This window comes from Sparus aurata, chromosome 17 (assembly GCF_900880675.1).
Source record: "Sparus aurata chromosome 17, fSpaAur1.1, whole genome shotgun sequence".
Classification (NCBI taxonomy): Eukaryota; Metazoa; Chordata; class Actinopteri; order Spariformes; family Sparidae; genus Sparus; species Sparus aurata.
In genome coordinates this window covers 14,597,853-14,733,858 of record NC_044203.1, presented here as the reverse complement: position 1 = coordinate 14,733,858, position 136,006 = coordinate 14,597,853, and the positions used below count along the sequence as shown (strand labels likewise).

General features: G+C 41.4%; 5 protein-coding genes and 1 long non-coding RNA gene across 10 annotated transcripts; 4 read left to right on the top strand and 2 right to left on the bottom strand.

The window, feature by feature from the left end:
- Positions 1 to 10,843: 10,843 nt before the first annotated feature.
- Positions 10,844 to 27,346, top strand: LOC115567866 (uncharacterized). The gene is made up of 3 exons (XR_003981284.1): positions 10,844 to 10,937; positions 11,050 to 11,140; positions 27,261 to 27,346. It is a non-coding gene; the product is annotated as an uncharacterized LOC115567866 (long non-coding RNA).
- A 13,879-nt stretch (positions 27,347 to 41,225) lies between these two features.
- azi2 (5-azacytidine induced 2) lies at positions 41,226 to 53,224 on the top strand. Of its 2 annotated transcripts, none has more exons than XM_030393541.1 (8): positions 41,226 to 41,395; positions 43,139 to 43,392; positions 44,060 to 44,176; positions 44,473 to 44,578; positions 45,406 to 45,539; positions 45,926 to 45,990; positions 47,581 to 47,705; positions 50,784 to 53,224. In XM_030393541.1, exons 2-8 carry the CDS (start codon positions 43,174 to 43,176, stop codon positions 51,215 to 51,217), a joined length of 1,200 nt encoding a protein of 399 aa, XP_030249401.1. In that variant the 5' UTR covers positions 41,226 to 41,395; positions 43,139 to 43,173; the 3' UTR covers positions 51,218 to 53,224. The 2 variants fall into 2 exon arrangements, with proteins under 2 accessions (XP_030249401.1, XP_030249402.1); XM_030393542.1 differs by having other exon boundaries at positions 41,227 to 41,395; positions 44,473 to 44,572.
- Positions 53,225 to 54,191: 967 nt separating this feature from the next.
- On the bottom strand, positions 54,192 to 62,161 carry cmc1 (C-x(9)-C motif containing 1). 2 transcript variants are annotated; one of them, XM_030393544.1, is made up of 4 exons: positions 62,156 to 62,161; positions 59,561 to 59,653; positions 55,160 to 55,250; positions 54,192 to 54,947 (listed from the first exon to the last, which is right to left on the bottom strand). In XM_030393544.1, exons 2-4 carry the CDS (start codon positions 59,604 to 59,606, stop codon positions 54,827 to 54,829), a joined length of 258 nt encoding a protein of 85 aa, XP_030249404.1. In that variant the 5' UTR covers positions 59,607 to 59,653; positions 62,156 to 62,161; the 3' UTR covers positions 54,192 to 54,826. The 2 variants fall into 2 exon arrangements, with proteins under 2 accessions (XP_030249404.1, XP_030249403.1); XM_030393543.1 differs by lacking the exon at positions 62,156 to 62,161 and adding an exon at positions 60,796 to 60,905.
- Positions 62,162 to 79,005: 16,844 nt separating this feature from the next.
- On the top strand, positions 79,006 to 84,677 carry LOC115568149 (eomesodermin-like). The gene is made up of 7 exons (XM_030395261.1): positions 79,006 to 79,335; positions 80,691 to 81,384; positions 81,511 to 81,665; positions 82,019 to 82,140; positions 82,610 to 82,768; positions 83,057 to 83,118; positions 83,351 to 84,677. The coding sequence occupies exons 2-7, from the start codon at positions 80,861 to 80,863 to the stop codon at positions 84,135 to 84,137; spliced, it is 1,809 nt and encodes a 602-aa protein (XP_030251121.1). The 5' UTR covers positions 79,006 to 79,335; positions 80,691 to 80,860; the 3' UTR covers positions 84,138 to 84,677.
- Positions 84,678 to 85,840: 1,163 nt separating this feature from the next.
- On the top strand, positions 85,841 to 121,493 carry LOC115568152 (ankyrin repeat and IBR domain-containing protein 1). 3 transcript variants are annotated; one of them, XM_030395265.1, is made up of 20 exons: positions 85,841 to 86,042; positions 88,656 to 88,940; positions 89,968 to 90,268; positions 91,535 to 91,717; positions 92,451 to 92,568; positions 95,097 to 95,305; positions 99,305 to 99,393; positions 99,491 to 99,635; positions 100,430 to 100,596; positions 103,266 to 103,354; positions 104,060 to 104,190; positions 107,031 to 107,165; positions 108,239 to 108,325; positions 108,683 to 108,749; positions 109,392 to 109,537; positions 110,064 to 110,242; positions 111,289 to 111,340; positions 115,926 to 116,037; positions 116,805 to 116,848; positions 118,181 to 121,493. In XM_030395265.1, exons 2-20 carry the CDS (start codon positions 88,753 to 88,755, stop codon positions 119,099 to 119,101), a joined length of 3,363 nt encoding a protein of 1,120 aa, XP_030251125.1. In that variant the 5' UTR covers positions 85,841 to 86,042; positions 88,656 to 88,752; the 3' UTR covers positions 119,102 to 121,493. The 3 variants fall into 3 exon arrangements, with proteins under 3 accessions (XP_030251125.1, XP_030251126.1, XP_030251127.1); XM_030395266.1 differs by lacking the exon at positions 85,841 to 86,042 and adding an exon at positions 86,159 to 86,290; XM_030395267.1 differs by lacking the exon at positions 85,841 to 86,042 and having other exon boundaries at positions 88,392 to 88,940; positions 118,181 to 119,135; positions 119,167 to 121,493.
- LOC115568153 (protein lifeguard 1) lies at positions 120,793 to 130,426 on the bottom strand. Its single transcript, XM_030395268.1, has 11 exons — positions 129,510 to 130,426; positions 128,418 to 128,583; positions 127,915 to 128,083; positions 127,428 to 127,506; positions 126,895 to 126,948; positions 126,511 to 126,601; positions 126,346 to 126,383; positions 125,619 to 125,706; positions 123,737 to 123,826; positions 123,055 to 123,102; positions 120,793 to 122,456 (listed from the first exon to the last, which is right to left on the bottom strand). The coding sequence occupies exons 2-11, from the start codon at positions 128,520 to 128,522 to the stop codon at positions 122,304 to 122,306; spliced, it is 915 nt and encodes a 304-aa protein (XP_030251128.1). The 5' UTR covers positions 128,523 to 128,583; positions 129,510 to 130,426; the 3' UTR covers positions 120,793 to 122,303.
- Between the last annotated feature and the right edge of the window lie 5,580 nt (positions 130,427 to 136,006).

Here is a 136,006-nt window from a genome sequence, read left to right as displayed (position 1 = left end):
TGCAGACCCCAGGAACACAAAGCAGGTGGAAAAACTGCGAAACGCCAGGAAGCGCCACCTGCTTGCTTTTGGCACCCATGCTAACCAGCGATGGACTGGTGGAGGTACCTGCCCGTTCATTTTATGTTACTTTACACCTTCACTTTACTAGATTTTGGTACTAGATGTTGTACGCTCTACTTTGCAGATTATGGTCTGCATCAGAGCAGAAGTAACACATTTTTAAAAACATCTATTCTGTTGGCAATCGGATACAAAAAAAAAAACACTGATTCCAACATCAGAGAAAATGCTGAACCAGTAGGATACAATTCCTATATACATGTGAACATATATAATATATAAGATACTACTACTTTTACTCTAGAACTATTCATATAGGTGACTTCCTATATCACATTATCTTTAATTGAACTCAAGTATGACTTTTCTAAACCCAACCAATTGGGCAGATCAGAAGAAATGCGCTGCTGGGCTCCACTGACATTATTTGACAGTTGTGTCAAGACAGAGGGCGAGCGAGACGAGCAGACACACACACACACACACACACACACACACACACACACACACACACACACACACACACACACACCTTTCACGTTATTTCCCCTTCTGTGGGTGCCCTGCGCAACTCCTTCCACAATTGTTTTACCTTCGATCGGTGTGACAATCTTTGGAAGCGTGTGTGTGCTGGCAGATCCTTCTCTTTTTGTGACATGAGGCAACCCCACCAGCTTACTATAAGATAACCAGAGGCAGAATTCACAAATGCATTGAAATAAAGGCTCGTAATAATTATGACGAGAGATAAGAATGATAAGACCAGGCTGTAACATCCTGTGTGTCAAACCTCAGGCAGGGATGAATTCTCAGCTGTTGCCTTTGTGGAACATGGCGGCGGACAGTCATCACAGTTAGTCATGATAGCTAATGAAATATTCATCGATGCTAATGTTTCTTTTGGCATTCAGCCTTTACCTCAAAACAACTGTGGAAGGACTTTTTTGTTCCAAGTGCAGAGTTTCCTTTTTGTTCTTCTGAAACCACATGCACACTTCTGCTGAGATGAACACATTAGCACTGCCTCAGCACCATGATACAGATCTGACAGGCTGCCAGTCGACTTTAGGAGGAGTCGGTTATTAGTTGTAATCTTTCATTATTTTATGTTCACCAGTGACTAATAAGGGATACTTACTTCATTGGATTGATAGGAACTTAGAATGAGGTCAAAATCATTAATTCCCAGAAACAACAATTACTCCTTCCAATGACACATTCCCATGACTCCCTTTCTCCTTTACTTCTCCTTGGCTTTCATATTTCTACCCCCCTTTCTCTCTCTCTCTCACACACACACACGCACACACACACACACACACACACACACACACACACACACACACACACACACACACACTTCCTGTGTGCCTCCCTCTGTCTCACGGTCTCTCTCCCTCTATGTAGTCCAGCCAACCACTGTGGGTTTTCTGGGATTCCTGTGGCTGACTCATCTTGCGCTCCGTATCATCCATAATATCATCTTCCCAAAAGTTTAACTGGCTTAGCATGAAAGGAGTTTGTGCGAGAGAGACACAGAGAGAGCGACCTCCTTCGCGTCTAGTCCTCTCTGTATCCGGGAACAGCCAAAATAGCGTCAAATGACCCCCATCCCCAACCCTCCAGCTGACGCCCCAGACCAACTTCCCAGCTGGGAAAGCCAACTCCGGCTCAGTCCAAGTTCTTTTGTGTTCCAACTTATCTGTAATCCAGCCATCTATTCAGTACAGCCTTAGCTAAAGCAGGCCTCAGCGTCCCACGGTGGTCCAGAAAACTGACAAGAAGAGCTGAACATAACTCTGCTTCCGCAAACCTCAATTCGTAGTCCGTAAACCAGCTCTAGAGTCGTGCTTCACTGCAGTCTCCACATCACAGAAACACAAGTCCTTTCCCTCCGCCACACTTCATCCTTAATTCATAGTCTCCCTTACACCGAATCCCACACTATAAAAATATTGATTTAGCATCAAAGTAATTCATTGTATTGGGTATTTTAAGTGATTAAATAAAAGTCCATTCGGCGTTGCAGTTATTACCTGGGCCAGAAATACTAAATACAGCTACAACAGCTTGGATTTTTCCTTTTTCTTTGAAGCACTGCAGCAGTTTTTGCTTTGTTTTCTACACCAGCCCTTGTTTCAGGCTTCACCCCGGTTTCTCAACACTCACCACATACTTCCCATATCCATCTCTCCTCACCCACAATTACCTCAGTCCTGCACTCACCCGAACCCGAAGTTTCAACTCATCCTCTAAGCTTCCGCAGTTTCCCAGCTCCACACCCTTACCCCTAACTCACCCCTTGTTCCAAACTTTCAACCCCCACTTCCTAGCCAAGTTCTCCGTCCCTCCATCCCAGAGCTCACTTCCAGGATCCTTAATCCCGGTCTATCTGTTGTCATTAATTCCCAGCCAAGACCACAGATGTTTCAGCAGGCCGCTTTCAATCTCTCACAGTTTGCGTTAAGAAGGCCAGGATTTTGACAGGGTGGTTCCTTTAAAAGGCAGACAGAGGCTGCCGGGCAAAACTTCCTTTGAAACCTTGCTTTTAGGATTAGCTTAAAAATGCCTGCATAGAATATGCTATATAAATAAATGCATCAGACTGATGTGTAAGGCGTCAGAATCATCTGAAATATGAGTAGTGGGTGAAGAGAACTACTTAATTTTTACCCTGACCAACTAAACTTTACGCTATTTAGCCAAACATTTAGCAACCAAAAAGCCAAGGAACCCGGGAACAGAGAATATTGGCCAGGAAAAAAAAAACGACATCATGCTATAGCCGCCCCGTCTGTGATCCAACCAGCCACCCACACTGCCAGTAAGCAAACCAGCCAGCCAGTCGAGAGGGCCAGACACTCATTAAAAACAACAGGTTCCCCTCTTCATTTTCCATGGAACCTGTCTCTGCATTCCTTTCTCTGTGAGGTGGCTCTTGACTCATGGAGAGGTCAGGTTAAAGGAAGTTAGTCATAATAACACGAGCAGACAGTGGCCCTTCAGTTTGCCTCCTAACCGTAGCTCAGTCTCAACACAGCTGCCAGCCTCTGACTTCACTGAAGCTGCACTTCTTAATCCTCCACAAAAAGAGATTTAACCATAGTCTCCTTAAAGGGAACGCAGTATTTTTTTATTTATTTTTTTGGGGGGGGGGGGGGGTTGCAAGAGCATGCTAATTCCTTGAAAGACACATCAGTGCTTGCGTGGCATATCACCCCAACAAACCAAAACTACTTCATACTCGAAGAAAGACATTTTTTGTTGTCTTTTTTTTTTACCGCCAACGTGCAGTGAACAGGCCTCCCACTGTACCTGAGTCACAGCCACCTGTTACCTTTAAATATACGACGACATCATCATGGTGAAATGCAAACTTTTAGAAGGTTAGCTGGCACAGATGTGCTAGTTTTGGGGGGGGTCAACACATTAAATGGACTACATCAATACTTTAATGGTTGGCTCATTTGTTGTGGGGTTGACGCCAAAATCCACTCTTGTTAGACTTGAGGTTGTTCTGTTCAGTCTACATGCAAACGCATTAGCATGCATTATGTGCATTATCCCACAGGTGAAGCATTGGAAATTGGCGGCATCTGCTCGGCTGGAGCTGAATTTAAAGGCATACATCTGCCTTGGAACACTTCTAAACAAAAGTTTGCATTCGAATGGCAAGAGACTACTGCTCACTTGAGAATCTGTAACCTGTTCTGGTTAAACAGGACGTGAGTAAAGTTAATCAGGCAATGCTCCGGAGTTAACAAGAATAACTCAAACCCCAGAATGCTGATCTACAGTCTCAGGGCTGTAGGAACACAAGCCGTTGTCTCTGCATCTTAAAGTGGTCTCATTTTGGCCATGATTACCTTTAACCCAAATCAACTCCTTTTTCCAGCATTTGGGACTGAAAGCCCCATATCCTGGCCTGGCAAATTCCTCTCCTCTCCACAGAGTGGGAAGATGTTGTTTTTCTTGCAATAAACAGATCACCAGAGATCTTCTTTGTAATTTACAACGACTAAAGCACATCTGGTCTGTTCCTCTTCCTCCAAAGAAGATGAACCACTTTTCCCTAGGTCAAACAAGGTCAAGCCCAATGGAGTTTTCTTTGGTCACACCAAAAGGAAGAAGGACTGGTTTATAACATAGATGTGGTGATTTAAGATGTTTTACTCTACGTTTCTCTCCCTCTGGAACATTCTCCAGTGGGGGAAGGCTTAATGGGGAACCTTATCTGTGTGTTCTTCTCCTCACATGTCCAACTGTTATTTACGATCGTTGTTGTTCCTGGGTCTGACATACCATTCGCCCTTTTGCAGTCTTCTGTTCTCACCCTAATTCAAATAAGTCTTAAATAACAAATAAACTACATCTCAATTTCTTAAATTTAACAGATCCCGAAATAGAGTTAAGAAGGTCATTCAACAAGATCTTTCTTATGTTATTGTGAAGCCCAAATGAAGTTTATTACTCAATAAGTTTGAGGTCAACAGAAACCCCCTCCCCTTTGTCGATGGAGGAGAGATTTGAAGATCATCATTCCTTGTGTAATACTTGTATTATTTACCAGTTAAATGTCTGATATGTCTTGTTAAAGATAGAACTACAAGGAATATGTATAAGTCCTTGGTTCTACTGTGTATTGTATACTTTATTGTCATATGTTGTATACTTAAGTGCTTCATGTCTTAATCAGGTTATAATTCTGTTGAATGACAAATGATCATTATCATGTTGCATCTTTTCACGAAGGCAAACATTCGACTTTTAAAATGGTGAATTTTTGGGAAGGTTAAAACACGATTTCGAAATGTTAAATACAAATAGTATAGTTAGATTAACTTTTGGGAGCCTCAACTCAGATCACAGGAGGTGTGACACTGTCAGCCAGCCCCTGCTGCAGGCCATAAAAACAGACACTCTCCCCTGCAGCTCCTCTCTCATGCCACTACTTCTTCTCTCTCTTCTTCTCCGGACACGCTCTCCCCCTGTCCTCTTCTCCCCCTGCTTCTTCTCCCTCTTCTTCTTTCTTCTCTTCTTTGTTTTTCATTTTTATTTTATTTTTATTTTTAAAGTAATCTTTACTTTTATTTTTGCAACAAGCTAAGACAAGCGAATTGAATCCCTACTTTAAGTATTCACTTTTATTCAAGTTTTTAATAGGACAAATTCTTTTCTTTTTGATTTTATACTGTTAAAGTATCACCGCCTGATCCAGAAGAAGTTGAATTAGTTTCAGAATCAGAACTTGACTACCACTATTTGAAACCACCAACAAAAGTCTTTTTCAAGACTGTAATCATCTGATGAAGAACGTTGCAGTCCATCGTCTGCCTCAGAAGCCGTGCAAGGAGTCTCCGTAAATAGAGCCTTTGTGTGCTCCCAGCCGAGATCAACTCTGCCCCCAGCGCTCCCAAGGCGGAAACCCTGCTGGGCCTTCGGACCAAGAGTCCCTCAACAGAGTACCGGCCTTCCCTCTGGCTACTGGACCGACGCGCCGTGCCGTGGTCCAACCCAGAACTCTCAAAGAGACCAAGCTTCAGTGCCTCCTGACGCCGAGACAAAACAGGCTGAACGTCTTCATACAGCTGGATCCACACACGTGAGAATGAGTGGTGTCTAAAGTTCTGACTTCTGTCTAAAGTTCTGACTTCTGTCTCAGGTTCTGACTTCTGTCTAAAGTTCTAACCTCTATCCTATGAACTTAAGAAAGTTGAGGTAGGGTCTCGTTAGTATTAAAAGATTACTCCCGTAATATTTAATATATAAAAACCCGACCCTTTAACTTTACCATCTACCGACGGTCACACGACTTTATTACTTTCCTAATTACAGTCTTTACATTTTCTGTTATCTGTTGTTCGTCTAAAATTGTCATGTCTTTTATTTTACCCAAATTATTTAGTCAATAAACATATAATCGTTTGTCTTTGTCTGGAACTTAATTTTAATATGGAGAACCGATGGATACGTGCAAAGAATTCACTACTTCAGAATATTGAGACTGAATATTGATTGATATTGAATAAATTGATTTTGAATGGACTCTAACTGTCCAAGCCAACTGGTACAGTTAGGTGTTTGGAATAATGTCCTCCGGATTATTCCAATAACTAAACACGGAGGTGGTGCCCCCTTTTAACGAGTGTAATATTAATTGCTAGTGATTAATAATCATATATATATCAAAGTAGTGTGTGAGCAGTGTCTCCTACATCATATATTTATGGTGCTGCCCATGTCAGGACCGCATACCATAGTATCCTACAGGGCCGTTTACGGACTCTCAAGCGCATTGAGATCTGGGTGGTTTGGAGTTTTTGCGGTGTCGCAAAGGTGCGCTGACCTACCAAAGGGGTGTTACTGCCATCAATGAGGGCGGTTGCTATGACCTGGGATATTTGGTCTGAAGCAGGAGGGTGGTACATGTCAACAAGTCACATCCACAGGAATGGCAACTCAAGGTTTCCCTTGAGAACACCGGATTGTAATGAGATGATCAATATTATTCACTTTGTTTCAATGTTGTGACTGATCGGTGTATATTGGTGCTACTTAATACACCACAAACTGTCTGAGCTCAGTCTGTTAGCCTGACAAGAGCTGACGACGGTCCACATAACACCTTTGTGTACAGACAAACTGTACAAAGAATCAGTGACTCACAGTGAATCGTCTACTGAGATGTGGCCATGTGTATAAAAGCACAAAAATCCTGTTTGGATTCACACCAAAACAACATAAAAAACCACCGAATAAAAAACAGAATGTAAGTTAAAAGATCATGTTTGACAGTGTATTGTGCAAATTCTTGTTTCAGGAAAAATGCTAGTAGTCCTCACTCGAGCACAACCCAACAACAGCACAGACAGAAAAATTGATTCAGTGTTTCACCAAATAATACTCCGTATCTAACTGCTCGGCAAATAAACCATAGATGTCGTCTGAGTCCACTTATCAGGGGGAGTGAAACAACTGAGCAACATGATCCGGGATTTCGCTCCCGTCGGAATAAAAAGCGAGCCTCCGCGTTGCAATGTCGCCGAAAAGCAAAACTCCAGAGGTGGGATTTGAAGCAAAAACAATAATGAGAATAATTGAAAATAAAAACTGAAGCTTTTTACAAATAGCAACTTGCTACTTTTAAATGAGAGCTGACAGCGGAGAAGAGGGAAAGAGTACGAGACCTGCTGAGAAGAAAGAGATACGGAGCGAATGCGAAATGCGAGAGCGGAGGAGAAGTGGGGGGGGGAATGAAATCAATAATGAACGGCTCCATAACAGGAACTTAATCAGAACAGCAGGTCCCTATATTGCTCCTGACTAGCGTACGCATCACCACTGTCGATTCAATTTACTCCCCATACCCTGAAAAAATAAATAAAACATGGAAAATAAATTGAGACGCTCATTCAAATTCATTAGAACTCGTCCCCGTGTGCCTACAGTACATAATATTCCCTTCAAGAAGCAGGAGGAAAACGAAAAAAAAAAAAAAACGAAAGTGTGCCAACAACTCAGTATTGGTTTCTGGGAGAGAATGAAGGCGAGGGTACTAAGTTATAACAGCCTCCTCAAACACCACTGTCTCCTTCCTCTCAAGCGCCCCCACACACACAGGCATTATTGCATATGAATACATATATACGCTATTCACACACTATAATGAAGATAAATATGCAAGCAGCCTGTAATACGTGAGAATACGCATACACATTAGCAGACAAATATATATATATATGCGTGATTTCACGCCCACATGTATATGCGAGGGCCCTTTTTTTTTTTTTTCCAAACGCACCCCACAGCCCTCCGATTCTATGACTAAGTCTTTAGAACAAACTCATCAGACTCATAAGAAACGGCGACAACAATGGAGGGGGAGAGAGAAAGAAATCAAATCAGTGAAAGGCAATGTTGCGTAAAAGCACAAGCTGGGCTGGTGATGACGTGGGGAGCCAGACCGTGGGTGGTCGGCCAGGCATGGGAGCTGTGTTCTGATGGCGGCGCAGGAGTGATGTTTTAATAGTTGGATCTGCTCCCTCAACCAATAAGTTTTCTTCCCCAGCAAACGCCGCACACCCCTCGATTCCCTTCTCACCTCTTTTCTCACTCTGTCTTTCACAGAAATCTTTCTATCTCTGTCTCGCGCACTAATGCCATAACTCACTCTCACCCCCTTTTCTTTTTTCTCCCCCCTTCTTCTCTCCATCACTCCCTCGCTCCCAGTCTTCCAGACAGCTTCATAATGGCTGGCACCTCCTCAACACTGGCTCTAATTGAAAGATGAACGAGTTTATTTGGGCTTAATCCATCACCCTGTCACCTGAGGAGGGGAAGAAAGTCTGGGATGAGGAGGAGGAAGAGGAAGAGGAGGAGGAGAGGAGAGGAGAGGCGAGGAGAGGCGAGGAGAGGAGAGGAGAGAGGAGAGGAGAGGAGAGGAGCGAGGGAAGAACGAGATCTCAGAGGGGCAGATAAGAGGAAAGAGAAACAAGAGAAACTGAGGATGGCAGAGGAGAAGCTCTCCTGAGGAACGGGGTGTTAGCTGCATCATCATCGTCGGCTTTATCAAATAAGGGGCATGTATATATGCCACACACACACCGACACACTCGACACCTCGGGAAAGACAAACTCATTAACTGTTAATTATGTTGATTTAAATACTGTGAACGTCATGAGCAAAATGTAAATAGAAACAGGAGTTAACTGCAAACAAAATCTGCTTCTCCACAAATTGGTGAGGAGAGCACTTGGCCAGTGTAACCAGCCAAACGGTGTTCCTGTGTTTAATAAGAGTGGCATCGACGGGAGAATAACTCCAAACCTTGACAGTGGCAGGGGCATTCCTCTTCTACTTACTTACCCGGGATAACAAATTGCTCCTTCATGCAGAGGCAACCACAGAATCTGCCTACTGTGCATACTTACTGCATCACGACTATAAAAGCCAGTGCTGGCGTTCTGTAAACGCTGCGAGTCAGTACTGAACAGGCGTACTGCAGCAACCGAGCTTGTGTCTCAGATGACTGCTAGATATTCTTTGCATGGCTTGCAGATATTCTTCCCAGGTGGCATTCGGGAAGGAAATAAAATTTTAATTACTCAACAGATCCTTTCCAAGAAAAGAGGAAGAGTCTGGAGCAGGAAGAATGCTCACAGGCTGCAGGGAGGAGGTGGACGACCACCCGCGTGACGTCAGGACCATCAATTATAGGCGTTCCACAAGGGGTTTGAAAGTGAAGTAAATTCCGTTGTCAGCTGTCACAACAGTTGAGTGTTTAAGGGCCGATTGCACAAAGAACAATAACTATACGGAGAGATCCGATGGTAACAATGTGACCACCCACAGCGATGATGATGACATTACGTAAACGGTAACGTCAAGCCCGCACTGCACGCTACAGCTGTGTCAGCTGCTTAGGGAAATGGATAAAGAATTGCTGACCTATGACTGCTGTTTACTGCACGCAGAAACAAAGAAAAACAGAAGGCTACAGGTTCTTGCAGTTCTTCACAGATGGGAGAGTTTGGAGGAAACACTCTGTTACATGAGTCGTCGTCTCTTGAAGACACATTTTGCTCAAACGTTCGTACAAGTAAACAACGATGATCAAAGAGCATCAGTAAGGACGACACATTCTTCAGAGGAGGCCTGTCACCATATCAGACTTTCGTTACACGATTATCCTGCCCGAACGAATGCACGACAGAGCAATATCATTGGGCTAAATATTGAAGTTTGAAAAAAAGAAAATATCACGTGATGAGATGATGATGAGCTAAACAGATCTTTGATAAGTAAAACTGTGAAGAAATGTAGGTTTTGATTTCACTGACGAGACTGAAATATAAGTGTTGGGCTATTTTACTCAAAAAGTGTAAACTGAAAGCCCAATTAACTAAGCAAATATATTTGCTAATGTTTAGTTAATGGTGACTTAAGACTTAAAATACATCTCAAACAGCTGCCAAAGTTAGCTTTGTGCAGAGACTCCATCTGCTCCAAAGACCTTTTGGCAGTGTATCTCAGGTAAAATAAAAAATGTTAATGTGTAATTTGCAGCCAATTATGTTGTGAACATGACACCCTGTAAACTCAGATGGATTTCAATTGGCTGTAAGTGATTCCATTGTTCGTCTAACCACTCTGAAAGTGATCCCAACCGTTTTGTTGGCCACTGCTGTCGTCAAATGGTGCTGACTCCCAACATCCACTTGAATAAGAACTATTTAATAAAATGATCTATTTGTGGTTTCTGTCATAGTGATCCTCCCTGTGTGGATAGCCCTTAAATCCCAGCTGACAGCAGCAGCTAAAAGGTACAGCACCATGTTAATGAGTTGTCAAAGCATTGTGAGCGCCCCGCAAAGAACCAAATGGTTTAAAGAAAATGGTCCGGTGCTTCAACAAATCTACAAGGGACCAGTTCCATTACTTTTGTTCTGACATGCAGTAGGTGGGTGTGGGTGTGTAGCACTATCTCCATGTGGTAGTGGTTTCAACTCTCTGGCCTCCTGAGAAATGGTCATCACAAAGGACACAGTCAAGCCTGGATGATTCTGTAACTGCCGGTCTGAACTGATCTTTTTCATTCTCCATTTCTGGCTGAGACAGGTGTTGCATCGCCTCATTGCTAGTTTCAGGAGACTGACATGGCATGTGTTCTTTTCTTTTTTTCCACCAGGGGTAACTCATAAATATCATTCATTTGTCATGTGTTGATAAATGGCGCCTTACACCCAGGGAAAAAAGGGACCAATACAGGCACTTTTATCTCCTGTTGAAAACTGTCTTCACAGAAGCACAGATGCTGGGGGGATTCCTGTGCCTGGAGCAAATTGTCCCTCACTGTTTGACCCAGTGAATGCAGGTTAGCATTGAATCCAGGACGTGCTGAATTTCATTTTTATTGGTGCCTGGACAGCCCTTGGAGCTCTTTGTGTAGATCTAATACACCACCATGTCCCTTTATGTTCATACAGCTGGTCCTCAGGAGAAAGTCCTCTGGAGGAGCATCCTTCTGCACACCAAAGAACAGAAGACCTGGTCTTTAACCCAATTCTACTAGCAAACGTATGTACGAGTAATATGCATGCACTTCTGTGTCTTTCTGTGTCTTAAGGTGTCAGTACGGATGATATCTACTGATATCTACTGGCAATGTCTACAGTGATGGATGATGACATCGTTGTTTATAAAATTGAGGCACCATCTTGTCATAATGCGGCAGTTCCTTATTAGCGCACCACTGTAGTCGCCCTGCAGAGGAAACAAACTCAAGTTACCTTCGACATACATCCCTGTGCAATGTTTCAAAGTGGCCTCGTCTCCGCACCACCTTTTAAATCATGATGTTACGATGGTCAGGGATTAGTCGTCAATGTCGGCCAAAATTAGGCACCACTATCGCCATATTTTAACAAATATCTATGATGGATGGCTTTCCATCCCACCTGCGAGTGTGGCCATTCATAACAACTGTAACAACTTTTATATAGTACAGAGTACCATGTTTGAACCATAGCCTCACAATGATACCAGAAGGTACGACTGTAGAGTGGCACTTACCAACCAGAATTACGCAAGACGATGACCCAGGCCTGTACCACAAGCGGCAGCTCTGCCTCACCAATTTTGCATCCAACAATCCATGATGAGACAGCAAAATCTCACCAGCAAATCACAGTACAGATGATGCAACATGGTCTTGATAATGTGTAAGTCCAGTGATGCATGTAAGTGGAGTATAAGCAGAGGAGACAGCAGCAGGGACAGGATGCTGGCTTTCATTTACTGTTAAATACGTCCATGTGTACCACCAGAGTTCCGGGTGTCCACCTGCTGATGGCAAAATGAACATATGTATCTCCTCTTGTGTTACGGCTGCATCGCGGGTGGAGGGTTGGTGGCACAAGGGGCCCAATCAACCGACTCTCTATAGGCAGTCACAGAGCTTCTTCGGCATCAAAGGGCCGGAAATGCAGCCACAATGAAATGTAAGCCAGCATTCCTTACAGTGGGTCCCCTGAAACCAGCAGCCAGCAAAGACTGGCTGTTTCAGTTCACAAGGATGGGGGCCATGCTTATCTGACAGCAGAAAAAGCATCCATTCTATATTCTGCTGTCTAAATGCTGCAGCCAATGCTTCAAGGACTTCCAGAATTATCTAAGGATCATCCTCCAGAGATAACCTCTTAAATGTGGAGAGAATCCGAGGTTGCTGGAGATGCAAAGTGTTCGCCAAAACAGCTTTTACATATATCTGTAAATGCCACTTCTGCAGGGAAACTTGGTTAGACTTCAGCAAAGGGTTTTGTCATTCTTGTAAGTGGTGTGACACTATGTGCAAATACACACATTTTGGTCGAGGTCACTTAACTTAATTTGGATTTATTTGTGGTGTGTTGCTATTTTATGATCAATATTCTCCTTAAAGTTGACATCCACAAAAAGGGAACAGGCAGACACACAGCCCGAAAGTTACTTTCTGTTTTTTTGTGTGCTGACTGTGAATAAATACGTGTAAATTATTGAGTCTAACGTCTGCCTGAGCTTGTGCCCCATCTTTGTTGATGTCAATTTGGTAGTTCAAATTCTTTGGGGCATTCGTGCCCCTTCCTTGTGCATGAACGCTGCTGCCTGTTTGTTTTGGCTGCAAGGTGTTTTCTGAATAATTAATTCTTTTTTTGGTGAAAAAAGAAATCAAACTAAGACAAATCCATATTCATGTAGCATTGAGTGAGCAGTCAGAAGTGGTTTACTTGAACTTTGCTGAACTCCCTCCTATTGTGTATTCAGCAGCTCAACGGAAGAGCACGTTGGAAATCTCTTGTGTCTCTGTTAAACGCTTTATCTCATCCCTTGCCTAGCAACCAGTTATAAAAACACACACCCAAACAGCCAGGCAAGCATAAACACACAAACTGAAGCTGGCATGCACCTGCTGTCTCACACGCACATGCGCACACACACACACACACACACACACCCTCCATGCACTTATACCAACAAGCACAAATGCACTCATACACTCCCAGATGTGTAGGTGCAGGCACACTATCACACACACACACTCATGGGCCTTTCCCCACCCCCTTGTATTTAATTAAGCTTACAGGCTTGGACTTTTATTTGATCAAATGTTGGTGAGTTAATTGAATTAGCCAAGCCAGACAGATGTAAGGGTGTCTGCTCCATTGGTAGAGTGTATAACAGTTTGAAAAGGATGGATGAACCATGCTAACATAGCAAGTAAGGTCAGCAGTGTAGTCCAAGCAAAAATCAAATTTGTTGTGTTCGCACAGATGAAACCATGTAGCTATGCTTCGAACGCTCAATGTAGCTGCCAGGCTGACTAACCTGAACTTGTTGAAATTTTCCCAAAGCCTCTTTAATGAGACCCCCAATGCATTATCCATGAGTTCATGCATCCACTTATGCCACTCGTTCTTCGTTTAGACTAGAGACACAATGGGCACAGTGAGGTAGGGCGGCCTGCCGCTTCTCTTTTACTTTAAGGATTGGCAAATCTCTTGTGTCCCTGGCTGAGTAGAGAATTGTGGCACGCCAACTAATTGCACCTGAGTTCAGGCCAATTTTCCTTCCTTGTCAAGGTCCCAGGGTTTCCCCTACATGTAATTGACTGTGGCGCACCGCCACAGCAAAATAAAAGCCGCCACACCTTCAAAATTCAGGCATAAATAAATCCAGAGAGAAAGGAAATATTTTACCGTCGTCTTCCACCGCAGTCTTTGACGTTAACTAGCATGTTGGATATTTCGCTTGATAATTAGCTAGAGGATTAAAATGGTCACTTAGAGCGGAGTCCTGCACGGGTCACCGCATCCGACCAGTTTTCCGACACAACTTACATTCCGCACCCGAGCCAACCCGGTATAAATTGATATGCCCGAAGGAAAATTGGACGGACGCAATTTTTAAAACTGAAAGTAAGACAGTGTAGAGGGAATGAGTTCTGGGAGGGCGCAAGCACGCATGAATGAGCTTATATGAAATCTAAATGCTTATCATTTGTGTCGCAATTAATGACTGATGACAAGTGGCGCCTTGAAAATGGCAATCGTAAAACCCGACCCACCTCTCCAGGCGTCCGCATGTCCTGCATCTGTGTCCGACACAGTAGCCTACATTATTTTTCACCCGTGCAGGACTCTGACTAAGATAACTCCTCTCTTGAAACAAATAATAAAAATAGCATTTCTTTACAATATTAGAGTTCATGATGGCTTTGTGAGAGCATTATAACCAGAGAAAAAAAAAGAAATTCCCTAAGTAGCCTATGACATAAGTATAAATATTACAGCATGATGACCCAAACTGACCCCCCCACGCCACAGTCTCAGAAAATACTGGGGGAAACGCTGGGTCCTAAATCTGTACATTTTTGTGCAAAAGAAAGCTGCTGCTCCAAAAAACGTCACACCCCCTCACACTTGATGACAACAAGCAATCTAAAGTGAATGTGCATTTACTGAGCAAAAGTGACTGAGAGGTCACTTTTTCTATTTGTCCTTTTGCTTTTTGATTTAATAGTTTTGTAAACCTATCTCATTTATTCACTGTGCAAGTTTTGACTGACATGGTCAAAGTGGACAAACAAAAATTGGTGTCACCAAATAATTATCCAAACAAATGTTATATACAGTGAAGTTGACCTTTGACCTTTTAGATACCAAATCTCTTCACTGCATCAAATTATCCTATTAGACATGTTTGACACATAACTAACATGTGAATGATTGCATTATTACCACCAAAATCTAAACAGTTCATACTTTAATCAAAGTGGACGTTTGTGCAGAACCTAATACCTGAGATATCTCACTCACAGGAATGGACAGACAATCCAAAAATGTAATGACTCACTGCTATCTTATGAGAAATAAAGACTGCACATGGTGCATGGAGATATAAGAGTTAATCACAACCTATCATTTTATTGCTAAAATGTTAGTCCGTCCTCAGACACAGCCAACCATTGAAATCAAAACAAACACAAGAGAATTAGTATAGTTAAGTAGCTCCACCAACCACAGAGGGATTCAGGAAACTTTGCATTTAGACTGTTAAAACTAATCTTATTATTGGCAGGTGATTCTAAGGAGGAGGTTAGGTTTCTGGCACCTTGCTACATCCTGTGCAAAATCAGCCTGTGTCTCCTCCCAGAGACTTGTGCAATCCTGTATAACTATGCCAAATTCATTTGTGTCTGCTTTATACTGTTAGCATGAAGACAGACATAAATGGGACACCCTGGTAGCTCAGCTGATGGAGCATGCTCCCCATGTACTGAGGCAGGTCTCAGCAACGCCTTAGGTTCTATTCCAACCTGAGGTCCTTAACTGCATGTATTCTCTCTCTTTCTCTCTCCCTTATTTCCTGTCTCTCTAGAGCTGTTCTGTCCTATAAAGGCTAAAAAGCCCAAACAATAATCTAATAAAAAAGACAGACAAAAACAGGATGTCTATGTTACATTATCTTTATTAAGTCTGCCTCACCAACTCCTTGAAACAAAAGCAAAAACAACATTCTGGTCAATTAGTAGCGCTGCTGAGTGATAGACTTTGGGTTTCCTGGTGTATCCATGGCAGAGTGGAAATACTGAAAAACTTTTATTAAATTCATAGGATACTGCACTTCTCTGCTATGCACTTTTTGTCCCCATCTTCCTGATTCACAGAACTTGATACTTTTCGTCTTTGAGACAGTTCTAGGTCTCCTCAGACAGCCATTGAACTCTTTAACAGCCAAACAAGACACTGTCTGTCCCTGCTCCACATAATATAATGCACCTGCATCAGGAAACACATTAGTGTGTGCATGTTTGTGCACATATTGGATAGATCACGTTGTGCAAATGCATGTATAAATAAAAATAAAAAAAACAGCCTTTTATATTTATGTGCATATGCAATTTGGTACCCAAACTAACCAATCAAAAGTGTGAGTGTTTCAAAAAGATATGAAGAAAATCTAATTGAATTTATCAATAACCGCCAGGAAAAAACAGAAAAACATTGCAGACAAAGAATAAAAAATGTTTCCAGTATGTTGTTTCTTTTTTTTTTTTTCCACATGCATTTTGTGTGTTATCTCCTTTGTTTTTGATGACCTTGTGTGTCTGCTTTACTGTCCAGTTTTTTGCCAGTCTTATTGGCAGAAAGAGAAAAGTGTTCCACCAAATGGGATAATGTACAGCATAACGATCAATTGGCTCCAAATACTGTTTGTCTAAGCCCCTCGTAAAAAAAAAAAAGAAAAAGAAACTGTGTTGTTCACACTTCATAAATCCACTGGTCCACAGTCTGTGGCTATGTGCTAGAGTAAACGAGAAGAGACGGTGGGTGTGTGTGTGTGTGTGTGTGTGTGTGTGTGTGTGTGTGTGTGTGTGTGTGCGCATGTGAGTGTGTGTAACAACACCAGGGGGACTTTATGATGGTTACGGCAGCCACCATGACGGAAACCCCACAGTTGGCTCGGTTGCATCAGCCCTAATTCTAGAATAAGGATAATAAAAATGACACTGCTGTCATAATTTCATGTTATGCACCAGATGACTAGCAATGCAGCATGTGGAACATATGAGTGCTGGAAAAGTGTGGGTCAGAGATGGCCTCGTTCTGGCCCATTTGTGCTTAGTCAACTGATGACATGTATTTGTCACTGAAGGGAGCAAACGCCAAATGTGTATGACATGAGTCTCTAGGCTACAGGAGTATGCACACACACACACACACACACACACACACACACACACACACACACACACACACACACACACACACACACACACACAGACAGACAAGTCAGATAAGTTATATACGCTCTTTCTCCTGTGCAAGATATGTTTATTTCAGTGTCCTAAATAAAAAAAAATACACTTTCTCTGCAAAACTAACCCCCTTTTTACTTTTAGACAATTAACATATGAACAACAGACTAACATGAACTGTCCATTGCCTACTACACTTGAACGTGCAGTGGAAAAAACAGCTATTTCTCTGCGTGGATCAGTGGTGGCCTGTGCAAGAGCTAAATATACAGTGTTTATTTGCTAAAGAACCCAGTTCACTCTGCTGCAGTGATAGGAAGCTCTGGAGGTGTATGACACATCACAACAGCTTTAAAAAACAGCACACTTAAAAGTTTTTAATACCCTGATAAATCTCTCTGACAAGCTTTAAATGGAGTTTCGCCCACATGTCAGCTGACATTTATACAGCTATGTAACTGCAGCAAAATCATTTAATAAATGGAGGGGGGCATCCCAGCAGACTTGAATGCCTCCTCGGGGTTCTGGAGACTGAGTAGTACTTCAGGATGAGCTTTGTCTGCAATTTATCTAGTCAGGAATTCAAGCAATGCAGTCTCCAACTGTGGCAGTCCTTTCGTCTCACTTAAAAGCCCACCTTCCACTGATGGCTATTTATGCAGTGGTGTTTTTGTGTTGATCTGGAAGCGTTTGGTATAGTCTGGAAATGCTGTAGCTGCAGAGGTAGCTCTTAAAGCTCTTTCTAAAAGGTTAATTTGGATATCACATGCTATATACATCAAGGGTGCCCAAACGTTTTCCCTTTGAGAGCCAAAACTGAAACTTAAACAGAAACTTCTTGGGACCTGTTATACCTTTTCATTTCTTTTCCTTTCCTTCAGTGCATATACGTTCTTGTGCATGTAAAAGATCTGAAAGGTTAAAAGGCTCAATGTCAGCACCCACGGGAGCGCCTCACTCCCACCAAAAGCACTGCTCCTGAAGCGCCTGAAATGCCTCATCAGCAGCCCCTTTAATTCTGTGACTTTGTGACATCACACAAAGTCACACTCTTTTCTTAAATAGTCAGGAGTGTTTCAGACAGAAGGGTAGATACGGTGATGTTGCACTGGACAGCATGAGAGAACAGATGCTTTTTTTTCAGAAGCAGGAACTAAATAATTGTCATTTTGGAGTATACTCTCCTTTAATCATTGGGCAAGGGCCAAAAGCAAGCACCTATTGTATTCTTTGATTTACGCAATAATAATAATAGCAATAATAATAATAGCAATAATAATAATAACAATAATAATAATAATAATACAAATATAAGTGTAAGGGGTCCTACATATTTAAAGAGCATTTGACCTTGGATAAACAGTGATATATTATAGTTTATTATTTTTTCTTCTACCTTTCTACTTTTAGCTGTCATTGGGTGTGTTTGTTTGTGTTCGTCCTTATTTTAGACACTTATGAGCTGATGCTGCATGGGAAACCTAAATCTAAAGCCTGAATGTACCCTGACTTGATTTTAATGACATTTTAATTCAATTCAAATGATCCAATGGTAGATCACCAGGGATGATCAAGATAAACATTCTTCTGTTTTGCATTTTAAATCCTTTGGTATAGTTAAAGCATTATAGATATAATATGTAACACTAAAATCGACCAGACCTTTGTTGAATATTTTGTGGCAGTTTGCAAAATCACATATGTTTCCAACAATCAAACCTTCAAACCCGGAGAAGTTCGTAATTTTATTATTGCATTTCGTCGGTCACCTCTTGATATAGCTTTCGGAGAACCATCAGCTCATACATCAGAGAGTGAGGAACAAAGGAAGGAAGGACGCATGATTAAACATAACATGAAGAAAACTAATACATTACCTTGTCAGACAGCCAACTGTGGCTGTCTGACTTTGTTTAACAATGACGACAGCAACTCCCATGACGCTCCTTCTGACTACAACTTTTGTTTTCATTGCTTTGACAGAGGGACCCCTTTTGGCAATTAATTACATATCAAGCATTTCTGAAAATATAAAGTACCAGCAAAGACGGTTTAAGCTGAACAACTTTACCACTGTAAGAAAATACAAAAACAAAACCATCCTACCCAGCTGATGCCGGTGACAAACACCCATCTGCCTCATGTTCTACTTTTGCTCTACAGAGGGTGTCTGGCAGCCTTTAATTCAAAGTACGTATCCCATCGTTGTCACGATCAGCAACATCAAAGTAGAAAAAAAACACAACAAAAACACTATATTTAAAGCACCCTGAAGCTGAAGGGGACAACAGTGTTCTCGTGTATGCCACTCTGCTTTGTAATTAGGCTTGTCTAGATCCTCAAGTGTCTTTAGCTGATGTTAAAATGAGGGAGAATCTGTAATTTTACTTAATTAGAGACAAAGCAAGCATTAAGAGGATCATTTATCCCTCACTGTCTCATATCACTAAAATGACACACCACAATCAACAGCCAAGATTAAGTACCAACTCATCTTAATTATTTTGTCTTTGTCTTTAATTCCGTCTTAATCATGTCTGCCGGCATCAGTGAACACGGAGAAGGCTTTGGTGTTCATTATACCTGACACTTCGTCTGACAGTTGGTTCTTTTCTTAACTCTTTTTTTCCTCGCGTGGATCGTTGGCAGAGGCCCGATTGCATCTCTGATCAGGTGTCCGTGTTAACTGTGTTTACATGAGCTGACCGGTAGTTACAGCATGTAACAATGACTGAAACAAACAAGGCCAAATTATCACTGTAATTAAGTTCCTCAACAGCAAAGGGAAGGAGTGGTAGCAGAGGGAGGGGGAAGAATTGGCCACAAATCTTGTCTGCACTGCTGGAGGTAAGTTGGAGCCCGTGTTTGTATGTTTTCCAAGAAAGATTGAACACGACAGTCATTATCCTCATTATTTGTTTTGCATTAATTCTATCTCCTCCTTTACTGAACCCTTTTATACAACCTATTTTTTTATGGTTCTCCTCTCTGCTCTCCTTCTCTTCATTTGTCCTCAAGCTCACATTTCCTCCCCGTTTCCTACTTGCTGTATCACTGTTGCTCCATGCACTCTTTTACCTCTCTCCCATGTGTGTCATTCCCTCTCCTCTGTTGCCATCCAACAACTCTGTCCAGATTTCAGTGAGGCACTTGCTTCCAAAATACAGTATTTACCAGGACAAACACAAAATCAATATCCACCCAACGCAAACACAGCACACAGGCAGTTCAGTGGATCTGCCAATGACACTGGCTCATACCCTGCAACTGAGTTCAATGATTTCAGAGCTGAAACGACAAAAAAAATAAATCATCCGTCGGTTGTATCAAATGCATTAGAAAGGCTCTCCAATGCTGTACTTGACAACACTCAATACATCTCTTTTGCCACAGTACTACATGACAAACTCAATACTTTACATTTGTTTGATGCTTTAGAGTACTACAGTAACTGTTCTTGTGCAAATAATTGTAGCTCAGGAAAGGAAATAAGGTTTGCATAATGTATAGGAGCACCGAAAAGACGAGAAGATGCATTTGCATGTCTGTACACAAAATATGTTGCCTTATGAGGCAGCTTGATTCACTTGATCATTTACGAGACCATATGAGAATTCATCTTGCCAAGCTTGCCGAGCTTGTGAGAGCCAACCACAGTGGTTCAGACCAGTCAGCGTCCTATGAGGGACAACTGGCAGCTACAGGCAGGGTTTAGGTTTGACTACAGTGAGAGAAGTGACTGTTCAGAAACGACAATGGGGGCTCCTCAAGAGGTTAGCGTACCTTTGCTAAAGCACTGCTTATATATTTCCTGACAGGCTTTGGCAAGAGTTTGATTTATCTACTGGCTCCACTAATATCATCCTCCTTCATCATATGGTTTGTTCATCTGATTGGTTGAAGTAAGCCATTGATAGATGGTTCATCCAATCACCATATTTCATGTTTCCAAGGCAGACTTCTCAGATAAATACCTAGCTAGAGACAGTAGCTGGAGACGTTTAGCAAGACCAGTCTCCAGGCAACCAGTAGAGACTGAAAAAATGACTGGTCCTGACTAAGAGATAGTCTGTAACATCGCCCTCAGTTTTTGTTTTTAAGATATAACATGTTAGTCAATGAGCTTCAGAGGCACCGTTAAAAGTTCCTCTGTCACTCTTAGACAGAGCCAGTCTAGCTGCTTACCCCGTTTCCAGTCGTTATGCTAAGCTAAGTTACACAGCAGCTAGTTCCAGCAACATACCAAGATGAAAATGAAAATACAGTTATCGTCATGCACCCCAACGCCGATGGATAGCCGGATGTAGTTTCATAGTCCACAAAACATTTCTAGAGCCTCCCAGAAAAACAGTGTTGCAGCAAAAAAAAAAAAAAAAAAAAAACTGAAGTAGATGGAGTGTTTTAAAACACAATAAATTAAAACAGAAAGTTTTATGTAAGTCTTCAGAAGCCCTGAGATCCCAAATTGATTTAAAAACATGATATTTACACCCTCAGCCAGAGCCACCACCCAATAACAACATTTCTCACTCTTTAGACCACTGGAGAGGCGCTTCCAGAAATGACACTAGAGGTGTACTTAGAGTATTATAGTTTGTAGCATTGGGCCACTGACACGTTTGACACCTCGGAGTGAGAATGGGCTGCAACTTGCCCGTTTCCCACCATGACTCAATAAAATACTGCCATATGCCATAATGGAGTAACAATAGACACTAGACACTGTGCCGGAACATTAAATCTCGTTTACCAATTAAGTGCTGAGAGTTACAGTAAGTCTGTAATATGTTAGCATTCACAGAATACTTTGGAAATGAGACAGAAGGGAAGATAATCTGACAGTCCCCTGGAAATAATTAACCTCTGGGTAATTAGGTGAACTAAATATAGTGTATCAGCAGGTGTCCACCCTCAGAAAATCATTCCTAACATCCAACAATAAGGTATAAGCCTTAGTTTGAATGTTCACATCAGGTCTTTGCTAGGATGGCCACTTTAAGTGGTTTTATGCTTTAGCACTTGAGTCTACAGGATATAAAACCCACAAACTTTAACATGTTCAGACAATCCAAATAACAGCCTGTTTCCCTCTTCAAACAGCCCTCTTTTTTTCTTATTTCCACAAAACTTAATTCAAGCCCCCTCTGTATTCCTTGAATACAACAGTCAATACTTTGTTGATGCTGTGGCTCCAGCATTGTGTAGCCAGAACATCCGTGGGGGCCCGTAGCGAATAAAATGTGCCTGTTTAGTGTTTCTCCAGCTGGGCTGATCTGAAGCGACAGAAATTCAACCAACAGCCAGAGTGTCTCTCAGGAGACAAGAGGCTTCAGATGTCGGCAGCGGCACCACTGCTGCAGCTGTTAAAATGATCTGGATGAGAATGGCGCTAATCTACCACTCTTCATGGGGACTTCACACCGAATCGGGGACATAAAAGGAAATAACACGCGTTCCTCTTTCGACAGAGGGAGGCGCAGCAGAAGAGGACGACACAGCGAGGGAGGTGAAAAGGGTCAAAATTGAGGGAGGCGGACAAGGGAGGAGGACGAGCAAAATAGCATGATCTCGCCTGCCGCTCCCAAAAAGCCACTCTGATTTCCCCAATCACCGCATTGTTAGTGTTCCACCTGACGCGTGCAGGCACATGCTGGGGAATACGGCTACACAAAACACACACGCCTCTCTACAGTGAGTACAAGAAGCAGAAGTTTTCAAACACTCTCTCCTGGGAAACCGCATCAACTAAATCATTTTCTCCCATCACCTAAAACTGATTTTGCAGGCTTGTGTGGAGGCTGATGTAGCAGAATCTCCACCGTAACTAGGACACAAAGCCGAAGCCCGATCTCACTTCTTGCCGCTTTGTAACCTCAACAATCGCAGGGGTTGCTCTCAAACGCATACAGTCGATCATTTCTCGTAATTATGCAGGGGATGCTTTATAAATCTTGTCATCATATCATTCGCTGTGACTCGTTCCATTCCCTGGGCTAAACAATGCGGTTGTATGGCTGATTATAACAGCTCACTGTCATGGTTCGTCGCTTTGTCGAGGTGCAGGCGCATTCCCTCGCAAATAAAACTCCAACTGAACCCTAGAATGATTTGACAGCAAATGTAGCCACAAACATCAATAAATGCCAGGCATCACATATTTATAAATAATGTTTCATCTCACTAAACTCTGGAGCTATATGGTGCATTATTGCAAAATGTCATCCTGCTTTTCAATAGCTCATCAGACTGAATGGGGGATGTGTGTCATCATGTATGCTTTCAATGGCCCACTCCCAGCAGACCGCAGATCTCCCTTTTCCTCTTTCTCCGTCTCCCTCTCTCTCAGGCTTGCTGACATTTAGACTCGAGTGAAGGCAGAAGGGAGAGAGGGAGTCAAAGAAAGGATTCTCCCATGAAAAGGGACGGAGCAAGTCTCCTCTACCCTCCAAAGGCGTGACCCGGTCACCGCCATCTGAAATCAAAACGGTTGAAGCTGCTCTGTCATCCATATAGAAGGGCAGCTCTAAACAAAGGAAAAGCAATATTTTTTTGTTATGTTGGCAGGAAACATTCAAAATAGCCTCTGTGGACTATTTTTTCATTTTATTTCAAGTGGTTGCAGAGCTTTTCACAGTCTACATTTAATTTTCTTTCCTTGTTTTGTTGTTTGTTTTCAGACATGAAGCGACTGACAAAACTGTTGATGATCCATAACAATCCCATGTTTGTGAATTAAATGCTGATTACATGATGTTGTGGCTAAAGAATAATGACACCATTGGCCTTTAGAGTGGTTCCCTATAAACTTCACTTTCACCATCCATATTTGTCTGACACTGCACTGCACTCAGGCTGGCGGCCTGACATCATTTCTATCTGCTTTCACGTCTCCATTACATAACTGAGGAAGTGCAGTCTCGGATTTGGTGCAATTTTGATACACACAATACATTTAGAATTAATAGCAAATATCACTCTGTGCTGCAACAGAGGCGTTTCACGTGATCTCCCGGGGAGGCAGACATTGACAAAATGGATATTAGCATGTAACGTGTTCCTAGTTGTTGTAGTAATGTATTGCAATAAGAAAAAAACAAAAGCAGAAGGTTAAACAAGTCTGAATGAGTGGGGAGACACAGTCAACACAGGTTTTATATTCTTCAGCAAGAACTGGAGATGGGATTTTAAGTTTCTGTCAATAGCAGTATGCTAGCTAACATTAGTCTCAAGAGCTACAATAGTAAATTGTTGCTTGGCAGCACTGTCAGCTTCTCTGGTATGTTTCTCTCATTGTTTGTTGCCGTCCAGCTTAGAAAGTACAGTTGTAATCATCCAAATTCTAAATCGTAATTATCAAAACATGATTAATATAATCGACAGCGATTCGTTTTTTGTGAAAACAGTGCCAGAGTAATACCATTTTGAAACGCCAGGGAAGACAAAAGTTGGCTGTGTCTACTTTCAAAAGTAGGATTTACTTTCTGTACGTGCTGTACGTGCTGTACTTGAGCTTAGGTCATGATCACTGCTCATCAAATTAAGAAAAAAAAAGAACATCTGCAGGCTGATGCTCAATCCGTATTTACACGTTTATTTATAGGATTTTTTTCAGCAAAATGTGACACAAGAAAACACAGCCTGGAGATAATACTTTGATTAACATACCTGCAATATGCAGGGACATGTTGTGCATTAAATGGTTCGAAAACTGACAGACACAGAATAAATCCTGAGATTTGCTTTTTAAATCCTTCAGATGTTTTTCAAAAAACCCACAACGGGTCAGAGTTAAAACAAGATACTCGCCTCCCACAGAAACAAACAAGTAAAAGGCAGGAAAGAGTGAGCAAGAAAAGACAGACGGGTAGAGAGCTTAGAGGTCTGAACATTCACAAATGTAATCATATACAAGTGGATATTTAGCAGATAGAGAAAGGGAAGGACGGAATGATAAATAGGCTCATGGATGCAGGCAGGCCTTGAGGGAGAGTCGACATAAACACCCTACTTGTACCACCGGATAATAATTCATGTTAGCACTCCCGAGGACAGTAAAGCAGTAATTCTGGCCAGCAGGCTTAAGCCCCAAACGTTACATAAAAATGCTAATACTTCAGATCTGCTCTGGTTACAGAACACCAATCATCTCCCCTGATGATGATGTTAAAGTTCAGACTTCAGTAAGTTAATGTCTTAATTTTAACCACAATTATCCAAAGACCTCAAGTCTCCTCCTAATGACGAGACACATCACAGTGTGTAATGTGTGTTTCGTACAAGTTACAACACTGCAGTGTCTGTACTGCACTGACAGCCGTCTGGCCTGCAGGGGCTTCCAAGGGTGCATAGTCTCACTTCCCATAGCCTCTCCTGCTTTCTTTCCTTCCATCCATCTTTCAGCCTCACTGCGTGCCGTCTCCCTCCTTTCCTTTCCTCTCCTCTCCTCTCATGCTTCACCCTTTCTCTGCTTTTCTCCCATCTTCCATCTCTCTGTGTCCTCCCTCCATCCCTCCCTGCAGAGCCAAGAGGCATCCAGCTTCTCATAACTCTTCATTAGAGCCTTCACAGGGACCCGCGGCTGCATAGTGTAACAGAGCAAAGTCTGACTGCAACCGTAGAGAGAATGAGAGAGAGAACTGAGCCCGAGAGACAATTAGCTCAGCCTGGAAAATAACATCATACTCCAGTCCACAGTCTCTGTGTGTGGGTGCTGGCAGGACAGCTGGGACTGGGTTTGATTAGGGCCCCATATAGAAAACGTGCTTGAGCACTGTGCCTGAAGCTTTAAACGCCACAGAATCAGCATAGAAGATATACCTATATGTCGTCCTGGGTGTTCAACAGAGGTATGTCCCTGCGACACAGATACACTTATTCCCACAAAAGTACGACACTCAAGTGAATTAACACAGTGAGTGTCTCTGGTTGCCTTGTTAGACTTGTCATATTAGCGCCGTAACAGTGGTATTAAAACTAAAAATGAACATAAACCAAAGGAATGAAGTATCCATTTTTAAATATAAGTCCCACTTTGCATCTGGTATAGCTTTGGTAGTACAAGATATCTCTCTGATGTATTTTCAGGCCAATAACTGGATGTACAAATGCTTTTTCCTGCTCCTAAGGAGACAGGAAAAGCTTGAATAAAGAGGAGTCTGAAGCATGTAGACTGACAGCAGGTTCACTTCTTTATATTGCTTCATATTAGTGTGATATGTCACATAAGTATGACACATGGGAGCACGTCTGTGACCTGACAGCAAGGCTCTGACCAAAGAGACACAAGCAGACAAATAACTCTCTGACACTTTGACAGGACTTGTTTGTGTGTGTGTGTGTGTGTGTGTGTGTGTTGGACACACTATGAAGCATCAGGTGTCCTGAGGGGTAATTCCACTGATAAGAAAACAAGGATCGGGGAAATTCCACTCACTTGAAAACACCTTCACAGACAACCACAGACACCAATTCTGATTAATTTATCATAATCAGAATGCCGATGCCACCCTGGTTGGGTTTTCCCTCCCTGCAGTAATGCGGGCCTCCTTTGTCATCACAGGTTGTTTGTGATCGACCCTGTCATTAATACTACGCCAAGGTCATGGTTTCACTCTCATCTTCGCCTGTGTCCGCAGAGCCTCTCATTTCACTGGTTTCATATGCTCCGGCATGTGTCTCTGCCTGCAGCTTTAATGTATATGCACTGCTTGAACTGGTCAACCAAACCTGTTCAGGCGACAGCTGTATTGGGAAGGCTTTTTGAGGAGAAAGAGACACTACATATTACAACTATGATCGTGTAATTTCTTGAAAAAACATTCACTTGATAGCGATTCAGTCTTTCTGGCTCCTGAGTTGGCCTTTTGTAATTTCCTTGTGAAAGCTGTGCGACCGTTAGGATAAATGCATGGATTATTCACCAATATTAATACAAAAAAAATAAAATATCATCTGATACGAACTCTTGCTTTGTTGTACTTTCTCGCTGTTAAGCGTAGAAGCCAGTGCACAAATTAGATGAAAGTTATTTTTGAATCCCATCTCCATTGAAGCCAGTAGTGGAACGACTGAGCAGAAACAAAGCACGGTGCAATATACGGGGCCGTTGGGTAACTAATAAAAATAATAACCTTAATAAAAAACGAGTTCAAGAAAAAGGAGAGGATATGAACACTGCTATTAGATTTACAACAGCAGGGCTCTACAAGCTTCCCTGCTCTGCTACCATAACATTTCACCCGTCATATCCACATCTTCAATGAAACAGAAAAGACTGTAGCTACTTTGTGCTGCTGTCTTAATGGCCAGATGTAACCGGCAAAAGCAATTTTTTTTTTACTGACTATTGAACATTACCTATGTACCTACTCTACTTACGTTTCGTTTCCATGTATGTTGCAGTTACCAGGGCTTGTACAGAGGCATTCTTTTCTGGAAACAGGACACAGTGATGAGGCAAGGAAAAGTAACTGCTCATCACAGAATCCTCCTGGATAATGCTACTTTTATAAAAACATTATCAACAGCTGTTTTTCTCTTTCTTTTCCATCACTGTACTTCAGTGTCTGTTTGTGTCTGTCTAATATGGACAATATAACATCCATCCTGTCAATGTACAAACTCAAACACTCCACAATATCATAACACATAATAATACAAATCTACATTTGTAAGTAATGCCATTGCTACACACACTTTTAGGAAGCAAACGTGGGTTTCTGCCCATCTGTAAACACAACAATGGAGTGACAATTGAGTTTTTTGGCTACCTAAAATGCTGTTTATGTGTGTGCGAAAGGCCAAAGCACATTGAGAAAAGCCTGCTGTTGTCAATCCAGAAGCTATTGGCGAGGAAGGTCACTTATTCATGGTATAGCTGCATATTGGAGCAGACGGCTTTGTTGAGACATTTGCTAAGAGGTGATTTCTTGGTGCTGCTGACTGCTACATCTACAATAAAGAAGATTTTAAAATGTGATGAGGACATAGGTAAACTTTTTTTTAAAAGTCCAATGTCCTAAAGATCTGTGTGATTGAATACAAATGGTTACACTGTGAAACAGAACAGAAAAAGCACAAACTTTTACAATTTGGTTGATTGTAATCTGCCCATGCTCCATCTGTCTGACAGCTGGAAGGAGAACAAAACTGGAAATGCTTTTTTAACCCGTAAAAAGTTAAAATTTCTACGGCAAAATTCTAGTGTAGTTTAATTTAATTCCATTACAAGCCTCTAGCCACAGAAATCTACAATGCGTTCCACAGCAATGTGATTTCATAAACTGTCAGCCCACTCTACTTTTTCCTTAGTTCTGCCATTCATTGTGTTAAAATGTGAAAAGAATGGTAAAAGCTCTAAAAGGATGCGACTGCACAGCAAGCAGCAACCATTATATGGTATTTAGGGATAACAAGCTGTGTTGAAATCTCTTAAGTAACGCATTTCGCTTAAATCGTTGATCTTCAAAACCCTTTACTGCTAGTTGAGTTTTCCTGTATCCATAGACTATTTATGTCAGATATATACAGTATCATAGAGTATTTATGTATGTGTGGTGTTTATCCTCAGTTTAAGCTGTATAATTGTAGGCTCTTGGATGAAAAAAAAATAGGTCTCACTAGCAGTCAGTGCAGTCTCTTGAGAGTGATTTTGCCTCACAAGCTTGTACAACCAAAATGTCACTGTTCATAAAGGTGCTCCAATCAGGACAAAACCAGTGTTCTGAATTGATTTACATCATTATAGCCTGCTTATAAATAACAGCCAATGTATAACCAGGGAATAAAGAAGGTAACAAACCTCCTCCTTTGGTTTGAATAAAGGGATGCAGTACAAGAAACAAATCTAGAGTGGAAGTGCAAAAATGCACAAAAGTAACACAAAGTATTCACCGAAACATGCTCAATATTCAACACGGAAGCACACCTAAAGTATCCACACGCAGGCATCAAATTCACACAAGCACGGACACACACCCACACACGGAGCAATCAGCGGTGCCAAGACAGACATCTCACTCCTGCTGACATCCCCCCACAAGACTGAAGACGTCTCTTCGCCGCTGTCACACTGTCAAACCGTCAAGGAGAGACAGAGGAAGACGGACAGGCAGGATGAGAGAAAATCAAGTGTGTTACACAGAGTGGGAGAGAAATGCAAAGACTTCTTCCTGAGATAAAAATGACAGGCACAACAACAGTCTGTGATTTTTCCGAGGGCAGCTAAGTCATGCTTGTGCTTTGATGTTTTGATGCTTAACGGGGACGCAGTGAAACAACAGCTGGCCTCACAGTCCCAACACTCGCCAAAGCCAAGTAGAATAGTCCTGCTGTTTCAGGGGTGCATCACCAACTTAGTATGCAGACAAGATGGCAAATAGAGGACATGACTATGCTGATCAAGACCAGTATAACCAAATTTAATAACACACATCTAGTGTATCAAGCTAACCAAAGTTCAATCAGGTAGATTGTCACCTATGCTTTCTGTGAACATGCCAGTCCCCCCCATTCATTTTGAGTGGGTGTTGTGTTTTTAGGCTGCAGCGGTCTGAATCGCAGGGTTTGCCGGGAAAACACAACAGTCCTGCAGCGAAAAAATGTGAATCAGAATGAACTTTTGGCAGACTGTCATGCTTCGGTGGCCAATCACATAAGCTGGCCTTCTGTATAGTTCATCAACAGGATTGTGGCTTGGGGCGCCCATTAGCTCAGTTGGTAGCATGGACGTCCCACGTACCGCTGCAGTGGCCCCGGGTTCAAGTACCGGCCAGGTGCCCTTTGCTGCGTGGCACCCCCCCCCCCCCTCTATCCTATTTAATTGGCATACAGTAGTTAGTGAAATTCCAGTCACATATATGGATCAAAAAGGGACTTTTCTGATTGGAGGGACTACATAACACACAAAACCAATACTCCTTCTGCCACTTTGAACACAATACAATGTACTACATAGTAGGGCTGGGTGATTAATCGAATTTTGATTGCGATTTCGATTTTGGCTTCTCACGATCATGAAAACACTGTAATTGAAGAAAAACGATTAACGTGCCGCCGCGCGTCGTGTATGCAAATTACTGCGCTGTAAAAGCACAGTGAACGCACCTGTGTCGCCTGCAGCTGCAGCAGTGAGTGTGTGGATCAATAGTGGAACGAGAGATTGACAACATGGCAGAAAAGCAGCCTGAGCCTTTAGTTGAAAAGAAAGGTAGGACAATGTCGGTCATTTGGAGACATTTTGGCTTCAAATCGTCGGACGTGGAGCAGAAGGAGATTGTTTGCAAAGTCTGTCACACCGTCGTGTCTGCACCCCAGGGCAACACGACCAATTTAACCATAGAGTGGTCTATGACAAAGTATTGAAGGAGCAAAAGACCCCAAAAAGTGCAAGAGCGCCAACTTCAGCCACAGCCACCGCCACCGCAACACAGTTCTCCATTGAGGACACTCTTTACAATGCCGCTCCATATCCCACCAGCTCCCGGCGACAGCGAGAGATAACGGAGGCTGTGACATTCATGCTAGCTGAGGAAATGTGCCCTATCAGTACAGTTAGCAACCCAGGCTTCAAGACACTGGTCAAGATTTTGGACAAGCGGTACGTGTTGCCATCACGCAAACATACACATATTATTATCATTTACTTTTTCACTTGTAACTAATCTATCTGGTTGTTTTTCTAAAAGTTATTTTTAAAGTTGAGTTTTGGTGGCTCAATAAATCCTTTTTTTGAAATCAGTGAATAATCGTGTTTATTAATCGTGATTTCAATATCAATCAAAATAATCGTGATTATTGTTTTTAGCATAATCGCCCAGCCCTACTACATAGTAATAAATAGGCAGTGATATCAGACACACATCTTTATGTTTTTTTAGAACTGTTTTCCTTTGCCGCTTCCAACTCACTTCGATGACTCACCAAAAACTCACTCATCTTGATGCGGTCGAAACTTAAAAATCTGTTCCCTTCTTGGCTGTTTTCAGCCGTCATTTAAGTGTCAGACTTGATGCAACCCACCTCCACCCCTCCACCTCCTGTTTTCATTCGAACCAGCTGTCCAGTGGATGCATCCGATGAGCTCATCACAAATCCCTGCTCCAGATCACATCCATCTAGATCTACAGCTTGGCTTAATGTCCCACCAGCAATGTCTAGACTCCTTGTGGTTGATATTCTTGCACGGCCCATGGCGTGAATATCCGTGTATATGATGAAGTCATGAATGGGTATTGAGGCCAGACTTCTCATATATCTCAACAACAGCTCTTCCCATCATATCTCTCTTGTTAAAAATGCTATAATTTATGCAACTTTTCACACAACTCAGTGGATTGATATCTTAAAATTGTTATAAGTGTGGAGCATGTCAGCAGATGGATGCTCATCAAGTAAACATTAGATCGGTGCTAGATTTGAGCTCCGCACCTGTTTTGTGCGGTACATATTCACAAAGACACACAAAGCTCCACATATCCAAGACCTCACAGGGAGTTTAAGATTGCCTACGTAAAAGGGCTAAGATACAGCTAACAGGGTTGGACAAATACACAACCCTAACAATGGAGCAAAACTCATGTATGTTGATTTTGTAAAGAGGCAAACTAACAAAGCATGTTAGACTGAAATAAAAGACTTTGCACTCCTCAAAAAGTGCTACTTGTTCCACTCAGGACTCCATACCATACACCTCGACCATGGAATATGCCAGTTAATGAATTGTATAGGTGAGTAGAGTGTTTTCTGGTCACTGGCTCAGACGGTAACGATTTTGGGACATCACTGTCAGCCCTGTCTCACTCCCCTGTCTTTAAACAGAAGGCATATAATTACAAATTCCAACTAAATGAACACGTAAAGAAAGTCAGCAATGATGTATGCATCATTTAAATAGTTTGACAGTGCGTAGAGAACAGATCAAACTAAACTAAAAAATCCCCCGTTCAGGTAATCATTGTGCTCTGCCACAGTCAGCTCAGGGGAACAAGACTGATATTTTAATCAGAGCACTATTTGTATTTGAAGCAGGAAACCATCCAGTAATATGTCAGAAACGAAAGGATGTGGCGAGGTTCACCACTTTATCACATGAGACACATGATTATATAAAAGAATATCACCACATCTGCTAAGAAACACTTTCTAAAACCATAGTTGGTAAACGCAGTTTGTTCGCAAAAAGGCTTGCATTCTGTTTAAATTAATGTTTTATACACTATCCAGACTCTTTTGGAATCAGGACTAAACATAAGCACATGGCCTTCCACTGATTCTAGATGCATACCAACAGCAGCCTCTGTTGCAAAATGTATAAAAATAACAGCATTTCTCATAAACTATTGCACTTCAGTTAAACAGTGGGTCAGATAATACTGATGCTGTTATTATGCTTGGTTTGTTAAAAAAATATGCCACCCAGTATGGGAGAACGGTACACTGTGGGAGACTGTCCACAGACAACTGATCTTGAATTCCTTGCCAAGCTTTAAAACACAAATTACACATTTGGGCATAATAATATTATCATCATTATGTATAATTGAATTCAAACTGCACTGCAATTAAAACTTTGCTCTGATGCAAAGTAGTGCTTCCTGTGATGCTAAATAACGTTTGGTTCATGGTGTTCGTCCACATCATCTTGTAGCATTCACATCCAAAATCGCAGTCATCTGACTGCAGTCAGTCATCCACAGTGTTTCTGAGGTGAGGTTGAGGCCCCCAGCAGTGCTTCTGCAGCCAGCAAGGGCAGTCTTAATGAATAGCGAGAAACATGATAAATGTGGCCATATGGTGGAGCCGGCTGGCCAAGCCAGGGGTGCTAGCTGGCTCTGCTAAACATGCACACACACATACTCATACCTCTCTCTTCTCACTCCTCAGCGAGAAAAGAAGAGTCATCAAACTCTGCACAGATCGAGACAGCAGCAGGTAGGGGTTAATGACCTCCAGGTCCTTTGGAGAGATGAGGTGTTATGGCCCACTGTGAAATCATCACCGCACTTCCTGTCAAAAAGTTTCACGGAAGTTAGAGCGAGGACACAAACTAACTGTGCATGAGCCAAACTGTCACTCAACAGCGGTGACTTTTTAATTACAAGCATTGTATGTGCCTCAGCGCATAAATGCAGGAAGTCTCCCTAATTTATATTTGCCTCTCTGGTGATTTGCTGTGTGTGTGCGTGCGTGTGTGTGTGTGTGTGTGTGTGTGTGTGTATCTGCGTGTATGTGTGTTTGAGGCTTAACTGAATCACAGCGGATGAAGCCATATGCTGTCTGTCATACTTTGTAGGCAGTCGTTTTCTTGTTTCCTCTCCTTTGCTGTATACAATACTGTCCTCTCTCTTATTACTATTCAACACACATACTCCACACGCTCATATACTGTAGCTACAGAAACACACACACACACGCATAATCACTAACTTGCCTAAAGACGTGCATGCACAAACCGTATGCGAATTCCCACACACAAACACACACGCGCGCGCACTCGAACACGCAGTGAACAAGCCATTGTTCTCCTTTCATGGCAGATGCTATCTCTCTCTAATTGGCTCAGCAAAAACAAAGGAAGGGCCTTGGATGCTCTGCTGCAGCGATGCTCATTCAGTCTACAGGGATGCCCTCTGCTGTATCAACACATATACGGGGGCCTTGGATGTGGCTGACCTCTGTGCTGTCGAAAAAAGTCCAGTTCTTGATTACATGGCACAGTTTCAGGGTTTGTATTGAATCAGTAAGCAGGCAAGTGCGCTGAAAATCAAAACAGTTTTCAAGCACAACATGAAAACACCCTTTGGGCTGCCAAGAAAGCTCAGACCAATGGAGGTCTTCTGAACTCTATGCAAATGGTGCTCTGAGGCTAAGCATCTCTCACAAGGTATAAAGTGTGTGATACAATGTTTGCTTAAGCCATTTTCTCATTAAGTGTGTTTGTCAAACTCCGGGCTAAAAAAGCACTCTACACCCGTCTCCAACAAAAGTTTATGACGCCATTCCTCCCAGTGCAGCCTGACATGCGATTGATGGGCGATAAGCCTCCACCACGTCATGGCAATCCACGGCTGTCAAATCTCCCCAGTGTTTTGAAAAGGGAGACAGAGAGAGAGAGAGAGAGAGAGAGAGAGAGACGGAGAGAGAGAAAAATGCTGGAGTTATGTCTGCTGTAGGTGTAATTTGTGTTGGTGCAGTTTAGTTCAGCAGTGTGAAACAACTCTGAGACAGCCTTGTGATATATGACTGTACTGCTGGCATCACTGATCTTAACTTTAACTGCAGCAGTGCAGTTGTAGTTGATGAGGTGTTATATCGCAGAGAAAGGGATCATAGAGGGTATGCTGTGACCCAACCATCGATGCATGTCTCACTGCTGATTAATAATAGGTGAATATGCTCTACTTTGCCAAGAGACAAAGGTGAGTATATTCTGCATGTCTGCATTCATTTGATAATAGAACTCAAGGTTTTACAATGTGGTAAAACACAGCTCTGTAAAAGTTCAACCATCTACTTCTCTAGAATGAGGTTCATATGCATTTGAGTGTCTCACTGTCATCCCTTCTAGGTTCTTAAGAGACTAATGCATGGTTGAAAGGGCTGAGTTAAATGACAAAGAAACAGCATCCTCTTCTGGCAAAAAAACAGTTATGCAACTGCCATTGATTCAAGAGCCTCAGCTCTATCAGTGTAGATTTACAGGCAGCAGATGTTTATATCAAAAGCAGGCTCGAGATGATCTCAGACCACAAATGCAATCATGAAGCAGAAGATGCCTCCCCACGCAGTAGTGTCAATCTGTTACAAGCCGCTGTGAAGAGGTGGCTGCAGTAGTTTGAAGAGGTTCAAAGTCCTAAAATTGTCAAAAATGATTAAGGACCAAGCAACAGACTAATCATTTTTGAAGAACAGCAAGAGCTTGACTTTTCCTGGTCCAGTCTTTTCCCATCAACATCTAATTACACGGGCTGTAACATAAATAATTCCTTCAGCACTTTAGGATAAAAACATGACAATCAACACAGCCAATCTGCAACTTCTGTTATTACTAATTCAGCATCTGCTGAATGCTTTTCTGCCACTTTTTTTACCGCTCAGCCTGATTACGGGATTCTTGTGCTTGTGTGCAAAGTGAGTGTGTATCTGCATATTATATGTATGAACAATTTATTACTAAACCCGTTCCCTTGTTCTTATTAATATAATACTTTCTATAGCTTTAAATGGGTTACTAAAATTGATTCAAGTTTTCTTGGCGTTCTAATGACGACTACAGTTTACAGCCAAATGAAAAACGAATTAGATTTTTCAAGTGACCATTATTTCTCTAATATGTTGTCATCGAGCTCATGCTTGCAAACACAACCCCAGTGCTCTAAACAAGCACTTAATATGGGCACTGAACTAGCACATGCATAATAATGACCTTATTTGCATATATTATGTCCGTCTGTTTAGTATGTTAATGCTTGGTAAACTTCTGGGTTTAATCGTTCAGCAGACATTCTAATGGGGAGTTTGTTAATTGGTTGCATTGATGCTCTGACACTTGTTAATCTACTGGCAGATCTCGTTTGTTCACTTCAGAACCAAACAGACCACTTTCCCTTTCACATGGCGAGGCAAGACTGATTCATTTTATGTGTCTTGGTTTCACCATCTAGGGGATTTAGTTTACAATTTATCTACAAAAATGGAGATTTTTCACATTTAATTCTATGTCAACAAGCTGATGGTGCTAAAACAAATGCTACTTATGTGCAACATTAACATAATGAGGCTGACTTGATTACAATGGGACTATACTGTGAGCGGCTACAGCAGCAAGAACAACATATACATATACAATAGGGCTTCATGGGATTATAGTGCTGGCAGGCAAATTGGCATACTGAAAATGAGGTTTGTAGGGAACTAATCTAAACGCTGTTGATGTCATTATTCTTTAGCCATTACACTGTGCAATCAACATTTACTCCATGATGATAAGTTTAGACTTGTTTATTGCCAGGCTCATATACAGTATATATTATAATATTGTATTAGAATTATCAAAACATTAATGTGTTCATCAACCTAATGCTGCAGTTAGTCAGTTGGAACTAATTTAAATTACTTTAAATATTGCTGGTAGCCTAACCTATAATAATGCATTACCATTTATCAGTTGATTTGTAATTTTTACCAATAGTATGAATTTGCGATGCAAACCAACTTAAACTGTCAGAACTATGCAGTGGAGTAAAAGGTTTTACAAAGATGACAATTTTCTGTCATTTTACCTGTGCATTCGAAAGGTGTGATACAATTACAGTAACAATGCAGAAAAAAAATGAGCATACGTTTTATTCCCCTGTAGAGCTGAACAGTGCCATAATGTCTTAGAATATAACATTCATGATCAAATACTGTGAATGAATTTAAAATGTTTTCAATACCAGTTTCACCACCGTAATCAGCAGAGTAAAGAGGGTGAATAATGTATCTGAGCTACCAAGATAAGAATCCTACATGGTAGACTGAGGAAGAGCAACATATTTAAGACTGAGGGACTATACTGTCATAATCTTGCCACCAATGCACTGAACTGTATTTATGAACTTTAAAGGTCTTGACTTTAGGTTATTCAATTATAAGATTCAAAGACTTCTTATAGACCCTCAGATACCCAAGTATAGCACTGTCAGATTCATTTATCATACTATCTTTCTTCCGGCCGACTGCACTAAAAAGTACGGTGGGCTGTGAAACTTTACTATAATCAGAGTGCTGGAAGGGCTTTTACGGAGTAAGATGATCTACAATAGGGAGCAAACAGGAAGGACACTAAAGAGTCTAACAGCGCTTTGAAATCAAACAGAAAGCCATGTCCTCATCCAACCCGCAGTGTGTTGGTGTATACAGAAAGACACGGACGGTGTGTGTTTGACCCACACTATATTCACAGGCAACAACATTAAAAGAAATAAAACAGGCATAAGTGTTTGCAATGTCGGTGGGTTACTCTTCCATCCAGATCACATTACATCCACTGCAAAATTAGCTATGCTGACTAACAGGTTATAACGTAAAGACATCAACATTAGCCTTAACAATGGCATTCTAACTTCAACTAGTAATCATTCCTAGAATATACTGTAGCAACACTATGAATACTCCTCATATACTGAAATGTTCAAATCAAACATGGTGCCAAATATGCATTCAAAACTGTAAAACCATGTTCTTAATGCTCAAATATCTTAAACAAGCAACAAAAAACAAATAACTCTTTATCTCCTACGTAAACATTTAGGAGCTATTGGAACATTTATATAAAACTGGTTTATATCGATATAAAATGGCGTAATAGTGCTTCTCATGTCAACTCTTCTCCCATCATTTTAAATCATGTCATTTGTTGCCTCTCTCTCTCTGTCACTGTTACCTCTGCCAGTCATTTGACCCCGCTGACCTTGTGTGATAGAAACCACTAAGGTAGCCATCAGTCATGTGTCACCCTGACGTTCCTCTTGCACCAGCCTGTGAACTCAGCCTCCTCAGGTCCTCGCTACTGGCCGCACTCTCAAACCTGAAGCCCTCCACGACCAAGGATTCTCCATCCTCCTGTATACTGGCCTGACCCTCCTGCTGGACCTGTCAAAACAACAACAATATACACACTTGACCATGCTGTGCACGGTGCACCTGAGCATATTAAAAATGATAAAACAGTCATTTATGCATCGATTAATCAAAAAAGAATACTGCCCTGTGCAGTAAGTGAATACAGAGAATGATGTGCACATTGGTTTATGTGTCTACTAGCGTGTGGGTGTGTTTATGAGCTTGCATACTTCCTTATAAAGAATTTATAAGCAGTCCTCACAACCATGCTAACTTAGTGTTTTGCTAGCCTGGTTCCAAACTTATGAATAATTGCCTACATCTCAAATTTAGTTTGAGAGATTCAAATGCCTTCCATGATATGGCTGTTTTTCCAGTTGGAGAAACAACAGCACTAATGACTGCCTTTATAGGTGAGACTGAGGCTGGGAACATCATCTGACTGGGCCACAGCCAGAATCCAAAGAAATATGGCAACAAGCGTGGACAAAATTGACGCAGCTATCGAGGTTGTAAATCAACTGACTGAAAATAACAGCTGCTAAATCAGAACACTATGCTCTGAAGGCATTTTCTTTGAAGCACAGAAATATTTCTACCTACTTTTTGGAAAAAGTTTTATTTATTTGTCGGCCCCAATGGTACCTCACGAAATAGGTCAGAAGGATTTAATGCTTAAAGCTGTTTGGCCCTTGATCGCTTTGATGGAGGACCATGTAAAAGAAGCTGAGTGGTGCGGATTAAATGGTGAAATAGTAAAGCAGCTTCTAGGTCAATTGACAACTACACTGATGGAAATTCAAGGAACTCATCTAACCTGACCACCTCTGACCTCAGTACAAAGTTAACATAACAATTCTACCTGCTTCAGCACAGAATGAAATTAATCAAACAAATACACATTGTCAGTGGAGCTCAGAGGACAAGAAGAAGAATGAAGACAAACCTCGTACAACAATATGACCAACCCTTCCAAGGCATTATCTTTAAAATTAGACTCTACTAGAATCTAGAATCTACTTGGTTATGGTTCGGGAAAGATTGTGGTCGTGGTTTTAGGATGGTCCAAGCTGTTGCCTGTTTAGTTTTGTACCACTGTATGGTGCGGCGCGACCTGACCCAACTATACCTAGTACATTATTTGATAATACCTCAGTCAAGGTTTAAAGTGAGCTGAGCCAATAATAAAAGGTGATGTGAAAATACTGCAGCCCACTGATTGGTCAGAAAATGACAAATAGTATCGTCACTTACGGTGATTACAAGTGACGTTGCTAGTTTAGCAGTAACTGTGCAGTGTAGGTTAAAGTTTGTCAGTGAATAAAGGCTGCGGCTTCTCAAAACCAAAGTTAAGCTCCAATGTGTTGTTAAGCGTGTGCAGCGTCACTTTGATTTTCAGCTTAGAATACCGCCTACCTTTAGGGGGTACTATCTGTCGTGGAAAACGAAGAAGAGCACCTTGTACAAAAAAACAGGTAGAGTCGAGTCGAGCCATAACGTGCAGTGAAAAAAAATTACTTATGCATACCGTTCTGCCCCGACCCTGGTTGGAGGGGCATGTCACTGTGCAACATTCCAGCAGCTCCTCAATGTCTCTCAGCAGCAGCTGGGCCTTTGACAACACTGCAATGACACTGACACATAAAACCCAGTAGCAGCAGGGTGCACAAATAAAATATATATCAATTAATTATATTTGGAAGGGAATAAAAGAAAGATTTATGCTGTGATTGAAAATAATGTTCCTCTCTGAGAGACTACAGTAAGACGTGTGCATGCCACAGTCACAGGGAGGTCAGTAAAAATACAATCAATTGGGCTTACACTCCTGAGTCTTTGAGATGGAGATCTCAGGTTCCTCGTCACATGACATGTCACACATCCCAACAGCTTCTTCCACAGCCAAAGGACAGGTTTTGGATGTCACACTTTTGAATGCCATGGCCTTTAATGTCATTAATAGAGCACATTTAGAGAATATTTGCCAGTGCAGGGAATAGAGAGAAAAACTGTCCTGATTAGACCATTTAAACCCATATATTAAGTAGACATGTTGATGAAGAGATATTTTGCATACACATATACTGTGCACACACCTGAATGTTCTGTGCTGTACTATCACTGTCTGCTGACTCATAGCAGCAAACCAATGATTTTGTCTCACTTAGCCAACAAAGAATTACACAGATAAAAAGTTGGTAAACTACAATATCAATATACAAGAACTGCATAATGTCTAGCCATTTGGACTTGGTCATTTGGTATCTCTATAATCCTCATTAAGTAAACAGATTTACTGAACCGATTGCTTTAGTCATTATGGGGAGAGAGAATGGGATGTTTCATTCAGAGTTTGTGAATAAAGGAACTAACCAATTTCCAATTGTATGAAATCATTGACCACTTAGATTTGGACTTCCTCAAAACCCTTTCGATTCAGTGAAGGAATGAGCCTGAGTGTAAAGTATGCAGTGAGGAACACACCTTGGTGCACTTCCTGTATTAATCTCCAGAACCAACTTTGATTTCAAATCATGGTTTTAAAACACCATCCATCATCTTCATCTATTGTTTTTTTCAATTATCATATCTGGTACTGAAGAAACTAATTGAACTCATATTCCAAGCTGTTAGCAATTGGGTATTGGCATTTAGGAACAGCTTGACCACTAACTTAGTCTGTGTAGAGGAAAGAAGACGTGTGTAGGACTGGTACATTAAATCTCACATTTTACTGGGTTAAAACAATGGTATCACTTTACTTTAATCCAGTATGTAGGCCATTACCAAATTAAATTAGTAAATTAACAGTATAGGTAAAGTTATTAAGATAAAATCAAATACAAGGATGGCACTGAATCAAGTTTGTTATATTTGGTCATTAGTAGTTCTTGCTAGTTACTAGCTAGCTACTATAAATCAATAAAGCTTATAGCTCCCTTAAAATAATATTATTGGCATTTATGTTTTGTCAGTGAGAAAGAAATTAAGTTATATTCTGGCAGAATCAGAGACGGGTACTCTTACCTTAGCTTAGCAAGTGAGCACCTGTTGGCTAAATGCCGCAACCTTGTGCTAGCTGAAAGGCTAACAGCCTTGTAGGTGGAAACTATTAAGTTGGCAGTTTCTCAGGACAGATGCTTTTATTATTCTTTATCTTCTTTTATCACTCACTCTTCATTTCTTTCTCTATCTAGCCACAGAAGAGAAGTTTATTGTTAAAATGCGCCTGGTCCGCCCCTCCAACACCTCCTGATTAAGATGGGTGCCTCAGCAATTAACGTTAGTGTAATAAAGAAAAAGAAGAAGAAGAAGAGGAAGAAGAAGAAGAAGAAGAAGAAGAAGAGGAAGAAGGAGAAAAAGAAGAAGAAGGAGAGGAAGAAGAAGAAGAAGAAGAAGAAGAAGAAGTGTTTTATTAAAATACATGGTTTTGCTCATTAAAATAAAATTTAAATAGACACACTAATTAAATTTTAAACAATTATTTTATAAAATCTTGCTTTGTGAGCCATTTACCAACTGAAAGCCTCACCAAGGGCTCTCAGCTATTCTGTTTACTCAGCCAGTGTGCTAACTTCTGAACTGCTTTTATTACCTAGCAGAGCTTCTTCCTCCTTTACATTTGTCCAACTTAATCGACAACGCTCAATTGTATTCTTATTTTGATAGGAAATCATCTTCGGTCTCAATGTGCACGAACCACAGCGTTGATATCAGACCCATCTCTCCACATTGTGCGTTTATTTTGAAAGGACTTCAGCAGTCAAGTGACTCCCGGAAGTTTTTGTTTCCTCACCTGTCAGTTCTGACACGGTGCGAGTGTTCAGCCTCGTCTCTTTGTTTTTCTTCGAGAAACAGGTCTCCTTTTCCCGAGAATAAATGATAATCCTGTGTGGCCGACTGGCACCTAACTGAGGACGGCATCTAACACGGTTGGTAAAAGTCGTCAGTGAAAACAATCGACTGTTTTTGCTTCACCTAGCCAAGAATAGCAAGCAGACGTAAGCTAAGCGCTAGCTAACTGTTATCATCACAACAGATCGATCATTTCAATCACCGTGGCTGTTGTTACATGCTTTATCTTTCTCTAGGTCATCTACCGCTAATCGTGTTATTCATTCCCAAGCCTATTTTAGAAGTGCCCGTCGGTGTGTTTTGTCGGATGTCAACTGAGATCACGGAAGCTAACGCCATCACGTTAGCATCGCACACAGGCGAGATTCATTGATTGTTTACATCCCGTTTCTGACTGCCTTTCGGCGGCTCTTTGGATTGAAAGCGATATCTTCGCTGCTGTCATCACCCTGTTAGCCGTTAGCTCTCGTGTTTTATCGACAGCGGTTCTGAGGAAATGACGCTGCTCTTCGTGTCATGTTTGGGATTCACGTTGACTTTCGTTTTGAACACTTGCTGGGGGGGGTCACTTTCGATTTCACACCATTTTCTGAAGACGTCCTTCAAAGTCGACTGCGTTTGCGTTTTTGCTCGGTTTGCGTCCGTGGCAGTGGTCCAGCAGCCCGTCCGGTCACTCTCCCGAAACTTATTTTTCTAAAAGCTTCGGCCTTCGGTGTGAAAAACTTGGCTCCTCGGTGTTTGCTGCATCATTGCATGCTGACATCATCAAGTAGCGTGAGCTGCATCGTGTCTGCTGACGAGCCAAAGGTCTGAGGAGTGTGTTTGCTGTAGGCCGGTTTGAGGTAATGTCTGTCCCAGGTAGTCTGACGGGACTGCTTTGATTCCAGGTGGAAGTAAACTGGACGGTGAGGCGTCCCTGTAACAACAGGTCTGTGTGAGGATCTAAACTTATTTAACAGTCCAGAAACTACAGAGACTGTTTTGTACATACAGTACTTCCATTCAGGGCCAATGTCCCCGAGTCACAGAGCACACAAACATGTCACAAATAGCACTTTTTAAACTGTTTAGATGTTTGTGCTCCTCAACTCGCATATTGTTCAAGTTTTGTGGGACTGGCTGTTAAAAAAAAAAAGACAGGGGACTTAAGTTCGGTGGAGGTGGAGTGAACTTTGCACAAGACATATGCATCTGTCACTATAGGGTCGGCCTGAGGATGGCGGCACTGAGCTCGTCCACATGTGCCCTGATGATGTTCCATGTCTGAGGCCTGTCTCAGAGCTCGCACTGAAAGATATTTTTATGACACTCTTGCATCACGTAATGATGAAACACCTGAGCTGCCGGCAGCCCAACAATGTCAGGTCCTTTTAAAGAATGGTAGGCGGGGTTCAAAAGGCCCATACATTTGTGAGCCCCTTTAAATTTAAGCAGAATCTTTTCCTCCCAGTCGCAGTTTCCTCTAGAATCCAGACTAACTCACGTATGTGAACTGCTGCTTAGCTTTTAAGCATTGTCCTCAGCTTCGTGTTTACTTTGTGAAAATGGTCCCATGAAACAGGAAGTCATTCGCTGTAGAATTTCACAGTGTCATGAACTGAACACAGTGGGACAGTCGGACACTGTTTGACTGCAAAATGATCCGCTGGATAGGTAGACCAAATATAGCAATAGCCAACTATCCCTTCACATGTCGCAATAATGTGCAGAAACTAGTGTGAAAGCTATTAAACAAGCTGGTGTACTGTAAATACAGATGCTTTATGATGGCTAAGCGTAGCAGCTCTATCACTTTGACATTTAAACTCCACAATCCACAGGTGTTCTATCTGCTACAGAGTAGGCCTGTGCAGGCATGGAGCCCTTGGCAGTGGATGATGACATCTGCATCCTTCAACATGAGACGGCCTACACCGGCGCCGGCGAGAGTCCTGTATCGGTGTGTGCCGGCGACGAATCTGTCGCTTCCCACTTCGCCCTGGTCACGGCCTACGAGGACATCAAGAAGAGGCTGAGGGACACGGAGCGGGAGAACACCTTGCTGAGGAAGAGAGTGAAGCAGCTGGAGGATAAGGTATAGGTGTAAACGCAAAGGGCGGTGGTGGGAAGAGAAGAACGAAGAAAGAGATAGCAGCGTGAGGAGAATGAATTAAAAGAGCATACCGATCAGCCAGATGGGTAAACAGCCTGACAGCAACTATAGATGGAGATGAAGGAAAACAGATTTTTTGTTTTTTCCAGGATGTCAGAGTAATGGACAAACACAAAATGCTCTGAGAAAGTTTGGGAAAAGTCCGCATGCCAGCATCATTAATATTGTTGGCATAAAGTCAAAGCTATAAAACAATGAGAAATAAATCTGCACTGCCTAAAAACAAAGAGGAGGTCTGGAAAAGTATGGCATTGCCAAACACAGTGTGTTGGAGCACTGCACTTAGGGGAGAAGGCTCCTGAAATTGGATTTGGGAAAAAAAAACAAAAACAAGAGATTGAGTACAATACAGACAGAGAGAGCTATTTAAACAGGAAGGGTCTTAATACAAATGGTAGGCTGAAGTGAAAGTGCTGCACAAGATGTGGGCAGGGCTGCTTCTCTTGAAGCCTTGAGTCTGTTTTGCTTTTATCTGCTGCAGCATCAAGATAGGATGTGGTGGGAGGAAGTAACTTCCTACCACAGATATTTAAATGACAAGAAATTGATCGCTCTTCTCTCGTGTGTGTTTTATCTATCCCCGCTGTAGCTCTTCAGGCCAGAGGCTCCTCCATCGGAGGGTCCCCAGTATGTGAACAAGGCCTTCAGTGCTTACCGAGGTATCTATATAGAGAAGGAGGACCTGCAGATGGAGCTTAACAAACTGGTGGGTTCACTGATTCGTTTGATTTCAAACGCATATTCACTAGAGTCGGGCACAAAGATCAAGTTTGTCGCAAAGACTGTGTACTTTTAAGCAGAATGAATATATGTTTGGGGGGTTTTTTTTTAACTCAAATAGAAACACCCAGCTCATGATTTCACCACACAGATGCAGCACAGGTGCACATTCTTACTGGGAACAACTGGGGAAAGAGAGAGCTTGGTGCATAAATGTAAATGCTGACTCTGCCCTCATCTTCCTCCCCCTCTTCCTCACTGTCTCCTCTCTTTCTCTGTCAGAAAAAGGAGAAGAGTGAGAGTGAGCGCTTGCTGACGGAGCAGCTCCAGGCCAAAGAGTTGGAGCTGCTTCAGCTGAGGACAGAGATGGAGACCAGCCAAGGTACAGGTAGAGCGCGCAGGGTTGCATTCTCTTTATACCAGCAGTACTTCAGTCGCTGTACGAAAGTGCATGCGGCAAAGCAGATATTGCACTCTGTCAAATTTAAATGACCTGTGTAGTAGTTATGTTTACTCGAGTACAATCTTGAGATACTTTATATACTGTCTAATACTCGTATTACACTACATTTCAGAGGGGATTATTGTACATTGTTTTGTACAGTCTGCGTGTGGCTGTCTGTTGTAAGAGCTTCTCTCAAAATGGAATAAAGAATATAAAAATAAACTTACAATACAATATGATCAATCTTATTAGCATATATGTTGTCCAATGTACGCCGATATGAAACCTTTTTTAAAATATAATTAAATATCTGAGATTAGCCTATAACAGCCTATTAATTTGGTTGACTGAGACATTGGTCAGGGTCTAATTTAACTTGGCTATAAAGTTTGACCAGCTACATTACAATACAGTTTACATATTAACGTGTCAATAGAAATAATCCTGTAATATATATAACGAATATAACATGGGTAAACATTTTGTATAAAACATTTTGAGAAGGGCAACCTCAAAAGAAACTATTTTATTTGTGCTACTTTCAGTGTATCTTGCTTTGATGTATTGCTCTGTGTTTAACCATTTATCTTATCAAGTATCTGATTCATTGAGATCAAAATCAGATACAGCTAAACTGAATGGAAAACGGCAATACTTTCAACTTCAAACATTTAAAAGTCGGCCAGTTCTGCAGAAAGTGTGAAGTTTTAACATTTATTACCTCATCCATGGCAACAATGTGACTATGTTTTTCTGTCGTGTGTGTGCAGTGATGAAAAGCCTGAACAGCCCTCAGGACTACTGGCAGGTGGACAGGGTCAGCACTGAGCTAAAGATCCACAAACTGCAGGAGGAGCTGGACAGGGTGACACTGGAAAACGGCAGACTGCTGGAGAGAGGTGGGGTAAGTGAAGGTGGGAAGACGGAGTTGAAAAGACAGGAGAGGATAACGGATAAAGGAGGATGGGGGAGGTAAGATAAGAGGGGCTGGAGAGAGCAGCGCCGATAGACGGCAGACTCCTAGAGAGATGTGGCATAACTGGAAGAGAGGAAATGGCACAGAGGGGAGGTGTTTCGGCACAGCGAGATGAGGCGACATTGAGAAACGGTAGGAGAAGTTGGATTTAAAGAGGGGAATGCGTGAATGTGCTGAAGCTTAAACAGTACAAAATTTGATTGTGAAGGATGAAAAGAGGATGAGCAGATGAGTCCTGAGTTATGTTAAAATAAAAAAACTACACTTCAGACACCACCTCCACTCAAATTTGCCTAACTGAACTCTGTTTTTAGGAGGAACCACATGGCCTTAACGGACCAGACTCGGACCAGACCTGTGACGCAAAGTACAAAGCAAGGTATCGTGTTTTATGAATATCCAACCAAAAATGACAAAAAAAGGAAGCAATGTTGCAGCTCAAAAAAAAAATACAATATTTTTCCTTTAGTTGGTGATGGTCACAACAAATAAACATCAGTATAAGTTTGAATTTATTTACCCCTAATGCAGAGACCTTCAGAGACCTCGAAGTCAGATGCTGTACATCAACCTACAGGATTCACGTTATCCCTTTCAGAAATGTCCATGTAAATTTAATTTTTTGTTTGCTCTAATTTTCTGACAAGACAGCGTGTGAATTTCAACTGCACATGCAACAAAGATCATAGCTCTGTCATATTTCAATATTGAAATACTGTCATATTTCTCTTGACAGTTTTTACATCGCACCAAATTTCAAATTAATCTGTTGCTTTCTAGGAAATAAGAATAATCCTAAATTATCAATGTAATCTTGTCTTAAACATCGTAATAAACCCTAGGTATCTGAGAGACTGCCCTGGTTAGACAGTTGCATGTCGCTCATGGTGTCTGCTGATGGTGTAATTGTGCCTTCTAGCCACTAGAGGATGGTGTAGCTTTATACATTATGAAGCCTGCAAGCATCCAGTGAAATGCAGATAACCTCAAAAGAACCTCGGCTCTTACTCCTGATCAGCTGCTGCTAAGGCCTCAACACTTGCATCCATTAGAGATGGTTTTAAATTTGCACTCCAGGGTCGTAATGTTTACAGAGTCTAGCCTGTAGCACATACAGCCGCCCTCCGCCTACTTTGTCAGTGAAGATAATCTCCCTTAAAATCATCAATCTCTTCACATTTCATGGCGAAAATTCTATTTGCGGTGCGTTATAATTGTTTCACGTGTCAGCAGTTTGCACATGGTGTTAGTTTTTGGAGGCACAAAAAGCTTCACTTTTACCCCACCGTTTTTTCTCCTTGCGTGTCTTTTGCTGTTTTAGGCAGGTGTTTGAATTTAAGGCAAAGTGTTGATGAGATTTTGCATCTTAACATGAGGTGTGGATAGGACAGTTTGTAGGTGTTGCCTGAAGTACTGCCGCTTTTATTTTTTAAATGTATTTATTCTTACTGTGTCGTCGGTTTTGTAGTGCTGCTGCTGCTGGTTGATTTGGCATTTAATGCGCCGTTACAGTGTAGAATGGCATCATCTGTAACCTTCGCTGCTAAGTGAGTTTGCTCAACACCTGTAGAACTCTTACGTGGTTTCACATCAGCACAGCCGCTACATGTGTCAGCAAAGAAACAAACCATATCACTGAATTACAGTTATCACACAGAATTCAGTCCATTACCAAGCCTCTATGACACGTTCTGTAAGTTGCTTAACAAATAAGGGTTTGCACATTCCAATCAAATTCATTTCAAATTTGTCAGTTTTACACCTTGGAAATTCAACAAAACGGTGAAATTCAACATTGCTTTGAGTTTAAGAAAAGTGTAGATGCACACAAAATGTCTTTTTGAGTAAATGCAATAACTGCATAAGTCTGTATATGAGAGCCTGGATATGAGAGTTGGATATTTCTAACCACAACCACAAGTTCCTTAATTATTGTAATGTTTAAAAGAAATGTCCCGTCCTCCTGCAGTGAGAGGAGCATGCAGCAGACGTACGAGGCTTTGCACTGCGAGGTCACTCGTCTCCACTCAGAGCTGAAGCACCAAACAGGCCTGATTAGGAAACTCAGGCCACTCATCAGTGATTCAAGACAAGGTGAGGCACACACAGAAGCACAAGGGCACTTTCTGGGTTGCGCTATTGTCAGTTTATATTTTGATACAAATCGTTCCATCTTTAGTTTCTGTGTATGTGTCAGTATATGTGATTACCCGCCAGAACTGCCCCCCCTTCTGCCGTTTCACACCTCCTCAGCTCCAGTACACACAGCAGGGGGACCACCATTTATTCCCTTATAGTGAATATTTATACAGAAGGTTACCACTGAGATGCAGTGAGCGCAGCCTTGAAAAGTTCCTTATGTGGTTCAGACTACTTAGAAATCAAGTGGCAATTCTGCGTTCACCTTAGGGGGCCCGGGTCATTATTTTCCTTAAGTTTTATTTTCAGTCCTTATCCCGTGTATTTATCTTAAGTGTTTTAATTTGTATGTATTTTTTCTTGTAAAATACATTAACATTTTTTAACTTGCCACACATTAGCGTCACATTCATGAGTTCAGTTTTACCTATATCTTTTGCATTTCTGTATTTGGCCTTTCAAATCCCTTTAGCAAGCCAGTATATGTCATGTTTGACCTTGTCAGCTTTCTCATCAACAATAGATTTTGGTAAATATCTGCTTATTCTGAATTAGATGCCAGAAACACATCTAATTCAAACAAGTTGGGACAGGGGCAACGCAAGACCGTTGTGGAATACTCTAAATACACCTGTGTGTAACTCTCCACAGGTTGATTTACAGTTAACTGGTAACGGGCGACATAATCATGATCGGGTACGACAGAGGCATCCTCGACAGGCTCAGAGGGTCACAAGCACGGGTGGGGCGAGGTTCACCACTCTGTGATGCACGTGATCATATAAAGGATTGCGTTCTGTTTTTATTTACGTTTTACACAGTGTCGTACATTTTCTGGAATCTGGGTTGTTTTCATCGCTTACGTTTCTCATTCTGACCTCTAGAGAAGCAGTCTGTTCCCCCATTTAAAAAATAAACTTCACATAGTCATTAATACTTATAGTTAGAGTAATATTTTAAGATGATTACAACGGGGAAATTATACAATTTAAGTTACAAACTATAGTCAGAGACGGTACGGCCCATTTTTCATCTTCAACCTGCAGGAGTGACAAGTGTTGGCATATCTGACGTTTCAAAACGTGGCTTTAGCCTAAGTGTCAGGTAGCGTCAGATTTACGTGCACTTCAGGTGTAGCGGCTGAGATTCAAACCTTGCTGCTCTGCTCATGAGCTAACGTGGATGAAAGAGGAGGTTTACTACTGCCTTTCTTCAGTTGAGGGAAGGCTTTTCTGAAGAACTGCTGCTCACTGAGAAGATTTCTCCTGCTGCTCCTTGTTGCGATTTGAATAAGGGTGTGATAAGACTGTGGATATTATCAAAGTACTCAAAACACTTTGATAAAGGACATCATGAAATGGTCTGTCCCTCCTCTCCAGTCCCTCCGCGATGATGTATTCTACCCCGGGAGAGATTACCTCTGTTGTCAATTCCCCCGGAGTGTGAGAAGAGGAGACTAGGAGGTGAAAATTAGAACGAAATATGGCAAGAAAATAAATCTTGGCCTATTTATTCCACTGAATAAGAGGGTAATCCTGTAACTTAGATGAGACAGATGGAGAGAAATAAGGAAGAGGCGGGAGTCGCAAAGAAAGGGAGATGGGACGGGGAGGGGGGGAGGAGAGTGAGCTATGTATTTATTCAATCATATTGTGCATCTGTATTCTTCTAATGTTCCTCCTTTGGAATCACTTTTATTCAAATCCTAGACTCAGGAGACCCTCTCATGGAAGAGTAGCAGGGAGGGATGGATGGAGAGATGATGTGTGGATGGAGAGAGGTAGGGGAAAAGAGCTGGAGGAGATACTCATTTAAACTTTATTACTTGCTCAAGGTGATGATTTGATAGCAAAGCAATGATGTGTGTGTGAGATTAGGACATCTGATTTGTGTATGGATATGCTCTGTTCTGTTGAACAAAAAAAAAAAAACCCTAATTATTATTTTAGATATTTACTGATTCACATGCAGCGATGTTTACATGGCGCGGAGGTTTTATCGTGCAGTGTACAACAGTCCTGCTGCGTGGCGGGAGATTTTACCTCACTTCTCTGTTTTCACTCGGCGAGGCTTATCATCCGTTCAGGGATCAAAAGGCTCCGTTGAACGCACCTTGGAATTTTGAAATCTCTTAAGAAATCGAAGTTTATTTCACGCGTAAATAAGAGCAGAATTAAGTACAAAGGTGTGATTGCGCCAAACACGAAAAAGAGACCGAGCAGCTATTGAGGGAAAGAGAAAACGGCCTCATTTATGCTGCAGATAGACATGATGTAGTTAAAAGAACAAATCACTTTTCACACACACTTCTCACAGCCTTATACAAAGAAAAACCGAATGAAATGAATTTTATCTTCAGTCTTTGTCTATTTAAAGTAGGTGGTTAGAGATTAACTGAAAGCTGAGAAGTAAATGTTAAGTGGTTTTCATTTTTGACATAGAGCTCTTAATAATGCTGATGTATGTTGACCAAACTTGGCAGTTAATTTAATGCCAATTGCCCTAAATTGCTATGAATTAACGTTATTTTGTGCTCCATTAATGCGTCTAGATTTGCAGTTTAAGTGCATTCAAATGGAGCCATACGCCAAATATTAAAAAAATCTTACTTCACAGAGGAAAATATTAAAACACAAGAACTTCCTCTCAATTAAATATAGCATAAAATCAACAAAAATATGTATGTGAATCAGGTGATATGTGATCAGATGATAAGTAAAGAGAAGCTAATTTCTCACTGAGCATCCAGTGTTAACTTTTGGCAGTGGACAAGTTTCGGCACTCCCCCTGATGGATGGTGTGGTGTCTCTTGGCCCACTGTTAAAGCCATGTCATTGATGAAAATATAATCATTGCTAATGGGCTGGACAAAGTCCTGTTTCAAAAAATCTACCTTCGAATCAAAGTGCAAATATTGATACTGATGCTGCAGCTCGTACTCAATTATTGCAACCACGTCTAACCTTCTCCTGTCTTTTTCTTTCATCTCTCCTCCCTCTGCCCCCTGCCCTCTATCCCTCCCACTTTCTCCAGCTGCCTCAACAGTTCCAATCCAGTGTCTGGACGACGTGGAACAGAACAACAACCATCATCGGGCATCAGTGCCTCGCCCCCCTAGCGCCCCCCCTCTCCCTTCGTGCTCCGGCCGCCCCTGCCTCCCTGCCGGTGGGCCGTCAGGCACCCTGCTGCCGGACAGTCTGAGGGAGGACTGCTGGTACAATGGGCCCTGGCCCTCCCAGAGCTGTTCAGGAGAGGCTCTGGTCGGCAGCGACACCTGCTCTGTCGTCCTGCCCCCGCCTCCCCTGAACCAAGCCTCTCTGGATGATAGCTCGCGGTCCTTCCCTAGCCCCCCCAAACCCAGTGACGCCATGTTCTGGGAAGGACACTCCGCTTCATCCAACTCATCCTCAATTGGAAACTGCACTCCCAGGAGCCCTCCCAATGCAGAGTGGGCCAAGCCCTATTGAGAGGAACCTCGATAAGAGAATAGATGATTCAATAGCGTGTGTAATTGGATGGAAAAATAAACGGATGGATAAATGAATGGACTCTCCAACCCTGCCACATAGCTACCACCTAACCTGCCTTAAGTTGATAAGACCACTCCTCTGGGCTAGACCGGACCCGCTTGGTTGTGGGAACTAATTGAGGCCAGAGGAGGCCTTTTCGAGGTAAAGACTCTGCACACCGCATCGGTGAACATATCTGACTTTGCAGAGGAAACGTTGATGAGAGACCCTCAGCAAAATAAATAAGTTTGTCCACGTGTATGTGTACTTGTATGCACACGCTTAAGTGTGTGCAAGCATGCATACGAGCAGTTTTATTTGTGTGTGTGTGTGCATGCGCATACACACACACACATCCAACAGAGCGTGCCTGTGCGTGCAGATCAGTGTGTGGGCATCTTTCGCCTGCCTGTATCTGCATCTCGTCCTAATAAACCTAATAGGGCTCAAAGGGGCCTCTTCCTCCATCCATTGTGGCCAGTGATCACCGGGGCCACAGCATCATACGAGAATATATGAAACCGTACTCCCTCCAATGCAAGCCTGTTAACATTTGATCGCTGTAAAGTATACAAGGTATGTCCCATGTATGTCTCGGGATGAGGACTTGATGTGATTGTTTTTTGTGCTGTGGCGGAGGCGGGCTTACAGTAACTGTAGGATAATCACGAATTGTTGTTCCAAATTTTAACGGCTACCAAATGAAATCTTTTTCTTCTTTGACAAGTTTCTTTTTCCTTTTCATCCTTATGGATGATTATCAAAGCCGGCTGTCAAGTCTGCCTATGCTTACCAAATCATTTTCAGAATGTAGTAAATACGGTATTTGTTCTTATTTTTTTCAATGTTGCATTATGAGTGGGAAACTATTGTTTTAATCTAAAGATGTATTGCTTTTCTAAAATAAAACACTCCACCCTCACTGGCACCAGAAAAGATTCAACTGTTCATGACTTAAAAGAAGTTCCACGAATCAAGCAGACCTCTTTATACCTGCCTGTTACCACATATTCACTTCTGTCAGAACTGCTGGCAGACAATATTCGCTGTGTTGTTTTCTTTTCTCGGTTTCAGAGGGACATTTAGATCCACGGCTGTGCATTGTTGGAGGGGTTCGGTGAATAAAAAGGACTCATGGGATGGGCTTCATACAACCCCCCTGTATTTGAAACCCTGATTAAGTTGGGAACCTCTTGAGGTTTTTGAAGATTTTCAATTACAGAAAATGTATCTAAACTCTGTACTGTGCTGGTGTTAATCTTTGATACATTTGTTTTGCAGTATGACGTAAATAAGCTGTGTGAAGAGAGAAGTTTCTCTTTGATTTCTCTTTTTGAGAGTCGTCGGAGTATAAAAAACTGAATGATGTACAAAGGAAAACACATTTTTGAGTAGAATACGAGATAATGTATACAGAGGGAAGAATGTGCATATCTGTATAAATGTATATGGTGGGCTTCAGTACTCTGCCGAATGCAGTTTTGCACTCCATACGTTTTTTTGCTTTTTCTTCCCTACCCCAAAGACTTCTGATGTGTGTAGGAGCTGTATGTGCTGGTGGTTAGACAATAATCTGATGGCCTGCAGAAATGTGAGCTGTGACTTGAAAAATAGGTGCACAAAGCACAAGAGGCCCACGGTTGATCAAAAGAAATTAGTTTTTTCCATTTTCTTCAGTCTGTTTGATAACTGTGGTCTTTCTGTTCATTTTTAAGATGTGTTATTTTACAGCAGTAGTTTCATACTTCTGTAAACGATTTGCAAACCAAAATGCAATGTACAGTAGATATGGATTATATTTTAGATTTACTGCACTCCAGACTGTTTGTAAATATGACCAATTAAATGAAGGAAAGGAAGTGACTGTGTGAGGTTGCTCTGTCTCTCTATTTATATTTTTGGCAATGCAGTTCTGTGGTTCAGTTCAATAAAATTGAAGGCTTTGGCATATCAACTTCTACTATACATTTGAAAATAGCAATACATTTTCTTCCTTGTTGGATTCCTGTCCTCAGATATTTATTTTATGCTTAATAACTCCTTAAGAGAGCAGCAACTCCAACTGTCCATCACAAGGCCTTCATACGACTACAGAAACAATCACCTGATGGTTCAAGTCACATATGTGTCCTTTTTAAAATGCAATCTGGGGACTTGCTGTTTTTCCTCTGCCTTTGCCATGACTTAAAAACTAAACTGGAACAAAAGAAACAAGTGTCCAACTGTAATTTTTACACTGTACATTCCTTGTTTACATTTAACAACTGCTGCATATGGGTATGTTTTTCAACAACCTTCAATGAAATGGTGCGTTCAAACCTCGCACTATTAGATAACAAACCTCAGGAAAAACATATTCAACGAATTTGGAGATAATGATGCCCTATCACTGACTCACTGATGCACTCATCATGTGCCATCATTGATCCTTATACATATAGATATTGATCAAAGAACACAGGAGATGGTCTACCTGACCAGTCTACCCCAGGTGACAGCACCGTGCAGACATGTTTACGATGGAACCAAATTAAACAAAATTCACTTTTCACATTTTATATGATCTCTTAAGCAAAATAAACGCAGCTGATTAAATAAAGTATTATGACGCTTCAAAATCCTGTGTTGGTGTAGTTTGACTGTAAGGCAGATGCTTGCTATCAAATAGAAAAGAAGTTGAAACCCAAACCCAAAGTTTTAGCGTCCTTTTACTTAAAGCCAATAAGAGCAACCAACCTTAATCAGATTTTCGTCATTAAAATAAAATATACATATATATTTTTTTTTAAATAACTCTTTAACCACAAATTAAAAATATTTTTCAAAGTAAACCCGAGCCAGTCTCTTCATCCATAGTTGATTGAAGTGAAGAAGTTTATCTGGAAAAAAGTACATTCTTTTATGTTATGACCAATTCACCACTGACGTACACTTTAGAGCAACGGAATATTTTTTATTTACAAAATCACATTTCTTATGATTACATGTTTCATTGCATGGTTAGAGGTTTCTTCCATACACTACACAAGCAGCCTTACTATCCAAGTCTTGGTATGTTAATATACACTTACTTCTGCAGATGAAGATGTGCACTTGCGCTCTCATTGCATCTACAAGAGAACACACTCCAAAATGATCAGCAGATATAGACCATCCTTCAATGTATGACCATATAGCTCAAACACTGAAGCAGTGCACTCTTATGAAGATCTTGGGAACAGGAGGTGACTGCACCATGATCAGATCTTCATGTATTTTTATCAATCAATGAAACTCATTGAAAAAGTGAATGCTCCTGATTAAAACATGGAATATAATTCTGACCATCTGACAGAGGACATTTTGCATATATACAGAAAATCGAAAAGTAGGCATTCTTTCAATTATATAGTCTTGCACACCAAAAGAGTTTTTGTCTCTAATTCCACAGATTTAAATTAAATACACAGGCTTGCGCCTTCATGAATAGTAAGCCCCACCAGATGACCATGTATGCTGCGTGTGTAGGACTTGCTGGGTTGGTTAAGGCCACACCTTCACCTTAAATGAAGGGAAGCTGTTTGTTTATCACATGCTAGCTGGAAGTTTTTGTTTCCTGCTCTTCGCTGGGGTCCCTGTCCTTAAGAACTCCAGCTTCTCCTTGATGTACTCCTGCTTACACTCCTCGAACAACACAGGGTCCTTGTAGCTGGTGGATGACAAATGGCACAGTGTTTATTTTACAGGATGAATCTTTCGCCATATGACACTTGACGGCGATCGCATGGTTTTGAGATAACTGAGAATTTGATAGAGAACAGTTGAGATGGTCAGCAATGGTGGCCGAGAGAGTTGTTAAACTCATGTGAAAGATTATGGTGGGATAAAGCACACCTTCAGAAGAAACTGCAAAATACTCACTGTACTGTCAGACATTCCTTCAGTGCAGAATTCTCCTCTCGACACTTAAACACCATGAAGAAACCGGAGTCTTTACAGCAGTGGTTGAAGGCTGGAGGGAGATAGAGAAGGAGGGTGTGAGAGAGAGGGCAAAGTTAGCAGTAAAAGAGGAACAGGCTCAACATGCCTCACACATAAATGTATAAATAGAACTTGCTGCAAATCTATTAACATCCTGCCTTTCACCTTATCCATATTATTTGATCCTAGTGAGTACAAGCACTGACAAGAGGAAAATGTAGCCACAAGCAAACCAAGATGGGCTTTACCTTGGCACTCCACCGCAAGAAGGAACCTGGTTTTAGGTCACTTTGCAAGGCCTCTTATCAAACTGAAACCCATGTTTCCTCATTCACACATCAACTGAACTTAGCTGTACTGGCCAGAGTGGTTGTATCTGTGGTCGCCCAGTTTACACAGCGACTCTGTAACAGTCAACCCACCACCCTCAAATATAAATGTGTCTGTGCCACAGGTAATTAAATATAGGTTCTGTTACATTCCTTCCCGGCTGCAAGTGGCATTAAATAAAGTGGATAGGTCCTCCTGTACTCCACATAGGTCAAGATGTCTTTCACTACATTTGATGGAAGACCAGTGGTTAAATATTTGTGGGTATGGCAGTTTCTGCGCAGCGCCATGACGCTAGGTTATCCCCCCAATTACAGCATGAAAAACAGTTTTCTTCTGGCAGTTAGAACAGCAACGCACTTTTTGTCCCTGTGTGTCTTCAGTTGAGGGCAGATGGTTTTGGGTGAAGGTCTCTTAACAATGACCCTGACCCTTTTCCATGTTAATCAGGCCAAAGAACTGGAGGCATACCATCCTCTCTCATTTTGACACAAGGTGGGGGAAAGGGCCAATTTGTTTTGTCCAGTTCAGATGTTGTTCTGTACATAATGGCAACACAGAACTGTGGGCACTCAGAGCAGCAAAAAGGGGCGAGCACATAGAGCTAGCATCAGCTCTTGTACCATTAGCTTCTGCCGTTGGGGTCTGTTCTTTGTGACACTACAAGTGTGAATCAGTCACGTTGTTTGCTGCAACTGGCGTTTTTCTTCAATGTATAAGACAAAGTAGACAGCCGACAGACCCTTACAGACTAGAAAACATCTTTGAATGATTGTAAGTTTGTAGATATGCTAATTCTATTCCATGATGTTTAAACGGCACAAATTGGCTTACGCAATTAAAATGCACATACGAAACACCTGAATCAGTCCAAACCCAACTTAACAAATGTTTAAACTTTGTCACAAGCAAGTTCCCCTTCTACCAATCCCAGTCACTGTCCCCTATTCATACTGCAGAATAATGCAAACAAATCTACATAATTGGAACACAATTTGTAAAACAAGGTTAGCACTAATATGGTGATTGTCAATTGAGACACTCGTGAAAAGCCCTTCCACAAAACTGAATATGTGACATTGTGACTAGCCCTGGCTAGTGGTGTATTCCAGATTAAATGTGCAAGGTCCTCATTGTAAATAAGGTGTTGAAGACTCTTAGTCTTCACCTTGTTAGCAAGCTCTTTCTCAAGGATTTAATTAAAAACACTGCTCTCCTAAGTCCTCTTTCAAACAGCTGACATCATAATTACCTTTATCACTGGCATCAGTATGGTTATCACACAGACACTTTCATCAGAATGCAGATGTGAAAAAACCAACTGCAAAACCAATTTAGAGAAGCAGAACAGTGCGACTAATCTAATCAGCAAACGCCTCAACCCCGTCCCATGGTACCAATAGAGGCTACAGAAGGTTGCCTTTCTGATCGCAACTATACCAAAAGGCAAATCTTTGAGCTTCATGCCAGTGGAGGCCCTGCTAAAGAAAGGTGTGATGCCACCCTCACGTCAGGCTGTTTTGTTTGCCATTTTTAAAGATGCAGAATTGTAGTTTGGCAGTTGGTAGAAAGCAGAAGCTAGGGACTCAAACATTTACAGACACTTGGACCTTTACGGTAAGATATAATGTGTAAACCTCGTATCCATATTTATTTATAATTGATTTCTGCAAAACGAAATCCATGAATTAGGAAACAGTAACTTCAAATATGCCAAAGTTATTGGGAAAATGGCCATTACGACTGAGAGTTGTTTTTCTTCCAGGTTTTGGAAGTGGGAACAAGACACAGACCTAATAGCATAAATCTACAGCAAAAGAGCTGAAAATCCAAGTATTGCGAAACATAACAGTACTGTCTGTGAAAGTGGTTGCTAATTAAGTATGTGGGTTGTGTTTGCATGCTCAGTTGTGTGGTTCTGAAAAACATGCGAGAGTACTGAAATGAATCATCAATGCAATAGGAAAAAAATCACGTTAGGTAGAATCAAACTATAAAGATGTTGCGCACAGGTCGGTAGTATTTGTCTGCTTCATCAACAAAGCCTACAAAATACAGCCGTGGGGTGTTCAGAAGCATATATGCCGAGACAGATAACACAGGAAAACATTTTTTTTTCTTTACTTTTCTTTGTCAAACACAGTCATAGATACACACGCAGAAGCCCAGTGCAGACACAAACATATCGAATGATATGTTAGAGGGCGGACATGAAGGTGTGAAAATGAGTGGGATGAGAAGCTAGTGTGAGGGGGGTTTCCACTACCCACACAGCCACTGTCTGTCCCATCACCTCAGGCTGCATGTGCACTGACTCCCCGCGTGAGCAGTACACACCGTCTCATACAGGCTGTCATCAGATTTCTAGAAACCACATAACCTAGTCATCATCTGGCTGATGTGTTGCTGCAGTTTACGGGGCATACATGAGCAAAGTTGCAGCCACAGTTCCCATTCAGATCAAGTGGCACGCTGTCATGCCAACTGGCCAGCTCCTTGATTCAGAGAACTTAAAAACACGCATGAAGTGGGGGCTCATGGCGGTGGGAAACAGTTTAACCATAAAGATTCAAAACATTAAGGGACAGGAAAATACAAAGTTAAAAGAAATTCCATAAAAGGACGATATCAAATAAGCCTCCAAATTTACAAATCTAGTGTTGCAGATTATGATATAAATTATCAAAAAACTATCAATGTTTGACAACATCAACTAAAAGTTCAACTTTAAATGCCTTCATAATCCATCTTTCGTGTTCTCATTAGAATAGTGAGAATTCTATTGCTAGAGACAGAAGGTTTCGGTTGCGATTCAAGTAACACACTCCATATGACTTCAAGGCCTGGAGCTTTATTTTCTGTTCGATTGCCTTTGTTTAAAAAATTGTCAATGCATTGCTCATACTAAGATGAAAAGTCTCGTGAGAACGCTAAGCAGATTGTAGGGCAAATTTAGTGGACTCCAGTCTGAAGGAATAGTTCAACCATTTCTTTGGTTTTATATCCTTTCCAAAGTCTATTTGTCTTGAAGTAAAAGCGGACCATAAAACCAAAGAAAATTTGTGGGTGTCAGTAACATAATGTGCAGCTTAACTGTGATAAAAGCTAAATATTATTAGTTAATATATTTCAAATGATCTAAATGGTGTTATTTAAATTCCTATGTTCAGTGAAACCCACTGCTCAGTACTGAGTGTAAAAGCTTTCAAACAACAACGTCCTAACCATAACATGAAGTACTACGTGAAGATTCCTTTTTGACTTTCACTTCAACATTCAAGTTAATACAAGAAATGACTTTGGGTTGGTTGTGTGAGTTTATTTTCTAGAATACATTTAGAAAATATTGCCCTTAAGCTAAAAGGATTCACACTAAGGAACATCAGTTGCTTGGATTTTAAAAAGGAAAATTGATTTCTTTGTAGTTTTGGTAGAGAAACAACTGGGAAAAGAAGAATGGTGCTTTGTGACCTTTTCTACTATATGTAATGTGCCAGTATGCCAGTATTTTGGTTCATTTGAAACCCATTAACCACTGCATTAATAATACAGTACACACTCCTGGCTAAAACTAATGCCGTGTAATAGCTCTACAAAAAATTCTATGTTTTGGGGTTTGGCATTTTTGGTTGTGTTAGAGGACGTAGTTTGTGGTGCTGTTAATTTATATTGAAAATATAAGTGTCTCTTACATGTTGTGTGCTGTCATTGGTACAGTTGAACTTTTCAAAGCAAGCATTTTGGATTGCCACAGTAGGAAAAGCACAAGTGTTACTTATAACGTTAATGATGGCTTTGCTCTAATCATGTGTCCCAGCAGGTCATGACAATAAGTCATGTCTTCATTTAAAATAGGCTTATTGAGTTGAAAAAACTTTGGAAACATCATTCAAAATATTTTTTTGTGTGTTCATGACATAGAATTCCTAGTTGACTAATAGTCATTGAATTAAATTGATTGATAGATGTAGTTGAAATTTCACATTTTTTTCTGCTGTTTTTATATCACACCTTCAACTTTCTCAGCACAGAGCTCCTTGGCCTTCTCCCTCAACATCTTGGGGATGAGGACATCTGTCTCCACATGCCTCAGTTTGATCTCATCTGATGAAGCAGGACAAAAAGAAAGACAGATCCACAGGTTAACCATCAGAACCATGGTCAATATACACACTGGCCCCTTTCTGTGCTTTTCAAATGTTAATAACGGCGATTGAATGTAGTTTAGTATATTTACTTGAGTCTGTTCTTTCAATGCCACTATCTATTTCTACTCCACTACACCTCAGAGGGATATGTTGTGCTCTCTACAGTCCAGCTGATGAAAATAGTTGATTGCCCTTTAGTCTTTTTTGTCAACTACTGTAATAACCATTTAAATCAATTTTAATGAATACATATAAAAACATGTTGTGGTTCCAGCTTCCCAAATGTGTGGATTTACTCTTTATTGCTTTTCCTTTTAAAATGTTGATTTATTATTCATAATTTGAGGGTTTGGACTTTTTGGCTGAACAAAACAAATATTGTCAAAGTGTCACTTTTGGGAATTGTAACAGCATTTTTCTCATTGTATACAGAGCAAACAATCAATTGATTAAAGGAGAAAAAAAACTGTGTATGTATTATAATAGATTCAAATATAATATTTAAAATTAGCATCAACCTCAAACAACTATGACAGTAACATCCTGCCTTTACATTAGTGCATGAATTATAATTAGATAATCACAGATATTTTTCTGCAATAATGTAAGAATATTGTCCCGATTACACTTAAATGCTCTTAAGCGGCATTTTCAATGCAGGACGTTTACTTGGGAACATAATATTTTTACAGTTTGGTATTGATACTTTTATTTTGGTAAACAATCTGAATACTTCCTCCAGCACTGGTTAATATTGTGAGACTTTAGCTTCAGCACTCACATATAAGAGGATCATTCTGGAGCTACATTAATATCACTGTTGTTTACATACTACACCAATGACAAAGAATGTGAAAATGTAACCTTTTGGACACAGCGGACAATGACTTATCATTTGCCTTTGCGTACACACACCCACTTCAGGTTACATGATTAGCTAGCTAACGTTAGCTACTCGAGTTTACGTAAACGCCAATGGTCTTTCCCGACCGCTCGGAGCTGAATAAAGCTACTCAGTGGGCGCTGGGGGTTAACTCAGACACTCAGCTAACATTATGGAGAATATTATACAGTTAAGTCAGCAGAAACATTTAATACCTGTGTTCGCTGTTGCTTCCATAGTGGTGGTGCCTCTCAAAACATTACAGAACTGAACCAATGTGACCTCGCTTGCGCATGTTCAAATGACTTCCGCTGACGTAGTTACGCGGCTTAAAAACTACAAGTCCCAGAGTCACGGACTCAGGACTCAGCCGTGTAACAGTTTATTTTGGTGTGCAGTCTTGTAGTAAACCTGTAAAGCCCAAGTAATGTCAGAGAAGTGATGATACAGCTCTGTGGCAATTTATACAGCTAGTGGACTGTTGAAATGTTGTTCTGGCTGTGTACAGTTATAAAATATCCAAAATATTTAAACCACTTCCCATCTAGCATTAGGTATATGATAATATTAATACTGATAAACAACAATAACAACAACAACAATAATAATGATAACAATAATAAATGTTTTCATTGTAAAATTCACCAAATACAACAGTATGATGGAGTAAAAATTACAGACTCAAATTTTCATCAGAGCTTCTTTCATTTAGACTGCGCTATTTTTAATGTTATTTTATTGATTACTATGAAATATTGTATAAGTCCCTTGCTAAGTCACATGTGATTTTGTCTATGGTCAGAGGCAACAAAACTGTCAGCTGTGATATCTGTAGCATCACTGACAGTATTAAGCTTATATTAGTTATCAATAGTTATTTCAGTTTTGCCAGATTTAGTGGATGTTTTAAAACACAGTCTTCTCTCACATGCAAGGGAATATGCAGCTAAATAAAATCTGTTATTTGAACCGGCTGGCATGAGTGGAACAGAGCCATTAAAATGGTAAAAGAATACTCCACTGCAACTACATCGACATCCAACCACAGTATATCTGTGCCTCTACCACAGACTTCATGTTGAGCACAGTAAGCCTGACCACAGTCAGTTGTGCGGAGGACTGGCTGTCTAGATCCCATGCAAAGAGGGCCCACCTGTTCACTCAAAGCGACAGGTACACACTCACAGACTAACACACACACACACACACACACACACACACACACACAGGAGCAAAAGACATGCTTCACACATAGAGTTCGACTACAGACTACAATAAGAAAGAGGCGTAAGCTACCCACCCCCAGTTCCAAACCACAGATACACCCAATGCGCCTTCACAACTCACACTCACCCACACACCCCACCAGCGGAGGGGATTTAGAAGTGATCTCTTGCCTTTTTACCTGACATTCTCACGGCTCTCTGACCTTGCAACGCTAAAAGCTGCCACTTTCTTCTGTGGAGGAGCACATTCTTTTCATCTTCAAAACAAAAGGCCTCAAAGAAAAAAACAATTATTTCTGCAAGTAGAAAAAAAAGACCCCTTTAACAAACAGAGACCACAAGCCATCACCTGTGTTCGCTGCATGTGTTTGGGTTTTTTTTTTTTACCCTAGACACACAGACAGATGGACACACACGGCTCCAAGCCGAAACCTCACAGACAGCACACTCTTCTGTTTCCATCCCCCTTGACACCAGGTGGGCATCTGCAGATTTTAATATCAGCAGATCTCTCCAAACTGCAACACAGGCCAAATTTCAACAACAGGGCCAAGTGGAGCTCATGCGAATGATTGCACAAGCGCTGAACCAAATATGAGAAAATCGATATTTTAATATCTCTATGCTTGGCAAAACAGGAGCTTTATTTAATAACTTTCATCTTGCAATTAAGATGTCCCTTTTGAAAAGCCAGTGTAATTCATTGTCACCACACAAATAGTTGAAACGATCAAAATAAATCATACTATACAGAATACAGGCGAATTTGGGTGTGAGGAGATTTAGCAGGAATAAATAAGAGTGATCTTGATAAAATGAGGAAAATAACATATTCACAGCCGAGGCATCAGTGACGCCTCATGAAGATGATATGTTACAGCGGAAATCAATGTGCAGAATCTACTTTATTGGGATTACTGAGAATATCTGATTCTTAATGACATTTTGTTTTCCACTTCTTCACAAATGTTAACACAAAGTTAACATACATGGGAAAATGTCAGATAATTACAAAAGAAGTCAAGTCAAGTGGTGTGCGCAAACTGATCATTTAGGTTTTAATGATTTGTGCGCCCCTTGTGGGCTCTATGAACAATTTGTAGCTATTTACATGTATTAATCACTTTTTTTTTCTTTTTAGGTCATACATGAGCAGGTTGTAACATGATCTGAAAAGTAAGACCTCCCCCGTCTCTCTTGGTTGCTTATACAAGCCTGTGGACGATGTGTTTAAGTTGTTTGATGCTGCTGGACTGTGGATACCGACCCCGGGCAGATTTTCCGCAGCAGTCCAAAGATGTTACATCATGACATTTGTAATATTCATTGCAAGAAATAATAACTTAGTCTTTGCATGTTTCTCTGTTTGGAAATACACAACAATCCTGTGTGTAATCTTTTTGTATATGGAAACGTTTTGTGTCACAGCCTGCATGCTTCTCTCATTAAGTCCTCGTGATTCTCCCTGACATCGTTGCCCGTCTGCCTCAACTGTTACCCCGCTCACCTCTTACTCAAAGGATACAAACTGTTCTCTTCCCTTATATTCTTGTTTGACAACAGATTTCACAAAACACCAGATGGGGATTAATTGCAACCCTCTTTGGGTTTAATATAATTAGATTGTTAATCAAAAGATAAACAAAAGAAGGGAAATGTTATAGTAAAACCACTATAAGGCAGATTTCCTAATTCACTCACTAACTTACTACATTAGATTATCAACTACTGATGCGATAGATTGAAAAACGATAGAGGAAGAAAAAAAAAACAATTATTTAGGTGATGTTATTTCAAATCGTATTCATCATATTCGTTTTAAATGCATGTTTATGCTTTCATATCTCATTAATATCAACAGTTTCACTAGCGTTAAGTTGAGATTTAATTAAGCTTTAGTTCAATGAAACTGGCAGTTAGCATAAGATGTTGCTGTTGTGTAGGTACCAAAGATGATAGAAAAGCAATGTATACATGAAGTTAGCACAACAGAAATGTCTAATAGGTTGAATCACCTGGTTGAAAAATGACCACAGAAATAACCAAGTTTGCAAATCTCACGTATCACAATGCAAATCATCTTCCAGTTTTCTACCAGGAAGGGACTTTTGTTATGTGACGTCACTGTGATTTGAGTAGATTGTGGATCGTCAGCCTTTAAAGATAGAACTCTCAACAACCTGGACAAGTATTTGTTGATGCCCTGTTTTGCAAACCACACATTCTTTTCGTTTTTAGTCAAAATCGTATGCAATGTCCCTTTAATTGATTATTTGCGTCTGTAAAATACTGTACAAGACGGAAAAAGGAATCACATGAAATCTGTCTGAGGAGGAGAGCAAGGAAGCAAGTGTGAAGCCCAGTTGGCTCTATAGTGGAAACTGCTCACTACCCCAGGTAGCATGCTGGCTGATATGGCAGGGGCATGGGCTCCCAACACTGATCCAATATTACCCAAGCAGCAGGGCCCCATGAACCTGGCAGAAGGAGGTTAGCAAAGTTAAACCCTCTTACAACATGCCTCACTGCTCAGGGCCAACCACCAGCTCCTCCAACTGTCCACCGACGGCCACAAAACAAGGCCCCTGTCAGAGAATGTTAAAGGGTCACTGACACTGACACCACTTGCACTTGCGAGTCTCCGGAAAAAAACAATTGATTTATGTGCATTCAGTAGTCTAGTACCGCAATAACAAAAGCGAACTTGTACCACAGAGGAAAGCATGACACATTTTAATCATTTTAGAATGAAAATGTTGTCATTTTGATGAGCATTACACCCAAGACAAATTGTGTGTTTATATCAGACTCCTCTCTGCCGCGCACAGCCACAGCGAGAAGGAGGAGGTGTGTTCTCATTTCCTCGTCTGCCGGGCCGCCCCACTCCTCGGTGTCTTCCAAGACGTCGCACGGCCGGCAGATGGGGTGTGGAGATGAGAGTGTTTAAGCCCGGGCCACGGGGAGCCTCTTCAGGGTCGATGGAGAGCAGATAATCCAACGGCTCGGGTGAGGGGATTACAAAACTACAGGCAGACCTCTGCTGTTGAGTCCCGCTGTGGGGCACCTTCCGCAGGTCACCCCTGCGAAATTTGGCAGCGGTGATTATGTCAATGTCAACAACTGTGTATCTTGATATTAGAATGAGTCACAGCTGGTTGGCTTCACCTTTTCCTTCTAGGTACTAATCTATCTGACACAAGACTGGAATTGTCATGGTGATCTGTGATGGAGTTTGCTCTGATGACTGATGGGATGGACAACCATTTTGCTGTTAAATGAAATATATTTACCACGTCATCGATCCCTCCTCCACCCTATTTTGCTCATGTAGCACAGCTCGAAAATCAGATCTGACTCATGACCCAAGAGAAGAAACATACTGAGTACAGCTCACTCTTTGAGAAGTTTGAAGCATTACGCAGACTGGTGTGTACTAAGTCAAATGCAAGGCATGTTATTACTTTCTAATTTGAAGGATTGGTAAACATTCTGTCACATTCGCCGACTTCCTTCCATACACTCACAGTGTGGGAGTTATGGCAAACGGTGTCACAAAAGTATTGCTGGTATCATTTGGGATAACAACCCAACTTCTCAACAGAAAACAGCTAAATGTTTATCGTCATTTTTTCGATATTTGAATGCATAAAATGTTACAAGTTATATCTTTAAATCACCAAGCACCTATAGGTAAAACCCATACGACCCAATGGTAACAATATCCATAACAACTCAACAATATAAGAGGTACCACAAATATTCCTGGGCAGATCACCCAGCTCTCTAGAAAAGAAATATAACATGATATTCAAATGGGCCAGAAAGCCTTTTTTGCTTTATCTGGCTCTGGTTGTGTTGGCACCACCCGAGCGATGTCAGGATGCATTTCCTCTCAAGCAAGTGAAGGGGTCTGCCACTGTGCCACAATCTGCACCCGCTTCTCAGGCAGGCTAAACCCTTTGACACCACAGTTTTTAATTAAAATTACATTAGGAGTAATCAGCCGGAAGAGTTGGGGATGGAGGTCGGAGGGATTGAGGGAGGGGTAGGTGAGCAGAGGTACTGTTTCGCATAGAGATGACGGAGGGGAGGGTTTGACCCCCGATCAGTGATCTCTGCTGCCAGGTCAGAGAAGGTGCTGCTACTGCCATGTCTGGACAGCTTGTGGTTGTTATCGGTACTGTCGTGGATTTTCTGGGGCTCTATACATTTTCATCAAAGGAGTGATAATACAGTAAGAAAATAGCAACAGCGCATTTCTATCAGTCTCTAATTTTGCACAACATCTCATGTACGAATATGGAATTGACAGTCAAATCGCCCCAATTTCGTTAATTAGCATATAGGGTAAACGGAAAATACAAATTCCAGCAGTTATTGCATTTACCTCGTTTCCCCAGCGTTCAACACAAGGAAATGCATTTCTTTACGAATGGATAGAAACACCACTGCAAGAGAATCTTATTGTCTCTGATTTTATATATAAGCATGGGTCATTATCGAGACAACAAAACATGGCCGATAATGCATGCCGACAAATAAGTGACGATTTTTCTGGCCTGTCAGGGGTGTAGCTGGTTATGTGAAATATCGTGTTAAAAGACGTATGAAAGGCTGTGCATGCCCATGATCTACAGGAGATCTGTATTAGCCAACCTCTGCCCCTGACTTACCAGCAGCATGAATCAACCATGAAGCAGGAAAACCCTTACACTGCTTGTATAGGAAAAGCACGACACGTTTATAAGCTACAACTGCTCTCGGGTAATGTGACATCCACTTCACTGATGGGAAAAGATATAAATCAACACATATTGAAATTCACAGGAACAAAACAACGATATTTGCATTTTGGAAGATAAAGCAGAAAACTTAATTGAGGGGAAACACGTGCCGTTGCTACACTTCTATTGGCAGAGTTAGAAAGTTGCCGAATGCTGCATGACTGATGGGTTTTTAGTTTTTAATCCTGCTAAACCGTAAAATGGAGAGAAAGTACAAATCGGGTGCGCTGAGGCACAAGGATGGAGAAAATGATTTTGATTTGCATTCCTGAGTTTTAAAAAGTATGTAAAAAATAAAACTCTTTGTTTACTGTATCAGAGCACCAGTCTGTGTCTGTGGTGTTGCAGACCACCTGCTTGGTGTTTGAACCACTGTGTCTGTTTTATGTTTAAACAGGCCTTATCGTATGGCTGTTGTTTTGTGTTTGTTTGCTTTTTGTGTGGCTCAATAAATGACAATTTGTGTTTATTGGCCGAATAGGTCTGGATAGGGAAGGGTAGAAAATGCTGTATCTGCTATTTAACATTCATCTTAAAATGGCTTTATTGGAAGGGCCCCTTGAGAATGCACCCTCCTGTCTATACTGAAATGCACATTAGTGATTCAGATAATAAGTTTGTAAAATTAAGTTGCTGAAAGGGTTTGGGGTTTTTTTATATACAGGAGGCACATCTGGCTTTCTCACTGCATCTGTAAAAGGGGAAGACCAAATGTTAATATGACTTCCTTCTTTCCAGAAACAGGAGAGGGCTGAAGAGAGAAGGGTACAAAGACCCCATTCGTTCTCGCTTGAGGGGCTCTCACCAAGATAATTATAAGCTTTATGAAAGTACACAGCAAAAAGTGGAAGAAACCGACCAAAAGAATGGAGAGACAGGAGAAGAAAATTACTTTTCCCCTCTGCCTTTGCTTTATGCCCCCTTTAACAAGAGACGAGACGGCAATGGATGGAGGAGGCCTTCTTCAGGAGGCTTCCTGGGGCTTTTGCGGTGCGGCAAACAGCGACGAGGGATAGCATTCAGCCCTTCTTGTGTTTCTCCCATTCATTAAGGCAGCAAACCTTTGACCACCCTACAATGACCGGAGTTTTCCCTCATTACACGGTCCACCCTGATGAAAAGATGAAGAGGACAGAGACGAGGACAACAAGGAGAGCAGAAATGAAGACCACACCATTTGAATAGGAGTTTGGTATAGAATCCACTAGCACTAAACAACACCAAAGAGAACATCTTGTCTTTTGATCAAGTTTTTTCTTCATCTCTCTTCCCTTTCTCTGTCCTTTTTTTTCTAGCATATGATCCTCTCTGGGCTTCTGTGCCCACATTGCCTGCACTGCGCTGAGTGTCTGAATGCGGTTAATTATCTAAAAAGGAAAAGTTTGTACCTGTTGAAAAGCTATCCTTGGTTGCTTGGCTTGTTAATGCAGACAAAAAGGCAGCCATAGCGAATGGTCAGAGGACACCACATGCTGCGGGAGCCTTTCAGACATGTCCCTAATAAGAATGCAGTGGTGAGAGCTCCTCTGAATGCACACAGGGGAGAGGAAGATAGGTAGGAAGGAGAAAAGAAAAGAAAGGGGAAAAAACATCTTTTACCTCTCCATCTATAATTACTCCAAATGAAGAATAGGCAGAAGAAAATGGCCGGGGAGACTTTCCATTATGACAGGATGGGAAAAAAAAAAAAAAACATCAAGTAGCGAAGGCAAAGCACAAGATCGATAGTTTTTTAATGGATAAAAGAGAAATTCTGAAGTAACGACATATGTGCATCAGCGCGCGCGCATGTGTGTGTGTGTGTGTGTGTGAGTGTGAGAGAGAGAGAGAGAGAGTGTGCTTAAGTGTGCGCTCAGGTGAAATCACATTTGTGACTTTTAAATGTACAAAAGCACTGTCCAGACGCCATTATGTCTTCACTCTATCAGCCCCACAGTCAGTATGCCTCAGTAGTCATGCTACACATGAACCAGATAAAGCTGTCAGAATATTTGCTTTTTGCATACATTGCCGGGAGATCTTCAGAAACTACTCACTCAATATGCAGACACATTCTTCATCTTCTTTTCTTTTCTTTTCTTCATCCCCCCAAAAAAGCTGAAAATGCCTGAAGAGAAATGGCTGAATCCTCATTCCTCTCCGTCATCCATAGAGAGAGATGTTGCTGTTTAATCGGCTGACAGCGATCTCTGTGTGTGTGTGTGTGTGTGTGTGTGTGTGTGTGGGGGTGGGGGGGGGGTGGGGGGGGGGGGGGGGGGGGGTGTGACCTGCTGACCTGGGAGGAAGTGTCATCTCGCACTGTAAATGGCCTGTAAATGTTTTCACACGTTCGCGGGGGGGTAAAGCTGGGACGGCAGTATTCATCTTGTCGTAGGGCCGTTCACACCTTAAAAAAAAAAAAAATACACGCGTTGCTCACACACGCAAACTCACACAATGAGAAACGTGTTGCACAAACTGGACATAGGTTATTATTTGTGCATGTTAGCTAGGGGAAACAAACGTTGTCTTCTTGTAGACGTTTGCAGTTCTAGTTGTTTTATTGACTCTGTCTTTTCTGATAAGCAAAGATCACTGTGCAAAAGACTTGCAATTACACATCTGAAAAATGTGCTATTTCATTTTTTGGAACGTCAGCAGTGAGCTAGCCGATCACAACCAACTGAAGACCAATCATCTTACCCTGCCCTGCCAAGCGTGTAGGATAACCTATGGCGACCACGAAAATCACAGACAATGCAAAAGTCCCTTGTTAGTGTCAGGGTTTATCCTTTCTGGGAAACATGGTGGGGAAACATCGAAGACTACATGGAAGACGACCTGCTCCCTCTGTAGATCATGACCTACTATTTGGAGCTGGATACAGCGACGCTGATCAGACATGACCCAATTATGCGCCAATCAGCAATAGTCAGGGCACATACTTCCACATAATGTTTCTTTCTTGCAGTGCAGTTTGGGAGCTCTTGGTTAAAGCGCTAGTGCGGTAAGTGGAAAAGAAAAAAACTGCACGTTGGTTACAGTTGACTTTAGCTGCTGCAGTGGTGACTACACAGCTAACAAGCTCACAAGGGTGATAAAAGTACAACACTCGCCAGCCACATTCAGTGTACAGATGATCTGCTCCCACAAATGGGTTTGTCTGTCTCTGTTCCTGATTGTTCCTGTCTGTTAAAGCTCAGGATACACAGACTAAGTCCTGCCCTGTCTAATGTATGATTGATAGCCAGAAAAAGACCCACAGTGACAAGCCAAGCGCCTTTCTGAAAGTTCCTGAGATGCGCTCAGAGCAGCCGCACAAGAAGGTTCACATGAGTCCACATGAGTCCCGCATAAACCCAACGATTTAGCATAACCAGTGGGAATAATGATGCTGGTGCTCAGAAAAAAACAAACATTATTGGACTAAATAGGCAGCATCTGTGCGATCATCTAGTTCTATTATAAATCTTTGCTGTAGATACTAAAGTCAAAATCACGCTCCCTCAAGTTTTTGCCGTTTTGTTGTGCGATCTAATGTTGCTAAAGCTAGGTAGCTGCTAGTATATTCAGATTCAGAATTAATACCCGGGGGAAATTGTTTTTGTTCCAGATGTTCTGTGCAAAGTAAAAATAGAAATATAGCATGAATGGAAACAAGATATGAAGATAAATATATAAATGAAATAGTAAAGTAGACAATAAAGTAATAAAGTAGACAATAAAATAAAAAATAAAGAAGATGTTCTCAAGTGTAAATTCAAAATGTATATTCTCCTCAATCCTACATAGTGAGCCTTTAAAATTGTTAACTGCTTAAATAACATGAAAAGATTAATTAAGTCAATTCAATGCTATATTCACAGCGGATGCAATGCTATCCAACCCCAATCATGGAGAACACACATAATAAACAGACCTCATCTCTACGGTTTTATTTTTTTCGATGATCCTCGCTGAGAAGGTGACTCGCACAGAGCTTGTGAGCAATTGACAGTGCTTTTATAGGATCAGTAGGTGTGTGTATGTCTGTAACAAATTACGCTAAAAATGGTGAAAAGTACACCTAGCAAAGGATGATGCAAATCAGGACAACAACCTAAAAGCAGCATGTTTATTCAATATGGGCTCATTGATTCAACGCTCTGTGTGTGTGTGTGCGTGTGTGTGTGTGTGTGTGTGTGTGTGTGTGTGCGTGTGTGTGTGTGAGAGAGACGGGGACAAGAGTGGGGGTACGGAAGAACACAGGCCTCACACCGGGGATAGGTGCTAAAATATACAGTGAGAAAAACTCAGTGAGAATGTGACAGCTGAGCAATAGGGAGGAACAGGGCGGGTACAGAGGAGCTGTGTTTTGTAGACAATAACAATCTATTTTTACTATCAGTAGTGGTGTATATTTTCATCGGAATACAAATGTATGGTCTGATATGAAGAAAATTGTTTTTTTGAAATGTTTTTCTCTGATGATTTTTTATTTTGCTCTGAAGGCGCTGCAGCATTTTGCATTTCTGTTTTATTAAGTATAGGCCTTCAGTATAATCACAGGAGACGTGTGAGGGTATAGTGAAGTGTGAAACACAAGTGTGGAATGGAATTTACTTACTGCAAGTTGAAGTAGCAGTAGTTGAGTTGAAATACTCTGCTACAAGTTAAAGCCCTGCGTGTAAATCTGATTAAAGTAATTGTACAAATTTGTAACATCAAATACTTACAAAATACAAGTATTCATTTTTTAAAATCCAGCGCTAGTTTGAAATATTTTATATATTTTTTATCAGGTACAATTTTTAGTCCAGAGTAATATAACATTTTTATACTCAAGTAAAGTACCTCAGAATTGTACATAAGTACAGTACTTTAGTTATTGTACTTAGATACATCCCACCATTGCTTACATATACTGTAAAACATTTTACTTACATTTCCAACTTTTTGGAAGATTCTGCTTCATTTTGATCTTGTCGGTTTCTCCGCAATTCATTAAATAGGCATACACATACACATGCACACTCACACATACACAGATACACACACACACACACACACACATACATACACAAATCCACACACACAGCACAGGGAGCACGGAAGCAGCCTCTCAATTATCAACCTCTCTCCACTCCTCTCAACACCTCATGTTTCTCTGTTAATGACTGGATTAAAGCTCTGATTAAGATGCACTTAACCCATAAACAGCAGTCCCCATTCACATACTGTCGAAAAGCCAATTAAAGCAAGCTGGGACTTCAGTTATGACCGACAAAGGCCAAGCAATATCAGAGGTGTTTTGTGGGTGAGGGGAAACGGGGACAGGTGTGTCACTTTTGGCTCCAGCCATGAGCAAAGATTTGGGTCACAACATAAAAGTGGTATTATTAAATTCTGGGTTGATTGTACTTCAGTCAAGAGGAGCAATACTTTTGACTTTCTGACACGTGAATAAGAGCACAAACTCAGTCTAGGAGTGAGAGCACACTGTAAAAATGCTTTTGGTTGTAGTTATTGTAAAATGTTACAGAAGTTTTGATTTAAAATCGTCACTGCAACTCAGTTTTATTTACAATCTAAACTGATTTGGTGTTAATGTGTCAGCGTGTAGTTTGTGTTTTGATGAGCGCCAGCAGATTTTTTTGATTGAATGATAACTTTTAATGCCGGATTTGTAGCTTTTACCAAGACACCAAAGGCTGTGTCCTCTGACACGTGACAAAATCCTAAATTTGCATTTGACAAGAAGAAAATTAACGGGGAACAGACGAATCAAGATAAATGCAAAAGACCCAGAAATCATCCAGACATAATTATGTCTGTTTACCTGCTTAGTTTTGAGCTTTTGCGGTGGTGAACAAGGGATTCTAAGTCACAGGGACCGTTGCCTACCCGGCGGTTACCAATTCAGACGGGCCCTTCCAAACTTCTAAACAAAGCCGATTAATTAACTCTCAGGCTTATACCTCTGAACCATAAAGAGCTTACAAATTACCTCTGGGGAAGTGATTACAACCATGGAAAACAATAAATCAATCAATGAATCTAATGAAGCCTGCGTGCCGCTGCTGGCATTTCGCTCTTACTCTCAGTCATCTGTGGAATAACAATGGGAAAGACGGGGATCATAGTTAAATTGTTAATCACAATGTGATACAAGAGTCAGCAGATTCCCCATATGAGAAAAAAAAAAAAAAAACATGCTCGGGGTCCTGCCTATCGGCTCAAAGAGAGGACATAATGCAGAAAATATTCTTTCCACCCCAGTGGAGAGAGGGCCACTCTTCCAAACAAAAACAGAGAATGTGATTGCTCTTCTGCTATTGCTGGGGTATTATTACATTGATGCATTATTACTGCTGGGTCAATATATAGATCTATTAAACCTCTAGGTTGGAGAAAGGCATATTCAGAATGAGAATACAGCGACTGAGACATAATGTGTTCTCCCTAAATCTCATCTTTATATGTATGTTTACAAAGCTTATGTGACAAGGATTGGAGAGGAGGAGCAGTTGTATAAGATTGTCATGATAACAAAATGTGATGCTCAGTCGAAGCCTATACATTTGATCGTCCCATAAGTAGGCCTTTCATATGATCATCAATATGTTTCATATTACATTCAACTTATATGTAAATGACTTTTCTCATCAGGGGGATGGAACGCCAGCTACCAGCTAGGCATGATAAGTGAGAGGCCATTATTCGCTTCCTGTTTCAGCTGACCATACCGGGTCATTTTAGCGAGGCGTCAGGACATTTTACAGACGTGTTCGTGGCGACAAACTTGGGTATTTCAAGCCAATGTATCATCCTTTTCCAACCGCAACAAAGTGGTTTACGTTCAGAAACCTACCCACACATTAAAGCTGCTGTAAGTGTTGTTGTTTTAGCTGAGGCTCCTGTTCTCTGCTTGTTCACAGGACCGCCTCTTCATGGAGTTCTTTGTCCTGATTGGATAAAGTGGGCAGGGATACCAAAAAATGCATCTGCCCCTTTACTGCATGAGCGCGGAGAGGACAGACTTGGGTTACAACACCAGGTTCAATATAACAACAGCGATTACAGTTTGAATAAAGAGCTATTTACCACTTTTTTTTTTAATCTAATTATTTTTTTTAATCACTTACAGCAGCTTTAAGCTCAGTTTTTAACACTGAAAAAACACTGTAAAGTTTGCCAACGTTCATCCGAGTGATTGGGTTGTGGATATGAGCTACAGGAACTACAGCCTGTGCCCATGCAAATGAAGTAGAGGTTGATTTAGGAGTCAGAGGAATTCTTATTTTCCATTTTGTTTTGTAACTTAATCCAAGCACGTGTTCACAGCTCTTCGCGGGTGTGTTCGTTGCTCTTCTCACTTGTTATATGCCCTTAAACTGATCACTTTCTCTGAGGATCCCCTTGGTTTTTATCGATGCATCGGCTCAGTACTGTGACCTTAGATGGATTTGTGAGTTTGGGGATACTGGCAGATTGGTGGGCAGGAATTCTTAACAGTACAGATTGGGTGATAACGACTAAGTGCTCTGAGCTGGCCCTGATTGGCCCAAGACTTCTATAACTTCCCCTTCACATCCGTGATTTTGGGAGTCATGGGTCTTGGCTGAGGAGGGCTTCTGGGAAGATGAATCTCTCGTGTGAAGTTGTGATCAGGGTGAACTGCTGAGGGCAGGCGCACACACTTGGTCATCAGTCAAATGGAACGTTCTCTTGTAGTGAAGACGGACAGCAAAAACAAGAAAGAAGCGGCGTTGTATTTTTGGTTTGAATACTTTTCAAAGACAGCATGATTGCATCGACCTGTCCTTTGTCTGCTTTGAGTGCCAGCATAAGAGCTCTAACAGTATTACTGTGAAGCTGTTACAACTGTTGCTCCACCAGTGACTCAGTGTAGATGATACTCCCAGATGTCAATGTGGTTCCTGTGCTACATCAAATTTGAGGATCCTCAAGAAAAAAGAATGTGAAAACAACTCACAAATACCGATAATTTTCCTTTAAAATTTTTTCAGCATGTCATTGGCCAGATCTCGTTTTAAAGAGACATCCCTAATCTCAACGGGACTAATTGGTCGATGGGGGTTGAATAAATAAGTCTTCCTCCTCCTCCTTTATTTGTAAAGAGATATTCAGAGAGATAGCCTTCTTGTATAAAGTCATGCAAACAGGATCTCATTAGCAAATGCAAATGAGAAAACACCAAATCTTCGCGGAGAGGCAGAAGTGTATCTCCATGGGATAGCTGGAACATGACAGCTCACCAACCGCCCCCACGCTGAGCACCAAATGTGATGGTCCGCTCCTGCTGCTACTCTTAACAGGATGTAGGACCAAACCATAAATGTAAGCGTAGGGGGGGGTGGGGACAAGGAAGTGGGTCACAAGAGGCCTTCACCTTCTGCCATTTGAAAAATAAAACTCTCACTGGTGACTTTAAGTTTGTGGAATAAGGATCCCAGTGGTACTTGTCCTATCAGCTATGTTTTCAAATGATGCTGCACATTACTGTTTCCATTTTTGGCTCATTCAAAAACATTGTCACATATCACTAAACTGGTTTCTGCATGGTCTACTGTCCCTACCAGTCTCCAGCGTTAAAAAAACAGATTTCTAATGTCTTCAATCGCCCAACTCCCGGAAGAAAGTTTAGTTTTGATCTGGCAAGAAAACATTTGCATAAATGAAGTCTGTTCTTTATGCACTGGTAACTAATTAACAAAAGGAAGTAAAAGATGAGTTGTAAGAATTTTAATTAAGAACGGTCAAATCACGTCAGGAAAAGGGGGCCGATGTGTCACTGGTTCCCTGCGGGATCTGTGGAGGCAGCTCATCGGCCATGAGGGGCAGAAACATGAGATCACATTTAATTAAATGCTACCAATTGTTTATTAATTAGGTTTGTATGGCCGTACATTGTTGAGAGGGCATTTCCCAGGATGCGAGAAAAGCGAACCCTCACAGCCAATCGGGAGTCCGGTTCTGAGAGCGTGTCTGTCGTGACATCACAAGCTGCGGCGGGCAGAGTTCCTGGCATGGCGTCAGACCAACAGACCTTCTGCTGCCAGCGGGGCGGCAGTGGCCTAGGGCAGGGCGGCGATGGCCAGGTCACCAGCTTTTCCTCCTGCCTGGCATGAGCGCAGCGGGAGGGGTGGCCGGCAGGATGGCAAGATGTCAGAAACAGCCCTTTAGACGTGTCAAAAAGCAGGCACAGCTAGGGGAAGCTGCTCATCGAGCGTGATAGAGAGAGGAGAGAGGCCATTATACAGACAGGCTGCCCAATAAACACATGAGAACCACGCAGCATTATGTGATGGAGGAGCTTTACTTTCTCTTTGGTTTGTTTTTGGTAATGAGATAAGCCGGCTCATGAAAGAAAATGCACGTTTTTGTCACCACTGAGAGCTACAGTATATAATCAATAAGGCTATGACTGCTTAAACCGCATTGCAGTTGAATTGCTGGAAAGTCTGTTTTAAAGATCCCTACCAGACATGTTTAAAGATGTGGTAAAATGCTCCGGTGTGAATGAGTTGTACCTGATATGTTTTCGTTTTTTAAATTATACCTTGTTAAGATATCTTAAATGCATATTTGATAATGTCTGCTGCTAGGGGTCGCTCAGTCAAGACAATGAGAACAGAAGAAGTAAGACTTAATGATGTCCTGACGTAGTGTGGGATCATGGGAGTTGGTGTCCTCATTGTTAAAAAACCACCAATGCAAATGAAAATCTATCTGACATTACTCAGGCAGGACGGGGTTACGTGTTGAAGTTTTATCAATGTCTGGACTTCTTTCATCACTCTCTGACGTACCATCTGAGCAATAGGTGGCCTAATTAAATGCAGGCGTTACCTCGAGTAAAAGTATGGAAACATTTGTGACAATCTAAGTATACAACATAACAAAAAATATGACCAAGGTCTTGTTGTTTTTATACATATTAATACCGAAATGTTACGTATAATATCTTTAAATCACATGTACTCTGTCCTCCTCATAGAGAAATCAGGGATCTATGACTACAAATACTGTTTTTATTTCACACTTTTGTCACAACCTAAACATTAAACAAAGGACTAGCTGTTCCTAGACATACTGATGCAAAATGTTTTACATATTACATCCTTAAATTACATGTTCTCATTCTTTCTCATTGAACAACCGTGAATGTTTGAATATACAAATATGGCTTGTTACAGTGGTTGAACTACGAGACACAACATGTCTCCTAAATGACATGTCTCCCTCTCGGTGTGTGCACTGGCAGGTTATAGGCTCTCGCGTTATACTCGTGTAAAGTTGCACACTGGACCCGGACTGGCTCCCCCCACCTGTGACGAAGAGATCATGCCAGCATGAACCCGCGATAAACTCCAATTTAAGGGGAACAGAGAGAAACTTTCCCTCCTTCTGCCCGTGCATCATTCTGCGCAGTGACAGTCTGACATCCATGAGGCGCCACTTAAAAGCAAAACACATTTCTGAGTGGAAGGGGGACTTAAAGATATTTCGAAAAGGAGAATGTGAATGCAGCAAATCTTGCACAGCGCCTGACGTGTGAGTGAGTGTGCGAGCCCCTGCGCAGCCGGGGCAGGCAGAAGCTTATATAGACACTTTTCGAGGCTCCACTAGTTCACACTTCTGACTCACTGGTTTTACCATGAAAAGCATGTGACCATATGTGTGTGTGTGTCAGAATGGAAGTTCGCTAAATAAAGAAAGAGAAAGTTAGATGGGGAGGGGGATAGAGAGTTTAGCGTGCTTGCTCCTTGAACGTGAGTCTTTTGTTGTAGCCCCTTGTACTCACATGCAGATGCAAAAGACTCACTGGTGAAGGAATAAAAGAGAATGAAAAAACAAATAAAAAAAATGTCTGCAGTATAATGTGGAAAGGGAAACAAAGGAAAACACTTGGAATCAAGAGAAGAATGTAGGAGCACTGAAACCTCATGTGCACAAGCAGATCTGCAAGCTGCTACTCGATATTCATGACTTCCTGAGACAATCAAACAACTCAATCAGCTTATCAGCGCAATCAGCAGAGGTATATTAGCTTTAGACTGTTTGCCCTTTCAAATAGTTTACCCAAACAGTTGATTTGTCCTGTTTGATGTGCAGTGTGTTTATTTGAGAGGTGGCGGCCCTGCTCCATTAATCCTGTCACTGTCTTTATCATGCAAACCTGTCTGCAGCAGCAAGCAGATGAGCGTCGTCTGGCCCTGGAGAAGAAGAAGAAGAAGAAGAAGAGCTGGTGTTTAAGCTGTTGAAAGGCGGCCCATCAGCACAGGTAATGCAGCACAGTTAAAAGACTGAATCGGCTCGGCTTTGAACTGTGTAGGGGGGAAGAATGAAAGAGGAAACGGGCTGAAATGAGTCCCTTTAAGAGTCAAAATCATCTGTGGATTCTTTGTAGGTTTTGTGGCAAACGCACATGCATATTGAGTCAACTGGGGTGGCAACATTCGTCACCCTTGACGTTGGTGGAAAGACAGTCAACTGATATAATAGTTTGTCTGTAATTTCAAGAGTTAACGTATTGATTCATTTAGGCATCATATATATATTATGTGATGAAAAGTATTTTGTTTCTCCCTGAAGTGTCAGTGATGATGCACACAGATCTGTGTGCTTTTGCTCACTTCAGCCCAGCTATGGTGAATTCGCAGCAGAGCAGGCAGTGTAACCATCTTTTAACGACAGTCCCTTTTCATGCCCCTGCTTCTCACTCTCCACAAACCATTAGCACGGATATGGGAGACTCATATTGATTGTATAGCTACCTGTGCTAGTCCATGACCGTGACTACAAAGACAGTGACGCAGCCGAGATTCAGTCCCGACAGGTTCCATCCGCGCGGCCATTGTGGCAACACTGACCTGAAAATGAAGGAATTGTGTTCATTATTTTTATATTTCTGCGTCTTATTGTCAGCGAGGCACATTTACTCCACCGAGCTCTTATTCCACTGTCTGCCACATTTTGTGCAACATGTTATTGTGGGTAAAGGATCACAATGAGTCTCTGTCTGTCTGAGTTATCAGGGCTCATGTTGAAACTGAAATTAGCAGCAACTTTTTATGTGGTTGATTTGATGGATTTTGGAGGATGTGCTGTCAATGTGCTGAAAAGTGTTTTGTTGTCGGTGTTGTTGTTGTTGTTGTTTTTGAAGTATGCAGGCAAACTTCAGATCTGCACCACAGGAACGATTTGATATCTAACAATGTACAAGGGCACCATCAGATCTGCACTATTGACCCCCACAGACGCACCTGGATGGGACTGTGACTCTGCTGATGTCTCTGAGAGGTTGATGAGATGCAAACGATTCACAGATGGATCTGGTGGGGGGGGGGACGGCCCCTCTCCTGTACACCTTGGCTGTGATGCCGAGGATCCCCTGCCCCTCCCCTGGAGATCAGAGGAGGATCTGATAATAGGCTGCTATCTGTGCGTCACGGCCACAAGGAGAGAGCAGCGGTGGGAGCGGGAGTGCGCTTCTACACTGCGATCAGTCCGCCTCCACATGGCTCAGGCTTCTTCTTCTTCTTCTTCTTCGTCTACTTCTTCTTCTTCTTCTTCTCCCTCCTGAACCCCAAACACAACATGATGTCATGTGCTGGTGCAAGCTCATCCTCGCAGCTCATTCCGCACGTTGATGCTGTCTGAGATAGTTTTCCTTTAGTTGAATTATTTTTTTCTTCTTCTTCTTCTTCTTCTTCTTTCTTGAACTTGATTTGCAAACGGAGACATCAGGGAGAATCGCTTGGTGAGTTCATATTTTAAATGTATATATTGTTTACAATTTGAATGCGTGCTTTGGTATTTTTACACTGTCCGATAAAAAAAAATATATTTGTTGTGTTAAATTTTCTAATGAAGGTAAACATTACTCGGCACAAATTCAACAATAAAAAAACACTTTAATTATTAGAATTATTTCAGACAAATTAGAGAAATTACTATCGGTACACAGATTGATTTAAATGTCTCTCTCTATTTTTTTTTTTTGTCAATGTAGAACCGATTAGATGTGTTTGTCGTCCTTTTCTTTTTTTTATTTCTTTTTATAAAAATCGGACTGTCTGATCCAAGAAACATCACAGGTTTCTTCAAACGGAAAAATAATTGGCTATTTCCCTTTTTCGCGTCGGGGATCCCGGTGGGACCCGGAGCCGCATCACAATTGAATGAATGCAAATTCATTATCTCTGAATAATAATATCGGATTAACGGCCACGAGAAAATTACTTTGAGAGTAAATTCATTTGTTCAGTCTTTTTTTTCCTCCAGATTTATTTGTAAACGATAAATGCATTAAACTTATTTTTAACATTTGGGGGATTTTTTTTTTTTTGATTTTTTTTTGGGGTGAAGGTGGGGTTGCCTCCTTGTAAAATATGTAAAGCAAAATAACGCAGTTTGTTTTCGCCGAAAACGCTGCGGTTTACCTTCGACTGTTGTAAAGGGCGAAATTAGGTGTCGTGGGTGAGCTTTCATTTTAGTTTGACAACGCGAAACTACCCCTGAAAATCAGTGCCTTGCTTCAAGTTTGTCATATGATTTACGAGAAATTGCGAGGCGATTCCTCCTCCAATATCATGCACACTGCTCCACCCGAGGTCAGCAGTTCACGTATTTCTTATTTTGATCATCGGCAGTGATCGGGCCAGAGATCAATTCTCAAAGTTATAAATCCCACGCTGTTATTTCTGACACGCTGCCTTATTTCATGAAACTGAATTAAGTGGAATGATTACTCCTTCAGGTGATTTGAAACAGAGAAATATGAATAAAAGAGAAAGAGAAAGGGACGCGTGTCGAAGATGACTTATTAAGTTACTGTAAAGCCCACTCTTTTTTGTTTTTTTGTTTAAACACCACAATGACTGAGATGTAGCAGTTCAGGTTTGATAAGCTTTAAAGCCACACCTTGATACGCCTACAAAGATTTTCGGCTTTGATATGACAGACACTTTCCACCAGCATCTCAGTGCGTCTTCGTCTACGCGCAAGTTGCCGGCTCGCCCCCTGTGTCAGGCCTTTCAGGTGCTGGGGAGACTGGTAGATACATAATCCAGGCTGCTCTTATTAACCATAATCTTTTCTTTTTTCTTCCCTCAGTAATTCAGACCGCAGTGGTTGCTGGAGGAAAAAGTTTTTATCAGACATAAAAACTCCTCTGGTGACTCCTGAGGGGAAGGGGAGAAAAAAAAAAAGAAGCAGTCTCAACTGGGATCAGAGAGAGTGATCAATCTCTGTAACGAGACTGAGTAAGGACGAGAAGAGTAGTCATGCTGGGCGGTGAAGGAGAAAGCAACACCTTCTCTTCTACGAAAGAAGCAGCGGACGAGAGGTGCAAGTCTCCGGCTGTGGATGGGGACGACCCGGCGGCCGGCAGCAGGTACGCAGAGCACGGGATGGGCGCTGACCGGTACTACATCCCCCCCACGGTCAGCAAACAGAGCCCAGAAACAGCGAGCCCCTGCTCCTTCATCCCTTATAACCCCGGTGGGGCGGTGTACACCCCGGCCAGCGCTGGCAGGTACCCCTCATCCCTCCACTTGAGCTCCGTGCTGCCTCCCGCGGGATTCTCCCCCTCCGCCGCCGGCCGCAGTCACTTCAGCTCGGCGTACCAGCTGGGCCAGAGCCCCGGCTGCATCTACCCGCCCTACACCGGCTCAGGGTCGGCGCTCGGGAACATCTCTCTCCCCACCGGCGGCCCGGGGATGAGGGCCCAGGTCTACCTCTGCAACCGGCCGCTGTGGCTCAAGTTCCACCGGCACCAGACCGAGATGATCATCACCAAGCAGGGCAGGTGAGAAGATACGAGCGAGCCTGACACGAGTTCTTTTCATTTCCGCTCCTCTGTAATACAATCTCGTTTATATTCCAATGTTTTTTTTTTTTTTATGTGATTTTTTTTTTGTACGTGTGCCCGCAGGCGGATGTTCCCCTTCCTCAGCTTTAACATCGCTGGTCTCAACCTGACGGCGCACTACAACGTGTTTGTGGAGGTGGTGCTGGCGGATCCAAACCACTGGAGATTTCAAGGAGGCAAGTGGGTCACCTGTGGGAAGGCGGACAACAGCAGCCAAGGTACTGAAACTATGAGCCACCATCCATCATCCTTTAAAAGAAAAAAAAGATTGGATTTCCCCCATGTTTTGAATTAATTATCAATTAAAGAAACAGTGAAACCTGCACTGAATAACTGATATGGGAAAAATAATAAGATTAGCTAAACGTCGAGTCTTCTTATTGAGATAATAAATGTGTTCAATACAAAATATTTGCACGGGTATTTCTTTTCGAAATATATAAAGTAAAATATAAAGTGTGTGATATGAAACAACCCCTTTCTCCCCCAGTGGGTACCCATCCTAAAATGTTTTGTTTATCGTTTGCAAATATTTTTTTATTTATTCTTTTTTTATTTTATTTTATTTCAGGAAACAAAGTGTACATCCACCCGGAGTCTCCAAACACGGGGGCCCACTGGATGAGACAAGAGATCTCCTTCAGCAAATTGAAACTCACCAATAACAAAGGCACCAGCCACAGTACTTCACAGGTGGGCCACACTCATGTAACCTCACCAGAGATTTGAATGTTTAAATGTTTAAAACCATCGACGTCATTTTCGTTGCACTGGACTGTGGTCAATAGTTATGTGTTATTAACATACAGTACAAATAATGATAACAATAAAAAAAAAGCCTCTCCTGGATTTTTTCTCCTTTTTTGCAAATGCGTAAAAGTGCAACAAAACGATTTGGAGGCAATTTCCTTTCTTTCTTTTGATTTTTTTCTAAATTACTTTTTTGGGTTGAAATTAAATTCCCGCTCACACGATGCTTTTACCGTCAACACTTGTTCAAACGAACGCTTAAATAAGATAAAGTGAAATAGAAGACACCGTTGATTAAGCCAAAGGCCAAACCACTGGCAGAAATGTAACCATTTTGCACAAATTACACAAGTTAAAATGAAAAAAAAAAGTATTAATTTTTAAAAACTAATGGATGATTTCTTTTGTGCAGATGGTTGTGCTGCAGTCGCTGCACAAGTACCAGCCGAGGCTGCACATCGTGGAGGTGACGGAGGATGGGGTGGAGGACATTGGCAATGACGTAAAGACTCAGAGCTTCAACTTCCCAGAGACCCAGTTCATAGCTGTCACTGCCTACCAGAACACTGACGTAAGCACTGTGCCACCATATGGTTTTAATCCACAGGCCTCTATATATTGTTATATACACAGACAAATATCCCTTCTTTATGCAGTATAGATTTGCATGTTATCTCATTTTGATTCCATTTGGATTCTCTATCCATTTAAACGCATTCAACATAATTGAACAGTGATTTTCAATGGTATATTAACTTAAACATGCACGTGGTTAATAGCTGTGTAAATGTATGCTGCTTCTGTTCATTTGTTGTGTCTTCATCTTCACAAAACATTCTTCCATTTTTCTATGCTTCAGATCACGCAGCTGAAAATCGATCACAACCCTTTTGCCAAAGGCTTCAGAGACAATTATGATTCGTGAGTTTTCTATATACATTCATTCAGTATAGATAACAACAGTGATAACTTTATAAGCATTGATTGCGTCAGCGGTCATACTATGTTGCAATGATCTTTCTTAACTTACCAAAGTAAGAATGCCGTGTGTGTGTGTGTACACTCATTCTGAAAGACATTTTCACACCTCTTTTTTTTCACTGACCCTCCGAGACCTCAGGTTAACAAGTATGTACTTTTATTTTTGTTCCAGGATGTACACAGCTCCAGAGCATGACCGCCTCACCCCGTCTCCAACTGACTCTCCCCGGGCCCACCAGATTGTCCCCAGTGCCCGCTACACCATGCAGCCCCTCTTCCAGGACCAATTTGTCAACAACCTCCCCCAGAATCGCTTCTACAACAGCGAGCGAGCAGTGCCGCAGACTAACAGCCTCCTCTCACCTCAGGCAGAAGACGGAGCTTCACAGAGGTGGTTTGTCACCTCCATGCAGCAAGGGGGAAACGGCACTAGCACCAGCAACAAGCTCGATCTCACACCCTATGAGGGGGACTACTCGAGCTCCCTGCTGCCTTATGGCATCAAATCCCTTTCAATGCAAACATCTCATGCTCTCAGCTACTACCCAGACTCTCCTTTCACCACCATGTCTGCAGGGTGGGGGTCCAGAGCAGCATATCAGAGAAAGGTTACCCCCAGCCTGCCTTGGTCTCCCAGGCCCAGTCCCACTTCTGGTTTCCCAGAGAACTCAAACAAAGTCAAACCACAGATAGAAGAGGAGGTGAACGGCAGCGGAGGCCTGATCTCCTCCTGGACAGAGGCCCAGCCATCAGCCCTGTCTCTAGAGAAGGCTGATTCTTATTCCACAGCCTGCAAACGAAGGCGCTTGTCTCTTAACGGTCCCAGCACAGAGGACTCACCTGCTGACATCAAATGTGAGGACCTGGCCTCGGCTGCCACTAACGGTAGCCCGTATAGCAAAGAAGCCCCCTCATCCAAAGGCATGGCAGCTTACTATTCCTTTTACACAAACCACTGAATGTATTCTCTCTCAAATGTTTAGTAACTCATTTTGACCCTTTGGTTGTTTTCATTTACAACTGTGAACGAGACGTATTATTTAGCTTTTTGCTGTTGTGTGCACACCCAGAATTTGTCTTGGTGGTGATAAATGTTCTCCTTCCTTTTTGTTTTTTTTGCTGAAGCAGTACACTTCACGGACACATTAAAATAATGACATCAAGTCATGGGGCACTTGTCACACAATACGCATTAGCAGCCTGAGACTTTGACTTATTCCATCTGATGAACTATTTATTGTTTGACCACCCCGTTTATGTATCTCTGTATTTTGAATTTTGAAAGTGCCAAAGCATTTAAATTGCCCCATTTCTTTGAACAGCTGTATGTATGTGTCAAGGGCATACATTGCTGTATGGCCTCCACACTGAGGTTATGTGTTTACAGATTATTTATTGTTGATATTACATTTGTGCATTCATAAATGCGCGATCATTTGCTGTATATACCTTCATGGCGATGTTCAGATATTTGATAATAAAAGGCATTATGTGTTCTATTTAGTATCTGGGTGGTTATTTCAAGGAAAGACACTTTTGTCCATGTTTAGATTTATACGTGACAGGCTGAGTTCCATATTTTTGATTTACGAATCAACCTGTTAAAGATTGCCTGTAAATACCCACAACGTTCAGGACTTACACACATGAGAACCACAACGTGCACAGGATGGGATGTTGAGCCACAAATTCAGCTGACCCACAATCTGCATTGTAGTTTTGTCCTTTTTTTATGTACAACAAATGCAAAAGAAAAAGAGATGAAAGTCAGATCAAGAATCGACTGTTCAAGGGATAAAAAATGAAGCACAACTTTATGTCCAGACAAAAGCATTATTTGTTTTGTGGACTCTGTCGCACTCTAGTGGCATCTCATTGTACTCACAGCTTCCAGATCAGTCACTACAGAAGCCTGTTGAGTTGACATGGAGTTTGAGTGCATATAACACTGAATTAAATATCCTTGATTCAACAATTGGATCCTAACAGTCTAAAATCCAAATCATTTTCTGTCATTACTAACTTAACTTGCATTCTGTCTGCTCATACTAACTTACTGACTACTTACTTTTCTCATCAATCAATCCGTTGATTATTTCCTTGGTCAATCGATTATTTGTTTGGTCAGAAAATGGTGAAACATGTTGATCTGTGTTTTCCAGAGCTCACGATGATGTCTTATATGTCTTGTCCACAATCCAAAGACATTGAGTTTACTTTCATAGAAGAAGTAAAGACATGATACATATTCACATTTAAAAGCTGAAAAAAGGCAACTCTGATTAAAAAACAAACAAACTCAGAATATGTCAGAATATTTGACGACTAATCGATTAATCGATCGATTATTGCAGTTCTAGATTTGTATTTCCTTCATATTGTCGTATTGCGCCACAGATAAACACAACTCAGATGCTGCGTATGGGAAAGATTAGTGAAACACAGAAACACAAATTATGCACTAAATTGGCCAGTGCACGTCATCACTCCAGAAATATGACATGTTAGGATTTAAATTTTAACAACTGGCGTCAGTTTGTATTAGTATTAAGTTCAATCTGTGGGCGCGCGCGTACACACACACACACACACACACACACACACACCGTCTATATTAACCCAAATAATAAGCCATGTTCTTCTCCGCCAGTTTGGTGGGTTGAGGTGAAACCTGGCAACCCGGCCATGTAGCAGTCAGCAGAGAGTCAGCGGAGAGTTGACATGAACAACATCACTGCTCCGAGCTGAGCGCACATTATTAATGGACCGCCTCACTTAACAAGAAAAATTCTCGGTTTATTGCGCTGACGAGTTGACAGTGAATTCACAAGAGCGGCTCTTCAGCAGCGAGATGTGCCATCTGTGTAAGTCTGATTACTTGTTACTCATTGTTTACTGTGAGTTTATCAACTGTGCTAGCTAAGTTGGCTAGCAGCGCTGCTCGCTTGCTAGCTGACCCGCTAGCGTATGCACTGACGTCTAACCAACGCAGATGGTAGCGTCATGATGTTTTTATGTTTTTGAATAACACAGCTAGCAAGCAGTGTCGTGTATTGTGCTTTACACAAACCCTGCCGACAGAAGGAATCGTTTGCAGCTCGCGTTATCTAAGGTCAGTTGGCTGCTGAATGTTTTCATGAAGCAGACGTGTAACAAAGCCTTGTCGCGGACTGGTCATTAAGACAGCCCAGTGCAGTCGGCTTGAGCTAGCGAGGACGGTAAACAGCACACAGCATGGGGAAAGGCCTGCATGGAGGAGTTTGGTGACAAGTGGCAAGCTACGGAGACAAACTGTTAACATCTTTATATCCTTAGCTGATTCTGGCAGGTAGCTAGGTTATAGTTAGATGTTTGTTGCGCTGTCGTTTACAAGTGTCGTTAACTATTGTCAGACAGATTAATAAGTTGTATATTTATAAAGTAATAACTATGTGTTACCAGCCATGAGGTTATATAATCCAAGATAAGGTGTTTACAAGTGTTCAGGAAGGTGGGACGTGGTCTGCCTTTCCACCTGACTGTGTTGTTTTGAAGGTGTCGCATGGCACAAGCCTGACACAGATTTAGTGAGGCCGTCAAAGGTGTGTGTGTATGGCTCCTATTGCAATAGTGGGTGGTTTATGTCCTATACTAATATTGGCAATAGATTAACAATTTGATTCCCACATAAGTGTACTATTTATGTTGGTTGAATATTGAACAAATGACAAATGATGCATGTAAACTGACTTGTTACAAGTTGTTACAGGAATCTTGTCCCACTCCACTCCGGTCCAGCCTCTATTCCACTTATCCCCATCCCTCGATGGAGGGCTTCTCTCACCGATCCTCCTAAAAAGTTGAACATGACAGTGTTATTATGGTCAAGTCAATGAATATCTGCTTCCATACTCGATTTTCAGCATGTGAGCACCTCATAGCTTTATGCCACTTTATTAGTGGCATAAAGAAACTGAAGAAAAGAAATTAGTTTCATCAGAAACTGAACATTATAACCTCTTAAAGGAGAGTTATTTAATGGCTATCGGATTAGACTGCAGTTTTGTGCCCATTATACTTGCAACTGAATGTGTTAAAGTTATTGTTAGCAACAATAATGATAATAGTTACTTTCTTTATTCATCGTTTAGACTATAAAATGTCAAGAGATTAGGAAAAATGCTTATTACAATTTCACAGACCTCTTATAATCGTGTCTTTCGAACAAATTAGCTGTCCAAAACTCCAAGATTCTTCATTGACTATAACAAATGACAGAGAAAATCAGAAATCCACACACTTAACAAGATAGAACTGCAAATGTCTGACATTTTTGACTAAAACTCTGTTTAATCGATCATCAAAATAGTTGGCTATAAATTTTCTTTCAGTCGACTAACTGATTAAATCGTCTAATTGTCGCAGCTCTACTATTTACATTCATGTATGCATGTCTGTTTGTTTATTTTATCCTGTGCTACTTGTTCTGTACATGTTGTTTGGTTATGAGGAAAAATCCTCAAATAACAGTGAGTAACCCTTTTTCCCTGAAAAAGAAAAAATACTTGGTATTCACTCCTTTTACATTCCCATTAGTTACACACACGATGACGCTTATGTAGTTTTAGATCAGAGATATTGTGTAAAGATTAGATGAGTGAGTCAGATCCATCCACAGTCTTTACTCATGTAATCTGCAAAAGAATGTCAGTTGTCCTGCAAATGGTATTTTGAAACATTTGGTGACCTATTACATTTTCATACTAAGGACAGTTGGGGATCTGGTACGTACACCTGAACGGTGTTCAGGAAGCATTTTTTCTTTCTATTCTGTACATACAGTAACTTGCCTTCACCAAGGCATCACTTTGCAAAGGATTTGTATGGTGATGAAAATTAAATATGAATACATTTTATTATCATGAAGTCGGAGACCATCTTGTGTTCTGGTGGTTTGTGCTTTAGCTGACCAAAAATATATAAAAGCATCATATTGCAAAAACAGTCATGGCCATATGGTGCTCTGGTGGAAGCGAAATGCTGACGCTCTGCATGTTGCTCTTGAGTTGACGATATCTCGCTTCACAATGGCTCCTGGCCTCAGTGGGATGGACATCATTGGCAAGAAGAGGCGGAAGCTCCTGGTGATGCCAGAGGAAGTCTTGTCCTTCTCGCTGTTTGAGCTTTGTTGGCCCTGTGTTTAGTTATTCAAAACAAAAAAATAAAAAGAGAAACACAGGGAGGTGGTTTTCAGTGCAGTGGTGATGCTGACACCGGGGCTTGGGGCAGAGCAGCCTGAGTATCCTTGGAGATGCAACTCTCACCCTTGTGATTTACTCTTATGACGCAGGGCTGCTTTTTTTTTGAAGACTTGTGACAATATGTCTGGTTTATGAGGAGAATCAGTTTGAGTTCTTTTTTCTTTAGATATCAAGGCCTCATTGGACTTGCAGATTGCCATAAAGGAATTTAACTCCAATTATTCTTATTTTCTTTAGGACATTCAGTATGCCAGCCTGTTGGACTTGAACAGATTGAAGACGAATTAAACGGCTGCGGTGTCGGTCAGAGCTTGAACCTACGTCAGGGGAAGAGATGGGGAACACAGCGACCAAGTTCCGCAAGGCTCTCATCAATGGAGATGAGTTGCTGGCCTGCCATCTGTATGAGAGCAACCAGCAGTTCAAGGAGGCTCTGGATCCCAACGCTACATATGGAGAGTCCTACCAGCACAACACTCCACTGCACTATGCTGCCCGGCACGCCATGACACGCCTACTCAGGTCAGGATGTGGCTCAGATAAAATCAAACAAACAAGGAAGCAAGCAGACAGAATGTACACACTCAGAGTGGCTTATTTTTGGATTGTCTGCTGTCGGTGAGGGAAAAACGGATATCCAAGGGTTGGTAGATGAGAGACCAATGTGTTGTGCTACAGCTTTTTGATATGCAGCAGCTGATTAATTAATTGGATTATCATTCATTGATTTATTGATGTTCTTATGGAGCTTTCTCAGATATCAAATGTTCTTTGAGCACTTTTCTTATTTTTTTTTAGCACTGTTACCAATCAACTGGTCCTATTTAGAGCTATATTGCTGCTTCGTATGAGAAAAATGTTCATGTTTTGTCTCTATACGTCCCATCTGTCTCTCCACATAGCCATCTGTTAGCAGCTCTCAGGAATGCAACATGCTGGGACGGAATAGGAAGGGGCTCCAAGAGCTTCCCATCCCACGAGCTACCAACCTTGCCTGTTTTCATCTTTACTCCTCTCAGGCCCTTTACTCCTCAGGCCCCTAGTTTCACTGCTAATGAGATGCTTGCTCAATTTTACATTTCTTCCCTGACTTAAAGTAAAATGTCCCCTGGGTAATAGCAAAATGAAGTGGAAGCAAGATAAATTACTGGATAAATGGATGGATGGATGTATGGATTTAATTTTGATGATTATAATTTCCATCTGAAATACTGAGACTCAGATTGATATATTATTTGGATGTTAATTTACCTGAGATGCAATATGCATTTCCACATGGGTTTCTAGTGTGTACTTCAGTGTATTACATTTCAAATATTAAGTGCAGTATTTAAAATGCGTATGTGACTATTACATTCAAACTCAAACCAGTTATGCATGATAAAAATAAGGGTCATATAGGTTATGTCAGCCCTTTTTTTGGTTTGTCAGAAGATAAAATGTTTTTTATTTTATTAACTGTGTAGCCAACAATAGCCAAAGCCACTTCGGGGGAATGAGAAATGTTTGAAATCAACTGTTATTCCTGTCCCTTTCTTTATTATTTTAGGTTTTTTCTCCTAAACAAAGATGGGAATCCTAACAAGCGTAATGTGCACAATGAGACATCTCTGCACCTTCTCTGCATGGGGCCCCAGATCCTGACCTCAGAGGGAGCACTGCAACCCCGGATCTCACGGCCATACGAAGACAGACAGCGTCGAGCGGAATGTCTACAAATCATCCTGGCATGGACCGGAGCAAAGCTGGACCATGGAGAGTATGAGAGTGCTGATGTCAATGCCACCGACAACAAGAAGAACACCTGCCTGCACTATGCTGCTGCTTCAGGCATGAAGACGTGTGTTGAGGTGAGATTCCAAAATCCTGTGGATATATCTATATGTCTCTCTATATATTTAATGTAAAAAAATCTGAAGTATAACATTTTAAGTATAGATCAAAAGGCTCCATAATTTGGAACTGAAACCTCACTAGCATAAAGAGCATTTTGAAGCAGAAAGGGCCCAGAGTAACCCTGATGTTAACAAATTATTTAATATCTGCCCTTTTGTACTATAAATATTTCTAGAATAGTGGCTGGTGTGTACCCTTTGTTGGATCCAACTGTGCACCTGGGCTAAGAACAATTTATGTACATGATCGCATCTATTATTTTAATTTGGTCAAACCACCCCCTTGTGAGTTTTAGGAAAATTCTCTGCTGCACAAAACCATTTTATTAATCCCTGGGGCACGATACATCACATACAAAAGTCACAGAGATAAATTATCTCTGTATCTGCCCTTTGCAAAGAACTGAGTTTAATTTTGAAATGGATTTTGTGTATAACCGAGCTGTGTAATCCCCATGATGAAGGATTTAATGTACAATATGAACAACCAAAATTATCAGCGGGATTCAGCTATGGTTTCACAACTAACTGAAGTTAATCGTATCATGCTTGTAACATGGTTGCGGCTGTGTAATAACATAATAAAGTAGTAATAACTACTGACTAGTCATGGGTCACAACATATACATGTTGATGGGCATCACGGCAGGTGTGATCCGATCCCAGGATGGTCTCTATCTTTCCTTTTATTTTAATTTCCCCTGATATACAATTTGCACCATGTGCAAACCCAAGTGTCAAAGTTGGGATGCAGGTGGGTCTGTTGTGATAGAAAGAGAGAAACTTTACATAGAACTTTCGAAAATATAGCAAAATGCAGATTAGAATATAATAAAATTGACAAATGTTTCAGAAGCTGAAATCATTCTGGAGAGAACAATTTATTCAATTTTACTAAAGTGGTTCCAGCATTGGTAATTTCAGAATGCACTTATTAAATTTTTTGTGCTCAGCAGTACCAAAATAACAAAAAGCAAAAGCATACTTTCTCTTTCCTGCTCCTTTTAGAAATGCTGCAAATGTATGTTAAGATGCACAAGTATAATCCTTTCATGGGTCCTAAAATTGAGAAACTGTAAATAATAACCACCATCACAGAATGTATACAAGTCTGCCATGAGTTCATAGCCTTTCCATCGACTGCGATCACCGAGTTAGTGCTGTCCCTGCATGTAGTGTGTTCTCCAAAGCCAAATTTTCCTCTTGTTTTCACTTGCTCAGTTCCTGGTGCAGAGGGAAGCAGACCTGTTTGCGGAGAATGAAAGTCGCGAGACTCCATGTGACTGTGCAGAGAAGCAGCACCACAAGGAGTTGGCCCTGTGCCTGGAGTCGCAGATGGTCTTCTCTCTTGCCCCTGAGGCAGAGGGTATAGAGGCAGAGTACGCAGCCCTCGACCGAAGAGAGGTACAGTATAACATACCGAGAAGCAGAGGGTATACAACTTGTTCAGTTTGTCACCCTCAACTGGTGTTACTTAGAACCAAGTCCTGCATAATCTCTACCATAGTGTTGAAAAATCAAATTAGGCCTTTAACATTTTTGGTCAGTGTTGTTTTCATAAAATCCTCCTCAGATACCATTAGTACTATTATCACAATTAACGCCTTCTCTGTCAGTTGTGTAGTAAACCCAAATGCTTTAAGGTAGATTGGTCATAAACAGAGGCATATTTTCAGTCATATAGTTTATAGCTCTGTAGTCCCATCTCAGAACCAGACACTACAGCCCAGTGTTGCCTCTGGTCAGCCCCACACATCACCAAGCAGCTTTGGTTTGACACAAATAAACCCACAAAGTAGTCACACATAATAGTCTGTCGTAAGGCATGTGACTCCTATCATCATCAGTGCATTAGCTCATTTGGCCCGACTTAGTCATGTGTCAGCAATCGTCTATATTGGAAATGTTTTTAATACTTCTATTCTTCTTCTCTTTTGCCCAATGTTTCTTTCAACTCCCAACCTAATGTCTTCTGTTACCTTCACCCGTTTCATTACTTGCGCTGCTAACTTGCCCTATTATTTTTTGCCTCTGTAATTTTGTTCCTTCTCTCCCTTCTTATTCTCCTCTTATTATTATGCTCCTTTCCTCCCCTTGTGTCTTCATCCTTTTCCTCTCCCATGTCCCCCCTCTCTAGCTCTATGAGGGCCTGCGGCCTCAGGATCTTCGGAGGTTGAAGGACATGCTGATAGTGGAGACAGCCGACATGCTGCAGGCCCCTCTCTTCACTGCCGAGGCGCTGCTACGTGCCCATGGTACTATTAAACTTACACATACACAATTGCTTGTTCTTAAAATGGTAAGCACAGGCAGTGTCCTGGTGGCCTCTTTCCTAAAACAGATATCATATTTTGCACATCCCAGGTTTGATTCTGGCAAGGGACCAGTTGTTGTATGTCCTTTTCTGTGTCTCACCATGGTTCCCTTGTCACAGAATGAACAAGATCACTTCAATAATAATAATAATAAAAACTCACATGCCAAAATTAATAAAAAGGCAAATTCAAGGCTATACACAAGAGTTATTTTTTTGTATCGAGATTCACCTGCAAAATCTTGAAACAATTTTTATTTAGTTTCCCTTGTTTCCACAAAGTGCTTACTCTTGTTAAGCAAACCCTATCCCACTGTTTACTTGTAAAGAAAACATTTATTGTTAGATTTGTCTTAGATTTAGTTTGTATTGGGCATTAGAGAGGCGATATCTCATATTCGCTTCACGCTACACTCTAGGGATTTCCTTGCAGACAAAGAGGTTATTTGTGAACAGCCTTTATTATCTGAAAGAATTTCACTTGTATGACTTTAAGTGGAGAGTACCAGTGTCACTTTCTCTAAATGCTATTTCAGTGGGCTCTTTCTGCCATATTTGTGAAGAAACGGTAATACATCCACAAACTGGGATACATATACACTTAGCATTTATTGTAAATGATGCTGCTTTTCATACAGTTGCAACCAAGTCCACAGTAAGGCTGCACCTTGCATCAAGATGTACAAGAACACAAGCCTTATTAATAGTACTAGTTCAGAAGGTGATCACAACAATCTTGGATGCATGCATACTGGGGGCAAATGTTTTTAATAGGCTCAATCAGTAAAAAGACTTCAGTTACTCATCCTGAATGACTCAAGTAATGCTCCTATTACTATAACTTCTGGCCTTAAGCCTTTAATTCTCAAACTTAAGCTTCACTTAACCCAGCTGAGTTAATGTGTGTGACAAACTTCAGATCTTTAAAACAATGTAATTTCATTTGCAGCCTTTAATTATAATTTCCCCTCTTAATTTAACTTGGCTTAGATTCTGTTTAGCGAGGACTTCAAAATACGTGTCACAGTTTGGGGTTGATTTTCCGTCTTTAAATACCCCATTCACTAATTCAGTGGGCTGAGTGACTGGCTGTTTTGCTGTATGTGCTACATATTAGACGAGGAGAGAATGACCCCAGATTCTTGCTATATTTATTCACCTCTATCAGGGGAATGCTGTCTGTGTGTTTTATAGGGATGGAACACTTCAGGATTTTTGTTAAGCTACTGGATAAGAATTTATGCATCATTTATTTCCTGTGAAAACTTTCACACATTTTAAGACTTTCTAACTTTTATATTTCCATTTTAGTCTTTTTCAGTTGTCTTATCACAGTTATTGGTTCTTTCCTGCTGAGCTGCCAGCCTGCCAATCAGTCTGTGCGTCTGACAGTCAGTATTTCCCAGCTCATTTTTTATATTTAGACTAAATGTGATGACTTTTAATTCGAGACTCTTTTTAATGGCCAAAAGCATTAAGATAGGGTCATATTCATTGATGAGTTTTAATTGAATGGAGATGGGGGAAATTGTTGCAATATTCATTATCTAAATGAGGCCATTTAGAGTCTGAGGCATTCGATTGGTGTCGAAACGTGTCTTGAGGCTGATAATGGCCTAATTGCACAGTTGACCGGGTCATGTTCCTTATTTTAGGAGGGGACTTTTTTTGTCAGAGGAAATTTGGACTCAGGCACAGTCCACAAGTCATTCAATATTTATACTCAAAAGCTCTCAAACCTGTTCCCGTGTGCTAATGTGAGATTGAACAGCTATTCTACAACAGAAAACCAGATGGCAGCACGTCTATGTTGTTGGCTGTTTGAAAGGCTTGGGTGGTTGTGTTGCCACAGAAGTGGGATTTGTGTGGGCTTTGGCAGATTCAGGAATGTGCTTACCAGTTCTTACAAAAATATAACACAGTATGCTCTTTTTATGTTGATGAAATGAGGATTGAGTTGAAAGTGAATCTCATTAAACAAGCTGAATGGAAATTCTGTCACATGTTGTCTTTAGTGTTTATCCATGCTGGTTGAATGCCTGCATTTATGAAGCTTTATAAGATATCAACACATATTACACATGCTCTTGTGATCAATTCGGAGAATATAAATCAGTGTATTTTTGGAACCTTTGTGTTACTTGGCCTGGTCTGCTTGCTCATCACATGGCTTATTAAAGTCTATGTAGTGGTAAAAAAATTGTAGGTGCCTTTTTTTTTTGTTTAAAAGGCCGACTCAACGGGCCATTCAAACTTTATGTACCAACGTTTATAAGAACTCACCTTTAACTACAGTGTACACTTCTCTTAGAGTGAGAATTTCCCTTTCCCCTTCTCTCAGCATATCTTTATACCTCATTTGCTCATTAAAAACATTGAGTTTATCGTTTACTTTAATTTTTCTTCTTTGTTTAGTTTTTATGTCTTAGTGTTTCTTTCTCTTTAACTGCGTTTACTTTTTGGCTTCAGATTGGGACAGAGAGAAGCTTTTAGAGGCCTGGATGACCAATGCAGAGGAATGCTGCCAACGCTCAGGGATACAGATGCCCAACCCACCTCCAAGTGGCTACAATGCCTGGGACACCTTGCCCTCTCCACGGACGCCACGCACCACCCGCTCCTCCATCACCTCCCCAGACCAAATCAGCCTCATGCCCGCTGATGAAGAGTCTTCTCTGGTGAGGGTTCCCTTTGACCTATGTTTGCTGAATTAATAGAATGAGAGGATGGGTGAAATTCTTAGATTGTCACTTTTTACCAGCCAATTTAGAAGTAAGGTGCACAAGTTATGCTGAACTGGTGGGAGTCCAGGTTTGACAAAAGATTCCTAAATTTTAGGTTAGAGGAACAATTCACCCCCAAATCAAAAAAATATATTAATCCTCTAATCTTTAATGCTACAATATTTATCCCTCTAGGTTGTTTCAGTGTGAGTTGTAGTGAACCATCTTGTTCGATTATATTTGATAGAAGGCAGACATCTCTATGGATGATATATGCAAAGCTCTGCAAGATACAATACCAATCAAAATCATATATTATTGATTGTGGGACTGTCCCTTTAATTGAAAAAGAAAACTTTAAACGGCAGTTGCGGACATGGTCGATTAAAATGTCATTAAAGTGAAGTCATTTATCATTTACCTGTACTTCTTACTTAAGAGCCGTCAGATAAAATTAAACCACAGGATGAGTAGCCCCAGGGAGCTGCATGTTTTCCTGGCCAAGAATCTCCTACAGCAGCAAAGGATAAAGCTAGCATGGAAGTTCACACACTAATAGTAATTGGCAGTATAACTCTAAAAAGTGTATTCTAATGCGTATTTAAAATGAGTCCCTGCGGTGCCACAGATTTCCTATGGTGTTTGTTGAACTCTTTAAATCTTCTCTGCCACACCTGTCTTTCTGCATAATATTAAATTATTTCCCAGCATTATATTGCTAGCAAACATTAGTATTCTTACCTGTGGTCTGACTTACAAACATAAAAAGAGGGGGGATTTCCTTGACTCCAAGGTGATTTGTTAATTTTGGTGTAGACAAGCTCTCAACATGAGAGAATTTTAAAATACTTTCTTCAAAAGGCTATTAATGTATGAAATGAGTGTGACTATAAAATCAGGTGGAAAGAACATTTAATAGCAACCATATGCCTCTGTGTCAAACATGAAGAAATTGGTAATCAAACTACACCTCCACATTTGTTTGTTCGCTGTTGAAATGTCATGTTCATAATGCTTCTCCTCGATGAGATGCTACATTTTCAGAATTCTGTCAGCTAATTGTTTTCTCTCTACGGTAAGGTAAGGCTTAGGTAATGAGGTATTAAGTATCTGCAGAGTAAATTGTGAGAATCTTCTCACAAAGATAAAATGATTTCATGAACTTGTGACAACTACAGCTTTCATGAGTCATGTAGTCAATTATCTACAGCTGTGCAGTGTTTCCCCCAGGGTGAAGTTGTAGCAGTGGAAGTGTCACAAGCACGCATTTTTATTTTTTTTTACATTTGCAAAGTGCTCTGTCAGGGAAATCTTTATGTGTCTGCTGGCAGCAGAGGGACTCATAAAGTACGTGTGAGGTATGAAGACCCAGTCTTTTAAACTAATCTGAAAATTTCGATCTGCACAGGCGAAAATCAAATTTCACCTTGAACAACTACATGAAATTTTCACCAAATGTAGCGGTGTTACTGAAACTCTCCAACACGCTGCCAGATAAGAGAAACCACATTAACTGCTACTGCAAACACTGGTTGTTCTCACCTGATGTTGTTGAGCTGACCTTTTATTATTACAGGTGTGTTAATTAATTGAGTTTTGAAGCGTCCATAGCGCAAAATGGTATAATGTCAAAGTAAAACGCAGTCCTCTATACACTCTCCTGTCTCCCCCTCCTCTCCTCCGACTCAGCAGCGATGGTCAAATTTCAACAGCGGCGCGCTGCTGCTGCCATTTGAATGCAGGGGAAACACTGCAGTGGTTACAGAATCTGCGCGTCTACAAGACCATTATGACCCCCCTGCTGCAAAAGGGTCAGCGCACATGCTGCTTAATTGCCTTCCCATTATCTTGACCTTGTCTGAGATGTCTCGATAATTATCAAACATGCTTGACATTTTCCTGTACAGTCTTCTTTGTGAGCAGTTACCAAGATGAAAATCATTCCAGGTAACATGAGGTGTCCTTGGCAGATGGAACACTTACTGTAGTAGACTGCCAATGTTTGTCCTGTTTGCCAATGTATTAAATGGAATCTTCACTAGTTTTACACATAAAAGTATTTTTTCTGCAACTGTGGAAAAACTAAGCCTTTTGAAGCAGCGTGTAATTTGATAAATTACCTCCAGTGTTGTCACTCATTGGCTAAGTTGTATTGTGGCATCGTATAAATCAGAGATATCTCTGGTTTTACTTTGTTGATTTTGCTCATGTGTTTCAAAACTGTCCATAAGGAGTCCAATTGTGTTACATTGCAAGAGTGCAATGCTAGACAAGTGGACTGCTTTTGAAAACCTGGTGCCTTCTTTACTTTCACAAAAGGCTTTATACTAACTTTTCTCATATTCAGTATTACTCTCTAAGACCATTTTTAAACAGGCTTGTATGTGTAAAATTGGTGGATTTGCCCTTCAAGTGTATTTTACCAAGAAGAGGTCAATGACATGCTGTTTGTATTAAATACTGCAAACTACTGTTGTCACAATATTGGAATTTGAACTACGGTGCAATACCTTGAAAAATATCCATGTTCGACACCGCGTGCGATGCAATAAGAAAAAAACACATTGAAGGCATAACATTCATAACATGTAGCAAGCCTTGTGGACTGTGTGTGAAGCACAACAGCGTGTAAGTTATTTACTTCTGAGCATAGATGAATGCAAAAGGAGGAGACTGTCCTGCACGTGGGGACTGGAGCAGTATGTGTCAACTTGCTGATGGAAAAAGGAGAGTGAGAAAGTGCAGCTGGTCCAGGTGTATTGAAACTGCCTCAATAACTGAGAATGGATATGTACTTATATTTTGATATTTTTGACAGCTCTACCCCTAGATATGTTAAACATAAAAGTTGAAACTTCACTGTAAGCATGAAAAGGGCATTTTCATTGGTATTAGATGTATTTGAGAATTTATGGTCTCTATCATGATGGAAAGCTGATCCCTTCAGTAAGTACTCTCTACAGCACTTATGTATGTATGAGTTTTTTCTAGAACGTTTTTGACACCTGATATTAGTGACCAGGGACTTAAAGCTTTTGAAATGACATTGCTACCTGTGGGGGAAATCTGACAGTTTTTGTCAGTCTCTGAAAAGTTTAGTGTGAGAAGACATAATCTTTTTGGATGAGTGAAGATTTGTCCTCTGGTGGATATTTCAATCTAGTGTGTGTCGGTATGTGAATTCAACTGTTGATAGATGATAGTTGAAGCTGACAGACTTGATTTCTCAATTACCTCATGAGAAATTGTAGGTTGTGTTTGTCTGACAACATCTTTTGTCGTGGCTCTGAAAGGCATGCCTTGAACTGCACTGTGCCGATCGACTGGGTCCACTCAAGGGCCAATTTAAAGGTTACAGTTGATTATATCACATTCTGCTCTTTCACAAATCAATACTTACATTGTTGAAGAACACTGCCTCCTTTATGTCTTTTGGTGGGGTCAGTCTTTCACTGTAACAAGGCCTGCGTGTGTGAGTGTGTGTGTATGTGATTGTCACTTTTGTGTTTTTATGTGTATCAAGTTTCTGTGTAATGTGAGAAAAAACATCTAATGACAGAACAGGAATCTGTGAGACACATACTAATGTGAGGTCATCATTGTGACCTTGACAGGCCTCTGGCACAGTGTTTTTTAATTTATCAAAGACTACCATTGTGTGTAGTGTATGCACACTGACTTATCAGTTTATTAAGGCATAGTTTTCCTTGCCTAGTGACACTATTGAATATTAAACACTAGGCCACCCATCATCACCATATTTTGAGCATGCCTACTCTCAAGATTCACATTCAGACGGCGATGTAATAATGCATGAATTGTTCTGGAGAGCTTTTGGAAACAGTTTTAAGAATTGCAAATCAGAAAATGATCTTTCATAGCAGGCTATAAAAATCTAGACTATTTGTACTGTGGCCGTAATACAGATTGTGTCTTTTTTCTTTTGTGTCACAGTGTGGTATCTGCATGTCTTCCATCTCCGTCTTTGAGGAACCTGTTGACATGTCCTGTGGCCACGAGTTCTGCAGAGGATGTTGGGAAGGGTAAGTCATGTTTTGGTTCGGCCTGGGGATTCTGCAGATTAGGTGTACTTAATTTTCATACATCATCGCTGTCTGCAATGTATGAATGTCTCCTCAGGTTTCTTAATCTAAAGATCCAAGAGGGTGAAGCCCACAACATCTTCTGCCCGGCCTTTGACTGCTACCAACAAGTGCCTGTGGAAGTTATTGAGAGCGTGGTTTCTAGAGAGATGGACAAGCGCTACCTCCAGTTTGACATCAAGGTAGTGAGATGTGCAACAAACAGATGTTTAGAATCTTCTTCAAATAATATTCAAATTATATCGCCACCTTCAGAGGTAAACACTGCTTCTGTAGTAAAGATTCAATGTAAAGACTTCACTGAATATAGATGTCAGTTAGATAACAAGAAATGGCAAACAGGGAGCGAGCACTTACAATAGTAGAGATATGCTGGTAGTTTAGTTGAACTGATAAATCAGTAAGTCTGTACTTGGAACCGCTAACTAGCGAAGGACATTCACTTTAGTTTGTTTTCAACGTAAGTACCTTTTTCTCTATCGTATTTTACAATAATTGAAAAGTTTAAGAGGCACAAATCTCACATGAATTACATGCCTCTTGTTTGAGCTATCATACAGACATGAACCTTTATTTCATTAAGCTGCGCATGGCCACACCATAGTGGATCTCTTTTCAAATTTGGGTTGAGACTGAATTACTTACAAAAATAGAGTGGCACTTAGGACCTTGGATAAATGACTGGCTGATGGAAACGGGCACAGTGTAGGAGACTATTTTAACATAAGGAAACATGCTTATATTGGCTTCATTCATGATCTCTTAATATTTTAAAGTCACTTGTTTGTGCACCGTTGCAAACATTAAAAAGTATTTTAAGACCAAGTAGAAAAGGATTCCTTCATTGATGTCCTCTGACAAAACCTTTCAAGCCTGTAACAGATCATGTTGTGGTAGAGATCAGTGTATTAAAGTCAGCCTCCCTAAAATACCTTTCCTGACTGATTTAAATTGTCTTTGTTTCTTCTGTTGCCAGGCATTTGTGGAGAACAATCCAGCAATTCGCTGGTGTCCTGTGGCAGGTTGTGAAAGGGCAGTGAGGCTGAACACCCAGGGCCCTGGGACCTCCACCTCAGATGCTCTTAGCTTTCCCCTCCTTCGGGCACCTGCTGTAGATTGTGGCAAAGGCCACCTCTTCTGCTGGTCAGTAATTCGCACCATACCATACATATAAAATGTTACAAATTTAGTGATTATGTATGTTAGAGTTTTATGGAGATTACATAGGCATTTATTGTTTCTACCGAAAAGCATCAGTAACATTCAAATTAGTGTTGCACGGAAAACCGATACTAGAAAGGTACCGCGGTACCCAGCCGTTAAGAACAATACTTTTTTTTTTAGTATCAGTACTTTATGAATTTAGTGCGACAGCGGGGCAGCGTGTCTGTGTGTGCAGCCTCTCTCCGCTTCCTCACTGCCTGCAGCCAGAGTGGGCGTGGCTTCACGGTGACGGACAGTCACAGAGCAGAACGACACAGACGTGTTGGCTCTCTTGGTCATTACGGATTTGAGGCATCGTTTACACACGGGCTTTGTGGTGTCCGTGGGCTTGCCCTTACTGTCGGCAACGTAAGCGAGATATTTCCTGATTTCGCTCCGTGCGTCTGCTTTTTCAACAAGCCTAGGACGGTCAGGAGGAGCACTCATGCCACTCTCAGCTGACACACATGCGGACTTGTTCAAAGAGTTCAAAGAGCTGCAGGTTAGCGATAGATAACATAACGTTAAATATCCCCCGGATGGAAGTCAAGCAAACTTTTTTCACCATCAGAGTTGCAGGACGCAGTCAGGGGTAAAGCTAACTGTTTAACAGCCCGATGTGGTTCCACACATCTCTGTATGCAAACGCACCGTTCACACTGGTAACATGAACTTAACCAGAACATGCGCTGGTGTTCACAAGTACGCTGATCAACAACACCACTTAAAAAATTATCTATTTTAACTCAATCAGTACTGGTAATATAATCATAGCATGTTCATTTGTGTAATAATTCATAATATATATTGTAATTTATATTATTAGAAAATGGTCTGATTAGGGCACAGACCTGCACCAGGTCTGGGTCATTTGTGTTGTACTTTAGTGCACTAATGTAGTTGCAGGCTAATAATCCATTGTTTGAACTTTATTGAAATTGCAAATTTCCCCTTTGTGGGACGAATAAAATCTTATTTTATGAATTGCCAGACTTACAGTTAATGTAATTTATGTTCATTATTTTTATGCTGAATAAAATTGTAGTTAATGTGCTGTAAATGTTTTTCTACTACAAGCTCTGAGCTTTTAATGGACAATCAGGTTATTTAATAATCTCTGATAGCAAACAAGACAAATGACCAAAACAAGAAGACAAGTGTCTTCTTGGATACAGAAGCTATAAAGCTCAGCAGCTTTTACAAAAATTTATATTTTTATTTTAAGTGTTTTAATTAATAAAAAGAAATAAATCATTTTAAGTTTCACATTCTGTCATCTGATATTTTATTCCATTACTTTTGATGATGTTCTAGTTTTCTGCCGTCGTATCGTTTCAGTATCAGTATCGAGATATTTTAGGCAGGTATCGTACCGAAGTCATAATTTTGGTATCGTGACAACACTAATTCAAATTGTGCCTGTCTTTATCTGAATTTCCCAGGTGCTCTGTTACTGTGAAAAAGAAAAAAAGGGTTAAAGACTCAGGAGAGAGTTGGGTGTCCAGTCAAACCCAGTAACTTGGAATTGGGGACCATTTTCAGTGAGCCCACCAACAATTTAAGGGTCTCTCAAACAGAGTGGTCTGAAGCTCTGTGTGAACCATCTCTCTAAAAAACAGCACTCCATCGATTATTTCAAAATGATAGAGTGACTAGATGGAAGGCACGACAGAGTAAAAGGCGCATGATAGCCTGCTTGGAGTTTGCCAGACAGCAGTTTAAGAAATCTGAGTATGAGGACAAAGATTTCCTAGTAAAAAACGGACAATACTCATGATCTGGCATTTGCCAGCCTTTATGCTATGCTAGGCTAAAATCCTCCATCTCAAGCTCTGTATTTAATGATCAGACATAGAATTGTTATTGATATTATGCATATTAAGTATGTTTTCTACAGTGCTGAACCATTTGTTTGACTTGTTTGACACATACTGTTAAAATGTTTTGTCATCATGGAATATGTTTACAGATTCGTCATCAATGATGCAATGTCATTTGTTTTTATTGACAACAAATTGTCAAAAATATCTGTGTATTTGTATAATAATACTATATATGCCCGTGAATGCATGTGTATCCACTCATTCCGTCTGTACACACGAACTTCACTACTTGACCACTACCTGGTCAGCCACTCAATGGTAGAGGGTCTAGTTGCTGTGCTGTCCTCCACCTTCTTCCCTCTGTAATCTTATTCCAAGAGCCCTGAAGAATGCCCCGACAGCTCCCTCACCTGCATATCACAATCTCCACCCCACCCCAACTGTGGCTACACACCTCACTGCACCTGACCTCACTATATAGTTCCTGAAAATGGCCGTTAGGTTCACTTGTCAGGTTTACTCAACAGTTCTGCTGACATGAAATTAGAACCGACATATAATGGCACTGGATGTAACATGGGTCCGACTTTTATAGTTCCCTTGATACGAAGAAGGCATATGGTTGAAAGGCAGATATGGCCACGGGTTGACGGTTTTGACAGCATCTCTGGCAGCACTGTGTGATTTGTGTGTTCATCATTTGTCTTAATTTCCATGTATAGTCACAGACAGAATGGGAGCTTTGACTGGGTAATTGAATCTGTCATCTGTCTGTGTATATTCCAGGGAGTGTCAAGGCGAAGCCCATGAGCCATGTGACTGTGAGACCTGGAAGTTGTGGCTACAGAAAGTCAATGAGATGAAACCTGAGGAATGTGAGTATTGACACTATTGTATAGATCCAGCTGAATTTCTGTCTAGTATATTTGTATTTTACTGATTCCAGTGGCACCTAACTTGGTCTTTATACCAGTAAAATTTAATGAAACTACATGGCAGAAAATTGCCAGATTTTTTTTGGTTGCAGTCAAGGGATTGATTTTTAACTAAATTACTTGGAACTCAACCGCAGTAATTACAAACAATTTAGCGCTAAGCCAATTAAAACCCACCATGTTGATGATAAATTATTAATTAAAATGAACAACCCACTCATTGAAAGTATGCAACGTTTAGAAGTGGTAATTGGACGTTGGGTAATCTAATAGATGATTTAAGATGGCCCGAGTCGCTCCAAAGTGCCACTTCACTGATTTGACAGTTGAAACATAAAAGCAATTATTTTGTTGTGGAACCACCTTCCCCTTCGATTTCCCCAGATTCTGTTTTATCTTGGCGTTTCAAACGGCACATCAGAGGTGCTTTGATAATAGCCAATTACTCTGTTTGTGTGTGGGGGGTAGGGGGGCACGAGCATCTTGGGAGATGTTAGCAAACTATATAAGCAATACACATTAGGCAGGCAGGACAATTTCCCACTCACTGCAGTGGTCTGTTTAGAGGCTGTGGTAATAGCCATTCTCATTCTGTCTCATTATGCCTTTATTTGTTCTGTTTACCTCCCCCTCCTCCCATTGAAGTGGCTGGTGTGAGCGAAGCTTACGAGGATGCAGCCAACTGCTTATGGTTGCTCTCGAACTCCAAACCCTGCGCCAATTGCAAGTCCCCAATACAGAAAAACGAGGGGTGCAACCACATGCAGTGTGCTAAGGTAAGTGAGAATGGCAGGTTGCACACACCTGTTTTACTAACACACTTTGTAATTTGATGTCTCTTTCATCTCGGACTAATTCTGATCAGCACGTTTTCACTTATTAATGAGTCGCTGGTTTTCTGGTTGGGAGAACTATCTGAATGAACAATCTACAGGTGTTACACGTGTATTGGACAAAGTGAACTGCTATTTAAATTGCTCAAGAAAAAAAGAGTTTGGCAAAAAGATTTTGATAAGTACAAGGTGCTTAATTATATTAAGAGCAGTTTTAAGCATTTAAGCAGTTAAAAAAATTGTTTTATTAAGACATGAAAAAAAAATTGGGTGCCTTATTTTTCAGGTATTTCCACTTCAACCAAGAGGTGGTGACATGCTACTATTTTTGGCACAACAGTCACCTTTTTAGTATTCCTTAAAATTTCCATTGTCAGCGAAAGGATGGGAATTGGGGTTTGTGAAAGTGTCTAAGAAAAGCTTTCAAGATTGACATGCTGCAATGACTGACAATATTTGCACTGCCATGTTCTGCCCTCAGTGTGAAAAAGAGAGGACAATTAAGTCTGTGTCTTTATATAAAGTGCATTGTAAACACCATCAAACATAGTAACATCCAATTTGCACTGATCACCATCTAAAAGCAACACTTTGGTCCATCACTGGGTGAATTGTGATTGTTCTGATGAGCCCTTGAGTCCTCTAGCCATCAACGTTTCCCAGAAGATTGAGTGTTTGATTGTTTTAACTTGAAAAGGGAAGCTGTGGGTTCACATGTATCATTTTAGAAACGCACAGATGGTTGTTGTGACTCAGTGAAAAAGCTGCGTTTAAACTTCAGAAGCCTTATGAAACAAAAGATCTAAGATAGTAGCTAATTAAATAGTTTCCTGTAGAACAGCTTTTGTTTTGCTGTTGCTGTATTTTGGATTCTTGTGATGTTTGGCCATATTTAACTTTCAAATATCTCACAACACTTTTGATGAATTTGTTATTAAATAGATTGAATGAATAGCTCATCACACAATATGTTCCAGTGACAGCAGTCTGTCAGGTTATCATTTCCACCTTGAACCCATCAGATATATATAATTAAACGAGTATGACACAACTGTTCTGTTAAATGTCTGATAACATGCACTCTACACTTGAGCAGAATGAGTAAGTACACTTGTCCTGAGGAAGGTATCCATCGCAAAGGTGTTGTAATGTAATAGTGAAAGTGAAAATGTCTAATCACATTCAAGCTGCTATCAGCCTAGTTTTGCTTTCATTATAAAAGGTTATTTTACAAGGGGTGGTTATGATGCTGTCACGCTCATAAACAATCCATCAAACAGCCAATAAGCCCTGCAGTTAGTCTGAGGCCTCCGTCTTATTGAGATGGACAAGCGAGAGTAATACAGAGGTGATTGAGACAGTCGGTGGTGGAGGGGGAGTGTGAGACTGATAATCACATAAGAGTCATGTTGCCTGACAAGTGTTTCTGTCGCTGGAGGGCAGGCCATGAAAGGAGCTCAACCAGGCTCCTTTGTCTCTGTGACAGCATTCTCACTGTCTTTATCCTGGTTAAACAGACTGACTAGAGATGGAGATTAGTTTGGGTTGAATGGGGCAGCTTTCACAAGCTGAGAGGCCGACGAGGGCTCAGCCTTTTGACCTGTTAATACCTAGTAAGAAATGGCTTTACCCCTGTTGCTTGGAAATACAGGACTCAGTGTTGCCAAGGAACATTTCTTTGTCTTTTCGCTGCCATTTCCTTCCCTCCGGTCTGACTTCACACTTTTTTATCTTAAGTCCCTCCAATTCACACACTGTCATTTTGTGTCTCTGTTCTTCCATTCATTCTCCCTCCCACTCTTTCATTTTGTATTGATTTTTCTGAAGTGTCATTGTAGGCATGGTGTGTTTAGGACAACTGAGGTCTTAGCCTGTAGGGTTTTGTGTTGCCCCAGCTAACTTGTCACCCACAGAAGTACTATGTGTCACAGAGAGAGAAATCACTTACACCTAAATAGGCTGTGGATTGGAGTGGCTGTAGAGTTTTGTTGTTTTGTTCTACAATACCCAATGGGACTTGGTTATCTCAAATGTTTTCTGAATGTCTTCTAGTGGCAGCTACAGCTACAAGAATTCACTTCTTTAAAACTTGTATTTGTAGAAGGAAAAAAAAGAGATTGAGACATCTTGAGGCAAGTATATCTTGAGGCCTAGTTTAAGGACTCTTAAATGTATCATTCACTGGTAATTATGTTTCTGTTATGATGTTGAGAGCAGTTGAAAGGATAAACAAACAGATCTTTAAATAAGACTTTCTGAGCTTTTCAGGTACTTCTCAGCTTTCACATCCTTACAGGTCCATGCCAGAGAATATTACATGTTACACAATGTCAGCTGTCCTGAGTAATTGTGTGTATTACTCATGGTGTGGGGACATAAACTTGTAGACACTGTTGCATCGTGGGGACTCACCTACTTTCTGGGGACGAAATGTATGACATGACATCAATGGTTACATTTTAGGGTGAGGATGTGGGCTAGGTTGTCAGGTAAGGTTAAGACAAAGCACCCTGGCACCTTGCATGGCAGCCACCACCATCAGTGTATAAATGTATGTATGAATTACTGTAAGTGGCTTTGGAAAAAAGCGTTAAAATTCAGATGTAAAATGTATATGTAAAGAAAGGTACGGTAAAGATTAGGGTAAGGCTCAGGAAATGAATGTTTGTCAATGGAATGTATTATCATGTCACTACGGTATGTATGTATTTTGGTATCCTGTTTTTGATGTTGCCACTGACTGAAACAGATTTAAGTCTTACCTCTCTGATCTCTCCCTCTAGTGTAAGTATGACTTTTGCTGGATCTGTCTGGAGGAGTGGAAAAAGCACAGCTCATCAACAGGAGGCTACTATCGCTGCACCCGCTACGAGGTCATCCAGCAGGTAGAGGAGCAGTCAAAGGAGATGACTGAGGAGGTGCGCGCGCGCACACACACACACACACACACACACACACACACACACACACACACACACTAGGGTTGGACAGCAAAACACTATTGGTATCTTGGATTGTCAAGTCTGCTCTACAGACTTGCCAGTTGTAGAGCGTTACCACAGCATCTTCTTCCATGTAAAAAACTGCCGTCTACATTACCCACAATGCAGTGTGCTTCAGACAAACAGTTCAGTCAGAGATTTGGGTGTTGCCAAACTTGTAGTCTCTTCAGACCTAACCTACACTGACTCAGGTGACATCACTTGAGGCAGTTTACACAAACATAACCCACAGCTCCCTCGGGAGTCATCAAGTATATCTTTTCTCACATAAGCAGTAGTACTGAGAGGATTTCCTTTCAACACATTTAGGAGTAATAATTTACCACAGCAGAATGGTTAGGATGTTCATACAGTTGATTGAGACATTTTGTCTCACCGCCCAATGAATAAAATCTTATTAAAATTGGCAGGAGCCCATCAGCTTGGGGCTCATCTCTTCAGCCCTAGATAATCTATTTTTCAACCAGCCCACACTCCTTTTCATTCTTTAGTTTCGCATTTAAAGGTGCAAAAACAAGGACGATAGTGTAACAAACCACCAGCATTCACAACTTACTGAAACATTAGTATGTATTATAGAACTGTATTAGTATGTTGATCTAAACGAAATTTACACACACATATGCAAACAGCCGAGAACAGTACTTAAGTTTGTGTGCATTTACACTCTTAAAACAAAAGGGCTTTGGAGCCTACAGAAGCAAGATGGAAAACACACAAATGTACACGCGTACACACACTAAAGCTTGATCTAGACTCTTGACCCTGGAGCCATCTACAGTCAATTCCATCTTCCTTCATCAGAGATGAAAAGAACTTTATTGTCAGTTTTCACTCGCATTCCTCCCAGTCACTGATTTTACCTGTGGCATGACTCACTTACTTACTCTAACTGCCCTCAACAAGAGCACCTACATTCTCTGGTGTGGGCGGGACACCATGCTGAGGAGTTTATTGACTTTGACTTGTGTCTCATCACTGTTTTGCAGGCAGAGAAGAAGCACAAGAGCTTTCAGGAACTTGACCGTTTCATGCACTACTACACACGCTTCAAGAACCATGAGCACAGCTATCAGGTAAACAGGCCTGGCTTTGCCCTCCGCTGATGTCTGCTTTGCATTTAGTACAAACAGTTATGGATGTAACCAGTGGGAACTTGTCATCTAGTGTATAACTGCCACACAACCTCATGGGCATGCTCTGTAATGCTATACACTGTAACATGATCAAAGTACTGTCTGTATTCTATCTACAGTATAATATTGTTTTTGTATATACTGCGGTATGTTGTATTATGAGTTTTCTGCTCCCACCTTTGTTTATTTATTTAACCGCATTTTCTGGCATCAGCTTCATTGTTTGGTTGGGCAGATCTTCACAAAACGTTTTTACTCAACAATAAAACCTCACAGCTTCTGTCTTCCTCACAATAGCTGGAGCAGCGCCTGTTAAAAACAGCCAAAGAGAAGATGGAGCAGCTCAGTCGAGCTCTGAGTGGACGTGAGTGTGCAGTCTGCCATAACAGTGTCAATCTTTATTACACAGTCAGAAACATCTTACTCTAGTCCTTTGAAATTGAGCTTTTGGAAGTTGGCAGGGGGGAGATGAAACACAATGGTGTTATAATATTGTTTTTACAACAGTGCAAGGTATGGTTTAGTTGGTATTCAGCAGGCATGTCTAAGCTAGGAGAAAGCTGTGCTTTGTTAATAAGCTTGTCTTGAGTCCTTCAAAGCCCCATCTGTACGGGCAATTACAACCTGTTTAGCATAGCCAAGTTTTGTTGTGATACACAACACTCAGTCTAAATTTCCGTGGATTTTGATTGCAGTGGTGTTGCTAACACCACTGGGTGTCTGCCAGCTGAATGGATATGTCCATAACTTAGTGTTTATGAGTCTGTCTCAATTAAAAGTTTACACAGTACATTTGCAGACAGGTCTTCTTTAATCAGATGTGTATTCTGAGGCAGATCTGAATGAGTCATAATTTAAGTATGACATTCACCTTTTATCCAAACGTTGTTTTACACTCATAAACTGTTAGGGAGAGATTCTTCAGGTAATTTTAGGCTGAATTAAATTATGTATTCTTCGAAAGTAAAGCAGATGCTCACTTTTGCTATCTCTCCCTTTCTCCCAGGGGAAGGAGGCCCACCTGACACTACATTTATTGAAGACGCGGTCCTCGAACTGCTAAAGACTCGCCGCATCCTCAAGTGCTCTTATCCTTATGGCTTCTTTTTGGAGCCCAAAAGCACAAAGAAAGAGATCTACGAGCTTATGCAGGTTTCAGTTCAACTATTAAGAAAAAGGACAAATGTTCACAGCAGCCAGTCTATTATGGGACATTAGAGATGTGGGACTAAAGCTTTTTACCTTGTGGTCTTCACCATCTGCCCCAGTTGTACCTGCTCACCTCAGCTTTTAGTTAAAGATCTATTGTTTTATAATTTATGATCACAGCTATAGACAGAGAATGTACTTACCTGCTTTCTTTTATGTTGTGGCCTTTTAAATCCTGTAAAATAAATGAGCAAGGCTCCCATAGGTTTTACATAAGGGCTTTCTTAAAGGTGTGTAAAACGAATACATTCTTAAAGTAGATGCATACACAGTAGCCCTTAAAGCAGGTCACTTGAAGGACTTCTTCTAAAGTCTCCTTGAATATCCCTGTTTTGGAACAAATTGTTTCACGAGACAGTTGAAGAGAAAGTAAAACATGAAATTTGGTATTACTAGCTTAAAATCACTCACATACTGAGTTTCCTAAATAAATGAAAAGTCGCTCAGCCAGCTGTCTTTCTGTCCTCAGACGGACTTGGAGATGGTGACTGAGGACCTCGCACAAAAGGTTAACCGGCCTTATCTGCGGACGCCACGGCACAAGATCATTCGTGCGGCGTGTCTGGTGCAGCAGAAGAGACAGGAGTTCCTGGCCTCAGTAGCCAGGGGAGTGGCCCCCAATGACTCTCCTGAGGCCCCCAGGCGCAGGTAACCTCACTGTGTCAATGTGTTTCTTACAAATGAAAGCGTGCATGTTTGAAAAGATCAAGCAGGGTTTCCGCAGGGTCTTAAAAAATCTTAATTTTAGGTCTTAAATACGTCCATATTTTATATATTATATGTTTGTTCACTCAACGCCTTTGTTTTTTTTTTGTTTGTGGGAAATGTGTTGGTGAGATTCACAGTCAGCTCTGTGTGTTGTTCTTCTGTCTGAAGTATCCAGGAACATAAGTGGCATTTTGCAAACAGCCCGGTCGGAATTTATCGCCGTAGACCTCGCCAGTTCCAGAAAGACTTTGACTGCGTAATCTGCTACAACTATGGACAAGTGTAAATTTAACAAGTGTTGGCTTAAACAACCAGCATTCAGTTGGTTAAAAAGCCATATAATGATGAATCTGAAGCACAGTGTAGGCATTGGCAAGAGGACCCTCAACTTGGGCACACTTGGTGCGGTGTCACACACAAAATCGAAGAAACACCAGTTAGCTTGTAAAAGTCACGCGATCACACACTTGTGTACACCTTTGTCACCAGTTAGTGGAAGCCATAGTAATAATAACACACACACACACACACACACACACACACACACCAGGGTTATTATAGTTAACTAAATTAAATATAATTCCCAGATAAAAACTAAACTAAAACTATCAATCACTTGTTAAACTAATTAAAACTAAACTGAAATAAAAAGCAAACTGAAAAACCAAATTAAAATAAAAACTAATGAAATTTAAAAACTATAATAACACACACACACACACACTCCATTCTTCATTGTTTGAGTTGCTCTGTGAATGGCAATAAATTTGGTTATTTTTGAAAGTAATTTTGGGACTTTATTTTTCCTTACTTTTTTTAGGTCTTAGATTTAGTTCAAAATTGTCTTAAAAAGTCTTTAAAAAGTCTTAAATTTGACTTACTTAAACCTGCAGAAACCCTGTCATGAGTGACTCACTAGCTATTATAATTCAGCAATTGATGACATTCTCATACTGACAAAATCTCTGTAATTTCCTCTCTTGCAGTTTTGCTGGTGGAACGTGGGACTGGGAATATTTAGGCTTTGCATCGCCCGAGGTAAGAGAACAAGCCTTCATTAGTTTTTAGTGGAGGCTTGTCAGTTAAAATGTCAACTGTGTTGTTTGAACCCCACACGAATACAAAATCTGCATGTGTTGTTTGACACTGTAAATTATAGCCTGACTATCCGATTTGAACTCAAATGGATGTTTTTATATTCAGGCTCTTACTTTTAACATCTGAACGGATTAGATGAGTTTGGGCTAAAATAATCACAATTGTATACCAGATATTCACAAACATGGGTCATTTTTTATAAACAAAACATTGTAATTGCACTTCAAAACTGAAAGTGACAGAAAACAGCCTTAATTTTTTTACATTTGATTTGATAAATCTCTCTGAATTATAATTCCATAAAAAGTATATTGTTAAATCTAATTAAACCCATTTAAATGTGTCTTAAATAAAAATGCACTCGATAATAACAGCCCTGCCACAGCACGCTGACAAATGGATGGACTAAAAACGTTCAGTCACATTATATTTGCAGCACTCACCAGCAATCATCCATATTTGAGGCAAGAAGTGGTTAATCAGTGTGTTTGAAGGTAGTATCTGTGATTAGGAGGACTTTTATCTGTTAAAAAGGAGCGTCTGGTTTGATGCATTAATAGTGGTACTTCTCTGTTAATATTACATCTAATCAGGTTTAATTGATTGCAAAAACTTCAATCCTGATTATTATATAATTAAATGATGCATCCCTACATTATACCCTCTTTTATAAAGCCGGTGTGTATATCTTAACCCTTGCTGGTTTTATTTGGCAGTGTAACAGCACTGACAAACCATGATGACCCAAAGATCACTGTGTTATTCAACACAGTGGAGCAGGCCAGATGGTTCAGTGTCCCTCTGTGTACCCAGTTGGAATGATTTAAAGCACAGTTCTCTGGCAAACACCTAAGCAGGTTGCTCCCAATCATTATGCATTAGCAACAGGCGCTTGTAGTTAACTTTTACAGTCATAAAACTGTCGACCACATAATGGTTTGATTATCGACCTGCCTCCCTTTTCTGCATAACTTGATGCATGCACTTGAAAGAGGTACATAAGTCAGTATGTTGCAGTTACTACTCTAAGTTTCCATTACTGTTTAGTGTACTGCAGCAGTTTTTACACATGCAGGCTTTTCATCTCAAAACATTCCTTAGGCTCCTTTCTGTTGCAACCTTTGAAGTGTTAAAAACACCACACAATTATGCAAATCTGAGATCAAACCTAAGCTTCCTTAGCTATTGTGCACACCTTTTACCAGCATAAAACAGACATTTCCCTATTGACAGGAAAACAAATGACAGCATCAGTCTGCCAGTTTGATAAATGAACCTCGAAATCCTTATCCTCCTGCTCGTCACCATGCAGTGAGTCAGGTAAAGCTTTTATTTCCTTCAGGTTTACTGAGTAAACGGCCACACAGAGTATTTGTTTTATCCAACCCTGGAACCAGTGTGTTCATTTTTTATTTATACCATGGTCTGGGGGAATACTCGATTCTGATTGGCTGCAGGTTGTCCATTAACCCCTGATATGTGGACACCTACTAAGTAGTTCCAGTCAAATTGTCCGTTCACCGCTGTAAATTAATGCGCTAGCTGGCGTATCAAATCTGAATATGATATTTCCAGCACTGAGTGCAGTCCGTCAGTCCTTCAGTGTCTTATCCTCTGAACACCACAGGGTGGCAACTGTAACACACAACACAAGCTGCAGAACGTACACTTCCCCTCTAAATTTACTGATTCGTAAATAAGCTCGCTCACATCCCGTTCGATGTTCAACTCTCTGCTTCAGGCTGCGGCCACAGTAACATTACACATGGCCGGTCATTTGTTTGTGAAAATCTTGTTATTGATTTGGGGACAATGACATGACTGGTTAGTTAGCTAATCGTGTTAGCTAGCATACTGTCAAATTATATTTACTGTTTGTCAACCGTATGCAATGTTATTGACTTTGAATCTTGCTAGCATAGTGTTAACTTTCTGGCTCATCGCTGAGCGGACTAGAATATCTCCCGTTACCAAGTCGTATCTATGATTCTATTATTTACTGGCGGAGTGAACAATGTCTCCGTTGCATAAGAATCTTACGGGAGAGTAATGATTGTTCCAGGTATTAACTTAGTCAAACCCTCAGGCGTTACCAGGGAAACTAAGTTATGGCTTGTGAAAAACTTTATATTTTGATTGTAAAACGCATGAAAATGTAAATTAATGGTCCGAATTTCTTTTCTTTGGCAAGTGACCATGGTATAAGCGGGATAATGCCCTTCGAGGTGTCCATAAACAGGAGTTAATGGACGACGCAGAGCAGTTGCCTCCTCGTCGGGCATTATTCCTTACTTATATTACGCATTCTCACTTTAAAAGCAGCTGCCCAACCTGGCTAACATACCTCACTTAGTAACGTTTCGGCAGGATACTCTAATTTAGCATTCCGCTAATCATAAAATGTGCCATTATCTTGTATGGAGTACTTTAGAAACCAGTCCCTACATGATCCAGGCAGATCCTCTGTTGTGTGCAGATTATAAAATATTATGCCTCATGATAATATAACAGGTTATCTTCTCTCCTCTCTACTGTTCTACCTAGGATATGAATGGAAGCTTGTATTTTCTGCCACACTGTTGGTCTTAATTTGAAGTAACCACAAATATCATCTCTGTCAGATCTTAATGTGTATCTATTTGTTTAAGACACTGTGCTATAACACTATTGATTATTCAGACAAATGCTGTAGAAAAGCCAACTGAAGCACACACAACCTCTCAAGTATACAAGCCTCAAGGAAAGATTTAATTAAGCTAGGCGCACACTACAAAGACCTGGCTCTTCAAAAGAACAAATTATCATTGTGAACCTCAGGTGAGATGCTTATCTCAACTCTGCCCTCTTTTCCTCTGTCAGAATTTAAACAAGCTTGAAACAGTGTATTGTTGTCAACAGTTTATTTTGGGACATGTTTCTATGAGGATATTCACAGCAAATATTGCCACCAGATGCCATTCTAAAAACCTAGGTTTTTATTTTTGTCCCCTAATTAGGAGCCTCTGTCTCTCAGCTGCAGTAGTTAATGGGGAAGCCATAGTAATAATCAAAGCCTGATGACACTGCCTCGCAGGCACAGCTACAGATGGTCTGCTCCCTGGTTCTCACAATGCCTGCAGATCATTTCATAGTGGGCTATTTTTAGAGCGGTGGAAACATGAAAGAGAGATTGGGTAGCAGGCTTTTGATTATATGAATGTGACTCAAATACTTTTTCTAATGCATGAGATGACTGAATGGAGAATGAACAACTCCCCGAGGTAAAGATATGCAGATGTGCTGTTTCAGTGTATGTAACCTTTTAATGTTGGTCTCCAACCAAAGTCTAGAGTAGCCATGCATCACAAACTCTAGGTCTGCAGTGGGACTGAAAGTTGCACTCAGTTTGCACTGACCAATACAAGTATAATCCCCAAAAACTGATTCTAACTTTGTTTGTTTATAAAACTTATTATATAAAACTTATTTGATGACTTAATTTTATATATATATATAGTAAGATCCATATCATTAAATCAATACAGGGAACTGTCTCTCACAATCTCTTAACCATAGATATATTAGATATATTATAATTACAGACATGTGCATATGCGTACACACCTACTAAACTTGAGTGCTTTTTTTTTTTGGTAATTTCGTTTAGACATGCTGTGTGAAACACAGTGTGTCAATTGATTTTGTTTGAACTCCCCTAAGTCACGACGTGACAGAAATATCAAATTAGAGTTTCGTTGTTCATCATAATAATAATAATAGATACACTGCGCACTCTCACTACCTGCAATGTAGACCGCTTTTAAACTAGTTCCATCATTTCATACCCATAATAACATAACCTCTTTGAATTTTCCTTAAGCCTGTTTTTAAAACCTGCCAGTAAATAAATATTTAATTGACTTGACTTTTTAATTGCATCACATTCACTTTTGATAAGGCATTCTGATTGCTTTTGACATTAGTCGGGCAAACACACGTAGTATTTTCAAACATCTGATCCCAAATCTTCGTATTGCTTCTTTTTCTGATTCCCTTCAAGTGAGTGTGGGCTCTGCTTGGATTCAGTCTATACTGAAGGCTAATGAATGAATCTTGGTCTGGAGATGAAAGGATCCCAATCTGTCTCTAGGTGCTCAGCTTTCCCTTGAACACAGGACTCTGACCACATCTGAAGCAAACTTTTTCTTTACTTCTCAAAATCAAGTTTAAAAATGTAGCCTAGTAAATGTTAATTACTAGAAACCTATATAGAAGCAAAGAAAATATGCAACTGTAACCACAGTTCAGCAATATGTGGCAACGTTTCTGCTGGTCAGACAGCTCAATTATAAAAAAATATATTTTTATTACTTGATAATTATAAAGCAATTTATATAATTTCTGTTTTGTACATGTTGTTTAGAGTTGTGTACTTTCTAACTGCTGGATTAGAGCATCGTTGAAATGAAGCAATACAAAGGAAAGATAACAGAGTGTTGATTAATGACATGTGAGTTTTCAAAATGCTTTTTTGTGGCTGTATAAGGAGTACGCAGAGTTCCAGTACAGACGGAGACACAGGCAGCGGAGGCGAGGCGACATGTCCAGTCTCCGTAGCAACACACCCGATCCTGATGACCCCAGTGACAGCACCTCAGGTACTGCAGTGGACATACCGGACTCTTGCATAGGGGATTCTAACTTCATTTCTCAATGGTGGACTTAGTAGTCTCATGTGAGCCGTTATTTGTTTGTTTAGTAATCTGTAGTATGTGATTTAAGTTAGTAAGCCTTATATGTAGTTATATATGAAGGCACTTGTCAGTAATTCAGAGCAGGATGGATGCCGTGAACGTGGTTGATGTGGATACAAATTTCATTGTTAACCCATTGTACAGTATACTATTGCAGTTACCGAGTTTTCTAATCCATGATAAAATAGTAAATATCCATTAAATTAATCTACATTGATCCAGTCATCACAATCACGCTTTTTGATACACTGAGTTGTACAGAACCCAAATTAGGGTCCTGGCCCAAACTTTAGAAAATCACGACTGCTAAATTTCAATAAGCCAATATTTCCAATCCATCAGTCTCGTCCATCAGCCAGCTGCTAAAGGTTTGGCCGTGTTGAGTGAAGGATCGACATAGTTTGCTGTTTTGAAGCCAGGTAATAGGTGCTGTTGTGCCAAGAAGGATTAATTGATTTCCGATACTGAAATTATGAATTTCCTGGAAAGACGCTGAAAGCCCATACTCTTTCAGGTTGCTGTTACTTTATCATTTAGCACTGTTCACTAAAATGAAGTGGATGTTTGTAAAAGCAGTAATTATCAACAGATTAAAATGCTATTCACGTGATTCATTCTAATGGCAGTATTTTTGATTGCCTGTGTTTTTGTCCAATTCTTTCTCTACAAAGACACTCAGGATGTTGGAAGTGGACGCAGACAAGGCCCTCTAATGGTGAGTGAACAGGTACCATTTTCATCTCAACCCCAGGTTTTCAAGCCTTGGAAACTTTTCAGACGATTTAAAAAAGCGCAGCACTAATTTAACCAAACTGATTTATGCAAGGCTTTCTTTTCCTACACTCACTGTGGCTTGATAATGATGTGGTTAACAGCATGTACTTTTAACAGTTTTTGGGTTTTGTTTTATGTTCTGTTTTCTCTAAAGGCAATCTCAAGAGAACATTTGTAAAAGTCTAAAAGTTGAACTTTAAGTTAGACAAAAAACTGAAGGTTTAGTCAGAAGTCAGCAGGAGGCCACAGAATCCAACAGATTCTTTGAAATTGTAGCATAGGCAAAAAAACTATAGTACAAATTCTGATGAATGATCACCATATACATTTAGACACCGCATCTCAGAGTCTATCAATCCATCCATTGTAACTGCTTTATCCCTTTTTTATGGGGTCGCGGGGGTTTTTGTCAATCCCAATCCCAGTTGTCTCTGGGCGAGGGTAGGGTACACCCTGGACAAGTCGCCAGCTCATCGTAGGGCCCTCACTGATGGCAGAGGCTGCCATGCAAGGTGCCAACTGCACATCAGCAGCAATTTGGGGTTCAGTATCTTGCTCAAGGACACTTCGACATGCAGCTCAGCCTGGAGCTAGGATTTTAACCAGCGACCTTCCTAGCCGACCTGCTCTACCTGCTGAGCTACAGCCGCCCCTACCTGGAGTCCAAATATCCAAAATGATCACATTAATACAAAATAAGTCAAATGTTCTTACATTTCAGACATATTAATACTAACTGATCACATAAAGATAAACAAGTTACTGTGGTTTAAAAAATATATATAGTTCTAGCTGTTTTAGGTAGATTTTTTTATTAACCTTTGATGAAAGTATTTATTCACAAAAAGGTTGTAGGCCATCGGCCATAGAATCATCAGGAAAGTACATTATAGGACTAAAAGACAAACTATATCACTGTTATTCTGTTAATTAGATTGCAATAAAAAGCACAGTATTGCCTGTCTTATATTTTACCATTGTTTTTGTCATTTTACCTTAAATCCCACAGACCCAACAGACAGAAACACACCAACTATTTAAAAAAAACAAACCCCAAAAACAGCCATGGCCTGCAGGTGGCACAAGTGTAAAAACAGCAGCAGCCTGTGTGCCACAGCATGTCTACATCTGCAGCTGTATCCTGCTGCTGCTTTTACTTTCCACACCAATACATGTAGCTCGTACAGTTTGGACTTGAACTGCTGGTCTTCTTGTTCTGGATAATGTTTGCTCATCCTGCACCACTGACACTGTCTTCTCTGTTGTCTCGCAGGGTCTGGGTTCTCTGGATGACGATGACCCCAACATACTACTGGCCATCCAGCTGTCACTCCAGGACTCAGGGATGGCAGTAAGTGGGTCTGGCCATGACGTCCTTGCTAATGAAGCTTCGCTCGGCGCCATCGGCACCTCCCTGCCTTCCCGCCTTGAACAGAGTGCTCCAGGTGTAGAGGTCCTCCACAGAGCTTCCCTCAGCAGCTCAGAACTGCTGGAGCTGGGAGATAACTTGGCTAGACTTGGCAACACCAACATCAGCAGCCAGTACTCTGCTGCCACCGGTGTTAGTGCCTCTGTGCAGCACTGTGAAAGTCACCACCGGGCCTACAGGGCTTCTGTGCCAATACCAGTGGCTCCAGGCGGCAGCAACTCATCGACAGGCCTCTTCTCTTCCTCCAGTGACACAATAGATTCGACAACATGTGGCAGCCATGACCCCTCCTCATCCTCTGCTTTAGCAGCAAATGCGAACCTGCTGGGCAACATCATGGCTTGGTTCCACGACATGAATCCTCAAGGTATCACCCTGGTCCCCTCAACCTCCTCTGACACAGACTCCAACCTAAGCGCATTCCATGCAGGTGGAGGTGGGTGTCTGCAGGATGACGAGAAAGGCGGGGTCGTCCTGCCTGAAAACAGGAAACCTCAGGAAGTGATGGCAGACGTGGCTTTCTGCTCTCAGAGACTGAGTGACATGGAAGAGAAGGAGTGTGCTGTCGCAGAGAGGCCGACCCAGTTAGATCTTGTGGGGCTGGACACCATGACGCGACCTTACAACCTCGACGCAAGTGGAGAACATACTGAGCGGGGGGGCCTGAAGGTCTGCCGCGTCGACACTCCGCAATGTGACTCCATATCCGACCAGCTGCCCAGCAGTAGCTCGTCTGAGTGGGAGGACCAAGTGCACTTGGTATAAAGTGATTGGCTGAGAATGGAAAGAGCTATTTTGGAAAGGCCAAAAAAAAAAAAAAAAAACACCACTAGAGATTGCAAATTAAATAGAATTAAGGAATTAGCTATTCAGGTGGAATGTATACAGAATGAAGAATGTGTTCGTAGAAAAGTGTTGGAAGAAGTATTTAGACTCGTAGCTTAGTTTAGCACTGCAGTTAGATGGGTCTCCTATGTGTTGTCAGCCCCCCAACGACCAGCACTCCTGCAAAGAAAGCACTAGCTGAAAGAGAAATTACATTTGATAACAATGTTCCTACATTACGTATTTCATACAGTGTTTCTGTGCTGATATAAATATGAATACGTTGCTCTTTCTGAAATCATATTTAAAGGAGTTAAGAGATGTAGAGACTTAACATAGTGCAGGTATATATATATTTTTGTCTACTGGAGTAAAAGCCTACTGTATGTGTCTGAATCAGGTTTAAAGGATGTTTTTCAGCTGTACATATGAGCAGATTAATATTTTGCTCCGATATTGAATCTGTGAGGTACAGGCAGGGAAACAGTTCCTTGCCCCTGTCCAAACCTGCCTACTTTATAGTTGCCAAACACTGACTAGCAAAAAGCACAATTTGCAGTCACCAAGTGGATTCTTCGAAGCAAATTGTGCCTACTTATTACAATCTCAACAGCTCAGCTGAACCTAAATGTGAACGTCGCGAGCCATATTTTTATTCGAGGTTGCGGCTGAGTGATATCTTCAGATCTCACTAGTGTGCTGTGTAAATGTGTAGTCCAAGACCATAATGGTTGTCAACTTTATTATGTGAAACATTCACACAAAACAATTGAGATAAATCATTCAAATGAAAAGTTGGTGGCCTGCTGGAAAACATTTCAAATTTGAGTTGACAATGCTTTTTCATCTCAAAGCCTCAATCCGAACACACTTTCAATGGGAAACACTGTCTGATCTGTACAAAGGAGAAACGCTGACGGGCCCAGAGGGGCGCTCAGTGTCCTTCAGTTCAGTTTATTCTGAATTCCATTGTAGCTCGCTTAAAGTAATGTTTGAGTACTGCAGCTAAATATGGAGCTTGACAGATGAAGTAGACAGTGAGTAGTCTTGTTTATACACTGCGGGGAAGGCCAGTGAGAGAAATAATCAGGCAATCACATTCAGACTTTGGTGAATTCATTAATCCAGCCCAAGTCACTGTCATTTATCGCTGGGGTCTGTTCAAGTGTAATATCAGCAAAGCCTTCTCGGAGCTCTGCAGATGTCCCGGGCTGCAGGGTAGATAATGCATGGAGAATTCATGAATGTGTGTTGTGTCTCAAACACATGGCGAGCCCATGTCTTTGAAACAGTTCTCTACACAGTTAGAGATACAGTGCCTTTATGTCGGTCGCTGTTATTTAATTCTTTTTCACGCATTTTTTCTGAGTGCTAATTACACAGTATTTATAGTGTAAACAAAACAAACACCTGTTACCTTAAAGTTTTTTCTCTCATAAAGTGTGCAAACATGAGATCTTGATTTTTTTTTTCTCTCCATCAAAATGTCTGTAGCATGAGGCTTTCTGTTGGTTCTGGTAGTGCTGTGTTAAAGGTTAATACTGATTTGCTATGATTTGGCAAAACGGATGACGGTTAATGTCATGCTCTTGATCCCCAAATATTCTGGAAAAAAAGGTTTTATTTCTATGTGCAGAGGGGCTTCATGCCCTACATTTTAAAAAGTTGATTCTTTCTGTGGTTTAGAAACTAAAATCACTATATTGACCTACTATGTGTATCACGTACCTTACCTGAAGACACTAAAATGGAGGAAAGTTGCAATATAAAGTAGGTATTTATTTGAAATAGATCAGATCCATTAAAGAAAATGGATTGTGAATAATCAGTTTGACGTGAAACACATTGACTAGTGTTTTGCGTTTAAGACTAAATGTTTTCGTACAGACTAATGTCTGACAGAAGTTAATTCCTTTTGTTTCTAGCAGACATGTAGAACCACATTAAACCTAAAGATAGTGATTGCTTTGAAAAGTGTCTTGAAGTTGTGAAACTGTGAGTGCCATATGGTTAGTGGAGCTTGGTTAATGTAAAGTGGGTTGAACAGAGGAGAGGAGAGGTGTTTCCCTCTTTTGTGTTACAGTTTGCTGTGCATGAAATGGGTAGAAGTCTAAATGGAGTTTGTACTTCCTTTGTATTTCACCTCTGATGTCCAGGTGATTTATTTTAAAATGGCATATAACATTTTTTTTAACTCATTGAGATTTTCTATTGTAAAGCAACTAATCCTTGAAATGCTATTTGCACTTTCATAGTCTATACTTGATACATTCCCTCTTTATATGAAACATGTTTGATGTGTGATGCCAATAAACTATGTGTTGAGTTTTAATGTGTTGGTTTTTATTGCCCACTGAGACACCCACGGTCTGAGCAAAGAAATCATGCCTGGTTCCCTGGGAGTGCAAAGGCGTGGGAGCTCACAAGATGAAGGGACCGTTCACCCCCAAAAAATAGAGGCTAACTAACTACAATGATGCAGTTTGCAGGTGTAGTTCACTTACACCGACGTGAAACTGCTCACAGTCTGTAGATTATCTTGAGTAACTGGGTCATAATTTTTGGAAAGAGACATTGCTGTTGAGTTTTTGTTCGAGTATTTTTGGCTCTTTGAGCATCACAAGCTGAATGCCATCTAGTTTCGTTATTTTCAACAAATACAAACATCTCTACGGCTGATACCTCCAAAACTCAGCAACTCGCACTGAAACAACCTAGATGGACGAACAGCACTGTGGATAAGAAGAAAAATGTGTTTTTGATTTTGGTGTGAACTGTCTCTTTGAGTTTAAGTTCAGTTCAAGACTAAAACTAACAGCAATGTAAAGCTCAAGCAGCGTATTTATAGAACCATCTATTCAGCACATGATTTTAGGTACGAAAATCTCAAATTGAGCATCCTTCAAAACATTCAGCACACAGCAAATCACAGTTCATAACAACATTCACCCTGATATTTGACAATAAAAACAACAACTGTCTTTTGGACACATCACAATCAACTCTGCTTATTTAAATATGACATCCTGAGTACTAATCAGTGGGTGGAGAATGGAGATGCATGATGCTCTGAACTGTTCGATATTGTGTGTCAGAGGCGTTTCAGTCTTTCTGTAGGTGGGCCTGTCATCAGTGTTTAGTGCTAGCGGCAGAGGCCGATGAGCTGCAGCAGGAGGACGAACAGGGTGACAATGTCCAAATAAAGGTTGAGAGCGGCGAACACATATTCCTCGGGAGAGATTTCATACTTCCTGTGTTTTCCACCCAGGATGAGCTGGGTATCAAACACCAAATACTGCAGAGAGACAGAGAGAGAGAGAGAGAGAGAGAGAGTGATGAGACGCTTCAACACTGACATCTGAAGGCAGCGTCTTAGTGTAATGAAAGAGACGGAGAGCCGGTTACAAGAATCAGTCTGAAAAGAAAACACAGGCTGTGTTTCTTATCGTTGAGAGAGAGGGGGGGGGGGGGACTGCGCTGATAAACAGGCCATGTAAATAATCGTGTCGTCGGAGTTGTTGCAGCTGAAAATAAGTTGTGACTTGCCGCTGACAGCCTGTTCGGCTCTGTGTGCAGTCGCGGTTTGTTCCACCGGCTGACGGGATGGGTCACAACATTTGCTGTTAATGCCAAAGGCACGCAGAGAGGTGGCTGTGAAAATGAAGCCTACTGCTGTTAAGCGGTGCATAATTGAAATTAAAGGGCACGAGGACATCAGAGCTTCTCTCTGTACACTAACTACTGTGAGACACCGGAGCGAAGCTGCTCGACCCTGGGATCTTGACTTCGCGCCTTCTTTCAATGATGGTTTCTTTCACTTTAAAAGGTTATGATCAGTGTGTTTTTTTTCAATTCAACCTGCGCTGCAAAAGAAAAAGTTGAAGTGTACTTACTAGAGAAAACAGCAAGGTTCCCAGGCAGGCGTACGTGATATAAGCGTACTGTTGAAAGAAAGAGACAAAAAATGAGGAGAGGCACTCAGCAACATAATCGACTTTAAACTGATTTGTGATTATCCATAAATGGGGGTAATATGTGGCTTAAAAATACTGTTCCAACACTTAGAATGAAGTGTTTGTTATTTTCTATCTTGAAATGATACAGTGTGCTTCCTAAGGACACAATAACTCGGCCCCATCCTTTATCTCAGTTGCTGAAAAAGCGGGCGTACTTAATCCGTTTTGGTTGTTCTGTGGGGAAAATATGATAGTAAAGGCTGATAATGGGTGCACACAACGTGCTTTCAGAAAGCAGTGTTGATTCCCTGATTCAGGTCAGACGTGGCTGTGTATAAATAGCACTTTGAAATCAATGGGACGCATATACCATCAGCCGTCACGGTAGACAGCGGCGTACATTCAAATGCATCAGATCAGTGCAACTCCCGAGAGAGCCGAGAGTATCCGCACTCCTCTTTACAGTCCGCTCAGTACGCAGGTCAGTGGCAGTGCATCCTGGTGATAAAAGCTCTGATGCTTATGAACTGGCCGCCTCCAGCTGCACGCCGCTGCAATTCGTTTCGAACATGCTCTCGCTGCAAACACAAGGTGTAAACACAGCCGCTCCTTCGTCTACCTGCGATCGGAGGACTGCACAAAGCAGTGCAAACGAGAAGAGGGTCCAGGCAAACACCCACAGGCTCCCACTTTTTGCGGTGAAGTCCCACTGGTGCAAGAAAGGGAGGGAGAAAGAGTGAGAGACGGTGAATGTGACAAGCCTCTCAAACAGAAAACAGTACATCTCTCATTTACACTCAAGCCAGGGCGCTCAAGGTCGTCTGCATTGCAGCTGTGCTCCGAGACGCTGCGGATCGCTTAATGATGAAGACGTATTGCAGTCCAACACACAAGAAAAGCCTTAACGATTCCGGATATAAAGATGCCGGATAATTAATCAACAAGCTGCGGCGCAGGCAACGGAGAAAGGGAGGAGAGGTGGCCTTTTGGCCTGTGTGCCCTTTTCAAATAGACAGCGAAAAGATGGCAGTTGCTATAGAGAATCACCAGCACTGATCACCTGAGGAGCAGCGAGCCACACATCCAAGGCAGTCTGTATGACATTTACGTATATCACAGTGACAGCGACTAACACTCTGGGCACACAGCGTGCAACTGCAGAGCAAGACGGGGCAGAAATCTGCAAGATGAAGTCACCAGATGAAAAATTCAGTGAGGACACTTATATTATCCATTTATTCCCCTCTATGCAGGCTCTTTAGTTATCCATTCTACACATTACATGAGCAGAGAGCATTATAGATACATTCTCAGGATAATCACTTAACACATGCCTGCTAGGTTTATCCAATCTAAGCGGGGGGGGGGGGGGGGGGGGGGGGAATAAAAATCAGTTCCTTCAGATGCATTAAGTGGCAAAAATTTGTGAAATGCCAAACTGCATTTAGAGGTAATTAAGAGGAACTCTGAATGCAATTTGAATTTGGCCTACATCTGTTTCACTTGTCTAATTTTTTCGCCCCACCGACTGTGTGATTACTTTCCCTCCTTGTATGAGCCTTTTATTGAAGCAGCATGCCAAACTATCGGTGGAGAGATTCTCGAAAGGTCTCCTCACTTGTGCTCGTTGACTCTTGCTAATAAAACGTCGCAACTCTTAAATGTCACCTACACAAGCATAAGCTGTTGTGTAAACAGAGTGACATCACTGTGCAAATATTAACAGGCTTTGTTCGCACCATAAAATAAAATGGAAATACTATTGGTTGAGAAACATCTTCAGGGTCCACTTTGATGCATCAGAGCTGTTTAGTTATTATTGTAATTTCTAGATTCGGCTTTTGGTGAGAGATCAGGGATGCAGGTTGATTCGTTTTTTTTTTTCCTTCTTTTTCTTTGTATGTGTGTGCACGCGCCTGCACGAAATGCAAAAGAAATTAGCTTTTCAATATTACAGAATACCCTGCTGGACGATCGTCATGTCTCCCAGCGTGTCAGCGAAAAGAGACCTTTCAAACATTAATCTCAGAGCGTGTTTGCCTTATTAGACAGTTCATGGTGAAAGGAGACATCCCAAAAAAAAGAGGAAGAGGGGGTGTTTAGCAAATGACAAAAGGCTCCAGGCCATTTCAGAACCCAGATTTATGATATAAGCCCCAGCCAGCATGAGAACAGCCCTGTGGTTTAACTCTGTCCCACCACTGGACACGAGGAATTAACTTGATTGACAAATGCACTGATCTCAGCACTAATCATAGTTTTGCCTGGACAGCAAACTCATCGGAGTTTTAAAACCTTCCCTGGTGACTGCAAATAGCACACACTGCACGGAGGAGACCTGGGCCACAGCTCAGCTTAACACTTTTCCTTTGACTGCACGGGAAAGACAGCTCAGTAGACGGACATTTAGCCACCGACTGCATGGCAAAGTCACCGCAGTTTATGAAATTTCCCTTTTGGCTGCCCTGCAGATTGAGTTCAGAGTGTGTGGCAGATCTCACCTTTGACTGCATGGCGAACAGAGTCAAGGCGAAGGAGACCAGCGCCGTGGCCCCCACAGCCCACAGAACTGCTTCGGCTTCATAGTACCTGCAGACAGAAATATCAAACGGTTGTGCGGAGGGAACGGCACCCCACAGCATCGCGTCTAACTAATCAGCAGGCAGAGTGCAATCATGAGCAGTGGGGTTGTGTTCTATCCTAAAAAGGAAACATTACTTTCTTATAAGAAATGTGGTCCTCTTTTATCTAATAGTCTGTATTATGTGTCTCAAGTCGAGTGATGGCAGGGACACCCCCCCCCCCCTTTGGAAGCGCATTGCATAATGTATTGCCTATGTTCATATCAGTTACAGTGCAGCTTCAGTTAAAGCAATGTCCTATAAATATGATAATTTGAATGTATTATTGATAGTCAGGTCTTTTTCTGTCACAGTGACAAGCTGCTAAAAAAGAAACGTCTCACAGATGGTAAAGGTAGCTTGTGTGTACACAGGCCCTGTGCAGAGAAATTGGTTTTCGAACTATTTGTGATGCTTGTGATTCATCTTCGAGCCCAGCCCCCCCCCTGCCTTATTTTTTTAATTTGGTAAACCAGCGATGATAACATCTTATCAGGTTTGATGGCTTCATCGCTGACATCCTACATGCTATCAGATATGGATCAAATAGGGTTATTATTGTGCTAATGAGTCAGCATCAGGTGGGGATTCATCCTCGGAAACTCACGCCGACACAGAGCCGAGCATCAGGCCCTCCGCCACGGTCTGAGACAGAGAGGGAGAGACAAATCGAAAGTAAATACATGACACAGAAAAACAAAACAAAACAGTGAAATAGAGCAGCTGAGGTGGGGCTTTAATTCGATGCCTGGCTGGTACTGCTTCTACTCACAAACAGGCCCAGGGTGATGAAATTGAGGGGGACTCGACGACGGACGTTGTCGCAGCAGGACAGGACCAAGATGAGCACCAGCACCACCACCCTATTTCACAGAGAATATAGAGTGTACTGTAAATAGCAAATAAACTATAAACAGAAAGAAAGAGAAAAAAAAAGTTTTCACTGTGTGAATTCACTGAGTGAGTGCATTATTTATGCACAGTGCAGCCGGCAGTTTCTTGGATTGGGACTCAGACTGAGGTGACAGTTTGTGATTTGCTTCAGTGGGATATCCGTGAGAGAGATTTTCACTGAGGAGATCTGCAGGGGGCAACACTGATTAAAATAACAAATGTGTGCAGCATCCCCCTTATCTGACTGTTTTTGAGAGCTTACATCATGGTGTAGGAGAACCAGTAGTTGTCCAACGTCCATCTCCGGAGAGTGTCCCTGTTATTGGAGAAGAAAAAAAGGGGGGGTGTTTAATAGAGGCGCCATTTATGTGACAGAGGCAGTAGAATGATTTTATTAAATATTAACAGAGGACAGGGCATTGTGCACATGGGAGCTGAATACAATTTATGAGAAGAAATGACTGGAGCAGTGTTCTACCACATCCATTATACAAAACATAAAGCTTTCAAGCTACTGCAAGCAAACACATTATGCGGCAGAAAATGCACTTTTATTCTCCACCATCTTGTCTCACTTCACATATTTATGATGATTCGAGCTGCGCCAGGTTGCGCGCTCAAAGTTTCTACAGGGGGGGAGAAATATGCCACTCGTGCTCCTGTGTGATGTTGGGTGCTCTAACAAGGCTGACAACACTATATGTAGAGAGATGGGTGGGTGGATGGAAAGATGGGTGCCTGACTTGGATTAATCTCCTTTTTGGACGGGTGTTCCCTTGTGTAATGCTGCCTCACCAGTAGAGAAAAGCGCAGATGATGCCGACAGTCACCAGGAGCTGAATCATCAAGGTCAAGTAGACTTTCCTTATGAAACCTTTTCAGAAACAAAGAAGGCATACAGTAGAAAGGCAGACAACAACAACAACAACAACCATGAAAAAACAAAGTGACGCAGAGAGGCAGATAGGATTGTTTTTTTTTTTTTTTTTTTTTTTTGCATTTCAAAATGCCTCCGTGTTTTCATCAAACCCACATTTCATCCTCTCATTTAAAACGAGCTGCGTCGCGTGGGCGGCGGGAAGCCGAGGCAGGGTACAGCAGAGATCAGGAAACAACTTTCAATTTCAAATCAATCTCAAGAAAAACACTGCGGAGCGAACGAGGGAGTAAATATCACTCAGCCTTTTCCAGCCCCCCGACCACGCAGACAAAAGGCCTACTCGCTCCTCCCGTGTTCTGTTTGTCCCTCCGCCCGCTCCCTCCACGAGTCGGGCCCTTTTACCTCTTCGTACGGCGGCGTCACTGAAGCAGTGATCGTCCGAGCCGTGAGAGTAGTCAGGTGGAGCCTGGCCGTACTGCTCGTTGCCTCCTGCCGCTGCCACCTCCTCGGGATGGACCATGTTATCGTAGGTGGTAGGAGGGGAGACCACCGCCACGTTCCCCTTCCCCACCTGGCTCGTCCAAACAACAACAACAACAACACATGTAGATCAAACAACGCCGAGAAAATTCTACTCATGGATATAAATCCTGAGTAGTGTTCCTCGTTTTCTTTTTGAAATGCATTAATTAAAAGAAAATCAATCGGCCGCGTGTAATTAAATGTGCACACAGCGCTTTGTTTTGAGAGTGTTTTATGACGATCAAAGGTTGGTGCTGTATGAGTTTGGCAAAGACAAATAGTCGCTCAATCCAAAATTAGTAGGAAAAAAAACATTGGTGTTACCAACTCATTTCCTCTTCTACTGAGAGCCTACACAACAGCGTCTGAATTCTGCTCCTGACCTGGTAGCTCATCCCCGTGTACGGACCGCCCGCATAGTCCTGAGGACTGTACGGAGGAGGGCGAGGTCCATAGCCCTCCCCGTTGCTGTCGTGAGTGCGCTCCATTCCGGCAAAAGTTGGCGGGTCTTTTTCTTCATCAGCTGAGGCACAAAACTGACGGAGTTACCTGTCAAGAGTTACAGGTAAAAGTTGAGGCCGCGGCTGAGACACGAAGGCGTCAGCGCTTTTCATCCGTGAGTTAAACCGCCAAAGCGGGCGATGTCAGTGGGGAGCAAATAAATGGGTAATTACAAAATGGTGCATCATACAAACGCTGAGAGCCATTCATGACTAACATCCATAATTACGTCCTTAAGCCCTCCATCTAATAGCACTGTATGTATATTTAATGGCCAAATAGGTTGTGGTTAATTGATCTCAGTGGAAATTCAGTTGTCATCAAGCAGGACAGACACACTCACGGATGCTATTTTATATGAAGTGAGGATATGAGTGGAACAGATTCTTCTGAAATGTGCCTGGTTTGTGCATTAATCATTAAAAAGATGAGGGCATAATTAGCCACGCACACTGACCTGCTGTGTGTGTGTGTGTCTGTGTGTGTGTGTGTGGGTATAAATCTGCTGCAAAGCGATGACTAGACAGAATCCCCATACTGTAAAAGTGTCAAACAACCATCCGCCCTGCATGTAAATCTGTCTGTCTGTGGTTTAAAACAAATGACACCATACACTTCCTGTTATATCTGTGATAAATAATGACTTTTGAGATGAGTCACCTGCCACTTTCAAACACATTTTGACTTCTGGCTCCAATTCCCAGCCCCCTAACCCTACCCCAGAACAAAGTCATGATACGTTTGAACATATTCTCAAGTTCTTGAATGACCTGAGGTGGACTTTGTTTCTGTCCGCTTACACAGCCAAGACTGTTCCAAACATCACCTCAGAGACATGATAAACAAAACACTCAAACAAGAAAGCACCCGTTGTGTTTTTCAAGTGTTTAACAAGTGATCAATCGCTGTTTGACCTGAGGTCTGTTCACATAAATCAATTAATTACAGCCCGGATCCGTTATAGTGTGTCTTACCTCGTCTGTGACGGCCAGGAGTCTGTCCCGCTGCTCTTCCTGTAGTGTTGGCTCCCCTTCAGGGCAAAGTCTACCTGCTATCAGGCGGTTCCCACAGAGACAGGACTTTAGCTCCAGGGGGAGAGGATGTATCCCCCATTAGGCTCGATGGGATATTCAGATTAAGTTCTTAAAATGTCATTAAACCGCCCAGGCTGACACTTTGTCAGGGCAAATGATGTTTGTAGCTTTTTTTCTTTTTCTTTTGCAAATGCTGATTCACGCGGGCTCTGAGAACAAGTTCAGACTGAGGCCTTCTCACACCTCAACACAGTCAAATTCAGTTTCCTGTGATGATGTATCATTAACCTGCTCTACATGATAACCCTGTATCTTTTCATCCTGTATCGAGCAAAAAGCCAAATGCAACACAGTGGCACCCTGTGAGGGACATGAACTTCCTGACTCACCTTAGTTACACATTGATAACAACCTGGGCGTAAAAACCAGCCAGTGACAGGGGAAGGTAAACGCACGTTGAGTACGACAAATCCAACCCAGACAAAGGGATTATGGGTATTGAGGCACAGCAGGGAAGAATAGCTAAAGACATACTGTTCTCTGAAAATACATGAAGTAATGTAGGTCAATACAGTCTTAGTGCTTCTCCATGGAGAATCAACACTGAAAGGGATCTATGAAGACTTCATCCATGACTGAGAAGCTCGTCCGGGATAAATCTATTTGCTATGACAGCTCGAGCAAATTGTAATTTCCTCTTCATAGCCTTGATTACACTTTAAAGTGGCTCCGCCTCAGGTACATCATTAGATTCGCTACTTCTTTCACATCACGGATGAAAAACCAGAGTCCAGCAGACCTCCTGCCTCATACACAAGCACTCAGCCACTCTGCCTGGGTTTTGTTTCAAAAGACAATGACGTTGCAAAGGACACTTAAAAATGGCTGTATCAGCAGTTAAAGGTGAGATTTCATGCCAAAAACTGAATACCAGATTCACTGGATCAGTGCACATCACAAAAAGAATTTCACATGAGCATACAGAAACTAATCACACTGTATCCTGAGCAAACACTGGGGGGCACTAGTCTCCTGTGCTTCCTCTACTAATTGCAGTGATTTGGTTGTGACTCCATCCCTTCTGCTGCTGCCACCTCCCTGCCCAACCAGCAGCACCATAATCCTCCAGAGACCTCTGTTCTGCCTCTTGATTTTAACTGCATGATCAAATCATTCTTTTCTCTCACCTACATGTGATGTGCGGTTTTTGTTTCTTTGAAACAGAAGAAAACATTTTTTTCCTGTTCAGACTGCAATAAATAAAGAATGTTGCAAGACAGAGGAACAAAATAAAGACTTGCCAAACATATTTGAAGGGACAGAAGGTGAAAAATACACATTCTCACTCTGTTCCTCTGCTGATTGGTGTGTCAGTCAACACGGGCTGGATTTGCACTGCCTGCTCAAATCTGATGAGCTTGCTCTCACCTATTCATGAGATCTCAGTCGGATTTGAATGGACGGCACAACAAACAGAGTCACATTTGAGCAGGCAGTTGAAATCCAGCCTGTGTTGACACACCAATCAGAGTGGAGCCCAGTGTGAGGCTGCATTTAACACAGATCTGATTGTCTCGACGCTGTCCAAACAGCAGCAACACATGAGGCTGAAGCCACGTGGAGCACAATGTGTGCAGAGCACAGAGCTGTGTCCAGACCATGATACACAGGAGGATGGAGGGATGAGAGAGAGATGAGGGGGGTGTGGGAGATGGTAAAAAAGGACCAAAAGAAGAAAAATATGAAGAAAGAAGGATAGAAGGAATGAGGGAAAGACTAATGAAAGGAAGGAGGACTGGAAGAAATGAAGGAATGATAGAAAGAGTATGGAAGAAATAAATAGATTTTTGGGATAGAGAAGAAGGATGGAAAGATGAAAGGAAAGATGGAGGAGAGGAAGGGCAAACAAAAGGAAGGACTGGAGGGAATAAAAGTCAGGCCAAACAGGAAGGATGTAAGGAAAAAATAAAGGAAAGGCAGAAGAGGGGGAGAACTGTACAAAGGAAAGACAGAACAATGAGGTGTGAAGGAAAGAAGGATGGGAAGATGAAAGGAGGTAAGGAAGTAAGGAGACAAGAAAGGAAGGACAGATGTAAAAAAAAAAAAAAAGAAGGATTGAAAGAAAAAAGAAAGACAGAGAAACATGGAAAGGGCAGAGAGGCAGGGATATAAACAGACAGACAGTCAGACAGTCAGTCCGACAGGCAGACAGACAGACAGACAGGGAGTCTGTTCTGTGTCTGGATGCAGACAGACTGTGACAGCTCTGTTTTGTCAGACTGATTCGATGCTCTTTGGGGCTTCTGGGACTGAGGATCACAGAGGGGAGTGTTCTGGTGTCAGTGGAGAAGGAGAGATGTAGCCATCATGTGAGTCTCTCTTTCCAATGCGTGCAGCTGTGAATTACTGCTTCCCGGCCGTTGTGGCCACAGAAGGATTTATTCGGAGAATTGAAATGGTGGCTTGTGTGGGGCCTCAGAGAGCCCCGGTGCAGGCCTACACTCCCGTGTCAATAGAGGCCTCTTCATTTCTAATTTACCACCCCCGTCTAGCTGTAAATGTAAAATTTCAGCAGGATGTAAGGCTGACGGGAGAGTGCTATAAGGCTCTCACTGCATGTGGGGACTGCACGCATGACTGTTAATAACGACACGGACTGGATTGTGTTCTATCTGATCATATCAGCTAGTCGGACCATTTCAAGCAACGAATATCATTTCAGTAGATTAACATTTTCAAAATAATTAATAATAAAAAAAGCTAAACAGAATTAACAATCCTGGCACATCATTTGGACTCCACTGCGAGGGGCCAAATCAGCGTGCATTGGTTTGCAGAATGACTTGCATTATCTTGCTTCGCAAATGGGTGCAATACAAAAGGCACAGCTGCACTCAGTCTAACTCAATGGACATAATTAAGTAAATAAATGACTGTTATCCTTAGCTGATTTAATATATTACACAACTGTAGCAGAAGGCACAAAACTGTAGACATGAATTTATCCGCATTAGAGTCAGAGTTTACATTAGCTGTGTCTATAATGAGCTCCCCATTACTAAATTATAAATAATCTCCAAGAAACTTGTGTCTTAATGTATTCAACAAGGAGCATAAGTGATCGAGTGTCACCGACTGTGTTGCAGACATACCTGAGCCGCGTTCAGCGAAATGGTTCTGGGTGGCAGCAATATTTCATCTTTCACTCCGTCACAGCTGGCGTTCAAAATAAGGAAATTACGAAGTCTACGCTGATATCACTCTGGATTTGGGAAATCAACTCACAGATCAAATTTAAGACAATGCGATTTCGGTGGGACGCTTATAATACAGCACATGTAACTATATACACAGGTTTAAAAGAGGATAGCTTGAACATTTCATGGTGACACTTTGTATAAACGCGCACCGTTAACTACACATGTTCACCGGTAAATACCTGCTTATTAGCTATTAGTAAATACCTGCATATTAAGCTATTAATTCAAATAGCTTATTAGTCTTTAAGTAGCCCTTATAAAGCAATACCTTATTCTGCATGACCCTCTACAACTTCTGAGCCATCAAGTGAGGTCTTACTCATTACTAATTCAGTAGTCGTAGCTGTGTAGGTTAATAAGAGTCAAACTTCGGGTGAGGAAGTCATGAGTAAGATCTCAATTAAGAATGTTGAACTTATCCTGAGTAAGAAAGACTTAATTTGGAGTTATTTGGACATCATTAACACTTATAGTTTGTATCTTGTTACATAAGAAATAGACTTTATTTATGACTTGTTACACTGAGCAAATCATATTAAGATTGTCATTTATGGGCACCCATACATGTGGACAGGTCCTGGCTGCAGCGGTCCTGGGTTCGAGCCCCGGCCTGAGGCCCTTTGCTGCCCCTCTCTCATCCTGTTTCCTGTCATCTCTGTAGCTGTCCTTTCAAAAATGCCATATAAAGGCCAACCCCCCCCCCCCCCCCAAAAAAAATAAAAACAAACAAACATATAAGCTGATAAGACTCATTCATGTAAAACAACTTCCTTACTCACCACCACTAAGCAGTAATTAGGAGGTTATAGAGGCAAAACTCTAAATGGCTCAGTCCTTGTAGGATCTGGCATTAATAGGTGCTTCACAGTAATTTATATAGATATTAAGTCACTACTCATTGGTAAGTGTTACCTACCAATGTCAAAATGTATTCTTTTTAAAAAAAAAAACACAGTGATACATAACTTGAGCTTACTTGCATAACCCTGGTTCTCTGAGTGCCATGAGTGAGCTGTCAGAACTCAGCTAACCTTTACCAGAGCTCAAGGCTAATAAGCACTACCTCGTCCTTGGACCGGGTTGACTGCTTCTGTTTGAAGTCTGACGGCCTTCACCGTGTTTTTGTTTGGTTTTTCGGTGTTACTCTCGCCCCGTCCCCAGACGCTGAAATATCGCAGCTTCTCTACCGGCTTGCATACGTTTGTTAAACTACATCTAGCGAGCTAATAGCTCCAGGAGCCTGCGGTCATCTCATGGTCACCTCACAGTCTTCACACGCTCCGTCAGAGCGAGCCAGCTTGACAATTATGAGGTCATGTGTCAGTTCTCTTTAGGCTAACAGACACCTCGTGCTGTGGAGAAAGAGGATCACTGTGCTTGCCTGTGCACCTGCAGGAAAAAACATTTAAAATAGTGATAGTGAGACATTGAGACGTTGACACAAGGGCTATAAAACAGAACTTCAGTTTGAAGTGGAAATTCATGTAGTGTGGTCGGTCCTTTGGCAATATTTTCTCTCCAACTCGTCTGTGTGTTTCGTTTCAAAAAGACTCCATCAAATTACCTTTTTATTTTGCTCAAAACAAAGCCGTCACGCCATTGTGCTGCTTTAACCGACAAAAACTGGAATATGTAACAACATCAGCACTGATAATGAGAGCCATTACTGTATTGTTCACACACATTGCAAGCTTAGAAAATAGCACCCCTCCAGTTTTTCCATGTTTCAACAATCTCCAGACAGCCGAGTCACCAAATTGAATTTTCAAGCAGCTTCAAGTTAATTTAGTTTAACACACACGCCTGACCAAGAGCCGAAACTGCGCGACTTTTTCTAAGGCGTCCCGACATCTAGTCTCTAATTACTCTCAAATTATTCTAACTTGATCTGCCTCTTGGATAGATCTGTAAGAGTTATGAGATCTTGTTTCAATGAGACAAAAAACAAACTGTTTTTTAGGGGAAGCAATTCTGCAAAAGCTGAGTTAATTAACTGATTTTTTTTATACGACACCATGTTTTGGTAGTTATTTTGCCTGTGCTGACTCATTTTAATAAGCATCTGGCTTTCTTTCCCCAGTAATGTGTTTCTCTGTCCAAACATGAAAAAAAGCCTGCAGAAGCCTGAGCCGGTTCATTAGAGTCTACACACTTCTGATCTTACCATCCCAGATGGATTCGAACACACGTCTGACTGCTACACTTTTCCGATGATGTTAGGATGCTGGGTTTGGGATGTTGGGGCTGATTCAGAGTGGAGTGTCATGTCATGATGCCTCGAAAAGGGCTGAGGGAAAGTTTCTTCAAAGCTACGGAAGTGTCTGACAGGCTGGGTACATGCTGCCAGGTCAAATATAGGCTGAAGCTCCGTGAAATCCCTCAGGGTTGAAAAACAAGCATCTTCCTGGACCCCCCCCCCCCCAACCCAGGACGCATCCCGGCCGCAGAAACACCTAATAATGCTGAGGTACTATGTGTAAATTGGATCGCCAAATGACTGCATACTTTGCCCTACAACTGATAATTGTTTTTTTCTTTGCAAAATCCCTGTTGATTTCTATGGTCAGACTACTATATACTGTATAGTGAGGATGTTTATCACTGTATGGGCAGCAGCGACCGTGTTTTCATACGCACAAATAGTGGAATGCATCATATTTTCTCTGTCACTGTGCGAGGCAGATATAGCACAGACGTCTGACGCGCAAACAGGCAATGCCATCAGTTATTTATAATATGAAATCCAAAAATACTATCTGTCCGACTGTACGGACAGACAGATCAGTGTAACAATGAAGCGCGTAGATGCCTGAGATCACACTGTGACAGTTTCCAATCTGATCTGGCAGGTGATCAAGGTAAAAGGAGTAAAGCAATCGTGAAGAAAATGAAGCCATTGTGAGAGACAGAAGGCGGTCCAAGGACAGATGGGTGTCTCATCTGTGAATGGGCCATGCAGCCATTTGCTGTCAGATGCTCCCTGTCAAAAACTGGGCAAAGAAGACTTGAGTTTGGGCCTTTTCTTCACTGACAGAATGTATTCAAACAGAGAAAATGGATTCACATAAGCCATGACAACCGCAGAACAATAACTGACAGTGGCATTTCACTGCTGTTACGGCTCTGACAAGACGAACCACTTCTGCCACCATCCTGTGGTCAAATGTCAGCCTGTTC

Coding starts and splice junctions, on each gene's coding strand:
- cmc1 (XM_030393543.1), bottom strand. CDS start 60,817: ATGGAAGCAACAGCGAACACAG. Junction 59,654..60,795: donor GGAAGCAACAGCGAACACAG/GTATTAAATGTT, acceptor CTGCTTCATCAG/ATGAGATCAAACTGAGGCAT. Junction 55,251..59,560: donor CTGTGCTGAGAAAGTTGAAG/GTGTGATATAAA, acceptor ATCTCCCTCCAG/CCTTCAACCACTGCTGTAAA.
- LOC115568149 (XM_030395261.1), top strand. CDS start 80,861: ATGCTGGGCGGTGAAGGAGAAAGCAACACCTTCTCTTCTACGAAAGAA. Junction 82,141..82,609: donor CCAGCCACAGTACTTCACAG/GTGGGCCACACT, acceptor TCTTTTGTGCAG/ATGGTTGTGCTGCAGTCGCT. Junction 82,769..83,056: donor CTGCCTACCAGAACACTGAC/GTAAGCACTGTG, acceptor TCTATGCTTCAG/ATCACGCAGCTGAAAATCGA.
- LOC115568152 (XM_030395265.1), top strand. CDS start 88,753: ATGGGGAACACAGCGACCAAGTTCCGCAAGGCTCTCATCAATGGAGAT. Junction 92,569..95,096: donor GGCGCTGCTACGTGCCCATG/GTACTATTAAAC, acceptor TTTTGGCTTCAG/ATTGGGACAGAGAGAAGCTT. Junction 104,191..107,030: donor ACCACATGCAGTGTGCTAAG/GTAAGTGAGAAT, acceptor CTCTCCCTCTAG/TGTAAGTATGACTTTTGCTG.
- LOC115568153 (XM_030395268.1), bottom strand. CDS start 128,522: ATGGAGCGCACTCACGACAGCAACGGGGAGGGCTATGGACCTCGCCCT. Junction 126,949..127,427: donor ATCTGCGCTTTTCTCTACTG/GTGAGGCAGCAT, acceptor CTCCAATAACAG/GGACACTCTCCGGAGATGGA. Junction 122,457..123,054: donor GAACCTTGCTGTTTTCTCTA/GTAAGTACACTT, acceptor GTCTCTCTGCAG/TATTTGGTGTTTGATACCCA.
- azi2 (XM_030393541.1), top strand. CDS start 43,174: ATGGAGCCCTTGGCAGTGGATGATGACATCTGCATCCTTCAACATGAG. Junction 45,991..47,580: donor GACGCAAAGTACAAAGCAAG/GTATCGTGTTTT, acceptor GTCCTCCTGCAG/TGAGAGGAGCATGCAGCAGA. Junction 47,706..50,783: donor CATCAGTGATTCAAGACAAG/GTGAGGCACACA, acceptor CACTTTCTCCAG/CTGCCTCAACAGTTCCAATC.